The sequence below is a fragment of the Nyctereutes procyonoides genome, unplaced genomic scaffold (assembly GCF_905146905.1).
Source record: "Nyctereutes procyonoides isolate TBG_1078 unplaced genomic scaffold, NYPRO_anot_genome, whole genome shotgun sequence".
Taxonomy (NCBI): Eukaryota; Metazoa; Chordata; class Mammalia; order Carnivora; family Canidae; genus Nyctereutes; species Nyctereutes procyonoides.
In genome coordinates, this window is record NW_026575140.1 from 43,019,435 (window position 1) to 43,130,128 (window position 110,694).

The 110,694-nt window shown below is 42.8% G+C and overlaps 1 protein-coding gene across 2 annotated transcripts; it reads left to right on the plus strand.

Annotated features, from left to right (window-relative positions):
• The first annotated feature begins 243 nt into the window (after nt 1–243).
• PGM1 (phosphoglucomutase 1) lies at nt 244–62,582 on the plus strand. 2 transcript variants are annotated; one of them, XM_055305810.1, is made up of 11 exons: nt 244–701; nt 33,619–33,781; nt 34,124–34,270; nt 36,288–36,413; nt 38,825–39,015; nt 40,456–40,610; nt 43,605–43,720; nt 53,130–53,265; nt 56,223–56,406; nt 58,938–59,072; nt 61,939–62,582. In XM_055305810.1, exons 1-11 carry the CDS (start codon nt 456–458, stop codon nt 62,026–62,028), a joined length of 1,689 nt encoding a protein of 562 aa, XP_055161785.1. In that variant the 5' UTR covers nt 244–455; the 3' UTR covers nt 62,029–62,582. The 2 variants fall into 2 exon arrangements, with proteins under 2 accessions (XP_055161785.1, XP_055161784.1); XM_055305809.1 differs by lacking the exon at nt 244–701 and adding an exon at nt 27,808–28,271.
• Nucleotides 62,583–110,694: the final 48,112 nt, after the last annotated feature.

Below are 110,694 nucleotides of genomic sequence, written 5' to 3' on the forward strand. Positions count from 1 at the left end.
GAACAGGTTTCCAGAACGTTCTTTACACATGATACTCAAGCCAAACCACAGGAAATCATTATACTCAGCAATTCCCCTCCGTCTCCAGCTCTTGCCCCTAGGACAGACTTCCTACCTCGGGTCCTGCCCATCCATTTAGGGGAGGAGTTGCGGATTTTACTTTACAGAGGATTGGCTTACGGCGGTGGGGTGGGACGGGGAGACGAGGGAGGCCCCACCCACTGCCCTGGAGGCCCGGAGATGGGCGCTCCCCTTTCCCCTGCCCCCTCGCGGACCTGCAAAGTGGGCCAGCGGCGGAGGGAGGGCCCTGTCCCCTGTCCCTTTAAGGAGGAGGGCCGAGCGCAGGCGGGGGAGCTGGCGTGGCCCCTTCCCCGCCCGAGCCCTCGCCCTCGCCCTCGCCCTCGCCCCAGAGCAGCCGCAGCCGCAGCTCGGGCCGCAGGAAGCGAGTCGCCACCATGGTGAAGATTGTGACCGTTAAGACCCGGGCGTACCCGGACCAGAAGCCGGGCACGAGCGGGCTGCGCAAGCGGGTGAAGGTGTTTCAGAGCAGCGCCAACTACGCGGAGAATTTCATCCAGAGTATCATCTCCACGGTGGAGCCGGCGCAGCGGCAGGAGGCCACCCTGGTGGTGGGCGGGGACGGCAGGTTCTACATGAAGGAGGCCATCCAGCTCATCGTCCGCATCGCCGCCGCCAACGGGGTAAGGGGCGCGCACGTGCGGCCGCTGTCTCCGCCCGCCCCCGGGGCGCTCGGGCCCCGCCACTTCCGCGCGCGGCCGCCCCAGCCTCCGCCCCGGCCCCTGCGCGCGCTCGCGCTGCCCGGCCCCGCCGCCCCCGCCGCCCCCGCCGCCCCCGCCTCCCCCGCCGCCCCCGCCGCCCCCGCCGGCTGCAGGGAGGTGGCCGCCGGGCTCGGCCGGGCTCGGCCGGGCTCGGCCGGGCTCCGCCGGGCCGCTCGGCCCGCTCCCCGGGGGCGCGCGCGCGGGCCTTGACCTTGGGAGGGCCCACCCTCCGCCTCCCGCTCCGCCCCTCTCCCGCCTCCTGCTGAGGCCTCTGACATTTCTATTAACCTTTCCCGCGGCGGGGGATAAGGTTACAGCGCGGGGTGCAGTCGCCTTAACCCGGGAAGGTTGGACGGCCTGTGCCTCGCCCAGAACCCCTTGCATCCCGCGCGGTTGCATGCTATTCTGGTCCGGGGCTGGCGCTTCCCGCGGGCGGGGAGCCCGGGGCGGTGGGGCGGGGGTGGCGGGAGCGCGCCCAGCCGGGGCGGCGGGCTCTCGGGCTGACGAGGAGGTTGCGAAGTCTCGCTCCCCACACCCCAGCTTGGGGTGGGACGGTTTGCCAGCCCTTGCACGGCCTGGTTTGCTGGGGCGCAGGCCTTTGAAAAGGCCGGTGTTTGCACGGTGGCGCTTCTAGATCTGTTCCATCGAGGACTTGGAACTGAATTTTCATTACAACAGAAACTGCGCGGGACGCCTGGGGGGCTTAGCGGTTGAGCGTCTGCCTCCGACTCCGGGCGTGATCCTGGGGTCCTGGATCACATCCAGCTCCCCATGGGGAGCCTGCTTCTCCCTCTGCCTGTGTCTCTGCCTCTCTCTCTCTCTCTCTCTCTCTCTCTCTCTCTCTCTCTCTCTCTCTCTGTGTCACTCATAAATAAATAAATAAAATATTAAAAAAGAGAAAAAAAAACCTGCATACCCAAGGGCACTCTTACGCAAGCCTTCGTGGCTGGCCAGGACGTTAATGCAACACCTTGGCCCCTCCCCTCATCACATTCCCCCCTCCCCCCAGCTAAGGACCATTAACTGACTTTATGGGCCGGCCGGCTCACTTGGTTCGGTGAAACTCTGAAATACATTTTTAAGTAAACCTGAGGTATGAGGAGGTGAATTTATAAAACAGATAAATTGGGGCTGATTATTCATTCGCTTTTATAAAACATTTTCTAGCAAGTTTTTCTTTCTGTATTTAAAATATTTGACTTATACCCGACTCTTCTGGAACTCATACCCTTTCATATTTATTCATTTTTAAGAAAGATTTTATTTATTTATTCATGAGAAACATACAGAGAGAGGCAGAGACATAGGCAGAGGGAGAAGCAGGCTCCCCATGGGGAGCTGGATGTGGGACTTGGTCCCAGGACCCCCTGATTACAACCTGAGCCAAAGGCAGATGCTCAACCACTGAGCCGCCCAGGTGCCCCTTTTTATTCATTTTAGTAGTACTTTAACATGTAAGTGTCATTTTGCCAAGCACTGTGAAAAGCACTTAACGTGCAGTATCTCATTTATGCTGAAGCCCTAAGAGGTTGATGCTATTATGGGCATCTTCAAGTTGCCAGTGAGAAAACTGAAGCCCAGGCTGGTTAAAGAGAAACTGCAGTGACAGTATCCAGAATGCTAATATAGACCTGCCAGTCCCAACTTCTGGGAATAAATATCTTGAGTCTATGAAGATCTATTTTCCCATAGTCTGTAAAATCTAAAATGGGCCGAACCTACGTGTGCCTCCCTGGGTCAAACATTTATAAGGATCAAGGAAAGAAGGTCCTCTGGATAGAATATGCTCCTGAGTTTTCAGACAACCACAAATTCCCTTGAAAGAAGAGCAAACAATAGCTGTATACCAGTAGATCCCTTCAATTCCTTATCACCTGTGTTGAATATAGATTTCATTCATTCATTCATTCAACAAAGATTGAACCTATACTATGTGCAGAGAAATGTGTGGAGTAAAGGGACAATTCAGACACAAGACTCATCTTTAAGAAAAAAAAAAGACTCATCTTTAAGGACCTTGCTTACAGCATGGTGGGAATTTTAGGGCTCCAAATGGAAAGCTGTCCATTTGGGAGTAATGGGGAGTAGAAAGAAAAAAAATGGGCTGAGACTAAAAAAATATGTTCTTAAAACCTCATCCCCTTTTAGCTACTGCCTTACTGCTTTTCCCCTTTTGGCCAGTTGCTACCACTGATGTTTCACTCATTCATTTACCACCTCACTGCAGTCTGGCTTCGGCTTCCTCCACTATTCCACTAAATTGTTCTTGCCAAGGTTACTAGTGACTTTCTGGTTGCTAAATCCATTGAATACCTTTTTAGGCCTTATTTGGCCTTTTGTTGCTTTTGGCACTACTGATTTTTTGCATTTTTTAAAGTCCTCCTTCCTTTGCTTTGATCACTCTCCTGATTCTACTCTAGCTGTTCCCTAGATTTCTGTCTTCAGCTTTTTGCTCTCTGGTTTTGTTCCCATTGTCTCTGTCTCTCCTCACCAGGGATGCTACTCCTCTCTCCTGGAATGATCCAATTCAGATAGCATCTTCAGAAAACTTTCTCCCAAAACCTCTCTCTGACACTTTCATTCCCCTTTGAAGTACTCTTTTCTCATAGATACCTCTAGAATAGTTTAATCAAATTCTAGTGAAATTATCTTTACGTGTGACACTGTCCCCTAGAGAGTAAACTTCTTTAAGACGAGAATCTGGTTTATCTATATTCGTAGTACCTAGCTAGGACGGTGTGGCTTTCAGTGAGTCCTTGTTTAATTGCCCTGAATTGTGAAGGATGTGGAATACACATTAAGTTAAGCAAATTCCAACACTTAAAGCCAGTGTATAGTGGTGACCAGTACATTTATTCTCTTCAAACACTCATTACATCCTTACTTGGTATCAGATGTTTGTGCCATGTACTGGGGATACAAAATATTCTTGCCCTCAGCAAAAGCAGTGTAGAGGGGAGGTAGACAAGAATAAACATAGAGCACAGTTGTTAGGTGTTACTGTGGAGGTGTGTGCCAGGCACTGAAGGGGGGAAGAGTATGGAGGGCTGTACAGGTATATCCAGCTTTTTGAAAGTATATGTTACTCCATTTTTATGAAAGACCTACACTAAGTACCTGTTTTTGCAAACGACAAACCCAAAGAAATCTGAAAATGACTTGTGCTCTTATGAAAAAAGGCGAAAAGCGAAAGTAGAAGTCAATTTGGTGTACAGGGAGCTGTTGGAGAAGCAGCAAGGACCCACCCCTCAGTAGGAAGAGTGGCCCGCCAATCACCTTCCCAGAACTACATTTGGCATCTCTAGGGCTTTGAACTGTGCTTCTGTGTGCTTCTGTGCTTTATCTTGACTTATTCTGTGCATCCAATAGCAAGATGTTTCCTAAGGTATCAGAAAACCCAAAAAGGTTTATTTTGGGGGTCTGAGAACACTAAAAGGGGTAGCTGAGTTGGAATTCCTAAGGTGGGTTTGTCGAGAATAAGAATTCTAGGCAGGAAAAAAGAAAAATATAGGAGTTGGAGGATCCCTGGCTGGCTCAGCGGTTTAGTGCCGCCTTCAGTCCAGGGCATGATCCTGGAGACCCGGGATCGAGTCCCATGTCGGGCTCCCTGCATGGAGCCTGCTTCTCCCTCTGCCTGTGTCTCTGCATCTCTCTCTCTCTCTCTCTCATGAGTAAATGAAATCTTTAAAAAAAAAAAAAAAAGAAAAAAGGAGTTGGAGACTGTTGGGCAGGTTAGTTGACTTCTGATCCTTTTTCCCTCTTGTCTATAAAGGTTAGATATGATGAGACATACCCTGACAGTTTTTGTGAGAATTAAACGACATGTTTAAAAAGTACCTGCAGTCTCTTCTCACCTGGAAGCTGACTGGATGCCACTTGTGGGGAAACCTCATGACCTGGGGCAGGACTTTGTGTTTTCAGTGTTCTGCCCATACGGGGAGACTATGCAGTAATCAGGCCCATCCTGATTCAAATATTAATACTTCTTCTCTGCCCTACATAGATTATAATCGCTGTCCCCCACTTTCATCTACCCCTCATGGCCCCAACCAATATAGAGGGATTCCATATTACTCAGAAGCCAATTGGGTTCAAGTGCCAAAAGCCTAGTTCAGATTAGTGCAGTGAGAGAGGAATTTATGGGTCTGTGTGACTGAGAAGTCTAACCGATACCAGTGCAGACAGCTTAGTTCAAACCATTCCTGGTGTCTAAAAATTGCTCTTGGGCCCAGTGATCTACAAATGACCGGTATTAGGAATTGGGAAGAGTTTGAACTCACAAGTAAATGAATGTTTGGATATTTTGAAGGATAGCTTATCATTATCTTCAGGAAAATAAAATAAATCCCTTCATGGGAACTTGTGAGTAAGCAAGTTTTCTTTTGTCAATTCACAGGGGTTCTTGTGTCCTGGATTCCTTTTTTAATCTCCTGACCCCTTCTTGGAATTATTTTATTTTATTTATTTATTTTTAAGATTTTATTTATTTATTCATTGGAGACATACAGAGAGAGGCAGAGACATAGGCAGAGAGAAGCAGGCTCCATGCAGGGAACCTGATGTGGGACCTGATCCCGGCACTCTGGGACCACCCCTAGGCTGAAGGCAGATGCCCAACCACTGAGCCACCCAGGTGTCCCAGAATAATTTTATTTTAAAATAAAGAAAATATAGAGGATTTCAAAGGAAATTAAAAATTATGTTGGAAATAAAATTATCAAAATATTAATCAAATTTGTGATACAGCAAGATATATATGCTTCTTTATTGACACATTAACAAAATTTAGTGGAAGGTCTAATACTATCTTATTTTAGAGTAGTGATAAGTGTGATATTTTGATATACCTGCAATCTTTTTTTAAAAGGATTTTATTTCAAAAAGAAAAAAAATAAATAAAAGGATTTTATTTATTTATTTGAGAGAGGGTGGGGAGGGGGAGAGAGAAAGAAAGAGAGAAGAGAGCAGAGCACTAGCATGAGTGGGGGGTGGGGCAGAGGGAGAGGAAGAAGCAGACTCCCCGCTGAGCAGGAGTCCCACTCAGGGCTTGATTCCAGGACCCTGGGGTCATCACCTGAGCTGAAGGCAGATGCTTAACCAATCGAGCCACCTAGGTGTCCCAGTATGTCTGCAGTCCTAATATTTTGAGAATATTGTAATATGAAAATAGCTGTGATTTTTAAAAAAGATTTATTTATTTACTTTAGAAACAGAGCATGAGCAGGGGAGTGGGGACAGAGGGAGAGAGAAAATCTCAAGCCGACTCCCTGCTGAGCCTGACATGGGACTCAGTCCCATGACCCTAAGATCATGACCTGAGCCAAAATCAAGAGTTGGATGCTTAACAGACTGAGCCACCCAAGGCGCCCCTGAAAATATCTATGATTTCTATTGATGATAAAGTCCCAGGTGGTCTGAGTAAAGGTAATAATAATTCTGTGGTTTATTGCCTAGATTCATAATTCAAGGAAATGCTAAATTTCATTTAGAGGTTAAAGATTTTGTTTTGCCATTCAGATTCACTCCATTGAATTCTACCCAGGGATCTCTTGGGGGTGGGGTGGGGTCAAAGGATCCTGAGTTAAGACCCCCTGCATTAAACAAATGATCCTCTTTTAGTGTTGGGTACTGCTTGCACCAGAATGGGCATCAAATACATGACACAGAGATTAAGGGTCTAGGTTCTCAGACCAAACCAGTGGGGCTTTGAGAACTTAGCCTTAAGTAGAGGAACTCCACTGTCTCCCACTTGGGTTGGACCACACTTTCCTGAACTTTCATGAGGCCAATTGCAAACACAGGTGAAGGGACATGTTTCTAAATATAGTTCTGAGAAGGGAATGAAAGAATACTGGGCAGGAAGGGGAATGTTTTGGGACTCTGAGGTAATTGGTGTTAGGTAGAGGCACCTTGCTACCTTACTTAAAACCTGATATCCTTAGGGCAAGGATGATTTGACAGAGAACCATTTTTGGACCACTTTTTAATATGCTATAACTCCCATTATAAAAAAAAATGTTCTTTTGGGGACACATGGTGGCTCAGTGGCTGAACGTCTGCCTTCGGCTCGCATTGTAATCCTGGGGTCCTGGGATCGAGTCCTGCATTGAGCTCCCTGGAGGGAGCCTGCTTCTCCCTCTGCCTATGTCTCTGCCTCTCTCTGTGTCTCTCATGAATAAATAGATATATATTTTCTTAAACTCCTTTTAATTAAGATGGGTTTATGAATGATTGTTCTCCCCCTATTTACGCTTTCTGAGTTTGAATTGGCATTAAATATCAGGATAAAGAAGATACTTTTCTATCCTGGAGTGTGCAATCTTTGGGGGAGATAAGACACAAGAAATACATACACGTGCAAAGAACAGAATTAAAGAAAGTGACAGGCAACCCGGGTGGCTCAGCGGTTTAGTGCCGCCTTCAGTCCAGGGTGTGATCCTGGAGACCCAGGAACAAGTCCCATGTGGGGCTCCCTGCATGGAGCCTGCTTCTCCCTCTGCCTGTATCTCTGCCTATCTCACTGTGTGTGTGTGTGTGTGTGTGTGTGTGTGTGTGTCTCATGAATAAATAAATAAAATCTTAAAAAAAAAAGCGCCAAGTGCAGATAAGCAAGAGAACATTGTGGATTGGGGAAAGAAGTGGTGGTATTTGAGTGGATAGTGTGAGTAGAGAAGAGGCTGCTTGACTGGAGGGGGTACATAGCAGAAAGATGTAAGATGGAGGAATGGACAGGACTGATTTTTTCCATCCAGGCCACACTTACCTGCAAGAAGTGCAAAAGAAATGTAGACTTTATACTGGAAGGCATGTGGCCAGCTAAAAATGGGAGGCTCTGCTATCTTAAGAAAGGAAGTTGCAGGTAGAAATTTCTGCCATGGGCCATCTCTTTGAACATGCAGATAACCTACTTTTCTTCCCACCTATGAAACACATCACTCTTCCCCTGAGGCAGCTTCTCAGATTCCTTCCAATAAATGTATACAGCTATATAGTTATACAAGTAGAGCAGTCACCAGCCATAGTGTTCACACTCTACTGCTGGTGGGGAGTGCAGACTCCAGGCCATGGAGTAGGTCCACAGGGAGCCCTGGTTCTGCCTTCTGGGAGGGAGTCTCTTACTCTCTGTCTTCTGTGCTCACTTAGTCCTGGACACTGGGGAGTAGGTTCGGAGGCTTTTTGGATCTGCACAGCTTTTGCATCCTGCGCTCTGCTGATGAAAGTTGGGGGATGTAGGAAGGCAGGAGAGGGGCAGGGGTTGCTTTTGCAGACCTAGTTTTTGGTTTGTTTCACTATATAATTACTTTAAACCTTATTAGGCTTTTTCTAGTTTATTCTGATCAGTTCCATATACTGATAACCACAATGAAAATTCTCACATAGATAGGGTTTTAAGGCTGAAAACTTTATTAATTTTTAAATATTTTATTTATTTATTTTGAGAGCACAAGAGTGAGCAGCGGGAGGGGTAGAGGCTAAGGGAGAGAAAGAATCCCAAATAGACTCCACGCTGAGCATGGAGCCTGATGCAGGGCTCCATCTCATGACCCTGATATCATGACCTGAGCTGAAATCAAGAATTAGACACTTAACTGAGTCAGACACGTAACAGACTAAACCACCCAGGTGCCCCAACCCTGAAAACTTTAGCTTTTATTTTTGGCCTCTATGTTCTTACTCTGTCCCTCCTCTGATGTCTCTATCACTGATGGCTGCCTTGAGACAGGAAAGGCTAGGCTGAGTAAGAAGGCAGTATCCTTACTCAGATCTTTGCTGGTGGGTCAGTTTTCATTGTCTAGCAAAGAGTCCTGGGAAAGAGTTGAGGCAAGAGCCCTTTCTTCTACACCTGCTGCTTCATGGAGAGCTGCCTTAGCTTGGGTAAATAAAGAGCAGTCATCTCAACTCGACAAGGCCACAAATTACTGGCTTTGGGCAACACAGTTTGCAGGCCACAAAGAAAATTTCCTTAGCAGAGCTTTAACCTTTATTTTCGCCTATGGACTGGCAAGCCCTTGCCTGAGCTCCTCTCCATTGTAGCAAGAAGCATCCAACAACCGCTCCTATTCTGAATTCTCCCAACCATTTGCTTAACTTTGGCTGGCCAGTGGTCTGCTTTCCAAGGTAGCAGTGGTAATAATTTTGTCATGGCATAAAAGGTATGCTGATGCTGCATATTTTAGATCCTGTTTTGGTACAGAAGATAAGATTTTTATCATTAGTTAACATAGGTTTGGCTGTGAAAACAAAGTCTCAAGTTACTTGAACAAAATAAAATTTTATAGTAATAGAACCCTTTCTGTGATAGCAGTCCTGAGCTAATCTGGTGGGTCTGTAGAATAAGGGGCTCTATATTTATATTTCTTTTCTTTTTTAAGATTTTATTTATTTACTCATGAGACACAGAGAGAGGCAGAGACACAGGCAGAGGAAGAAGCAGGCTCCCTGAGAGTAGCCCGATCCAGGACTCGATCCCAGGACCCCGGGATCACGACCTGAGCCAAAGGCAGATGCTCAACCACTGAGCCCCTCAGGTGCCCTTCTTTTCTCCTCTGTTGCTCAGCCTTCCCTAGTGAGTTGCCCTTATCCACCTGCTCCAAGATGGCTGCGTATACCACATGGTCATTCCAGGCAATAGGAAGGGGAGAGGGTGGAACAAAAACACACCTTTCTCAGAAACCACACATTATTTTTTTTAAGATTTTATTTATTCATTCATGAGAGACATACACACAGAGAGAGAGAGAGAGAGAAGCAGGCTCCATGCAGGAGCCCAACGTGGGACTTGATCCCGCATCCCCGGGATCAGAACCTGGACTGAAGGCGGCACTAAGCTGCTGAGCCACCTGGGCTGCCCAGAAACCACATATTATTAATTTTACTCACGCCTTCTGCACCAAGATGTAGTCTAAGGCCTCCTCTCACAGCAAGGGTGGCTTGGAAATATCCATGTTATTCTGGGTGCAATGTGTCAGGCTAAACATTAGGGTGTCAAGGTAAAGGAAAATAATTGCTATTGGGGGACATTCAGCAGTCCTTACTACCCTAAACATGCTTTCCAAATCTGGTGAAAACCACGAAGTCATTTTCAAGAGATAGAATTACAGAAGACAGAAACTTAATTTTCTATAGGGAACTAGATTTTTGGAAGAGAACCTGACTATCATTTATTCCAACCACCATCTTAGAAAGGAACCAAGGTACAAACATTCCTGTTGTGGAGGGCTTTTTAAATAAACTACTTTACTGAGGTATGATTCACATGTCACACAATTCACCCATTTCAAGTATACAGTTCAGTATCTTCTAATGTGTTTACAGAGTTGTGCAACCATCACCACAATCTAATTTTAGAATATTTCCGCAACCTAAAATGAAGCCTCATGTATTAGCGGTCAATCCCTCATGTTTCCTTAAGCTTTTGGCCGGAAGCAAACACCTTAAAAACCTTAAGTCTCTATAAATTTGTGTGGGTGGATTTTGCATGGTCCAGTTTCGATTTCGAGACAGAAGAAGTTACCTTTAGCAAGGGAAGCCCCAGGTGTGCGAGAAGCAAAGTCAGAGGGTTTATGTCAAGAGCAGTGGAATTAGCATCCCATACTTCTGTGTTGTGCTGTCCTGAGTACCAGAGATACGGAGTTGAAGATGTCCCCTTTCTCAAGGAGTCTTTGGTTAAATGGGGGAGGACCGACACACAAAAAAGAAAATCACCACTAGGTTTTTCTCGGCAGACTCCCTGTCCAAAGCAGATCAGCTGTCAAAAAAAAAAAAAAAGAGGAGAAATTTCGCCAGAATAGCTTCTTCATTTTCATGAGTGTAAGCAATCAGATTTCTTTTTTTACAAACATATTTGAACTTCTATATCCAAATTAGTATTGTACCCTGCCAAATCACCACTCTGGGAACTGTATGCTTACTCCAGTGATGCGTCTAGTGCTCAAAGCATTTTGAAACTCCTCTATGGGAATTATTTTTCAGCCAGTCGGTTTATGGGTCACCTAGGAAAACCAGTCACATTATTTTATAGTCATGCCTCATTTTTCACCTAAAACGATGTAACAAGATTTGATCACCCACTTTATTCATTAGACATGGCTCCAACCAATTTTTGTCTCTTTCCAAAGTTCAAATCTACTCTCAGAGGATGAAATTTGTTATGACTGAAGATTTTCAAAGGAAGTGCCCACAGACTGTTAAGAGAGTTGCTGAGAAAGAGTTCCAGAAATGTTAGTACAAATGTGAGCATTGTTTGAATAAATATGTTGCTTCCCAAGATGATTGTTTTGAAGAAGATAGCATTAATTTAAATGAAAATACTCTAGCATAACTGTTTAAAATGAATTACCATATTTAAGTTTAAGCACACTGCGCCGTCATGAGGGTCTTAGAGGGCAGTTCCTGCTGAGGGAGATTCTGGCATTCTGCTTTCCTTCTGCAGATCCCCATGGTGGCCTGGGGGTATGGTTCTCTTCCGTTCTTGTATATATTTAAACATGCTTTGGTTAGGCATTTATAAATTGTGCACTATGAGAAGGTTTGTTAAAACACGAGTAGACAAAATGGCCCTGAGCTAGGATGAGAGTCCTGCCCGCTCTAAGCCACAGAAGCCAGAAACCTAGATGTTAAAGTTGTGCCCACCTGACTCCAAGAGATCATCCATGGTGACAAAGAGGCCAGAAAATGGAGCTGCAATGGCATAACTGGGTGCGGCTGGGGAAAGATCTTTTGCTTTAGTGATAAAACTATTATGTTACACTGTCTCAAGTGAAATGCATTCTGTGGAGCAGAATGAAGCAAAGTATGTTTAAAAATGAAGCAAAAGGGAAATAAGTATAGGAAATTCAAATGGAATTGAGAGTAAGGTTGGCACCTGTTACAAAAGCCATACTGCCTCTCTGAGCTAGGCCCCCAGTCAGCACCAAGTCCTAGGTTGTCAAACCCACGAGAAAAACATGATCATACAGTTTGCCATAGCTATTTGCCCTGTGTGTAGGTTTGGTATAAAAAAAGTACTAATAATATCTGCCTTGAAACATTCATGTGACGATTAAGCAAAATTTGTGAGGCACTTACATACATAGTCTTTAGTAAACAGAAGATTTGGGTGATTCTAATGATTATTATGGTTTCTCCAAATGCCGAGGCCATTGAAGGGCCAAGGGGAGGTCTTCTGTGTCTGCTACCATATCTACCACATAGATGTCTTATTCTGTCTCTATTCATGCATTATCCCTTGAATTCCATCTGTGAGGCAGAGGTTTATGGTTGCTGTGACTCTCTGTCACAGGTTCATTGATTTGAGGCCTTTACTCTGTTGGAATTCTAAGGCAGTAGTGGGTAGTTGAAGATGGATATTTTAGGCAAATCTGTGACTGATTCCGTGGCCCAGGCTAATGTTTGCTGCTGATGGGAAGCTGCAAGAAATACATGCCAGCATTGCTGAAAACCTCCTGGACTAGATGGATTTATTCATTCACCAAGCATTGCTGAGCACTCTCTGTATGTACAGGCACTGTGTGAGACGGCTAGGGGTGCAGAGGTGAGTAAGACAAAGTCTTTGTTCTCAGAATGCTCATGCTGGTAGAGGAGCATCCACAGGTAGTTAACAAAAATATGGTGCAAATGCTAGTGTGTTCATTTCCTCTGGCTGCTGACAGATGACTGTAAACCAGGTGGCTTAAAACAACAGAAATTTCTTTTTTCACAACTCTGGAGGCCAGAAATGTGAAATCAAGGTGTTGGCTGGTCTACGCTTCCTCCCAAGGTTCCAGGGGAGAATCCTTCCTTCCTTCTTTCAGCTTTTTGTGGCGCTAAGTATTCCACATGTGTGGCTATATCACTCCAGTCTCTGCCTCTGCCTTCATATGTATCTGTCTTCTCTTCTCTCTATTTTAAGGATACTTGTTATTGGATCGAGGGCCCATCCAGATAATCCGTGATGGTTTCAGCTCAAGATCCTTAATTAATCTTCGAAGACCCTTTTATGAAACAAGATCACATTCGTGGGTTCTGGGTGGACATATCTTTGCAGGGAGTAGGTGGCAGTGGCTACACTTCAACCCGCTTCATCTGAGAGAAGTCCAAGGAATCCTGGAACATAGAGGAGAGCAACCAGCCCTACCTTGAGTCGGGAGGGAAGAACAGGATGCCTTCTCTGATGAGATGATTTTGGGGGCAAGTACAAATCAATGAGGGAGACCTTGGCTGAGAGTGAAGTAAAGGTGGAGGCAGGAAGTAGTCACTGATTTAATGCATACGGTTTCAATGCATAATACCTTTGTTGTTCTATTTAAAAGTATACTGCTGGGAATAATTGTTGGGAAGATTCCAGAACTCCATAATCCAAGGTGCTTCTGTAGACTACTGACTTAATGCTAGATGGAAGGCAGGCCACATGGTAGCTACCCAAATCTTACCAAACAACTTAAGTGCATAGTGATGGGCTGGAATTGAAGATTTTGGTGCAAATCTCAGTTGTACAATTTACTGTACAATTATCATGGAGCCCGCTTAACTGATGTAAAGCTCAGTTTTTTCACTTGTAAAAAGGGATTAATTCTAATATCTGTCTTAATCAGAGGGTTTTATGAGAAATAACAGGCACACAAAGGTTTTAGGAACTCTAAGATGCAACTCAAATGTGCATTATTATGGTTGTTTTGAAATTCCACTGTTGCTTCAGGAAAGTCACCCCACCGAGCTGATGTATACCTCCTGCCAAAACAAATCTCCACATGTGATTTTATCTAGCATCTCTCAAAGTCCAAATCCCAGATGTGCTAAACAATAACCAGAGAGTAAAGATATCACGCCATTTTGAGGATCTTAGTGGGATATCAAAATGACCTCTTTTACATTAGAAATTTGTGACGGTAAAGTTTTGATATCAACTGACTTGAATTTGATTCTTGGATATGCTGTTTATTAGCAGTTTAATCTTGGGCAAACCTGCTTGAACTTTTTTTTTTATTCCACTTAAAAAATAAAATAATTTGTCATAGAGGTGTGTTTAGGAAATATGATACACATTGGAAGTTACCTAGCATAAATCCTCACACATAGTTGTGATAAGCACGTTGCTACTGGGGATTTCGATGGGAAATATACGCTTTATTTTTTTAAAATTTTTATTTAAATTCAATTTGCCAACATGTAACACCCAGTGCTCATCCCATCAAGTGCCCTCCTTAGTGCCTGTCATCCAGTCACCTTATCCCCCCACTCCTTCCATAAACCTTTGTTTCCCAGAGTTAGGAGTCTCTCATGGTTTCTCTTCTTCTCTAATTTTTCCCCACTCAGTTTCCCTCTTTTCCCTCATAATCCCTTTCACTATTTCTTATATTCCACATATGAATATAGATACTTTAAACTTCTCTTTGCTGAGGGGTCCCCCAGCCAGCTCCCCCCTTCTCAGTTTTACTTCTCAGCTTTGTCAATGACCTATCAAGAATGTCCCCACCCCTTGGCCTAGAAATTTCAGAACAAATAGGTCTTTTTTACAGGGAGTAAGTATTTCATGCCCAGGGCCTGGGAGATGGAGGGGGATGGGGGACCTGTTCTGTATAACTTCAGGCTTTCAGTGATATACCATCAGCCTGATACTTAGTTATCTCATCTCAAAAGAACACAGCAACTGGCTCAAATAACCCCAAATAAGCAAAACTGTCCCAGAGTAGATTAAGTGCTAGTCACGATGTTTGGTGTTTGCACCCAGGTCTACCCATCAGTGTAGCGGTTCTACTAAATGGTTGGATCTGCTGAATCATATTAGAGGGGGTGCCATCTGTCCCTCAGATATTTGCCAAGCATTCTGTCATTGCTCAGTATTGTGCAGTGCATTTGGGGTCACACACAAGTGCAGTGAGACAGTCTCAGCACCCTGCAGAGATCATTGTCCAGTGGGCATTACGACAGGGTGTGCCAAGTGCCTCCTGGAGGGTGCCGTTGGGAGCCCTAGAGAAGGGTGTTTGGAGGGGCAGTCAGGGGAATCTTCCAAGGGAGATGTATTCAAGCCAGGTCTTAAAGGATGATGAAAAGGAAGCCAGGAAAAAGTGGAGACATTCTACACAGAGGGAGTAGGGGTGAAACAAGGAGGCCATTGTGGAAAGTAAGCCCAGAGGTTTAGACCTTAAAATAGAAGTCTTCATAATTCCTGTATTATAGGAAGGGAGGAGGACGGCAAGGTAGCCGGTGGTGAGTTATCACCACACAAGTCCTTAACCCCCGTTGCTTTCTTTTACATACAGGCCAGCCTAAGAAGCAGTCTAAGAATTGTCTTATGACTCTGGTAGGAAGGGAGAATCATGGGACTTAGGCTAGCAAACCTAAAAAGCTATTTATAAGGAGGACTGGGCCACAGTATTTGTCCAGTAATGCATCAAAGCTCTGTTTGCTGACTGTCTTTGACCAGCAGAATATATGACCTATGATAGTCTGTATATGACCCGATGTTTATCAGGGCAAATCTTGTACCGTGGGTGGGTTGATATAAATCCGTATTGTAGAACCTATGATGATGCACAGTCCACTCAGTTAAATCACACATTTACAGACACAAAAATTTACCAAAAAAAAAAAAATTAGACATGCATTGTAGCTTTGCTGTTTCCTCTAGATCTCACCCTGATATTAGTGAAGGGTGCTGGGTGGGCCATGACCCTTTTTTTCTCTTGTTAGCTTTAAGTGTCTGTCTTCCCCCAACTGTTTCTCATCACTTTCCTGCCTCACACTGAAGTTTGCTTCTGGGAATGAGTGTCTGTCTGTCTGCTGCCTGTCTGCTCCTCTTGGAAGCAGCCTAAGTGTTGGGCCTCAACCATATGGACTAACCAGCTCTACTCCCTTCACTATTGCAGTTTCTAGCTCTGTTCCTAATTGTTATTGCACAAGTTTGTGTGCTCTAGAAATTAAATGCCAGTACTCAGGCAGAGTGTGCTCTGTTTTGGATGTCTTGTGGTTTGGGGAATCGTCTAATGTTGATAGTAAGTTTATAGTTGAGGTTGGTCTCAGGGCAGGAGACCATGTACTGGGCCACTGCCTGGAAAAGCTCATCTCTGCCCTCAGAAACTCCAGTCACAGAGCTCATAGAATGCTCTTACTTCAGCAGTGCAGGCATCAAATATTTAGCGACTGTCCACTCTTCTAATTCCAGGTACCAAAGTTCGAAAATGTCTTTCTCCTCTTCACTGAGCCAGGGCGGAGGCGTGTTTGTATATTCCAAGCCATGATGCATACTGCATTATTTAGTGCTAAGAACCAAACACTCTGGGGCAAAGAAAAGGGATACCTGTGGGGAGAAGTCTATGCAAGGGCCTCTTGCTCAGACCAGCCACCCTGCTGCAGAGTGATCAGCTGTCCTTGGAGCTGGGCTTGCCTTTAAAAAAATTATTTATTTTTATTAATTTTTAATATTAATTTCATAGGGCTCCTGTACCAAAATACAACAAACAGTGTGGCTTAAAACAGAAATTTACTTTCTTACAGTTCTGGGGCTTACAAGTCCAAAATCAAGGTGTCAGCAGAGCCATGCTCCCTCTGAAGGCTCCAGGGAATCCTCCCCTGCCTCTTCCAGCTCCTAGTGGTGGCCATAGTCACCAGTGAGCAGAGCTCCAGTCTCTGCCTCTGGCCTTACTTGCTTTTCTTCCCTCTGTGTCTCTGTCCCCAAATCTCCCCTTCCTTACATTAGGTTTATGGCTTGCTCCAATCTAGTATGACTTCATTTTAATTTGATCACCTCTGCAGAGACCCTTTTCTCAAATATGGTCATATTCACAGGCATCTGGGGTTAGAAATTTAACATAATTTTTTTTTTTTTTTTTTTTTTTTTTTGTGGAATTTTCAACCCACAACCTGGGCTCTATCCACCAAATGCAGGTGGGCTGTGCTGGCCACCAAAGCTCATGTGCTTTGCCCTTGGGATCTGTTTTCATTTTCTAGTTCAAATATGCTTGGTCATCCAAAGGAATCAAACAGCTTAAGCATGAGCTTGGGCATTAAAACCAATGTTGAAACCTGCCTTCCCAGTGTATTACTTGCAAGATGTGGAGCAAGTCATTTCACTTCACTCAACCTCATTTCCTCTTCTGTAGAATGGGAACAGTGAGATTATCTGCATCACTAGGCTGTTATTAAGCCTATAGGAGAACCTACATGTACTCCTCTGCACTGTGCTATATGTTCTCTTTTAATCTTTTCAGTAACGCTGAAGACACTGATATTTAGACCCCTGTTTCACAGTTGAGGAAATAGAAGGTAAGTGTTTTACCCAAGATCACTAAGATACTAAAAATTATCCAGAGTTGGGATTCAAACCCAGATTTCCACTATGCTGCATTCGTCAAGGTAGACTTTTTTTTTTTAGGATTTTATTTTTTTATTTTATAGAGAGAATGGGGGAGAAAGAGCACATATAAGCAAGTGGAGGGGCAGAGAGGCAGAGGGAGAGGAGGAAGGAGAGAATCTCAAGGAGACTCTCCTGAGCACAGAGTCAGTCTCATGACCCTGAGATCAAGACCTGAGCCAAAGTCAAGAATTAGATGCCTGAGACACCCAAGTGCCCCAAGATTAGACCTTTTTTTTTTTTTTTTAAGATTCTATGTATTTTTTGACAGAAAGAAAAAAGAACACAGGCAGGCATGGGGCAGAGGGAGAGGGAAAAGCACACTCCCCCCTGAGCAAGGAGCCTGATGTGGGGCTTGATCCCACAGATCATGACCTGAGCTGAAGGCAGATGCTTAACCCACTGAGCCACCCAGGTGTCTGCCAAGGTAGACATTTTGAATAAAGTTATCTAGAGCTGTAATCTGAGGGTTCCCAAACTTTTCATGTTGTGGTCCAACTTGTTATTTCTCTGAAGCCTTGTTTGCACTTAAGCCTTAAGGGTGGGAGACGGTGCCTCGATGCAGCCAACTTGAACTGCTTGCTTTTCATCCCAGGAATTCCCATCCATGGTTCAGAGTGGAGAAAACATGCACAGTTCTTTAGATTGCTGTTTTATTTTATTTATTTTTTTAACTTTTTTTTTTTAAAGATTTTATTTATTTTTTCATGAGAGACACAGAAGAGAGAGAGGCAGAGACACAGGCAGAGGGAGAAGCAGGCTCCATGCAAGAAGCCCAACGTGGGACTTGATCCTGGGACTCTAGGATCACACCCCAGGCCGAAGGCAGGTGCTAAACCACTGAGCCACCGAGGGATCCCTAGATTGCTGTTTTAAAAGCTATTGTTGATTATTTGCTGTTCACATGGCCACATACTACAGTAAGAAGCAGCATAACATGATGGTTGTGTGTGGGCTCTGGAGCCAGATTGCCTGTGTTCAAAATCCATCTCCACAATTTCTCAGCTATTTGGCCTTGGGCAGATTATAAATGTGTATCATCTGTATCCCCAGGTGTCCTTGTCCCTAAGATGGGCCTGGGAATGATAGCATTGATCTTAAGTGTAAAGATCTAATGAGCTAATTCTTATAAAGCTCTTGGAACACTGCCCAACACACTGACCTACTGTGGTTATCTCCTGTATACAACAACCTCTAAAGCAGGTGTTGTCATCTCTATTTTACAAATAAGAAAATTGAGGCCAGAAAGGCCGTACACAGCCAGAGGTGGCAAAGGCAGGGTTCAGACCCAGGCCCATCTGATTCCAAAGCCCTTTGGTTAGAGCAGGGGTCGTAGATTCCCTACCACACTTCCCATACCTCCCACACACTGCCCGCTGCCTTTCCCTGGCCCATTATACATGTTCACCACCCAGACCCTCCTATAGCATTAATTGATTCCTGCCTGGTGTAGCATGCTCTAGAAATCAGAGGCTGTGTTAGAAGGATGTGATCTGTCCTTTTCAACATGTCTTTCTGATTTTGGTAGTTTGGGTAATCTTTATTGAGTGCCCCTCTCTGGTTAAGACATGGTGATAAGTACTTTACATGCCTTTTCTCATATACTTTCAGATTTTTTATTTATTTTACTTTTTATTTTTAAAGATTTTATTTTTATTTATTCATGAGAGACACAGAGATAGGGGCAGAGAATAGGCAGAGGGAGAAGCAGACTCCCTGCAAGGAGCCCCATGCAGGACTCGATGCCAGGACCCTGGGATCACACCTGGAGCTGAAAGTAGACGCTCAACCACTAAGCCACCCAGGCGTCCTTCCTTTCAGATTTTTTAAAGGAAGCTTTACTATCTCTATTTCACAGAAACTTAGACTCACAAAGATTCCACAGAAAGACATCCCCTTTTTGTGGGCACCTTCATTCACTTCCTTACAGCTGGACATCCTAGTTTTTCCAGGCTGTGCAATTGAGAAAATCCTTAATAATGAGACAGAGAACCTCACCAAACCTTTCCCCTTATTAAAAGCCCAGAAATCCCACTGTGTTTTAATCATTTGATAAAGGGCCAACCACTGGCACAAAACTAGAGGGGGCATGATTCCCATTGTATTTGAAGTGAATGGGGCCCCCTAGAGTGGTGTGATGCCACTAAGCCCAGCTAGTGTGCCTCCTTGTGAAGTCGTGAGATAGCTTGCATGTTTTTCCATTTTCCACCACAAGAGGGAAGCATGCAACCACAAATGATTTGAAAATAAAGCAATTCTTTAGATCTACTTTTTAAGCTAATTAGTTAATTAATTTTTACTTTTTTTTTTTAAACTGAGGGGTTTCCATATGTAGTTTCTGGTAATATCCAGAATATAGGACAATATTAGCACCTAATGAATATTCTTAAGGGAGTTAAATGAAAATTTTCTTGAGAATGCTCCAAAAAGGAAGTAAAAGACACATAAAAATTCTATATAAATTGCCATTTTTATAGGTCAAAATGGTTGAATATTGGCAATTTCTAATAAAACAGGAGCCCTCCTCCTAAGTGTAGTATGTAGGAGAAGGTCTCTCAACCCTTGTGCATCTTCAAAGATTGTTTTTAGATTCAACCACATGAATTAAGAATGGCATTTGTGGAGATGGGGATTGCCTTCCTTACCTTCTCCCTCACCTCTGAGAATTCACAACTCTCTCTTGATGTTCCAGATTAGCACTTCTTATTTTTTTTTTTTTTTGTAATGATTTGTCAACTTATTGCTTTCTCTTTAGACCAAAAGTTTCTTTCTTGACAACTTGAGTCTGTCCTCTTCCCATGGTGCATGGTGTTTGGTGAAATGAATGCAGCAGTTTATGTAGTAACTGCTGGGTACGTGGGTGGATAAACAGATGGACAACAGACTGACCAATGCTAAAGGATGTATCTGCTCTGTTGCAACCATTTTGTCTTTAATTTCAAAATATGCTCTAGGAGTCTTTTTTTTTTTTTTAGGATCATTTATTTATTTATTCATGAGCAACAGAGAGAGAGAGGCAGAGGGAGAAGTAGGCTCCTTGCAGGGAGCCCAACGTGGGACTCAATCCTGGGTCTCCAGGATCACACCCTGGGCTGCAGGCAGCACTAAACCCCTGCACCACCAGGGCTGCCCTGCTCCAGGAGTCTTTGAGCCTGAGATTCTGTGCAACTCTGAGCCATCCAGCCCTTGGGATTCTTCAGACTTTGTACTTTCTTTATCATTTAATATAATTTCTCCTTTTCTTTAAAGGACATTTCCTAACTCTGTTAAAACACATATACTCTTAAATAGGTATGAAACACAGCTACATCGTTTCAGATTGATTCAAGGCAGTAATAAAGGCTAACACTTATGTAGGACTCATAAGGAGCTAAAACCAGCTATCCTATTCTTTATCTTTATTAACTCATCGTGTCTTTATACAACAAACCATGCAGTATATACTGTTTTCTTTCTTTAACACTTTAAAGGAGGCATAGTTTAAATTGAAGTAGGATTGACATGTAATATATTACTTTGAGGTATACAGCATAATGATCTGCTTATTTGTATGTATTGCAAAATGATCACAGTAAGTCTAAGTAGGTGTTATTTTCAGGTCCCATTTTAAAGATGAGAAAGTAGGAGTACCAAGAAGTTAGATATTTTGCCCAAGATGACCCAACTAGTAAATGTTACTCTGCCTTTCACCTTGCTGTTGACTGGGGTTGCTCAAAGGGAGAAAGAGGACGGCTTTCCTCTCTTCCTCTTCTTGCCTGGGTGGGACAGCAGATGGCTCAGAGCTGGCAAATGGGAGCCACACACCACTGAGCTCTGCTCAATGCTGGGAAGGGCTGCAGGTGGTGGCAAGTAATAGGAAGCTGGTCAGACTACGGTGAGTTGCCAGGAGGATTGCTTTAGAAGGAGAAGTGTCTCTCAAAAGCCGATGGTAGAGTGGAAGCAGAGCCTCCCAGGAGCCTGAGATTGGAGGAAGCTTGGCAGCCACTCCCTGTCTACCCACTCAGTTTATCTCAGCTTTGTTTTCCTCTCTCTCTCTCTGCTGACTCGGTTGTCAGTGTAAGTTGGTGGGTTTCTGTGTGTGTGTGTGTGTGTGTGTGTGCGCTTGTGATCTTAGTTATAAAGTCATTTACTCAAATTCCTATGAACATTGCACATTTATAAATCAAATAGGCTTATATACTTCTAAAATTCTTTGTCTTACAAGCAAATCTTGAAAATATTCAAGTTCTCATATAATCTAATAATGATAACAGCAGATACTTTTTTAGGGCATCCTATACCAGCTCTGGTTTTAGAACTTTCTGTGTATTACCTCATTCAACCATAGCTGCACACAGCGAGTGAGCTAGGGGGTCTGTTATTCTTCCCATTTTTACAGATGAGGCCATGGACACACAAAGAGGCTAAATGACTTTTCTGAGGTCACACAGCTAGTGACCAGCAGAGCTGGGTTTCCAGCCCTATTCCCTGCAACACTACAGCAAATTATCTGCATCTGATGATTGGAACTTCAAACTGTGGATATGGTACAAAATTTTCTTGCATGTTCCAATGTTTATATTTTTATAAAATTCTCTTACCTCCTTAAAATTGTAAGTCAAAATAGGTTACTTAACTACACATTATAAATTGGAAATGCAAGACTAATCTGTTAGATAAACTAATACCCCAGATTCTCCTAACATATTTAAAATACCAAATATACTTAGATTTTCTCCCAAATTTACTGCAAAAATATTAATGCTACAAGTCTGATTTATTTTATTATTTGTATACTATGAGTTTGATTTATTTCATGTGCATACTTAATTCTAAATCTTTCTGTGTCTAAATATGCCCTCTTCAAGGAGCATCTGGGTGGCATATTTGGTTGAATTTCCAGCTCTTGGTTTTAGCTCAGGTCGTGATCACATGGTCATGATCTCACAGTTGTGAGCTCAAGCCCTGCATCAGCTCCACACTCCTCCACACTCCACTCAGAGCCTACCTAAGACTCTTTTTTCCCTCTCCCCCTGCCTAACTCCCCATGCATGAGCATATGTGCATGCACTTGCTCTCCTTCTCTCAAATCAATCAATCTTTAAAAAAATGCCCTCTTCAAAAACCAGTCTCTCACCCCAAATAATTAGGGGTGACCTTTCCAATTGAATTGGGGTGACATTGTCAGCTGACTGAAGTGCGTGTTGACCAGAGATCGGGATATGAAACCAACCCTGTCCAGAACACAATGCCAGTAGGGAGTCTCAAGCAGCTTTTGTTCACAGACCACATTCCCTAATTCTCATGTCTAATGAATCCGCAATCCCTACCCTCTTGAGGAGACTCATCTAACCTATTTTATGCTTGATCCTATTCTGAATTGTTTTCCAATTCTTTCCGTACATTGGCTCTACAAATCTTAGAGACGTCTAGATGATTCACAGTTGTATCCTGCATGTAGGATTCAGGTATTCTTACATATTATGTGACTGTCAGTCATAATTTATGGATATTCTCATGACATGACTGTCCCTGGCCCACAGCTCCTGAGTTTACCTATCTTCCCAGTTCAAAGACTAACTGAATCAAATCTGTATACTTTTGAGTCCTAATTCTAGATACCTGGGAGGGAAAATATGATTGATCTAGTTTTGGTCAGGCATCCACTTCTGGTGATCATGGCCTGGCATCAGGGTCCTATAGTAGAACATGGCTAGGAGCCTACTCTTGTGTGGTGGGTAAGGGATGGTTCTCAGAGAAGAGAGGGGATAAATGGAAGGAAGATACTATGTGTAGAAGGAGTCAGAGGAAAGAGGCTGTTTGGGTGGTGTCTTCATGATGGAGCAGAAAATTCCAACAGGGCTCAGAGTAGCCCAAGGACTCAGAGTTGAAGTCTTGTGCAGGAAGCCGGCAGAGGAGCAGCTCTGGGCAAGACCCCATTGATCAGGATTGTCAGAGCTGCCTCAGCTGAGGAAGGAATCTGTTTTTGCATCCTTGTTAATCTTTTTCTAGTCTCTCCTTCTCAAAGCTATTTGATGTACCACTGGCAGCCAATTCGTTTTCCAAAAACATACCAGTTTAGATTCCTTTTGCTTAAAAATTTCCATAGATTACAGTGCCTACAAAAGAAATTTTAGTGTGGTTCATGAGATTTTGTAATCTTGCCCCAACTGTTTCTCCTGTCTCACCCCATTACTGTAACCTCTCAAGAGCCATAGGTCTGTTCATATACCTCTGGGACAGGGCCAAGGCCACCACACGAGGGTGGCTTCTCTGACATAAACTTAAGAACAAAGGTCCATGCTCTTCTTTCTCTTCTCCACCTCCTGAATATGAAAAAAAAAAAATTCCTAATTTTATATCATTTTCTAGTTCACAAAGGTTTTCACAGACATTTGGTGAGGTCTTCATCACAAAAATTTTGTGAGGCAGATATTATCCCATTGTAGAGATAGGGAAATTGAGGATTGGAAAGGTGAGGAGGCTAACAGTTACTGACATTCTACTAGATGCCAGATGCAGCACTAAGTGTTTTCACATATGGCACCTGATTCAATTCGTGGAACAACCTTGAGAGCTGTCCCCATCTTACAGGCTTAGTTCAGTTAAGTAACTTGCTCAAGATTAAATTTCTCATGCAGTTGAAAGTCAGAGATTTGTATCTGGCTTCTAAACATGTGGTCTTTGCATTATCTTGCAATGCCTAACCTGGGCTAACATTTATTCTATGCTTCCATACTGTTGGTGGGAGAAGTGAATGTTTCCCATCCATTGGGTCACACACCTGAACCACTCAAGCAGGCACCCATAGCTGTCACAAGGGCAGGGCTTCAGGCTGGGGGTCTGATGATCTCTGCTGCTTTTGGCACAATTAATAGCTTTCATTCTAGTGCTTACCCCAGAGACAGGGTTAGCGGTCCCTTTCCCCATGCCTAGTACTGTGGCATCAGCTAAAGAACGTAGTTGGCTACCCAATAAGTATTTACTGATGGAAAGAAAGCCAAAATGAATAAAGGATGGGCAAGCCTGCAGTTTCCATTGTGTTCTACTAGGGAGGTATCCACAACTCACAACAGGAGTTGGAAGTCTTTGTGAGGCCGGGAGCAAAGGGGTTCATAACTCTGCCATCGTGAAATTGATTGTACCCAAGACCAGTATGAAAGTTCCTTGTCTGAAGGGAGTAATCCTTAAATCCCCCATATGGTTTAAATGTAATTTGTGTCATTGTGAAGGAGTACTCGCAACGCAGGTGAATTCATTAGGCCAAATTGGGTTCGCTATGCTCGACAGTAACGTTTCCGAAGATGAAGTTCAACCTTTGCTGGAGAAGCTAAAACAGATGAGTTTCTTAATCGCTGCCCTACTTAGTCTGAACACCGTAGGAAGCTTCATGTTCTTACCGCCCCTTCTTTTTTACCACACTTCACAGCTCATCTAACATTGCTGCTTCTGGTCGTATTTTTATATGGGGTTGAGTTCTACAGTGTCCATAAAATGATGGCTCAAGCCCATTTTTAGAATAGAAGCTTTTCTAGGGCAAGGGTTACATCTTTTTGCTTTCGTTTTGCATATTGACAGACACGGTGCCAGACATATATAGTTTCCGGCCGCGTTAATCTCTGTTCTGGGGTACAGAACTCTTTTCTGTGGAGGCTTGGAATCACTGTGCCCTTAAATTGCTGGGTATTTACTGACATGTGCCAGAGCCATGAGAGAGGGAATCTTCCCCAGTCCATGCCTCGCTGAAGAGGCATGCACAGGAAGGTAAGAAGGCCCACAATCCTGCCTAGATGTTTCCTGCAAGAAGGATGCAGTGGTTCAGCCACTGGGTTCACTTAGTGATCTGATTCTACAGGGTAGACACATGATCTCTTGATGCTCAGTGACTGCTATCTGTTTCCTTTTGTGTTAAACAGTTTTTAAAATATGAAGATGATCTACACGGGAGGTATATTTAAAAATCTTGAAATTAAGAGGCAAATAATAATCAACCTCAAGATTGCATATCAGGTACCTACAAGGTTCAGATTGGAAAAGCACCAGTATTACTAAATTTGCAATATTTCCTTCAAAACTACTTTGGAAAGCTGTTGTTTTTTAACTTTTAAGAATCAGAATAGTTACATTTGGAATACTTTCTGTATCAGTTTTTAGATGCATTAGAAACTGTTGCTCGGTCCAGGTTTAATTCTGGAAAAGTGCAGCTTTTTATAAACTTAGAGTGTAAAAAAATTTTTTAGAAACAAGATATGGTTCACACAAAAACACACTGGTAAGCAGAGGTGTTCTAGCTTGTGATGTGGCTACAGGCTTCAAGATAAAAAAGCAAGTATTTCCTATCCTTTGAAGCCAGATCTGTTGGATCTCATGCTGTGAACAAACCTACTTTTATGCTTATATTTTTTTGTACAGAACATCTATTTTGAATTTTCATGATTATACCTTGATTCTTCATAACTTCTCATTCTATGAAATTGATTTGCATTAACTATAAACAGTAAATAAAATCAATGCATGGGCAAAAAACTAACAAAATGTTAACTCTCTTAGTTCCAGCTTCAGGAGGAGTTTCACTGAGAGAGTGGCAGACCAGCAGCAGAGAACATGCTGTAATGTGTGGGCAGAGAAGCTTCAGCTGGGGATGTTGGAGCACCCTTATGACCAACTGCCCCTCAGTCTGCCCTGGGATTTCAAGAACTTGTTAAGAAAACTACCAATTATGTGGTTGGCTGCTCTGTTATTCCCAGTGAAAAGATTATTGGGTTGATATTTCATAAATATTGATTATTAAATATGTCAAGACACATATGCTGGCCTAATGTGCAAAACTATCTAGAACCAGAGAAAACTTGGCACCAAACTTTAAAAAAAAAAAAAAGAATTAAAAAAACTGTTTATTGTAAATCACAAAACAGTGGGTATGTAAACTGCTGTTAAAACAGCAAGCTTCTCTGCTTATGTCTCTGCCTTGCTCTGTGTGTCTCTCATAAATAAATGAATACAATCTTTAAAAAAATAAATAAAACTGCAGGCTTAGTTCATAAATTAGTTTCTAAAGAATTTTATTTTTAAAAAGTAAATAAAGACCCCAAATAAATTATAAAAAGTGTCTTTTGGCCAACTGTTTTTTTCCTTAATAGATGTAGTCTTGTGAATTGTTTTAATGTTATGTCTCAGTCTTCCCTGCCCTTGGGCCAGTACCATTTGTCACTTGAAGGAGACCAGGCTTCCTTGCCAAGTAGCTGCTTTTGGCTCTTGGGCCTGTTCATTCAGCTGGTCCTGCACAGAGCAGCCCCCTAGTAAAGGAGCATTCTTGATTCAGAGAAGGCAGTCTGCTGCTCCCCATCCTGTTTGCTTTTGGACCTTGCTTACTGAGTTAGTCGAAAAATAGCCAGGTTTTGTTTATCAAGGGATTATTCGTGTTTCACGTGAAAACCTGGACTCCCAGTGCAAGTCAGACTCTAAACATGTAGTGTAACTAGTCCTGGTTTACTTTTTAAGCATCCTTAATAAGTTCACCAAAACCTTGACAATGAAGTTTATTAATTGTCAATTTCTGCTGAACTACATACAAAAGACAGATGTATGCATTTAAATAGATCATTAATAAAACCTGAGGGACCAAATGGAGGTTGGATGTTAAATTTATTCAGGTAGAATGTCTTAAAAACATCTTAGGTTTAGTCCAAATGCATAGGACTTAATCTGCTTCACTAAAAATATTTTCTTAAAAGCCAAGTCTATTTAAAACTGAGAAAATGAGGGGTGCCTGGATGGCTCGGTGGTTGAGCGTCTGCCTTTGGCTCAGGTGTTCCCGGGGTCCTGAGATCAAATACTTCATCGAGCTCCCCACACGGAGCTGCTTCTCTCTCTGCCTGTCTCTGCCTCTCTCTCTGTCTCCCATGTATAAATGAATGAATGAATGAATGAATGAATGGGACTGAGAAAACAAAAAATTTAATTTTAAGTTTGTATTATTTTTCCAGATAATAACTTGATCAAACCTCGTGCACTTAAAATACTTTTTTCCCCTCCCTGTGTTGCTTACATTTTCAAGGATTTGGTGTGTCTCCATTCCCACATTTCCTTAAGTTCCAGGGACTGACCAAGCTGTTGATCATTCAGGGCGTATTTGTAGATAACGGTTCTTCTAGAGCTGAATTACTGTTTTGTTAAATCCTTGGTGGGCAGTGAATAAATGTGTTCTGTTGGATGACTTCCTTCCAACTGGAATTGCATGTGGCTTGTAAAAAAAATTACTTGGGTATCAAAATAATGGTGATATAAGGAAACCAGAGGTAACTGAGATCCCTCACTTCCATTTTAAGATTGACCTTTAACTTGCTAGATGGCATGGGCCAACTGTAGCAGCAGATGGCCTTCTCAGTGATGAGTACCCAGAAAGGCTCTGCTCTAAGGAGTGTTGGGAGCAGAGGGAGCCACACCAGGGTGTCCTGTTCAGGAGCCTGTTTCTTGGGACTGCACTTGCTGCATCTTTGCCTGGGCTCTGAGCGTGGAGTCTGGCAGGCATCCGGTGTTTGTGACTAAAGTCCGCCACATGCAGTATCCTTTGGAGCTATCTAACGGGGAGATGAGGCAAAAATAATTGAAGGGTATTTGGCGTGGTTATGTGGGCAGAAGTGTCTTCACCAAAACAACTCTGAAGATGTGGTGTGGGTGTGGGTGGGCGTGTGGCCCGTAACTTTTCACAGGGGGTGACGACAGCAAGGAATTATCAGCTTCCTCGTTGAGAGTGATCGTCCAGGCACGACCTCTATTTTAGTTACTCAGATGACACTGTTGCAGCTTCAGATCGACAAACTATTTTGAGGACCCTTGACTGCTCTCTGGACACCCGCTGAGCCAAGTGGTGAAAATGAAAGATGAGTGATTTTGATGAATGGATTTCTGGGAAATACAGAAAAATGGAAGAAGGGCCTCTCCCCCTGTTGACTTTTGCTACTGCTCCCTACTACGACCAGAAACCAGGAACTAGTGGATTACGGAAGAAAACCTATTGTTTTGAGGCGAAGCCATGTTATCTGGAGAATTTCATCCAAAGTCTGTTCTTTTCCATAGACCTTAAGGATCGCCAGGGATCCTCAATGGTGGTTGGTGGAGATGGGCGGTATTTTAATAAATCGGCGATAGAAACAATAGTGCAGATGGCAGCCGCCAGTGGGGTTGGTATACGATAATTATTGTTACATATCTGGCTCTCCACGTATGTTTCTTTCTTCATTTTGCAGAAATATACAAAAGTACAAAGATTAGTATGTTGTTTACACTTCAGTTCTACTAACATCCAGTTAGCGTTTTGTTGTGACTTCAGAGAACATATATTGTGATATTACTCCTGAAATTACATTAGTCACATTAGGGTATAGGAATGTAAATTCGGCTCCTTATGTGTTGTACTTTTTGCCTTTTGCTTGAAAAAAATACCTGTTGCTTTTGAGACATTTAAAGCACACCCCCAGCCTTCAGCTGTCTTATCTACATTCTAACCTAGTCCCCAGGGGTACCCTATCCTGTGTAAGAAGGCTCTAATGAGTGGTGGAGAGAGAAGGATTTTGTTTTCTTTCAATGGCTTCCTTGTTGAAGTTCAGTCATTTGTCAAACAGGAGAACAAAAGCCAGGGCATGCTGTTGTTTGTGGATCCTGGTAGTCATGCAGAAATGCCAGGAGGGAATTGGAAAATGTTAGGTGTAAGCCTACCAAGAGGACCTGTTACAGGGGAACCTGCTTATAATGACCTTGGACACAAAGAAGCCCTGTGTGCGGTGAATTTGTGCAGTAGGGTAGAGTTAATAACTCCTGTAAGACTATAATATAAGGAGGCTCTGCTAGGAGCTCTGCATTGTGAAAAACTGCATTGGCTGAATTAGCCAAATCAGAAGGAATCTTGCACCAGTCTCAAGGATTTGCAGGAAGGTAGGCATCAGGACATTCTGTTTTGACTCTGCAGATTCCTCCATGGCACCAAAAACATATTTTTAGTGTTTTCGATTATACTTAGCAATAATTTGGAGCACACAGTCCCTCAGAATTTATAAAAATTTAGCATGGCAACCAAGTGTGTTGGGCATTCATTGTCAGTCTGTTTTAATAATATGCCAAGCAGGTGTGATTGCAAAACCCAAATTAAAAACAAAAACACACCACCAAATTAGATTTTAAAATGTTTATAGATCCTTTTGTTTATAATGCAAAGTTTCCTTCCTACCCTGTTGCGGAATCTGAATGCCTCTCATGTAAAAATTGCTGATAAAGCACTCAAATATTAAATTATTATGAAGCATACACATTTTTAAGATAAAATGTGACATGCTGTAAATTTCACCTTTGAGGAGAGCTGCAAAGGGAATGGTATTAAGATGCTTTTAATCTTGAGAGAAAGAACGAAAGGAACATTATTTCTTCGCATATATCTAGATCGTTGAGTGGATCTGGTACACTGTCCCCTTTGCTGTGATATATTTGGCTTCATTTCATTTTTGTATGAAGCTGAAGGATGTGGAAGAGGTGGTAGGAATGTGTAATTTAGGCAGACCCTATAGATTTGCTCAGATTTACGATCTGAAGGTTTGCTAAATAATACATTTAAGTGATAATAATTGACTAAATATGGTAACTGCCTATTTGTTAGAGCTGTGGCAGCCAAGCAATATTTTCAAATCTTCTCAAGGGCATTCTTTATTAAAAATAGTGTTGCATTTAAAGCAGTCATGCAACCAAACTGAATTATGTAAAACATTTATTAGAGGACCAATAAAGCACTTTAATCTGATAAAGCCTATCAAATCCTAGATGGTCTGATTCCTTCTTTTCCTAACATATCCTCAGTTCTGACTATTTTCACATCCCTTTGCTTGTGGACAGAGCTCTAGGGAGGAAATGTAAAGGAAAGAAATTTCATTGCCACAGATTTTGGGAGAAGTCAGTGTTTTTTCCTCACCCCTGTCAATACCCACTCTACACTTAAGCTGATTCTTGGAAGGCTTTTCAGCCTAGTGAGCTAAATGAAAATCATTTCATTTTTTTTCTTTTTATTATACTTTATCTGGGGCACTTATAGATCGTGGAACATAATTTGCCCTTATTAGGAGTTTCCCCTTTGTTTTTATTTGCATAGAGCTGTCTGCATTTACAGGAATTTTTTTTTTTTACATGATGCTTCTGTGAGCTAAGAAGTACAGGACATTTTAATGTACAAAATAAGACGTTAGTGGGGCCCTGTATATAATACTGATATCTCATTTTGGTCCCCAGAACTTTAAACTTAGAGATATGTTTAGAAATAAGAATATGTATGTATGACTAGCAGGGCAAGAAAATGGAACTTATTTTTTTGTGAAATATAAGAAAACACCAGGCCCTATTTATTTATTTATTTATTTATTTATTTATTTATTATTACTATTATTTTTTACCAGGCCCTACTTTTTAAAAGGAAATTTAGTTTGCTCTCTGTTGTGTTTGAGTACAAAATGGCGGGTAAATAGTGAGGTATCCTTTCTGGTAGTGTGAATTATGTCACTTGGGAAAGAGGGGTGGGAGAGAAAGGAAAAGACAGTTTGATGGACTTTCAGTATTGGGTAGAGGGAGTTATCTGTGAGTTGGTTGACACTTGGGAGACAAGGAAGGATTTTTCTTTTTTAAAATTATTTTTTTGTGTGGTGAGCTATACATAAAATTTTAGCAAGTCAACCATTTTTAAGTGTGCATTTATGTGGTATTGATTACACTCACCATATTCTGGAACTGTCACCATTATCCATTTCCACAGCTTTTTTCTCATCCCATCTGAAACTCTCTCTACTCACTAAACAGTAACTTCCCATTTTTCCTTCCCCACACCCTGGCAACCTCTGTTCTACTTTGCGCCCATGAATTTGCCTCTTCTATGTGCCTCATGTAAATGGAATCCTACAATACTTATCTTTATGTGTCTGGCTTATTTTACCTAGGTATTGTTTTCAATGTTTATTTATGTTGTAGCATGTATCAGAATTGCATTCCTTTTTTAAGGTTGAATAATATTCTGTGTGTATACCATATTTTGTTTGTGCATTCACCTGTTGATGGACCTCTGGCTATTGTGAATAATTCTGCTATGAATATGGGTATACAAGTTACCTCTTTGAGTCCCTGCTTTCTTTTGTGTCTATAGCTAGAATTGGAAAATCTGTATCGTATGGTACAGGAAAGGTTTTTGAGTAGAGGAGAGATACAAAAGTATGGTTTAAAAAGATGAACTAGGTGGGCCTGAGTTGGAAGGCTGGATTCAGCCAGGGTAGAGTAAGGGAGGTACAGGTGGAAGAGAGAAAGGGGAACCTGAGTCAGGAGCTGTGGCAGTGCTCCAGACATTGTTAAGGGAAGGAGGGTAGTAGAGTAATATCTCCTCGATATCAGGTTGAGGATTAATATTCCCAAGTGGGATTCACAGGAGAGAGTCTTCTTTGAGAGTAGAGACTTGGATTAGCTGTTACCTCTTCTTAGGCTGAAGAGAAGGAAGGTACCATGGACTTCCTTGCTCTGGTCTCTTGACTTTCTTATTCTTACTCCCAATATACTCCCCTTGTTCTTGGACCATTACTGACTGCAGATTTCACCATAACGAATGGTAGAGTAAGAGGTGACTCGGGTGGTGCAGCTTAATATTCATTCGTCAGTCTCCCTTTCCATACCAAATACATATAAAATCCGAGTACATGTCAGTATGCCTGATGTGCAAGTACAATTTCCAGATAACTCCATCCCCACTCTGGCTAATTAAATTGCCATCCTTAATTAAGCTCCTCCTACTGTTCAACCATATACTTTCACTCTTATCAAAACCACACCCAGAAACTGCTGGAAGGATGAGATGTTACTGTTCCCACTGTATTGAGTTAGTGGCCATCGCTGGCCACTAATTTGCCACATGACCTTGCCCTGTCATCTCTCCCAGTGCCTCCCATACCAACTTTCCATAAACACTTATTATTGCTTTTGGACGGATGCATAGAATAGACAAATGAGCAGCATCATAACTTTGGACCTCAGCTTCTTCATCTACAAGACAGTATGAGGGAGCAGCTATGAGAATGAATCAAAATGCCATGGGTTTTAGAAAGCAATCTGTGGCTCAGGGATAATCATTAATCTTGATTTCACACCATCCACAGGTCCCTCTAGTCTATAGAGGAGCCTCAGTATAGCATCTACCCTGGTCATCACCACTTCCTTACAGAGACAAGGCATAACAAATGTATTAGTCTAACAAACACTGTTCTGAGATGGACAAATGAAAGCCAAGAAACAACTGAAATGAACTGGCTGCTTTCTGGGAGGTGGTCGACAGCTGAAGGGTTGATGATAAGACAGACAAGCTTTCAGTGACTTGTAGGGGGGCAAAGGTAACAGTCCAGGAAAGCTTTCCCAGGGAATCCAAGTAGCATCGATACATTTTCTACCATAAGTTATTTCTTCAAGCATGCTTATCTGGGCTGGGTAAAAAGAAATAACAACCAGAAAAGTTTAAAACATTCCTGTCCCTTTCTTCTCTCAAAACGGAGAATGGAATGAGGGCACAAACTCCTAGTTTTATGAATCTTTTTATGCAGTAGTTAGGTTTTCTCCAAGCGTGTTAAGGGAACTGATGGAACTTCATCTTTTCCAACTTGGGTCATGTTGAAACAAATATAAATTGTATTTTAGTGAAGGAGGATTTAGGAGCTGTGCTGATAGCATCTGTGAGTGATATGGGAAGATGAGTTAATAACACAGCAAACTACCACCTGTAGCCCTTTCCTGTGGGCGGTTCTGACTGGTTTAATCAGGGATAACTGCCAGCATCTTCTGCCTTAGGCCCGGCAGGTTACCCAGGTACACCCACACACAGGTCGGTATGTCCTGCTTTGAGGAAGCCACCATATCAAAATCCAGGCTTGGCCAGAAAGATGAATTTATGAGGTGCATTTTGTAAAACTCTTCATATAAAGTTTGCCCTTTTTACTTTTTAAGAAAATTCTAATTTATATAAAGCCTTCTCTTTGTGTAGAATCCCTTTAACTAGCTAAACTTATATCCTCTCCCTCAATGTAGTTTAAAAGTATGATTGAATTGGATGAAAATGTGAGTTTTCTAACAATTTTTCTTTTTTTTTCTTCTAACAATTTTTCGGTGAAAATTATGAACCTGTTCTTTAAAGACTCTTTCAAATACTCTGTGTTTTCTTGCCAGAGCCTTAGAGCTCCCCCAGACCATACACTATTTTAAAACTACAGAGTCCCAAAACACTATCTAAAGGAATGACTTTGTGTGAAGGAATGGCTTTGTTCAGCAATGCTGATTCTATTTAATAATAATAATATTCTACTTCATAATAAGATAATAATAACCCAAGATAAAGATGTTTGTTAAAGAACACCTTTTCTGGTTCAATACTATTTCTTTGTCCATCTGCATGTTGTTCTGGTGTTTTTTGTGCAGTAGCTCTGGATTTATCGATGTTAAAGTGTGTGTGTTCTGAATTTCTTCTCTTAGATTGGTCGCTTGGTTATTGGGCAGAATGGAATCCTCTCTACCCCTGCTGTATCCTGCATCATTAGAAAGATCAAAGCCATTGGTGGGATAATTTTGACAGCCAGCCACAACCCCGGAGGGCCCAATGGAGATTTCGGAATCAAATTTAATATTTCTAATGGAGGTGAGTTTGCTGTCTTTTTGAGGATAGTCAATTTATGTTCATTAGGATAAACTAATAACTGAAGCCTTGGAAGGCCAGGGTTCTGGTTCTGATCCTTAGCAAAGGAGTTCTTTGTTTCCTTTCAGTGAAAGTAGAATGCTTCTTATTCTGCTGTACCTGAATATAGAAGCCATGCACGAATGCTCATTAACATGATATTTTCTTCTAGAAAATTTTGATACTTTGCTGCCTAAATGATGGAATGGCAAATGTGCTGGTGAAAAGGAATTGACGAGCTCTGTGTTCTTTGCATTTTTAAGTCAGCTCCACAAAGTGACCCACGGTTCACTGTTTGATTTCCAGGTCCCGCTCCAGAAGCAATAACCGATAAAATCTTCCAAATCAGCAAGACAATCGAAGAATATGCAATTTGTCCTGACCTGAAAGTAGACCTTGGAGTTCTGGGAAAGCAGCAGTTTGACCTGGAAAACAAGTTCAAACCATTCACAGGCACGTTGACTTTCCTGCCTCTGCTCACTCTAGTTCCAGCTTCAACAGTTTGCCTTCCAAGGTTTTAATAAAATGGGTCTTCAGTTTTGAAAAGATCATGGTCACTAACCTCTGCATGCCTTCATTAGCAGCTCTGTGATTCGGTCTGGGAATCCAGAGACCTGGGCTCTCTGGCCCCTGCTGGGTATCAGCCCTGTGACTTTGGATAGTCCTTTCCAACTTTCTCGGCCTTGGCTTCCATAGCCATAAAATGCATAGCCTTGACCAGAAGACCTGTAAGATGACCTTCATAGCTAACTTTTACTGAGCTTTTATTGCGTCCTGAGCTCTTAACATGCATTATCCTGCTCTATTCTTGCAGAGCCCTTGTGAGGGCAGCACTGTCTCAATTCAGTGTTTCCAGATGAGGAAACAAAGGTTGGGAGAGGTTACATGACAGGCTTAAGATCCCATAGTCAGTGAGTGGTAACCAGATTCAGACTCAGGTGTGAATGGTTCCGAAGACTGGGCTTTGAATCTTTATTTTTCCTGCCTTAAAACTCACTAAAGTCAAAATAAGCCTTCTTGGGGGCTAAATTGAAACTCCCTACATAGGAAACTGTGGTAGACACTTTGTGGTTGAGTGCCAAGGTATTAACGGTAACTGATGGAGTAAATGTTTATAACGTTGTTCATATTAACACGAGGATGAGATGGTTAGTAATGGAACTTGCGTTTGGACTGTTCCAACATGTACTCATTCCTCTGGATTGCAATTTGATGGAATGCATTTTTTTGTTTGAACCTACACATCAAGAGCTGGCAGTTGCATCCTACCAAAGACAAACTAGCACCTTGGTATACCTTGAAGACATTCTTAGGGTTTAGAAAACACCAGTAGAGAATTGCTTAAACTCTTAATGTTTTGAAAATGTTCAGACCCCTGCACGTCCTACCAGAGCAATACTAAGTCCTTATATTTGTTTTATTCCTTCAGCAGTGCATGTGAAAAGTGATTTATTAAAAAATTTTTTCCCTGCTTTTTTTTTTTTACCATCAAGTCCTATGGCAATTGGCCTAGAAAAAGGAAAGAAAAGCGGGCATTACGTTTTCTGTTACTTGTGACACCAAAATATGCTTCTTACGGTAATAGGCGAGGAGTGAGTGTAGCAGCAGAGCAGAGTTTACAGTCAGGCAAAGCTCTGTCAAAAACCCAAAGTGTGGGGATCCCTGGGTGGTGCAGCGGTTTCGCGCCTGCCTTTGGCCCAGGGCGCGATCCTAGAGACCCGGGATCGAATCCCACGTCGGGCTCCCAACATGGAGCCTGCTTCTCCCTCTGCCTGTGTCTCTGCCTCTCTCTCTCTCTGTGTGACTATCATAAAAAAAAAAAAAAAAAAAAAAACTGAAGTGTGCCCCATCCCAGCTGTGTGGGCAAGTTACTTAACCTTTCAGACTCAGCTTTCTTGTCTATAAAATAAGATTAATAACATTTACCTCTCAGGAATATTGTTAGTATTGAAAAAAGAGATCATGTAACAGCCCGGGTGTATTGGAGCTACTTGATAATTATCCATTTATTTATTTATTCATGAGAGGCAGAGAGAGAGAGGCAGAGACACAGGCAGAGGGAGAAGCAGGCTCCATGCAGGTAACCCAATGTGGGACTCGATCCCGGGACTCCAGGATCATACGCTGAGCCAAAGGCAGACACTCAACTGCTGAGCCACCCATATGTCCTGATAATTATCCATTTAAAATAACTATTGTGGGTTTACAGAAATATAATCATTTCAGGATATAGTGTTTTTGTTTTTTAAAAAAATTTTTGAGGCAAGGAGAGGGAGAGAGAGAAGCCTAAGCATGCTCCACGCTCAGCACAGAGCCCGACACAGGGCTCAATCTCACTACCCTGAGATCATGACCTGAGAGCTGAAATTAAGAGTTGGACGCTTAGCAGACTGAGCCACCCAGGTGCCCTGAGGATAATATTTCTTAATGTGTTTAGTTCCCGTGTTTTAATGTTGCTTTATTCTCACAGTGGAAATTGTGGATTCAGTGGAGGCTTATGCTACAATGCTGAGAAACATCTTTGATTTCAATGCACTGAAAGAACTGCTTTCTGGTCCAAACCGACTAAAGATCCGTATAGATGCCATGCATGGAGGTATGGAGCCATTTTCCTTTCTTTCCTTTCTCTCAGAGATATGAAGCTGCTCTCTACTTTGTATATCATAATGCTTTAACATGCCTTTTCTCAAGACTCTCTGTGGCATGGGTTTCTAAATGGTGATTTTGCAACTATATCAGAGCATTATTCACATAGATAAACATCTAACTGTTGGCAGCAAAAACGGTAGAGGCGTTCCTCATGGTAAAGTAGGGCTGCGAAGATCAGAGTTTCCACATTAAGCATCAGGTTTTGAGTGCAACTGTTTCTGTGGATGCTTCCTCCCCCTCAGAAGATACCTTACATTCTTCCTAAACACCCCCATCTCTTCCAAGGGGGTGGGTGTCATTTGCTAGATGAGGTAAAAATGCTCCTGAGTCCCATACCCCACTCAGCTGCCCCCACATGTGCCTTTTCTTAGAAGAGCAGAGCTTACAAGAGCAAGCTGAGGATTAAATTCAGGAACAACAGTTGGGTGTCTCTCCCTCTTCTTCCTCTGTGAGTGTGTGGCTGGGTCAGCTGAGACAGCAGCCATCACTGTGAACTGGAACCATGAGGCTTTCTCACATGGAAGAACACGGGCATTCCCCAGCACTGAGGTGGTTTATTTGTTTTGTAATAAATTTAGAATCTTAGAGTCATTGAGCAGGAAGGATTCTCCCTAGCTTTGGAATCTAGCTGCCTGCCTAGTCAGGAAGACTTTCTCTCTGTAATTGAAACCTTTTGATGGTGCTCTTCAGAGCCTCCTATTATACTGCAAAACCACAATTAGAAAACCTTTTTCCCATAGGCTGAAATCTTCCATCCCTGAACCTCACCTTTGGGTCCACAGTTGCCTCTGGAGTCCCATAGGATGGGTCTACTTCCTTACTTAGACGATACGATTCATCATTTCGAACTATTCAACAGGCATGTGTTGAGCACTCTACTACATATGCGCATGCAGGCAGGCAGGGACTCACACGATGCTTGGGGAGATGAGATAATGTGGAAAAACCACTGCCAGGCCAACAAAATGAGGGTTCGATAGAATTTCAAGTATTCTCTTTGTGGTGTGGAAGAAGACATAACTTGACTAGCAGTATTAAGAAAGGTTTCCTGGAAGAACTTGGCAACCAACTCAGCTTTTATGAAAGAAAGATCTAGGGTAGGGTGGTCATTTCCAGCTGAGGCAACAGCTGCCACAAAGCCGTGAAGTCGTAAGACATATTATGGTAGGGAAATGAGAATGACTTAAGAATGGGCTTTGTTAACTAACTAGAATGTAAATAAAAACTTGAAATGAAAAAGCAAAAAGAATGGGCTTGTGATAGGCTGTGCGGTAGGAGAAGCTGGTCATGAAGTAGACTTTGTTCTTCAGGCCTTTCAGGAGTTCCTCTAATGCCTCAGTTTCCATATCCTTCATAGCCCTGGCTGTTCTGACCTTATCCCATGGTGTGTCCATAGCCTCCTTCACATGTGGCCCCTAACTGGAGATGCATATTCTATACTGCTCTGAGCTCTGTGGCCTACACTGGTGTCAGTACCTGCCTTGATGAAAACACATTCTCAGCGTTTTAGAGATGAATGTTCTCGGTAATTGTATTGAATGTCGCCATAAACGTTATATGACTGGTTTTTCCTGATGTTCGTAGTTCTTCCTTTTTGTTTATGGTTTGTGTTTTTAACGAGTTTGTCTGATAGCTGGGTACAGCGGGAAGATTAGGGCTCAAAATCCCAGCTCCCACTCCTACTGGATATGACAATTTGGGCACATGGCTTCAACTCAGACCGGTTTTCTTATCTATAAAGTAGAGGTGATAATCATAATGCAAACATTTATAACATACGTACCAGGTACTGTTCTCAGGGCTTCCTATCTATTAACTCACTGAATCCTCACAGCAACCCTGTTAGGTTGTGAGCTAGTACTCTGTTAGCTACTATTATTATCCTCATTTTGCAGATAGGGCAGCTGGGGACCTAGAGAGATTAAATAACTTTCCCGAAGTTGTATGGCCAATGATGAACCGAGCTGGGGTTTGAACCCAGACACTCTGATTCCAGAGTCTAAGCTTGTAAGCACTCAGCCCTACCACATTGTGAGCTCTTTTTGTTTTTGAAGGTGAAAATGGTCACCAAGCACATGGCATAGGTATGCAGTAGGTCATTCAAAGAAGTTAGCTCCCGTCCCTTCCCCTATTCGCTGTCCTCAACTAGCCCTACCTTTTCCAACCGAACCTCTCATTATTCCTTTTGCTAAATCCTTCTGCCTGACTTACTTCTTCACCAGTCCCTGAATAGAGGTTTCATGTTCTCATGGTCATTCACGCCATTCTCCTTAGAATGCCTCCACCTCCTCCCCTGATCCTGATGTGCTTTATTTAATAAGTCATATTTTCTGATTCTTCATTTTACATTTTCCATAGTTGTGGGACCATACGTGAAGAAGATCCTCTGCGAAGAGCTAGGCGCCCCTGCAAACTCAGCAGTTAACTGTGTCCCTCTGGAGGACTTTGGAGGCCACCACCCTGACCCCAACCTTACCTACGCTGCTGACCTGGTGGAGACCATGAAAACAGGAGAACACGACTTTGGGGCTGCCTTTGATGGAGATGGGGTGGGTACACGTGAGTTTAAGTGAACTATGATTATAGACCAGGCCTGATCCTTCAAAGTGGGAAAAAGCAGGCTGCTTCTGTTGGGCCCTGTGGACTTCATGAGTGAGTGACAGTCAGGGCTAAGTTATTAGAAGATTCTCTTGAACAGGAATGAGTCCTTGAAATCTATCCCATGTGTTTAGTTTTAGCCATTCATGTTTTCTTTTTTTTTAAATAAATTTTTTAAAAGATTTTATTTATTTATTCATGAGAGATACAAAGAGAAAGAGGCAGAGACACAGACAGAGGGAGAAGCAGGCTCCATGCAGGGAGCCCGACGTGGGACTCAATCCCGGGCCTCCAGGATCACGCCCTGGGCTGAAGGCGGCGCTAAACCGCTGAGCCACCCAGGCTGCCCTAGATATTCATGTTTTCTAAGAGTGGCAGGGTGATCAGGGCTCAGTTGTGATATGATGACTGGTGTGCTTCATGTGCTGGTCACGTTCTAGAAATCCATCCTAGGTTTATTCAACCCATGGAAAAGGTTTTGTCCTTATAATATACCCATTTGTTCATTCACCTTAGCTAAATGATAAAACTATAATGAGAGAATTAACCTTTTATTCTTTCTCTACAATTAGTATCTTTATAATAAACAGGCTGTTTTATTTACCCTGGTGACTAACAGACAAGGAAGAAATGTATTTTAGTAAGGTTTATATCCTTGGTACTTAGAGATGGTAGGCACTACACATATACTTAGCTGAAAAAAATTTTTGTTGCTCTGTTCCTTAAATTCAGCTAGAATCCATTATTTCTTAAAAAAAATTAACTTTCCAATATCAAAATTTTCAGAATCTTTCTGAAGCAGTGCATGATGGGAGTTTTCCTCCATACTCTGAGTTACTTGAGTACTTCTTGTATACCAGGCACCAAGGAAGGAAGCAGTGAGGGTGGCAGCATGTTTTGCTGGTTTCTGCATCAAAATGAAGGAGTCACAATTTAGGAGCCCTTTCTTGAAGAAATCTGCTTTGTCCCTTGAAAGATGCCTGGTAGACTCACCAAACTATGTGAATAACCAACATTTCCTTTCTTATTTCAATTTCTTCTCTCCTCTGGGAGAGAGGTGATTGATTCCAGAGTTTGGAAAAGGTCTGGGAGGTTAAAGTCAGCTGGCCTCTGGAGGAAGAACAGAGTTTTCGGTTCAGAAGGAGTTTCAATTCACTTTAATTGAAAACAGTTTTAGATTTTTGGCATGGGGATGCCTTCGGCACCGTGGTACTATGCAGATCCATTAGAAACAAAGTCCAGTGTTTAGAACCCAGTATGAATAAAAGTATCCGTTTTAAATTTTATCATTTAAAATTCTATAACCCCTCCCCTGCCCCAATGTAAGATAGTTTGGTTTTTTCAGCAGTTTTATTAAAAGCTCTTCCTTTGAATTCCCCCTTCTCCCAAAGGATCGAAACATGATTCTTGGCAAGCATGGTTTCTTTGTGAACCCTTCAGACTCCGTGGCTGTCATTGCTGCCAACATCTTCAGCATTCCATATTTCCAGCAAACTGGGGTCCGAGGCTTTGCCCGCAGTATGCCTACCAGTGGGGCCCTGGACAGGTAAGTCTCTCCATTCCCTTTCCTCACCAGGCTCTTCTCTATGTTAAGAACATTCTTCTTCCCCTTGCAGCTAGAGCATCTGAGGTATAGTATATGCAAAATGTTTATTGTATTAAAATTTTTTTTATTGAAGTATAATCAATATACAGTGTTTTATTAGTTTCAGGCATATAATATATTGATTTGGCAATTCTATGTATTGTTGGTACTCACCACAATAAATGGAGTCCCCATCTTATGGTTACGCATAACAATATGATTATTGTTATTGCAATTTGTCTGACTATAGTCCCAACACTGTGCTTTTCATGTCTGTGACTTGTACCTCTTAATCCGCATCTCCTATTTCACCATCCCCCACCCACCTCCCCTCTGGCAGCCGCCCATTTGTTCTTTGTATTTAAGAATCTGTTTGTGTGTTTGTTTTGCTTTTTATATTCCACATATTAGTGTTTATTTTATGAAGAGTGGGTGGGTTTTTTTCTGGATTAGATGTCCCCTCCCCATGCTTCCTTATGACCCTGCACTTCTCCCATTCCAGCACTTACCACACTGTTCTGATAGCTTGTTTGCTTAACTGTCTGTTCTGCTAGACTGTAAACTTCTACAGAGAAAAGACTATCTTATTTATTCACTTATATCCCATAGTGTGCCTGGTGCATAGTAGGACACACACTCAACACACCTTTAAAAAGTGAACAATTAGGGCAGCCCGGGTGGCTCAGCGGTTTAGCGCCACCTTCAGTTCAGGGCATGATCCTGGAGACCTGGGATCGAGTCCCATGTCGGGCTCCCTGCATGGAGCCTGCTTCTCCCTCTGCCTGTGTCTCTGCCTCTCTGTCTCTGTGTCTCTCATGAATAAATAAATATAATCTTTAAAAAAAAAAAAAAGGAACAATCGAACGTTAATGAAGAAAGGAGCAGATGGCAGCCTCACTACCCTGAAGACATCATTCTAGGGAATCATCACTGTCCTTTAGCACAGGTGCACAGTTTGAGCAAAAAAGTGATTTGAAGTAAGATGAGTGTATCAAAGAACTTTCAGAAAGACATTCCACCTCCAGCCCTTGCTGGATGCCCATCCATACCCAAACACAGTAAAGGTTCATTTATCCCAAATGCAAATAAACAGAAAGCTCAAATAGTTAAGGAAAATTATATTCAGTTTTTATAAGAAAGGAACCAGTGACAATAAACACTTGATATCTCTGATTTGCTTGTTTGTTTGTTTGTTTGTTTATTTATTTATTTCATAGCCCCTCGTTTAAAAAGGCTTTAAGGTGTCTTGTGAGACTGCATGTAAAACAATTGCAAAAATATAAGAAATAATATATGAAGTTTAGGGAGAATGTTAATTAGAATGTGTTAGGTGCCCAGTAAATCTTTGCTGAATGAATGGATAAGGAATGAGTGAATGAATAAAAGGTCAAGGTCAGAGAAGAAAGCAAAATGGATATAGCTAGGTTCTTCTAGTAATAAATAATGTTTATTGAACATGGCCTTGTGCTAGACACTGAGTACTTTGTGTTTTAAGTCATTTAATTATCAAGCCAACCTCGCGAGGTCAATGCTATCTATAATCCTACTTTCCATGTGGGAAAACAAAAGGACAAGGAAATAAAGTTACTTGCCTGAGATTACCCTGTTAGTAAATGGCTGAGTCAGAATTTGAACCCAGAACCTTTGCTTCTAATTGGCTCAACTGGGCCATGTAGTAGTTTCCTACTGTGGGGGAGGGGAGAAGTGTGTGTTATAGAATTAGTGCTGACTTCCTTCTGCTAAGAAGAAGTTAATGACTAATATTCATAGAGTGGTTTATACTCTACACGGAGTTTTTTAACATTCACCATCTTAATTGATCCTCACAGCAATCCTATCCTAAAGAAGAGGAACCTAAAGGTCAGAGAGGTTAGCTGTCTTGTTGAGGACCCCATAGCTAAATCAGAGCTAGAATTAGAACCTGGTGCTTCTGCCTCCACATCCTGCACCTGAAGTTGTGAGCTGATTTCAGCCAGGCTGTTGTAATTAGACCTAGCAGGTCTAATTCTGTGTCATCCAAGAGCAGTTTAATTCTAAATTTTGGAAAAATTAATAATCTAAATATAGAATCACAATGGAAATAACTCATTACCCAGGTAAAAGTTTATTGTACTTTGAGCTTTCAAGATTATAGATTTAATTCTCCTCAAATGTTAGCATCTGACATTGCTTTGCTAGCAATAAGATGAGCATTCTGAAAGGCAGAACTTATTAAAACAGTGAATGAAATGCAGATTATTCCTCCTTTTCAGAGGGAAAGGGATCTTTTAAAAAAAATGTCATTTAAAAGTCTTAAATAGTCTACAGGTACATAGAAAGGAGTAAAAGATGTGTTGAAGGGGACAAGGGACCAAGGAGCAGTGTGCGGAAGTTGTACAGATGGGAGACCCCCTAGACTCTGTCCTTTCTGAGCCTTCTGGTGAAATGAAAGGAGCATTGACTGGGCAGCTGAATAGCAGGCCGTTGGTCATCCTGGCTGTGTGACCTTAGGCTGGTCACATAACCTCCTACACCCTGTGTCCTTTTCTGTAAAATGGTGATCTCTTAGACCCAATATTTTATGATTCTGTGATTCTAATTGCAGCATAACATCACTCTTTTGTTCTCTATGGAGTGGTGACAGATGCAGTCTGTATCCAAAACATGTTGAGTTTAAATAGCCTCAAAATTAGCTTTGCACATTTTTGCTACTGTTGCTTCTTCTAAGATATTAAACTCAGTGACCTGAATTAATTCTTCCTTCTTCCTCTTCTACCCCCTCCTCTGACTCCACGTATAATGGCCCATTGTGCACTAGTTTTCTCCTACGATTTTCCACCCATCTTAGAATTATGTGTACCTCTGAGCAATGCTAAATGGGACCCTTGATTACAATAATGGTTGCTAGTTTTCCTCCTTCACATGGCTAAGCTAACAGTCCTGCTGTGATGTAACTTTGATTTCATGCCTTTGAAGGGTGGCTAATGCTACAAAGATCGCTTTGTATGAAACCCCGACTGGCTGGAAGTTTTTCGGGAATTTGATGGATGCAAGCAAACTGTCCCTTTGTGGGGAAGAGAGCTTCGGGACTGGTGAGTGCGTGGCCTGTGCTATCGTTTCCTTGCCTGTAAACATGACTTGTGGGGAACGCTTCCCACTGCTAAGGCAGGACTGAAATAGCACCCGTGGCCGATGTAGCCTAAATCAAGATGCAGTTTATTTATAACAACCCTGATGAAGTATACACATTTGAAAAGCCATGAGTGTGCTCAGCTGAGGAGGGCTAATTTTACTTCCAGAGGATTTCATCCACTAAGACAGGAAGTTTGGGGGCCTCCTGGGCGGCATGGTTAGTGCGTCTGTAGAGATTAAACAGAGCGATAAACATAGGTTTCTTCCCTCCGTGGTCAAGGAAACTTTTATAAATGTTTTCCTTTCTGGAAAGAAATATGGTGGAGCGAGTCAGTTTTTCGTTTTTATTTAAAAGGAGGTTTCAGTGCAGCATTAAATCTTTATCTTTCACAGGCCCAAGTTTGCTGTGGCAACAAGTTATGATTCATTTCGGTTAAAAGAAAGGAAACTGTTAGGGTGGAACATTTGCTAGGTGATCAAGAAATTAAAAATATGTCCTTGTCCATGAGGATGTCTGCATAAATTGTTAGTCTGAGGAGAGAGGGGAACGTGGTGGCATGCTGGGGACACGTTTCAGGACCCTTACACCCTTCTTTCTGTGCTCTCCCTCCTCCTCTCTACCTGTCTGTCCAAATACTGAAGTCCTAACTTCCATGACCTTCCCTTTGGCCTCCTCCGACCTACATCAGTTTCTCACCTCTTGAAACATCCATTCAGGCACATGGCCCTTTAGTCTTTTTACCCAGTATTTTGAAGTAAAAGGACTGATCTTGGTTCTTTAGTACCAAAGCAAAGCAAGGATCAAAATCGAGCCTTCTCTAAGCCTTGCAACTAGGTTGTAGTTCATACTAGGTTAAAGAAAGGAGAATGCTGATTTTATTTCATTTCTTACAAAATCTGGCATAGGATGGGTAGAATGAGCTGGTAAATTTGAGGCATCTATATACAAAGTTCTTAGAAATTTGGTATCCCTGAGGGAGTTGTAATGCTCCTTGGTAATGAATTGATTTGATAGAATTGGAGAATATAAGAAAGATAGATGAATCTTGGGGTTGAACAGTGTCCACCAAGAAGACTTGATGGTTTCTGAACATTCTCTGTCTTTGGTCAGGGAATACAAGGCCACTGCTTAGCCCTATCCTACTTCATAAATATATATGATGCCACGTTACTCCATGGGATACCAGATGAATGTCCACGAACCGATGAGGTGGTCTTATTCCATGAAATACCCACCCCTTCCCAATGTTATCAAGTACAGGATTGCTTTCAGTCATTCTTTTTTATAGATGAAGCTGTCTTTGAAGGCAAGGGACCATGTCTTAACCTTTGGTTCCCTAACCCCCTGTACATGTATCAATGCTGAACATAGTGAAAGGGAGAAAAGTTTAGAACAAGGTTTCCCAGGGTGTATGGGTGTGTGGAAGGATACTAATTCCAGAACAGGGTTCTGAGTTCAGTAGAGATTGGGAAACTTAGAATATAGCTCTCTGTCTTGGATATTCATAATAAAATTAGCATTCAAAGATTCCAAAACATTCTACTGTAAGGAATCCTCTTTATACAGTTTTACCTAAACGTACTTAGCTGTATCTCTCTCTCTGTCGTGTGTGTGTGTGTGTGTGTGTATTATATCTAGTAACATCTTGGCCCTACAGATCCATGTGGGAAGTACTGGGCAAGGTGAGTCCAAACCCTGGAGCCATATAGGAGTCCCTGATATGGACTGGCTGAGACAAACTTGGAGACAGCAAGTGGTTCCTTTCACATGACAGGGCTTCACCTACTGGAAGGCAGCTTACGGGTCCTCTCCTCTCCAGGCTACCCATCCTTAGTTTCCCTGGTCATTCCTCACTTCACATTGTTTATATACCCAGCTACCAGCTTCTAGATGCTTCCAAGTTCACCGGGCCCCTTAGATCATGTCCAGAACTGAGCCCAAATCTCCAATGACCTAACTGAGAAGTAAAGACTAGAGCGGAATGATTATTTCTAGAGAACTGGACCCTGTGCTTTTTTAGAAAATAGCTTTCATTTATGTTAGCTTTCAGGACCGTTCATAATACTGGTTAGCCCATATAATGAGGATAATTAATCCCCTTTAATTTTGTACTCAGGCAAATTTGCCACGAAAGTTTGTTGTTCATTTGAGGGATTGATTTCTTTGAACCCAGACATTAGACTTTAAATTATTTCTTGCTAAAGTTTCTACCTCTTTATTTATTGACCCAAATACTAAGTGCCAACCATGATTTTATCTTCCCTTAGATGTCTCTTCTGTCCAAAGAAAGAATGCATCATGAGAATGATCCACAAGCTCTTTCCCTTTGAAAAAAGAGAAAATTGTTCTGTAATGTTTCTGAAATAAACATTTTAAAAACCAAGCTGCATAGCTATGGGTCTCTACTGCTGTGAGTGAGTGGCAGCTGAAGTCATTTAACTGAACTTCTGATCTCCTTGTTTATAGAGGAGTTAATTTCCACCTGCTAGTTCCTTTCTGGTGACTGCTTCCTGAAGTTTCTTTACAATTTCTCAGAGTGGACATTAGTGATTAAACAAGCCTTGCAGTATTTCAATTCTATAGCTTCATTGAGTACAGGGTCATTTATTTCCATATTTTTTCAGGTGAGAGCAGAGGCAATTTCTCGGGAAAGCCTCCCTAACCTTCCACTGTGGGTCCAGTCCCTTTCTTATTGACTCCCATGGCACACACATTTGTTGCGTATATTATAGCTGTAATTTTAAAATTATTTATGGTTACTTAACTAAAATCTGTTGGCAGCACTAGACTATAAGTTCCATGAAGACAGGAATTACATCTGTCTTATTCTCCATCATATCCCCAGAGCCTCCTATACAGGCCAGCATAGAATAGGGGCTCAGCAAACACTTGTTCAATGCATGAGTGAATGAACACACTGTTCACTTGGTACCTTCCATTTAGATAAACAGAATCCTAGGGTTGGAAATGAACAGACTTTAAAAGTCATTCAGTGTGATTTCCTGTGTGTTGTTGGAATCATAGTTGGCAGTCAGTGCTCTTCTACTTAAGCACCCATCTCAGTGAAGAATCCTTACCTGATGTTTTGAAGCCATCTGCCACTCTTGTGGGGACTCTAACACCATTCCCACTCTGTAGTCCAGAGTCAGGGACCCAAGGTCTTGTTGAGCTTTTATAAAGAAAAGGAAGTTGACTTGCAAAGAAGTGCAAAGGAGTCAGACTTCAGAAGAACTGGCTCACCAAATAAAACAAACCATCAGCATTTCAAAACACAAGCCATAATATTACCAATGTTACCAAGCATACATTAGTCTGTCCGTGATGGAGGAACAGCAAGTGTCCACAGGATTACCATAGCCACAGAGGTTAGGACACTTCCTCACACATCAGCATTACAAATGCCAGGGTAAAGCGACTCAGAAATGGGCCCCAGAACTAGACAGGGTGAGCCTATTATTTTGGGTTGATCTCATGATGCAAAGTTATTTTTCCCCCTAACTGTGGATGATGATACACTTGTTTATACACAATGGCAGAGGGCAAAATGGTGTTCTGTCCCGCCTTGAATTTGTTGGGAAATAGGGAAGGAAATAGAAAGTGCAGTCCCAGATAGAATAGAATATCACTGCCTTTGAAATTCTCCCTCAGGAAAATGGAGGGCTGGGACAGAGGGTTAGGAAGGAGTTGAGGACGAACCAGGTATCATATAGAAATATGCCAGCAAATTATGATCTGGCCAGGTCTAGAGGTTAGTAACATTTTTTTCCTGTTTCATCTTTAAAAGGCTTTAGCGATGATGCATCATGTAGGAGTGATAACTTGAAGGAGCACAGCATTGATGCTTTGCAAATTTCTTTTAATTTCGTGTGAAAAGTTTTTCATGTTTGTACTTCTTTTCATTGACTCATTCCTCAAATGTGTATTGAACTTTAACTGTATCCCAGATACTGAGTGAGACTTTGGGGCACAGTGGGTATGATCTTGTGCAGGGCTCTGTAGAGTCCACATTTGGGAAAAGAAGTCAGGCTGTAATCAGGTAATTACAAGTGTGCAAAATGATCAGTGGTGAAGGACAGGGTGCCCTGGGAGCTTTACTGTCAGGTAACCTGGTTCTGTGGTGTAGGGGATTTGATTTTCTGTCTGGTTCTCAGCACATTCTAATTTGCAGAGCTCTTGAGTACATTTTCCTGTAGGTAAAGTCCCCATGGAAAAGTTAGAACATCCTGTCTCTGGAGATTTCCCAGACAGCCTACCCCACTAAAACTAGGCTGATAACCTAATTATAACTAACTCAGTTAAACTATTACCTGCATGTCCATCTCCCTCACCTGTATGTCTATGCTAATCTGTGAGGGCAAGGAACATGTCTTATTCATCTTGGTATTTTCTCATGTACTTGGAACATGGTAGGCACTGATTCGTATTTGTTGAGTATAAAATGGAGTTTGGGTTAAGACATGGTTCTTGCCTGTCAGATGCTTACTAGATTCCTCCAAAAGAAACAGTTCCAGGGTTAGTCACAAGGCAGTTCTGGGTTAATTGCTAAATGGAAGGTCCGGAGCTTGCTGGGGGAGAGCCCCTGAAGGTTGGAGTGATCTGGAAAGCCTTCCTGAGGAGCTTACTTGTCCTTTCAGAGTAAATTCATTTGTGTAATAAAAGCCAAAGAAGACAAGACTGTGAACAGAGCAGCTCTGCTGAACCTCCCAGCCAGTCAGCTAGCATCTGACCATTCTTGGAGCAAACTCTTATTGACTGTGTGCCAGACACACCAGTTAGGGATACAGCTCATGGTCTAGGTGGGGTAAGAACAGATAGGGGTGTTAGATACACTAGGGGTGAGCATGGAGGGAAACAAGAAAGCCATCCTGGGCTGGGGTGAAGTTGAAAGTAATTGCAGATGTTAGCCAGGCAAATAGGTGTTTATGGAGTGGAAATTTTCAGGCAGAGAGAGTAGCATGTGTAGAAGACCAAAAGGGAGGAGTGCTTGAGTGGTGCCATTGGCTGAGCATCTGACTCTTGGTTTCAGCTTCAGTCTGATCTCAGGGTTGCAGGATTGAGCCCTGTGTTAGGGTCTGCACTCAGCAAAGAGCCTGCTTTTGTTTCTCTCTTTCCCTCACTCCCTGCCCCTCCCCACCCTTTCTCTCTAAAATGAGTAAAATAAATCTTTTTTAAAAAAAAGATGAAGAAGACCAAAGGGGAGCTAAAGATGGACAGAGAAAGAGAAAGACAGATGCAAGTGTTTTCAGACAACTCCATATAGCTCTATTTCACTTGCCATTGCCCCATCCTGAGACCCATCCCCTGGCAGAGGCAGGCAACCAGCACTCCCCAGATGCCCATACTGGTAAATTGAACCTGATCCCTAAACTGTTGGCTTTTGGCTCCCTCAGCAAGGATTGACATTTTTCTTGGCTGAGGCCCAGAGTACACCGTGACTGAGCTGGGTTTATACTTATCACAAGGTGCTGATTAGGCTAAAGCGAAGTGGCAGGTGTTTGAAGATGCTGATGGGGCAGGATTCCCATGCACTCAGTCCGTGAGCTGGCCCAAGTGTGAAGACACCCAGTGCAAACCCCACCTCTGCCTGTGTGTCAGCTAGGACACAGAGGGGTGTTTGCTGGCAGTGTTTCCCTTTTCTCAAAATTATGGGAGCTTGGCTTCTTTTCCTCTTTTTAAATTAAAAGAAATGATGCCAATAATTCACATTCATAGTAGGAAAATTAGATGAGGAAGAAGAGGAAAACACTGTAATGCCACTGTCCAGAGAAAGAAACATACTGGGTTCTATTCCATTTTCTTTACCAATATGTACAGTTAAGAGAGATTCTTTCTGAAAGTTTAATAAGATAGTGGAAAGCCCTCATTTTCCCCAAATGTTTCTTTGTTTTTCTCTTATCCATAATAGTATTTTGCATTTATACAGTACTTAACAGTTCATAAATATTTCAACTCTCTTATCACAGTAAAGTCTTACAATTGTGTGAAAAAGGTAACATTATCCCCATTTTATAGTCAAAGACACCGAGACTTAGAAAAATTAAGGTAATAAGTAACAGAGGGATCCCTGGGTGGCGCAGTGGTTTGGCTCCTGCCTTTGGCCCAGGGCGCGATCCTGGAGACCCAGGATCGAATCCCACGTCGGGCTCCCGGTGCATGGATCCTGCTTCTCCCTCTGCCTGTGTCTCTGCCTCTCTCTCTCTGTGTGTGTGACTATCATAAATAAATAAAAAAAATTTATAAAAAAAAAAAACAGAGTTTCAGATTCTGGTTTTGTGACGTTTAAATATAAAGCATCTTCCACTGAAACACAACTGCCATGACTACATAAGCAGCAACTTTAGAAACACACACACACATATACACTATTGCCTTATTTTTTTATTTTTATTTTGTTAACTAATAGCTTGTCATCATTCATCAGAATCCTAAAGAAAATGAAATGTGTCCAGACTTTTGGAGCACCTGGGTGGCTCAGTTGGTTGAACATCTGACTCTTGATTACAGCGCAGGTCATGATCTCAGGATCCTGAGATTGAGCCCCATATTGGGCTACATGCTCAGCAGGGAGTCTACTTGAGAGTCTCTCCCTCTGTCTCTCCCCTGTTCTCTCTCTAAAATAAAATAAGTAAATTAAAAAAAAAAAAGAAAGAAAGAAAAAAATGTACCCAGACTTTCTGAGTATTAGAGTTACCTAGAGTTTTGATAACATGAAGGTAATTAGTGAGAGTAGTTAGAATTTCCAGAGAGACTAGAGATTGTGCAAATGGAATAGAATATTTGAGTATGTTATCCAAGGCAGATATTTTGTTGGTGATATTAGGTATGTGATTTACTTATCTCCAAGTAACTTGGTCAGAGTTGGGTAAGATGTTTAGATTTTATTTTCATTTCCTCATTAAATAAAAAGCTGAATTATTTACTTAGAACAGGAAAAGCACAAAGGATAACTGCCTCCTATGTTTTCAGTCTAGCCTAAAGAAATAAATAAATACAAAATAAGAAAAAGAAGAAAAAAAGGAAGGAAGGAAGAAAAATACCCATGGGAGCACAGACAAATAATTCCAAGTTGTATACTTTTGTCATGAATTCTCAATATATAGGAGAAGCTGCCAGAATCTTGCTGCTCATGGTGAACTATTGCCAAAACATCATTTGTAAACACTATAAGAGCCAGAGAGCTAATTTCTGTTCCTTGATATAGCAGTACAGGAAAATATAAAAGTTCATAGATAATAAAATCAGGTAAACCAAAAAATTGTTACATAAGGTGCTAAAAGTATTGCCTAACCTCCAGTTTTATCAGCCTCCAAGTTCTGAGAACTGTTGTTTATAAAAGTGGTATCTTACTTAAGAGATCTTTTGAAAAAAGTTGGTGTTTTTATGAACCAAACAAGGGAAGGAAAAAATATTGTAATAGATTAATTAACTGATGAACAACTGTAAAGGAATGCAGTGGATGAGTTTAACTATTCCGTGTGCTATTCTAGTCACCAGACTTAGTTATAAGGATAAGTAAGAGATGTCTCTAAGAAATACGTGAAAAGTGGGGTGAAAGGCTCATAAATAGATGATTAAGGAATATGGTACCACAGCAGAGGTTTTGAGCAGGTTGCTATGGGAGAAGAAAGAGAAAGAAAGTAGCTCATAACTGTGTAGGGAAGCTGGAAACTAGTCCCAGATGGGAGAGGACATTTGAGTTGGGTCTAAAAGGATGAAAAGAGGAAGGAAACAAACTTAACTCATACTTATTACATAGTCAGCATTGTGAGATACTCGATGTTCTAGGAAGAGTAAAACCCAGTGGGAAGTCAAGAAGGGCACAAAGGCACATAAAGAATTCAAGGTATACTAATATACAAAGCACTGTCAGAGAGGGGTTGTACTGAGTCCTATTCAGAAGTCAGAAAGTAGTGCTCAATATGGTCCTCGTGTGGTGTGTTTTGTTTTTTGTTTTGTTTTGTTTCCTTTTTAGCATTAGGATGTTAAGGGCAAAAAACGAGAGTTGTGTCCCACATCAGGTTCTTGGAAAAGGGTCTCCGTCCTTAGAAGCACATCCAGATGAGCGAATCTGTGAATTTTGGTAAAGATTTTAGCAAGTGCCTTAGAAGGGGACAGATGTGCCATACTTGATCTAACCAAATCCCTGTTGGTTAAAGTAAGATATCCTAGATTGGGGTTGCTGGATCCACAGGTAGATCCATTTTTAAGACTTTGATACTTTTTGCCAAATTACTCTCCAGAAGATTATACCTTTCCCTGCAGCAGCATGCTGAAATCCCATTTCCCTTATACCTCTCCTGGTACTGGGTATTCTCATTTAAAAATCTGTGGCCATTTGTCAAGCAAGTTGCAATTTCTTATTGTAGTTTTAACTTTAATTTGCTTTAAAAAATAATACTAGCTTCTTATGTAATTGGGTACCTGTATTTATTCTTTGGTAATTGTTTATATCCTTGGCCTATTTTTCTATTGAAATCTCACTTTTTTCTTGTTAATACATAAATTTTTTTCTATACTGAGGTGCATTAAACATCTACTTCATATTGCAAATGTGGTTTTTTAAAAAGTTTTCTAGTGGCCTTTTATCTATAGCTATTTTGCTGGTAGAAATGATCATTTTTAATAGACAGATACATATTTTTCATTTATGAATTCTGAATTTACCTGTATTTGCCATCCCCATGACTTAAAAATATATATATTTTTTCTATTATATTTCTATTATATATTTAAATTATATTTATATCTCTATATATCTTTTATTTATACATCTCTTTGAGGATTTAAAGTTTTCCAAATTTTATATTTCAATGTGTAATCCATCTGAAAATCTTTTTTGGTACAGTGTTTTATAGCGGAAAAAGTTGAATTTTTTTCCAACTGTCTAGCTAGTTATCTAAATACTGCTTAAAAAAGTGTAATTCATTCTTTTCCTACAGGCTTGAAGTAACACCTTTATCATATATTCTAGTCACATATGTGTTTGGGTCTCTTTCTAGGTGCTCTCTTTTGTTTCATTAAACTACCAGACTTAATTATTGAATATAATGGTGATGTTCTTCTGTTGTTTGGGTTTTTTTTTTTTTGCTCACATTTATACTTTATAAATGATATATCAAGTTCCACCAAACTATTCCACTTACATTTTTATTGGCATTTGCTATAAATATCTCTATTACTTTGGGAAGCATCAACTTCTTTTCAATATTATTTTGCTTTGTTCAATATGTGGTTCCTTCCATGTATTCAAGTTCCTCAGTAAAGTTTTATGACTTTTTTGGTTGGGTCTATATGTTTACTCTTGAGTTTATTCCCATATTGTTTGGAGAAATCACAATTCTCATTGCTGCTTACTGTCCACCTGCCAGGTTCTGATCACATTCGTGAGAAAGATGGCCTCTGGGCTGTCCTCGCTTGGCTCTCCATTCTAGCTGCCCGGAAACAGAGTGTGGAGGACATTCTCAAAGATCACTGGCAAAAGTATGGCCGGAATTTCTTCACCAGGTAAGTCACAGCCTGGCTGGGGTACGGAGGTAGGGTGGGGAAGTAGGCAGAGAGAGTTCTCATGTGTACAAATTTTTTTGTCTCTCAATTGATAATAAAATCCTAGTTCATCTAGCCTCTATAAATTGAGGATTTTTAAAATAATTCAGTCTGGATCACCTTTTATGTCAGCCACAAAGAAGACGCTTAAAAATTTAGTTATCATAGTCAAAAGAATAAATGTCTTGTAAGCCTTTTTAAAATGTACTTGCAGGTGGACATGATAATTGCATTGGATTTGGATTCAGAAGAACATATTAGAAATTTATTTCTGCCCCTTTGTGGATTGGGAAATCATTTAACGTCTCTCCAACAGAAAATTGTACTCATTTTTCTCATTTGTAGAAATGGAAATAACAGTCCACCGTTGAGTGGATTAAATGAAATATGAGTCTGAAAGTGTTTTATAAACTCTGGAGCACTCAAAGTATGGAAACTTTTTTTTTTCCTGAAATTATGGAAACAATTATGCTTAGTCTAAATCAACTTTTCTGACTCATTAAAATAGGTCCCCAAGGGCTGCATACTTGTCAATACTTCATTCATTGATTCAATAAATACTGTGTGCCTACTTTCTGCCAGGCACTGGGGATTCAGCAGTGAACAAAATACTTAGAATACTTAGTAATTCTTCTTTGCCTTGCATACTTCTATTTTTAAAAGTCATTAATGTTTTTTTTCAAGTGGTGGCTTTTTACTAATTCCAATATGCCTTTCCCCTGGTAAGCATAAAAATCTAACAAAATTTTTCCTAGACCTCACTGTTCTAATTATTGAAAGGAATTATGAGAAAAAGAAGAGTGGATGAATTGCTTATCTGTAAGAAAGGCATACATGTAATTTCTTTGGATCTCACTTGCCTTTTCTATAAAATAGGTGAGTTAAATTGGAGAATTTAAAAAAATACATCACAGATTGAATAGTCCATGATCTCTGGATAGTCTCACAAGAATTAAACCTTAAGCAACTCAGCCTCCTTAATTAGAATGCTTTTATCGACTTTAGAGACATTCATTGCTGTCTTTCTCCCTCAAGTCATTCTTTTGAGGATGGTATAAGTAAAAACTATCACATGGTATCGCAACAGTAGCCCTGAAAACCAAGACAAGGATCTCTACTTTCTAAGAACCAGAAAAACCTGGTAATTCAGAGCAGTAGTCATGAACTCTCTAGAGCCTAGAATGTCATGAAGACAGGACCATGTCTGTTTTTGTGCTTCATGGGATCACCAAACACTTCACTCATAGTGACACTGTAAATATGCTTTGAATAAATAAATGAATGAGTTAACAAGTGAATAGTAGCCACAATGGAATAAGGTCACGAAGGTTTGTTCAGAGAAGGGATCACTCTTGAATCAGTTAAAAGCCTCCTTCTAAAAATCATTTTAACATATTTTTGTTAATTTTAAGTACAGCTTACTATCACAAATAAAGTCTCTAGAACCTGCATTTAGGCACTTTGTGTGCATTCTTTCATGCTAGCCTCAAAACATTTATTGATAAGGCAACAGATTTTGCTAGATGAAGCAACTTGCTCATAGTTGCACAGTTAGTAAGTGATAAAGGCTAGATTCGTAGGTAGTTCTGATGCCAAAGTCCAGATTCTTTTGATTATGCCCTTTTGTGTCTAGGATTTATAGAACACTTCCCCCAAACACCCAAAGGTCACAGATGTAAAGCACAAACACCTGGTTATAATTTCTTGCTGTTTATCATTTTAACTAGGGGAAAAAGCTGACTTAAAGATTAAGGAGACTGTTGTCCTTGATTCATAGAATCCTGGAGCCAGAACAGGTTGGCCTTAATTCTCCAGTATTTCTCATGTCTCAGAGGTGTCATCTTGCACATATCATATTTGTTTCACTATTGCAAATAAATATAGACTCTGCTGTCTTGAGCTTCTAAAAAAATAACTCTCTCAAGAGGTCAAGAAAAGCCACCTGTTGGGGATCCCTGGGTGGCTAAGTGCTTTAGCGCCTGCCTTTGGCCCAGGGCGTGATCCTGGAGACCTGGGATCGAGTCCCACGTTGGGCTCCCTGCATGGAGCCTGCTTCTCCCTCTGCCTGAGTCTCTGCCTCTGTCTCTATCTCTGTCTCTCATGAATAAATAAATAACATCTTTAAAAAAAAAAAAAGGAAAAAGAAAACCCACCTGTAAGAGTCTTTAACTTCATAAGAAAGAAATCAAGAACAGTTCTTAGAGTAATAATAATAGTCATAACAGTCAGAATTTCTTTTTTTTTTTTTTTTTATGCTTTGACATTGCTGTGTCTACACCAGCTCTTCTCTGCCAGGGTGAACCCAAAGCAGTTTGGACCAGAATCCACCCTCACTAATAGGACAGGGGTGTTTCAGATATAAAGAGTTAGGGTTTAGCCACTTCTATCTAGTCAGTGAAAACTTGGCCTCCCTTTAGGAAGCTCCTGTGGAGACTGGAACTCTGCTTCACCAAAATCTCAGCAGCCTCAGGCAGGTCCTAGACTGGGAACCATCTCAGCATTTATCCCAAAGAAACTCTAGGAGTTTGGAAGAGAAATGCCTGACTCATGTGTTTCTTGATGCAGAGTCCTCTAGAGAGAGCATTGCATTTAATAATACCTCCTCAGGATGCAGTGATTAAATGTTAGACTCTCTCAAAAGCCTTTGAAGCTTCTAGAGCGAGCTTGTTCTGTAGAAAAGCCAAGATGGGGGTTTTCTGTTTACTCAGAGTCTCTTAAACCTTCCCTGAAATCCTGCAAAGCCTTCTTCTCATCCCTGATCTGCTCCCTCCCCAGAGACGGACAAGCTCAGCCTTTTGCCAGCTTCTTCTAAAGTTAGGAGGTTTAGGGGAGGGCCAAATAAATGATGAAGAAAGTCGTAATCTACCTCAGTGTGATCTGAAGTCAGTGCATGGCTCGACCTTTGTGACTTCTTGCAGGTATGATTACGAGGAGGTGGAGGCTGAGGGTGCCAACAAAATGATGAAGGACTTGGAGGCCCTGATATCTGATCGCTCCTTCGTGGGCAAACAGTTCCCAGTGGGTGACAAAGTTTACACCGTGGAGAAAATTGATAACTTTGAATACAGTGATCCAGTGGATGGAAGTGTTTCAAGGAATCAGGTAGGAAGATTTATGTGTAGTGGGAGAGAGGCCTCAGAGCTTCATCTCTGAAATCTCAAGAGAATAAGGCAAAAAGCCACTTAATCATTTGTCCTTTGCTACCTTTTTTTTTTTTAAATGATTGCCAGCTTTTTGCTGGGTCACATATAACTTGCAAATATACCTGTAGGGAAAATGGGTTTTGCCCTGATTCTGTGTACTCCCCTACGTCCCTTATTCTGAGATTCTTAGCCTTGGCTCCAGAGGGATTTTTATATCCCCCAGAGTTTTGTGCAAGACATGTGTTGAGTGCATGTGCAGAAGGGAGACCTAGAATCTAAAGCTGAAAAGGTGAACTACTGCCTTAGCTACCAATCCCTTTTTTTCTCTCAAGAGATTATAGCAGAATGCCAGCCACGAGAGGCATTATCATAGACGTTTCTCTGGTATGTCCTAATTTCTAAAAAAAAAAGAGAGAGAAGAAGAAAATAATTGATGAGGCGTTCTAGACTTAGAAATGTTAGATAGCTGTTACTGTCGGCAGCACGTGACTTGCAGCCAGTCCTAACACAGCAGTGCATAAGCAAGACATCTCAGTTGAGAACCTGGACCCTGTCTGGATACAGACAGAGCTGTTAGGGTTTCCCTCATTGGGTGCCAGAGACCCAGGGTTGCAGGCTGGGTTGGTCCTTGACCAGGTTTCTCACAAATACCCGGGGCCTGGGGTCCTCTCTCCTCTGGTTCTGCTGTTGTCACAGGTTAGACTCACCACTGATAATTTAGAAGCAGAGATAATAAAGAGGGAAATGAAAATTCTTTTACAACTTTCCAGGTTGCTTTTTTCATGGACCTAGATTTTTGGCCTGGTCCTTCTCAAGGCATCCAACAACTTTGAAGGAGATGGACCGCAGGATTGATTTAGTGTCTGTCTGGAGAGCAGGCAATGGATGGGTGGGTGGAGCATGGCCACAGCGACCCTCAGCGCCAGAAGTGTCCCATCCTCAAAATGCTAGCACAGTAGGCTTTTTCCCTATGCCTTTTCACCCTCTGTGAGAACTCTGGATGATTGTAAGCGATGTCTGAGATAATTGGAAAAAGAGAGGTCAGGGGTAGAGTAGGAAGTGGGTATGGAAAGGGGAAGGTGGGGTCCAGAGGATGCCAGCGTATAAGTTTTTGTAGAGAAGCCTTCAGAGAGAAAGTAGGCAATTAGGGAAAGTAAACCCCAACTCTACAGTGTACCCAACATCTGTGAGGAAGGAGGAGGGGAGCTGAGGTGAATGTGGGATGGGTGTCAGCATGAGCACGGGTACTGCTCTCTCTGCACTCTGTGAGGAACGACTCAACAGCTTCATGTTCTATAATCAGAAAGTCTGAGCATCTAAATGGAAGACCAGGTAGGAGGGAGAATCTTCCAAAGTAGATATAGCATCTACCATCAAGTGAAAAGAATTTGGAAGCTTCAAGTTGAAGCTGTGGGAGAGGTAGACCAACCTGGTAGGTTTCTGGAAGCAAGAAACAATAAATGAGAATTAACGGTATCCTCCCCTTTGAAGATGACTGAATCAGGAAGGTACTTCAAGTGTTTCATCTGCTATCTTTACTGCCGAATGGCACAATGAAACATGGGGTGGGATTTGGTGACAAGCGGAGCTGTCTTTGGTGACACTGAGGAGCAGTGTCTTTCCTCCTGGTTGGTTTTTGACTTTATGTGAAATTCTTCTTTGTATGGAAGGATGATGGGCTCACGAAGACAAGAGAGTTCTCAGATAACTGTCTTGCTGAACTTTCCTACCTCAGATGACAAAATACCTACCCAAGAGTCTTCAACTTCAAGTCCCCTGAAGCAAGAAGATTCTTGAGGATGAGAGATGCTGCCAGGAGGGAAAGAAGAAGGCAGCAGGGGGTCAAGGGCATGGGTTTGGCATGGCGCCCACACACACCCTGCTTGGAGTCCTCAGGCATGGAGGGGAGCGGAGGGGAGGTGATCACTCAATCCTGCTTGCTAGGTTGGGAATAGCTGGCTTCATGTGAGGGCATGTGGCCTCATGTTCTCTGTTTGAGGCTCTTTATTGGCGATTTGCAAAGAGGCCTTCCTCTCATCTGTCTGGAATCTGTTCTGCTCTGGTTTCAGCCCATTCTGCCCAGGTTTTCCTCCTGATCTGGGGGTCAAATTTCTGCATCTAGCAACTTATTTGTTTACTTATTTATTAGGCTTCAAACTGGAATGGTTAGTCCATAAATTACAGGGAAGTGGGGAGAGGCAAGGGAGGGAAGGCCTGTGTCATACAGTACCTCTAGGCCCTGGATCAGATTTCCCACCTGACCCTGGGAATGCTTCTCTCCCCATGAGCTCAGTCCCCCTTGGCTGGACACAGTGACAGTCTGACCAGGGCAGGATCATGACGCTTAACTGCTGTCATTTATCACAGATCTAATCCTCCGATTGATCAAGTGTGGATGAAATTAGATCTCCAGGCTAATCCCTTGTAATTTACCAGTCTTCAGTTTCCCTTCCAGCTAGTGATGAAAACATCTCTGCTTATCCTCTCCAGGGCTTGCGGCTCATTTTTGCGGATGGCTCTCGCATCATCTTCCGACTGAGCGGCACTGGGAGTGCAGGAGCCACCATTCGTCTGTACATCGACAGCTATGAGAAGGACATCGCCAAGATCTACCAGGACCCTCAGGTGATGCCCAAGCCCTGTGCCCTGACTGGCTCATTCCGTTGGAGGGAATGATGGTAGTCGCACTATTTCTCAAATGGTCAAACACGTGTGCTCACTTTTCTCCATGTCTCCTTCAGTACATCGTAACAACAGTTAAGAGCTAACAATTATCTCAGCATTTTCTATTTGCCAAGTTCTATTCTAAACCCATTACCGAAATGGAGGTACTCATTTAAGTCTCAAATGAGGTAGACTCTATTATTATCCCTGCTAGAGATAAAGAAACAGAGAAAGATGAAGTGGCAGCTAATAGGGTCACATGCCTGGTAAGCAACAGATTCAGGATAACTCATCTTTATTTTTTCTAAAGATTTTATTTATTCATGAGAGACATAGAAAAACAGAGGCAGAGACATAGGCAGAGGGAGAAGCAGGATCCCCAGGGAGCCTGATGTGGGACTCGATCCCAGGGCCCTGGGATCACGACCGGAGATAACGGCAGACACTCAACCTCTGAGCCACTCAGGTGTCCCAGGATAACTCATCTTTAAGTCAGCTCCTCTTTTGGCATTCTGGTCTGTCACTGGTCACTTGCCACTTTGCTTGGGCTGATAGCCTTTTCTGGCAGAGCACACACTGGTTCCAGATTTGGCACTGGGGCAGAGAGTTTCATGACCCAGCAACAAATGTCTATGTGGAAGAGTCTGCAGACTTGAAGCCTGGTGCTTTAGACTCCCAGCTGCCCAGGGTCTCCAGAACTATGTCAGAGTGAGGAGGGTCCCTGGAGCCAGAGCTGGGGCAGAAAACTGGGATGACAGCCACTCTAAGGGAGGAGCCACGGGGAGACTATGACCCACAGCGGACTTTCACCTCATTTGTTCCTCACACGATGGTCTTGACAAATGCTCCCCAACCAGAGTTCCGTAGCCAAAAGAAGTGTAGGTCTGTGGTACATTAACCCCTTCTTCAGGATTCATAACACACTGTACCTTGAGGGCTCTGGGAGAACTTACAGGAAAGACACCTGTGAAAGTAGCATTTCACTATGCTTATTATTCCACAAAGATTTTTTTCTTCTAACACCTGATTAAAATCCTCGGAAACTCATTTGGAAAACCTTGGCATAGCAGTTTTGAGCATAAATTTTGGGTTTAGAAAGATCTTGCGGTTTTTTTTGTTTTTTTTTTTTTTGTTTTTTTAAGATTTTATTTATTCATGAGAGACAGAAAGGGAGAGAGAGGCAGAAACACAGGCAGAGAAGCAGGCCCCATGCAGGGAGCCCGACATGGGACTCAATCTTCAGGATCAGGCCCTGGGCTGAAGGTGGCGCTAAACCGCTGAGCCACCTGGGCTGCCCAGATCTTGTTTTCTGATTCAGCTCCTGCCACCTGAGTAGCTGTGTGTCTGTGGGCAAGGCGTTTCAGTGCTCTGAGCCTTGGTTTCCTGGCAGAACACGACCTACTTCTCAGAGTTACTATAGGGATTTAAGGAGACACGGGGTGCAAAATTCTAAACATTGTGCCTGGCACATGGGATTAGCTTTTGAGGAAGCTCTTAGAGTTATTTTTATTACAAAAAAAGAGGGAGGTGAGAGGATGCTTCACTTTTACATTTTTTACAGTGGCCAGACTTCAGTTTCAGTCATTGCCTGATCTCTGTTGTACTACAGGTGTCCCTAAAACTTAAACCAAAGGCAGTGGTGTCTGCATTGTAGACCCACAAAATAATAGAGCAAGAGGGAAAAAAGCAGGGAATTGTGTTTTTTGTCTTAATACCTGGAATGGTAGATAATAAAGAATGAATGAAAGATGAAACATAGTCCTTGAAACATAGTCCTCTGGAGGTGAGAGGGAAGTGGGGGAGGAAGGAGGGAGGTAGGTGGGAGGGAAGAGGGGAGGAAAGCGAGAAGGGAAGAGGGAGAGGAGGAGGAGGAGGGCTCTGAAGGGTATGTGGTGCCCACATTGCCTAGGTGTACCACCATTCCAGCTAGGAGATGCCTTCCCTTACTCTGGAGCTGCTGGGCCTCAGCCTTGGCCCTTAATGGGACCATTGGAGCCCCAAGGGGAAAGGCAAGTGGTGTGGTCAGCATACGGAGCTGCTTCTCCAGCTTTCATCCAGGAATAATGAGTTGGTGGAGATTAAGATGAGGGAACGTAACAGTGGGCAGTAGGAAATGAACTATTTGTGGCTCTGTCCTTGAGTCATTTGGTTAAATCATTTCATGTTTTTAGGTACCAGTTTCCTCATCTCTAAAGTGGGCCGTTGAGCTAGAGAAGTGGTCTTTAAAAATTTTTTAAATTAAAAAATATTAAATAATATTTATATTTATAAAATATAATGTTCTATTATTCTGCAACAGCAGAGTTCTTTTATTTTTTTCCCCCTAAGTGAGAGGTAGTTGGGAGGGTAGTGCTGTCACATTTTGGAAAGATCTCTTTGGGTACAGTGGAGGAAACAAAGTGGAGGATGCAGAAGTGGAAGTGGAAGCACTATTGTTCCAGGTGAGAAAGAGAATGTTGATTAGGCAAGATCTGTGGCCCCAGGATGGTAAGAAATGGTCGCTGTTGAGAGATACTTAGAAAGGTAAAAGCCACTTAGGCTTATGAATAAATTGGACAAGGGGGATATGGGAGACGAAAAGGGTCAAGTGTAACTCTAAGTTGTTCTTTAGCTTTACATGATAGACTGAGGTGTTGAGTCACTGAGATAGGGAATGCTGGAAGCAGATATTAGGGGGAAAGATTGTGTTTAGACTTACAGAGTTTGAGGAGACTTTGGAATATGGGAGGAGGCAGTTAGATGACTCTTGGAGACAGTCTTGGGGCTGGTACTATGGCTCTGTGTCTAGAGAAAGTAATGGAAAAGATTCTCCTTGTGTCTTCCTCAGGTCATGTTGGCCCCCCTTATTTCCATTGCTCTGAAGGTGTCCCAACTCCAAGAGAGGACAGGACGCACTGCACCCACCGTTATCACCTAAGAAGACAGGCCAGATGCAGTACGTCTTTCTACCCTAGGACCCTCCAAGTCATCTGATCGAAGAGCATGGACACAGACAAAATGTATTCACCCAGGCTTTTTAGGATTTGGTTTTTTCTACTAACCAGTTGTTGATGAATGGCATATTAGTGCAACACTGCCGATTGAGATGCCATGAGGGAAAGAGGACCCAGGGGCTTTTGCTAATGTCCCTCCCTTTTCATGCCCCTAGGCCCTGCTGTTGTGTGGGTTTTGTCTCCCTAGCACCACCTTCTGTTTACAATGTGAGATGGAGGTTGAACATCAGCTAGTGAGGCCATTTCTCATCCTTAGGATGTGCCAATGAAATGACAGCACAAGTTTCTTTCTCTTTGGTGAATTCTTCCCCCATTAATTGTTTACATGTGATCCAGCAAAATGCAATTTCTGGTGCCTTCTCTCTGATCTGTTCTTTCCTCAGAGTGAGACGTGCTTGTCTACAGATTTCTGCCTTGTTTTGCCACATAGTCCCATTCACACGAATATTTTGGGATATTAAAGCAAAATAAGCCACTATTTCTTGATGTCTTTTTTTTCTTCAAAATGCTCTCTCAGAAAAGAAAGTAGTTTGTTTTTTTTTTTTTTTTAAAGAAGGTATTGTGTTTTGTTTGGATGTCCTAGCTAGAAAACAAAATGTTCTCTGTGCTAGGTTTAAAATTCTTATATTCAGGAACTGTAATTTCATATCTTAGTAGGGTCAACTGAGCCCTGGATCCATCTGAGGCAGATAAAGTAAGCACAACATAGTTAATTTGGAATGAAGGAAAGCAAGATGATTTTTAGGAGATCTTTTTGTTTGTTTTTCAGGAGATATTAAATAGCAAGCACGGTCATGTGCCTTGTGGTGTTGAGATACCATAATGCCTATTGAGAGGACAGAAGCAGAACTCTTAGAATCTGAGAGCAGGATTACTGGCATTTGGCTGGATATCTTGAGCCCTTTGGCATCTTACTCATCTTAGAACAATTATTATCTTTAATTAAAGATTTTATTTATTTGAGAGAGAGAGCACGAGCAGGGGAGAGGGAGAAGTAGAATTCCCTGCTGAGCAGGGAGCTCGACATGGGGCTCCATCCCAGGATCCTAGGATCATGACCTGAGCTGAAGGCAGATGCTTAACCAACTGAGCTACCCAGGCACCCCATCTTAGAACATTTATATTCAACCCATGAGTGTAATGTGGTAGTTAAAAGCATAGTTTGGGGAGCCAACAGACCTGAGTTTGAATCCTTCTTGAGACTTTGAGTCACCTTTGAATATGTTCTCAGTATCTTTAAAATTGGGAGGAAGGGGTGCCTGGCTGGTTCAGTTGTGGAGTTGCAACTCTTGATCTCAGGATTGTGAGTTTCAAGCCCCTCATTGGACATGGAGCCTACTTTTAAAAAACATTTTAAAAAATCAGGATGAAAATAGTTCCTACTTTTTAGGGTCATTGAGAGCATTCAATGAGTGAACCTGTATAAAGCAGTGGGCACTTTATCTAGCTCACGGTAGGTTATCAAGTGGAAATTAAGATTAGGTTTATAATACTGTTTCAAGATTTTAAGGTGTTAGGAAAAAAGAAACTGTAACATTAACACTTGTAATGCATTTTATGGTTTACAGGGCTTTTCCACAAAGTCATCTTGCCATACAGACTATTCCAGAGAGGCAGCTCAGCTCTGTACCCTTCCTCCACCCAGAGTGAACTCCCTGCTCCAGGTGACAGGGTCTCTGGGGTAAGATTTCCAGTGTTGTCACTTCACAAGAGGGTGTAGCCCAGCAAACAGAACTGAGTTTTCACAAAGATGAGAGGAAGCTGAGTGCTTATTGAACATTAAATGTCAGACGTTGTTCTGAGTGCTTTCCACATACTCTTTTATTTTTATTTTTATTTTTATTTTTATTTTATGATAGTCACACAGAGAGAGAGAGAGAGAGGCAGAGACACAGGCAGAGGGAGAAGCAGGCTCCATGCACCGGGAGCCCGACGTGGGATTCGATCCCGGGTTGCCAGGATTGCGCCCTGGGCCAAAGGCAGGCGCTAAACCACTGCGCCACCCAGGGATCCTCCACATACTCTTTACATGCTGTCAGTCACTTTGTGAGGGACATACTCCAAATATTCCCTTTTTAGAGATGAGATCTGGTTACTTGCCCAATGTCACACCACTGGGTAGTGGTGACATATACCCAGATGGTGAATCTCTGTTCTGCACGGTTTGCCAATACTTTGTCTTGCCCCTTTTATTGACTGGCTACTTCAAATAAGTGAAAGAAAGGTTTGTGCAGTTGCACAAATGCCCCTGTATTTTATTTTTTAAGGGGTCATGTTGTGTGCCTTGGGTGCCAGAGAGTGTTAATTTTGGCATCAATGTCTCCACCACCCTCTGGCCCTGGGATCTTTTTTTTTTTTTTGAGGAAGAGCGTGCAGAGGGTGTGGGTAGAGGAGGGCAGAGGCAGAGGGAGAGAGAATCTGAAGCAGGCTCTGCACTTAGTGTGGGCTCGACACGGGGCTCGATCTCATGACCCTGAGATCATGACCTGAGTTGAAACCAAGAGTCAGACACTTAACTGGCTGAGCCACCCAAGTGGCCCTGGCCCTGGGATCTTGATACTTGGGTATATCAGTCAGCTAGGAAATGTATACTGATCCACATGAGGTGTGAGATGTCACAGGAAGGGAAGAATGTGTGGCACACAGTTACTGCCCTCCAGCTGCCCCTAAGGCTAGCAGAGGGAATGAAGGCCAGCACAAGTAGGAGACTGTACAGGAGAACTGCCTAACGAGCTGGGTAGGTAGTACTTGATGCTGGAATCCAGATTTTCTAAGCACCTATTCAGTTTCAGATGTTGGGCTCCAGGCTTGCTAGTAACCCTCCAAGCAAGACATTATTATTCCTGTTCTAGAGCTGAGACAACTGAAACAGAACAGAAGCCTGAGTAATTTACCCCAGGTTCCCAGCTACCATCATGTGGTGGAAGTGGAATTTTGAATGTGAATCTCACCGACTTTCCCTGACCCTTTTCCTGACTCTCCATCTGTTGAATCAGCTGCAGAAACTCCCAAGTCTGTGGCCCCTGGAATGGCTTTAGAAATTTCTTCCTCAAAAAAAAAAGAAAAAGAAAAAGAAATTTCCTCTTCACCCCGGATCATAATTCAGCTGCTTTCCCTGACCCCATGTGGCTACAGGTTTGGGAGTTAAAAGCTCAGGGTGAAAGAGGGAGATGGCTGGGGCCAAGGAGCAGTGGGGATGGGCATGGGTAAGTACCACATTTCCTCTTTCTGTGGCTTCTAGAGATACACCCCAACACATGTGCCCGCCAGGAATGCTGGGGGATGGGGCCCTGAGAGGCAGGCAGGCCAGCAGCCTGCAGCCAAGCTTCCCCGCCTGCCAGGATTGATGTGGTCTGTGAGTCAGGCCTGTTTTCTTTGGGGTGTGGTGGGGATTACAGTGAGAAAATTGGGTTGGAACTGTTGGGGCTAAACTCTGAAATTTCACATTTCCCCCTCCCTCTTGACATTCAGCTTTCATTTTGGAGAAGCAGATTCCAGTTCAGAGAAACTCCCCAGGTCCAAAAAATGGCCAGGCTTACAGGAGATGGGCCCTGCTTCAGAGAATGAAAACAAATACCAAGCTCTCTGCATTTCATGGGGAGGCCAGTCCTTGATCCCTCTGCTTCCTCTGCCTCAGAGTTCATCCACTAGAGAAAAACTGGCCTTCCTGTAGCAGACACACCCCTCATGTTTTCACGCTCCGAACCCCCAGCAAGGGGGGTTATGATAGGAGTAATTGCAACCATTATGAACGGAGTCAAATCACCTTACCTGAATTACTACAGAGATCCCCTCATGGCCTTGGGCCTCCATTCTTGCCCCTCTGGTCCATTCTCCATGTCATCAGCTAGGTGCTCTTTCCAATGCTAATGTCCAAATCCCTCTGTGTGTATGGCCTGTAAGGCCATATATCCTGCCTCCCGCCTTTCCCACCCGCTCCTTGTCCTCTGCTCTCTGCCTTACATTCAGACATACGGAGCCACCTGCAGTTCGCTGGAAATACTGTGCTCTGTTGTCTCCTTGTCTTTGTAGCTGCTCCTCTGTCTGCCTGGATCACTTTTCCCTTCCATCCCATCCTCCACCACATCCCTTTAACTCCTGCCTGTTCCTTAAACACTGTTTTCTCTAAGAAGCTTTCTCTGAGCCTCCAATGTCTGGTTTGGGAATTTGGGTATTTCTATAGAACCCTCCACATGGCACTTACCATGCTCCATGTTGATAGCCTATTTTCTTTCCATTTCTCCTGCTGCCCTGGGAGCTCCTAGAAGGCAAGGACTGTTTTTTCATCAGTGTTGAACCAGGATCTGCCTCACGCCCAGCACATAGCAAAAGTTCAAAAGGCAATTTTTGGAAAGAGTGAAGGAAATCTAATTGCATGGTAGGATGCTTTCTTCAGCTATGACCCCCTGCCCTCACTTGGCCTGTGGGGTGTGATCATCTTCATTTTGCAGGTGATAAGTGAGTTGACCAACTTTCACAGTGAGTGAATAGCCAACTAGGAACTCTCATAAAGTTTAGAGGTTGGAAGTGAGAAAGCACCCGGGACAGAGGGTCTGGGTAGATAACAGCAGCAGATGGGAGATACGTGTGTCATGGTCACTCTGAATAAAACTTAAATTTAAATGTTAAAAAGTATTTTATCTCCCATTGCTACAAAAGTTATTTGGGGGTAGGGTCGGGGAAGGGTTCTACCAAGTTAGCCTGGTATGGAAAGAAGTTATTTTTCTTCAAGAAGTAGAATCAACAAAGCCAGGCCCAAGTCCTGAAGACCACCTCCGAGCAGATTCATGGAAAGCAATGGGGTAAGGTAGGCACAGCAGCCCTGGGCCTCCCAGTGTTGGGGTGCACACAGTGTGTACCTTCTGGAAGAGGGAGAGGCTTGTGTTGGTTCCCATTATGAGAGCAAAAAGCAATCTTACAATTTGGCATGTCATTATACAAAAGAAGTGAGGTCACTGCCAGTGAGAGTCTGTCTCATGTCTGTCTGCTTGTCCTGTGGGACTTTTGAGGGCTCTGGTTTGGTTTTCAACAAATGTGAAGACTCTACCTAGATCTGTTAAGTTGGATTTGCAGGTGTGGGCTAATAAGTATTTTGTAAAAAGCATGTCTTTGGTGATTCCGAGTGCTGTTTTCCAGTTAAGAGTAGCAATCTGTTTGCTTTTCACGACAGTGTTTATTTTGTGAAAGTTCTTTATCCATTGCTTTCTGACTTAATTTTTGTACTGTGATTAGAAGGGCAATTATCATCCTAGATAAAGAAATAGAAACTCTGAGAGCTTACATGGCCTGTGCAGTCTCACAATCACAATGTAGAGAGCAGACCTGCCACCTCCAACCCTTGGTGTTTGGGATTCTTTTTCTAGTTTACCATTGTTGTCAAACAAAGCACCCCCACATCTAGTGTTGGTAAACTTGTGCATGATCTTATTATGCTCAGGGATTCTGCGGGTCAGGAAATCAGGGCACAGTGGAAATAGCTTGTCTGCCCTACAGTGTCTAGGTCCTCACCTGAGAAGACTCGACCAGCTGGGGAATGAGGAATGACTCAAATGCCCGGGGGCTGGTATCATGTGGAGGCACCCGGACTGGAAGGGTGGGTTCAGTGGGAACTGTTAATGGACAGCTGCTCCAGTTCATGACCTCTTTAGCCTTGAGTTTCTCACAGCATGGTGCTAGCTACATAGGAAGGAGCTTCTTCCCAAGAGCAAGTGTACCAAGAAAGCCAGGCAGGAGCTGTATTTTTCTTTCCTACCTACCTATATCCAACTGGTTTTGCTCAACTCACTCAGGCCGGCCCAGATTCAAGGGTAGGAGAGTTACATTCTACCAATCTTGGGGGAGTGGCAAGGTCACATTGCAGAAGAGCATGTAAGACGGGAGCTCTTGTAGCCGTCTTTGGAAAATACAATACAATCTGTCACAATTTTCAATTTTTTCCCAGTAAATAAACCATTCAGAGTCCTATGAATATGAGAAGAAATTTAATTTAGAAATTATTTTCACCAGGAGCATCCATCTGTCACTTATCTGAGTATAGACACGTGCTATCACCTCACATTCTCATACCCAGTACAGACATAATGAATCAATCGCAGCACTATTTCAACTAAGCTCAGATGGGGCTCCAGCAACCTCAATACAATACATTAGACAGGAAATAGTAATCAATTGCAGTGGGGAGATGAATGAAGACTTATCTGCTACTTGGGAATATTCTTACTTTCTGACCTTTACAATGTCTAACTAATACTTCATAGAGGGTGCAAAAGCCTATTTGAAAATAGATCAGTCTGTCTGTAAATTGATGAAAAATATGTGTCCAATAAGGAGAACATTATTGATTACTATTAAATGAAATAAATCGCCATTGATTTCAGAAACAGCATAAAACATACTAATAAAATAATTTTACTGGTATTTTTAAACTCCGAAGTGAACTGGAGTTTGATTTCACTATTTTAAGGTCATGGACCCAGCTTTTTCCTACACTTTGGTGCTTTCCATCTGCCACTTTGCTGCCTTGGCTATAATTATCCTCCATATCTGACTTCATGATTCCTGTAGCTTGCATAGCACTTTTCAAAGCACTTCAGCTCACTGTCTCATTTCATCCTCAAAGCTGTCCTGTGCAATAGATTTCAGTAAACCTGACATTTAGCAATCAGATTCTTTGCCCCAGAGTGTACAAATTACTACTACTACTGCTACTACTACTACTTTTACTACTACTACTACTACTACTACTACTACTACTACTACTATTACTACTACCACTAACATGTATTGATCACCTTATTAAATGACAAGGTGGATTGTCATTTAATTAAATTAAATCCTTATTACAACCCTAAAGATGGGAATTATTAGCTCCATCTTACAGATGAGGAAATGGAGTCTATGAGAGATTAGGTAATTTGCCTAAATTTGAAATTAGCAAGTGGTAGAATTGAGATTTGAACCTGAGTTGATCAGATTATAAAGTCCAAGTAAAATCTGGAGCTAGAACCAAAGCCTCACTTCTGTTGTAAGATAATTTTTTCAGGTCTAATTTTTAAAATGAATTTGGCAAGATAAATTGATAATAAAATTTGATGTATGTTCTTTTTACAAAATTTACTTATTTGAGAAAGGGGTGAAAGAGCAGGGGCAGAGATGGAGAGAATCTTGAACAGACTCTCTGCCAAGCATGGAGCCCCACAGAGGGCTTGATCTCACCACCCTGAGATCATGACCTGAACCAAAATGTAGAGTGTCGAGTTGGACACTCCACTGACTGAGCCACCCAGGCACCCCAGTGTACAATTTGATAATATGTTTTCTACTGATGGGTGGTGGTGGTCAGACATACTTATGCAACTGATAGTTGGGAAGGGGTCAAAGCTAGTTTAAAATAGAAGCCCAAGTTTAGGGGTCCCAAGTGTCCTCAGTAGGTCACCCCTTGCAGTGTGGTTGATTTATGGAAGAAAGACTTGGGGATCTGTCCCATCTTTGTAGTCTCTCCAAACCAGTCTGATACTGGTTATTCTGTGGGGTAATTGCTTGGCATCATAAGAACAGCTCCTCTTAGAACCCCTAAATTCATGTTTATGTTCCTATCTCTATGCTCATCTGCCTTGAGCATGCTTTCTATCATGCAGCAATTTCCAGAGACTAAAAGACTACCTTCAAAATGTCTTTTATATGTATGGATGGGTGGGAAGAGGACCTCTGACAACAGTGACCATGGATTCCTGCTTCAATATCCAGTATGACTCTGATCCAGAGTGGGCCCACCATGAGCATTTGGGGTATAATGACCACCATCTCACCTGCCCTGCAGTCCAATAATATCCTGACTTCCAGAGCAGGGGGACAGTGTTCAGCCCAGCTGGCTCCTTTCCAGCCTCCCTTTCCAGTTTTATCTCCAATCACAATCCACTTCTTCACTGCCTGTCTATATAGTTCCCCAGGTATCTCATGCTTTTCCACATTGGCCTGACCTAGCTCATACTGTGACATCTGTTGGAAAATTTTTCCTTGTTGTATTAATGTGTTGTCTGCAGTGTCCCCATTCCTCTTCTATTTTTTTAATAATTTTTATTTTTTATTTACTCACGAGAGACACAGAGGGAGAGAGAGGCAGAGACACAGGCAGAGGGAGAAGCAGGCTCCATGCAGGGAGCTCGATGTGGGACTGGATCCTGGGTCTCCAGGATCATGCTCTGGACTGAAGGTGGCGCCAAACTGCTGAGCCACCCGGCTGCCCGCCCCCATTCCTCTTCTAAGAGAAACGAGCTTCTGCTAGAAGGGAAGACACAACCATGCTTGGTACAATGAGACACCATCACATTTCCTGGCCACGTCTGATTAGACCAGAGGTGAATTCCTGACTCAAGGGCAGCCAATCTACTGGCTAGTCAGCAACCCATCACCTATGACCTATGGCTTGGTTCAAAAGGATGAGTTAGAATAATCACACTTTCTATTGGAAATTTGAGGTAAGACAGGAACAAATTTGCTTGATTTGCCTTGCCAGGAGTAAGACTCTCTCCTTTGGGTGACCACAACACTTCATACCTCCTTACAGTAGTAGAAAAATGATGCCTTGCATTGTATTCCCAGGGACTAGTTCAATGCCTGTGAGTAGTAGGGACTCGATAAACGTGTAGTGAGTCCATAAACTCATGCAAGAAAAATTCACATTTCTTTTTATTTCAATACAATTTAAATCTGGCTCTGACCCTTATTCCAATACGCTGCCAGGAATTTTTTTATTGGACACTGTGTGTGATTTTTATTCCCATTTTCTACATCAAAAAGCAGAGGCACAGATAGTCTAGGTAACTTGATTGAAGTCACAGTTATAGTAAGTTTCAAATCTCTGAATGAAACACAGTAAGTCAAATTCTTGCTCTTAATCACTACCTCTCAGATTTCGTGTCCATCATTGTGATGCACTGATGAATGAATAAAATGCTCTTCTGACCTACAACTCCTTTCCACCATCAATTGGTTCCTCTCCGCATGTTTCTTCAACACTTATTTCAATCATATTTAATCTATCCACACCTTTTGCAGAGAACTTCCCTAGTGTAGTAATTAGAATTAACAATGGGTACTTGCCTTATGCCAGTTACTGTTCAAGGAATATAGAGAAATATTGACTAAATATGGTTGAAAATTATACATTTTGAAATCTTAATTCAAGGTGCTGTTGGTTCAGGAAGGGATTCTTTTTTTAAAGCCCAGATGCTTTCCTTTTTGAAAAAATTTAACTTCAGAGTAAAATTTTCCAGATCATCAAGTCAAGCCTTAGCGTGCTTTCCTTTGGAAGTTGGAGCTTAAGTTACAAATTGGTATAGGTTCCAAATACTCTGGATATTTCCCATAGATAAAGTGAAGTGTGATGTGACATACCTAAGCAGTATGTTTATAAAAATTTTTTTAATGGATCTTACTCTCATCATTCTCTGCCTGGTGATTTGGAATTATTTTGCAATATAGTGCATTAATATCACACTGGTAAAGAGGTTTCTGCTCCAAAATAGTAACATAGGAAGACCCTGAACTCACCTCCACAGACACACCAAATCTACATGTACTGATAAAGCAATTCCTTCTGAAGAACTGAGGGCTGACTGAGCAGCTTTGGCACCCCAAAAATAGACCACACAGTGAACAGCAACAAAGAGGAGACCTGGAAATGAAGGGAACTCCTACCCTCCCCACCTCCATGCCATCAACTGCAGTGGGGAGGGATAATACTGAGCAATTGTGAGCTGATTTGTCTGCCCTGGGGAACAGAAAAAAACCCATAGTTTAAAAAGGCAGAGGGGCACCTGGGGCTCAGTCGGCCTTTGGCTGAAGTCATGATCCCAGGGTCCTGGGATCGAGCCCCACCTCGGGCTCCTTTCTTGGCAGGGAGTCTGCTCCCTCTGCCTTTGCCCCTTGTCCCCCACTCCTGTTCTTTCTCTCTCTTTCTCAAATAAGTAAGTAAAATTTTTAAAAGGGCAACTAGAATATGAAGGTACCATCCCTAGAACTTGCTGAAAGTCAAGGGAGCCACTAGAACTCTCTCTGGGTCAGAGGGGCTGGCAAGTGCCATGGTTTACATTCCCCTTCCACCTTGATAGATAGCAGCAGGGGCTGAGCATCATAGCCAGCCTGTCTCCTCAGGACACCCCTGTAGTGCTTACTATAGCGCTAACATCTTGCCAAAATGACACAGGTGCAAAGAACCCTGAACACTCCAGACCAACACCATTTCAGTTCCAGACAGCTTTCTACATCCTTGGAACACAGTGCTCTGGGACCTCCAGGCTCATGCCTGTTTCAGTTCTAGCTGCCCCACCAGGTGCCCCCTGTGCAGAGCACCCCGAGAAAGCCCAGCCCATCCCTGCCTTGGTTCTAGCCATCCTGCTAGGATGCCCCCTGCGTGGAGTCCCCTGGGGTACCTTGCTTGCACCCACTTTGGCTTCAGTTCTCCTGCCAAGACACTCTTTCTACTGGGGCCCTGGGACCATTCAGGCCCACTCCCCCTTCAGCTCCAGCCTTCCACCAGGACAGCCCCAGCATGGAGTATCCCAAGACACCCAGCCCATCCAGCCACAGCTCCAGCCACCAGGCATGCACAGTCTCCATTGGAGATCATACGCATAAGACCATTCTTTCAAGTTTATGAGAAGTAGTTGTTCCACCTACATAGAAACGAACACAGAAAGTTAACCAAGATGAGGAGACAGAGGAATATGCTCCAAATGAAACAAGACAAAATCCCAGAAAAAGAACTAGATGAAACTGAGATAAACGATATTCCTGACAAAGACCTTAAAGCAATGATCATAAAGATGCTCCCTGGACTGGAGAGAGGGTGGAAGAACTCATTGAGAATTTCAATGAAGAGAAAATATTAAAAAGTATCAACCAGAGTCTAAGAGTACGATAACTGAAGTGAGAAGTCCACTAGAGGGAATCAACAGTAGACTAGTGGATGCAGAAACACAGATCAGTGATCTGGAATACAGGATGATGGAAAGCACACAAGCTGAACAGCAAAAAGAAAAAAATATTTTTAAATGAGGATAGGTTAGGGATCTCTTGGACAACATCAAGCAAACAAGCATTTACATTATAGGGGCCCCAGAAGGAAAAGAGAAAGGGGCAGAAAATTTATTTAAAGAGATAACAGCTGAAAATTTCCATAAGGTGGAACCAGATGACCCAAGGAGGCCCATACCATGACACCCAGTAATGAAAACGTCAAAGGTTAAAGATAAAGAATTTTAAAAGCAGCAAGGGAGAAGCAAACAGGTATGTACAAGGGAACCCCCATGAGATTATCAGCTGATGTTTCAGCAGAAACTTTGCAGGCCAGACGCGGCTGGCAGGACATGTTCAAGTGTTGAAAGAATATTCCACCTGGCAAGGCTGTCATTCTGATTCAGAGGAAAGAAAAAGAGCCTCCCAGACAAACAAAAGTTAAGGGAATTCATCACCATTAGACTGGCCTTGCAAGAAATGTTATGGAGATTTCTTTAAGTGGGAAGTAAAAGGCCATAATTAGAAGTAAAATTATGAATTAAACGATGTGAACTATGATAATATACACATAAAACATGCCAGAGGGGATTTCAAAAAGTTCTTTTGGGAGCATCTGGGTGGCTCAGTGGTTGAGCGTCTGCCTTTGGCTCAGGTCGTGATCCCAGGGTTCTGAGACTGAGTCCGGCATCAGGCTCCCTGCAGGAAGCCTGCTTCTCCCACTGCCTGTGTCTCTGCCTCTCACTCTCTTTCTGTGTCTCTCATGAATAAATAAATAAAATCTGAAAAAAAAAAAAAGATTTTTTAGAATGTGTTCAAACCTAAGTGACCATCAACTTCATGTAGACTGCAATATACTTAGGATGGTATATTAACCTTATGGTAACCAGAGACCCCAAACATATAATAGATACACAGAAAATAGAATGAAAGCCAAGCATGACACTACAGAAAGTCATCAATCACAAGGAAAGAGAACAAGAGAAGAAAGGAGCATGGAAGAGCTACAAAAATAAGCAGAAAAAAAGTGAACAAAATGGCAATAAGGACCTACTTGTCCATAATTGCTTTAAATGTCAATGGCCTCAATGCTCCTTAGAGATAGAGCGGCAGAATGGATAAAAACCAAACACGTATCCACATGCCGCCTGCAGGAGACTCAATGCAGAGGTAAAGACACGAGACTGGAAGTGGAAGGATGGGGAAGGATATCCATTCCCATGGAGCAATAAAATTGCACTGACACAGGCAGTGTGGCGAGTGAGCTATTTTCCTCAGTGCTCTGTTAGAGGATTCTTACTATCCCTCTTTTCACTGATGAGGAAACTGAGGCCCAGAGAGGTTGTAAAACTTGTGCAAGGTCCAGTAGCTATAAGTAGTAGTCAGCTACTCTAGAGTGCTGTTTTTAAAAAAAATGAATTATAACTCACATCCCATGAAGTTCACCCTTTTAGAGTATATGATTCATCTGTTTCTAGTGTATTCACCAGGTTGTACAGTGTGCAACCATTACCACTGTCCAATCCAGAATACCTTCTTTACCCCTAAAAAAAACTGGTACCTATTAGCAATCTCTCCCCATTCCCTCATCCCTCCAGCCTGTAACCACAAATCTACTTTCTGTTTCTATGGATTTACCTGATGTGAGAATTTCATATAAATATAATTGTATGATTTGTAGCCTTTTGTGTCCTTAGAGCTTTCTTGTTATCTCTCAGTGGCAATGGGTGCCTTTTTTTTTTTCCTGGTATGTTATTTTGCCATTCACTGAAGCGCCCAGCTTTATGTGTGGTATGGGTATAGAGGGAAGAAGGTCAAGGCCAAAAAGCATTTGTGTCTTGGCCTAGTCTGTGGATGGAAAAAAGCCATCCCCTTTGAGGGGCACCTGGGTGGTTTAGTTAAGCATCTGACTTCAGCTCAGGTCATGAACTTGGGCTCCTGGGATTGGGCCCCAAATCAGGCTTCTCACTCAGCAAGGAGTCTGCTCATCCCTCTCCTTCTCCCTCTGCCCCTCCCCTTGCTCATGCTTGTGCTTGGTCTCTCATAAATAAATAAATACATACATACATACATACATATATGCATAAATAAATAAATAAATCTTTTTTTAAAAAAGCCACCTCTTTGATACTTTATAAACATGAGTTTCTCATAGGTTTGGGTTGAAATTCATTCCACTTGCATGGTCCTAGAGCCACCAACTTTAAAAAGGGTTCCAGACTAGTCACACCCTTGGGGTATCTGGGAGAAACAAACATAGAACTTCTCTGGAGACCCTCAATCCAAGATACACCCAAAGGAAAGTCCCACTGAGCAAATGCTCACAATCCCAAGCTGAGGTTTCTGGCCATCTCTTTCCCCCATGATGACCCCACAGACCTTCAACCGGCCACTAGGGCATTCCTGGCCCCATCCCAATCTGTTTCTGACCTTCCTAATTTCTGTCTTCAAGATTCCTCTTCCTATCTCTGTCCTGAACTGAGCCAGCACTAGCCCTGATACTTACATCACTTCTCTGGGTGGGAACCTCTACCACCCTCTCTACATGGCTACAGAACATGGTTCCATTAGTTCTGAGGCTGCTGGCTGCCTCCGGGGAGGGGGGGGGGGCGATTTTTCTTCACCTCTTAGACCCAGCCTAGTGGTGGGATACTACATCTGGGCATGACCCCACATGCATGGGGGACCCTACATGCTAGACCAGTACAGAGAGAATGGAGGGAAAAAAGGAGAATCAGGGGCAAGCTCTAGGTTGGTCCTCATCCCAGTCTGTGGCATCTCATGGACATGGCTTGGCCCGGTGGAGCCTGGGCTTCTCTTGCTACCAGAGCCCTCTTGTTGGCCAAGCCCAAGTCTGGTACGCATTAGACAGTGGGTGTGGGGAGCCTCTCCTGACTCCACCCACCTGAATTGAAGAGTGTAATCTCTGACCGTGCTCTGGGAACCCGAATTCCTTCTTACACCACAGCCTGTGGCAGTGAGGCGGGCTACATGGAATGCTGGCGCTAAGTTCTGAGGTGGAAATCAAATCACTATCTGACTTAGAAAAACAGATTCAACACAGCAGTCTTTGTGAGAAGAGAAAAGACACGGAGCAGGCCAGAAACACGAAAGGAGTTGGTTGGCAGCTCCTCCCTGCCCTGCAGTAGGGAGCAAAGGCCCGCCTGCCTGTTTTCCTGAGAGACAAAGGCAGGGCCTTCACAGCCATTGCCAGGGCAGGATTCTCTACCTGGACCCTAATGGGCCAGGAAAATAACCAAGTCGGGGCACCCCTCCCAGACATGTTGAGGGTGTTGAGGAGGGTGTTGAGAGTGGTGACAATGAGCTCCATGAGCTCACACGTGGACATGTGCTTTGCTAACAGCAGAGGACAAAAAGGTTGGTTCAGGCCCTGGGCTGTGTGCCCTGCATAGTGCCTTGGGCCTGCCGTTCCTACAGCCCTCGCTGCATACAAACACGTGACCCAGTCCCTGTTGCAGGGAATTGCCATCGAGGGCTAGCGCTGGCTCAGTTCAGGACAGAGATAGGAAGAGGAATCTTGAAGACAGAAATTAGGAAGGTCAGAAACAGATTGGGATGGGGCCAGGAATGCCCTAGTGGCCGGTTGAAGGTCTGTGGGGTCATCATGGGGGAAAGAGATGGCCAGAAACCTCAGCTTGGGATTGTGAGCATTTGCTCAGTGGGACTTTCCTTTGGGTGTATCTTGGATTGAGGGTCTCCAGAGAAGTTCTATGTTTGTTTCTCCCAGATACCCCAAGGGTGTGACTAGTCTGGAACCCTTTTTAAAGTTGGTGGCTCTAGGACCATGCAAGTGGAATGAATTTCAACCCAAACCTATGAGAAACTCATGTTTATAAAGTATCAAAGAGGTGGCTTTTTTTAAAAAGATTTATTTATTTATGTATTTATGTATGTATGTATGTATGTATGTATGTATTTATTTATTTATTTATTTATTTATTTATTTATTTATGAGAGACCAAGCACAAGCATGAGCAAGGGGAGGGGCAGAGGGAGAAGGAGAGGGATGAGCAGACTCCTTGCTGAGTGAGAAGCCTGAGTTGGGGCCTAATCCCAGGAGCCCAAGTTCATGACCTGAGCTGAAGTCAGGTGCTTAACTAAGCCACCCAGGTGCCTCTCAAAGGGGATGGCTTTTTTCCATCCACAGACTAGGCCAAGACGCAAATGCTTTCATGTTATCTCTCAGTCGCAATGGGTGTTTTTTTTTTTTCCTGGTCCGTTATTTTGCCATTCACTGAAGTGCCCAGCTTTATGTGTGGTATGGGTATAGAGGGAAGAAGGTTCTCAGGTCCAGTACCATCTATGTAGGCCCAAGACCTTCTCTTCTTTCCTCACACGACTGTTAAAATGTTGGTCTCTTGGTTACCAGAGGTTGGTAGAACTTTCCTGGGGAGTTATAATTTCAGCTACTTAATTAACCTTTGTCTTCTAGCTTTACCCAATGAGGATTTCTCATAATTTCTTGCAAGTTCCATCGTGCATTTAAAAGGAACATTTTGCTATGGTTTTTGGAACATTTCTAGATAACTCCTAGGTAGTTGGGAAGTGTTTCAGTTGCTTAAAATCTGAAGTCGTTTCTGCTTCCACTCTTGTCCCTTCCATTTCAATCTTACAATAGCCTGTGTGGTCTTTAAAAAAAAAAAAATGCTATCCTGTTTTTCACTTGCTTACAGCCCTCCAGGGGTTTCTCATAGCTTTCTACCAATTATGATATTGTTTTGTCAATGTTTTTGTATATCCTACAATCTTCTCCACTTCTCTCCTATGATGGAGAACCACTTTTCCATGGGGGAAATTCCTCCCCTATCCCATATGGCCCTGGGGCTGTCAGGCATGGTGCCTCCCTTTCTCCTTTCTTCACCCTCCACTTCTGTTCTAGCTACAGTTTTAGGAACACAGCCCAGGTTAGGTCAATCATGATAAGGCATCCCCAGGGACATAGTGATTGGCCTAATGGATATATATGTGACCCAGACTGGGCCAATCAGAGTCTTGTCTGGATTTTATTTTCCAAATGGAGATAGAGGAGTAACCTTCTCTTCCTTTTGAACCATAGGATTGTGAAGATGGAGGCCTAGTGAATATCAATTACTATTTTCTTACTGGATTGATAGAATCTGTCAGTGCAGAAGAAAATTAGGCCTACTTAACACGAAATGCGGAAATAAACAGAAACAATTGATTAGCTGAAAAGGAAGTCTTAATGATACTATATGAGCTCCTGGATCCAGCCCTACCTGAAGCTTTACTCCAGACTTCCTAATTTAATGAATCCATAAATTGCCTTATCACTTAAACTAGTTTAAATTAGATTTTTGACATACATAACAAAGATACTTGACCAATATGAGGCCAGATCCTTTACATGGCACTCTAAGACACTGTGTGATCTGATCACTGCCTATTTCTCCTCACATAGTCTTTTTCTCTCTCTTGATGGCCCGTCAATACAGAACTTTCCATTTTTCAAATGTTCCAGGCTCTTTCCTGTCTCAGGGCTTTCTTTTCTTTAAGCTTTTATTTATTTATTCATAAGAGACACAGATAGAGAGGCAGAGACATAGGCAGAGAGAGAGGGAGAGGCAGGCTCCCTGAGGGGAGCTCGATGTGGGACTCCATTCCAGGACCCTGGGATCACGACCTGACCCAAAGGCAGACACTCATCCACTGAGCCACCCAGGTGCCCCTGTCTCAGGGCTTTCACACATGTTGTTCTCCTCAGTCACTTGGCTTGACATATCCCTATACATCCTTCAGGTGTCTGCATATAGATCATGTCCTTAGGGAAGGCTCTCCTGACTGACTAACTAGGCCAGAGTCCTCATCTCCCCATCAGCACCAAGTTCTCCTGCATCACCCTGTGCTTTTTCTTCTAAACACTCATCACCATATAATGAACACATTCCTTGTTTACTATGAGACAATTCCTTGTTTACAGTCCCATCTTCTCTGCTGGAATATAAACTTCATGAAGTTATGGACCATTTGCCTTGACCATTGTGTATTCAGTGCCTGGCACAGTGTTTGGCACAAAATTGGTGCTCAGTAAATATTTGCCGAATGAAAAAAATGAACAGTTGAGTGTTTGGACTCCTAGGCCCATACTCTAGGTCTCTGTGGGCTTTGGTAACCAATGAAGGAACACTGGGGATCCTGATTCATAATGTGACTAGAGAAGGTTCCCTTGGGGAAGCTTAATTTGGTCAGGGTTTTTTTTTTTTTTTTTTTTTTTTTTTAAGATTTATTTATTGATTGAGAGAGAAAGAGAGAGTAAGGTAAGGGGCAGAGGGAGAGAATCTCCAGAAGACTCCCCTCTGAGCTCGGGGCTCAAACTCAGGACCCTGAGATCACAACCCTGAGATCATCGACCTGAACAGAAATCAAGTAGGAGGCTTAACTGGCTGAGCCCCCCAGGTACCCCTGAGTCAGGTATTCTGAGCTGGATTTCTACCTGGCCAGGCCGGTGCGGGCCTTGCTCCCAGGAGATGGCAGTGTTGTACAGTCTCTGACTCATCAAGCCTCCCAAAACAAACTCCCTTCTCTGAGGCCTGGGAGATACCTTGCTGGACTTTGGCACCTCATGTCCTGGAAGCCAAAGTCCATGGCCCTTTGAAATAGCTGTTTGTTCAAAGCAGCTCTGAAGCAGATCTTTGTTTCAGAGACCAGCAGTCCCCTGATCCAAGATAAACAAGCTCCTGATGGATGGAATGATCCATGTGGGGTGGTACTCTGTTCTAGAACTCCACCTTCCTCAGGGCGTCAGCCTTTGTGTTCTACGACCTCCTAGGAGAGAAGGCTCAGGACACAGCACCTCCCAAGGCTGTGGGGAGTCTCCCCACTCAATTTCTCTCCAACCCACAGGCTGCTACTGAGGGTGCAAAATAGGCCAGTGACCAGCATGGATGCCCAGGTGGACAGTCCTCCGTTCAAATTCTGGCCGTATCACTTCCTGGGCAACCCAGACTAAACACATTACCATCTCTCAATAAAGAATAGTAATGTCTGCTTCGCAGGCTTGTGCTGAGTGATAGAGCCAGTGGTGTGCACACCCCCTAGCACCCTGCCTGGAGCATAGTAGGCGCTTAGGAAACAATGGTTCCCTTCCCTCCCCCTTCCCCCAGCCATCACTGTGGGGCCATGTGCACTGAAGGCAAAGTGAGAACACCTCCTCAGCAGGTTTGTACTGGCAAATGTCTAATAACAACAACCTTCCTCACTTCCCCCAAGCACTTTCCTCTCCCCGGTGTGACTGTAAAGCCAGATTAGAAAGTGCCCATAGTCTTTGGAACACACCCAGCCAGATAATCCACATCACCAGTCCCATCCATGTGAGCCTTGCTGCTGCTGCTCCCGCTGTGGGGAAGCAGGTCTCCTGGGAATCCTGAGATCTACCCCGGCCCAGAGGCCTTGGCTCCTTTTCAGTTCATTTCTTTCTTTTGTGGTGCAGCATCTGGGCTGTAGCGCTGCAAGTGTTTTGGCCCTGGTGCTGGGGCCCTTATCTCTGTGCTGCGTGAGCCCCATCCCTGCCGTGTCAGAGCCCATTAGAGGCCACTCTGCTGAGGCTTTTGAAGGAGTAATCGGTTTGTAGAGGGAAGGGGCTGTGCCAAGCCAGGCCAGATGGAGTAAGTAATGAAGGCCCCAGATTAATCAAACTTGTCTCTTTTTTCCAATATGAAGGCTCAACCCAAGAGCTTGGCAGTCTCAAGACAAATTATAGTTGTCAGCTTCAAAGCACAAGTTCCCTTCCAAGTCAGAATGTTTGTGCTTTCTCTTTCTCGCCGTCTCCTTCCCCCTCTCTCTTGAAATAAAAAACTAGAGTAAAAAATGGGGTGCATGTGAAATGTGGTGACTTTTTTGCATCATTGTAATAATAAGAGCTTCCACTGGGCATCTACTAGGTACCGGGCAACTGAGTCCTCAACATGCATTCAGCTCATTTACTTCTCATCATTACCTCAAAAAATAGGAATATACTAGAACCCCCATTTTACAGATTAGGAAACCAAAGTTCAGAGAGGATGACTGGCTCAAGGTCATATAGTTAGTAAATGTGGAACAAGGATTGAAACCCAGGTTTGTGTTACTCTAGCCACTGCACTTTGCATATTTTCCAGTGTTCAGAGCCGTTAATCTCACTGACTTAAGTCTCTGCCTGAAGGAAGAGTCTGGCTCTGAAGCCAAGAACACAGTTTCCTGCTCCTTCCTGTTATGAAAGATTCCCCTTGGAGTCTTGGGCCAAAAGCAAGAGGTGAGGAATGTGTTCCCAGAGAAGCATTTCTAGAGGTATACTTTATAACATCCTGGTCTTTGAGATATATGGGGACAAAAAAACCTGTGGTTAAATAAATTTGGGAACCACTGCATATAATTGATCCCCCCTAGTGGCACAAGTCATGGGGGTCTGCAAGATGTCCTGAAAACAGGAAACTCGATGAATTTGCTTTACCCACGGTTTCCCTGAATTATTTGATCTAGTTGTGTTTTTCAGGGCACACCTAGAAGCATCCCTGAAACTAAGTCCTGAGAAACCAATCTGCCCCAGAGCCCTGCTACTTAAAGTGCTCAGACCAGCACAGCAGCATCAGCCGGGAGGTTCTTAGAAATACAGACTCAGGGGCACCTGGGTGGCTCAGTGGTTAAGTGGTTAAGTGTCTACCTTCAGCTCAGGTCATGATCTCAGGGTCCTGGGAACCAGCCCTGGATCAAGCTCTCTGCTCAGCAGGGAGTCTGTTTCTCCCTCTCCCTCTGTGCTTGCTCTCTGTCTCTCTCAGATAAATAAAATCTTTAAAAAAAAAAAAAAAAAGAAGGAAAGAAATGCAGACTCTTAGGGCATGCCCCAGACCCACTGGATCCCCGGGTTATCTGAAGGCACTAGCATCTTGGGAGTCCTGCTCTACATTAGAGTATAGTCACGCTAAGATCAGGACCAGGAAGCTCACTTAAGTATATAGGCCTTGTTCAGCCACCCAATTTTTTAATGATGTCAACACAAGTGTTGTTCATTTAGAAAACTAAATTAAAAAGAAAGATCAGTTTCTCCCTTGTCCAAACAGCTCTAGCCCCACAACTGAACACAAACATGACATGAAGGAAGAATGCCATATTCAACGAGGGCATTGCCCCTTCGTTGTGCACATGCAGGGGCTACGTGATGGAGACAAGGCATAGCAGAGGATGAGAACGACAGTGAGCCATCAGAGCGGGTGTGTGCTGAGCTGTGGCATGCCATTGGCCCAGCCCTGATGACCCATGCATCATACCATGTATTATTTCCAGGGGCTGCTACAACAAATGGCCACAACAGAAACCAATCTGCCCCAGAGCCCTGCTACTTAAAAATATCTGTGCTTTAAAACAACAGAAATTTATTCTCTCATTGTCTAGGAGGGCAGAAGTCTGAAATCAAGGGGTCAGTGGGGCTGCACTCCATCCAGAGGAAAACCTCCTTGCCTCTCCCATCTTTTGGAGGCTTGTGGCCACCTCACTCCAATCTCTGCCTCTGTGGTCACACTGCCTTTTCCTCTGTGCCAAATATCCTTCTTTCTCTGTCTTAAAAAGGCACTTGGAATTGCATTTAATGCTCTCTTGTATAATCCAGAATATTCTCTCCAGCTCAAGATCCTTGAGTTATATCTGTGAAGTGGAAGCAGCCATCTCTGTTCCCTGCTTTGTGACAGCGGTGGGAAGTAACAGAGTTGGAATATGTGGGACTGCCCCTTCCTCTTCTCTAACTAGGTGGCATCATCTGGTTCCTTGGCTTCCAACTGTTCATAAACCAATAAATCTCAAATTTATATCTCCTGCCTAAGCCTCTCCCCAGAACTGCAAGCTTCTATACCTCACTGTCCATTTGTCATTTACTTGAGTCATTTTCAAATTAATGTGGTTCAAACTAAAAATCTTGATTCCCTTGTACTATTGTGACATTATTATTTCTTCCCTGGTAAGATGCTGAATTTTATGTGTCAACTTAAGTAGGCCCCTGGGTGCCCAGATATTTGATCAAACATTATGTCTGGATGTGTCTATAGGGATGTTTCTGGAGGAGACAAGCATTTTAATCAGTAGACTGAATAAAGCAGATCGCCTCATCCCATGTGGGTGGGCCTCATCCAGTCTGCTGAAGGTCTGAGTAGAATAAAAGTCTGGATAAAAAGAATTCTCTTGCTTTGGACTTTTGTACCCTTGAAAGCAAGATGCTATCATCCGCAGGTGTACTGGGCTCTTCTGTGAGAATGTAGCTGGAGCTCTGGTCTTGCTGTTCCTGCCCAAACTGTCATGGTCAGATCCAGAAACACAGCCTCAATGTGGTTGTCAGTGTTTCCATCAGGATGAGAAAGATATCAGCTTTATCAGGTTGGACTAAGTGACCTTCCTTGAACAGATCATCTAAGACATTAATCTGATGCAAGAAACAACACTAGTTTTTCATACGTTAAGTACATTACGTAACAAAAAAATTAAACAAAAAATTTGAAATAGTTCATTGGTTATGGAAATCCCCTTTTTAAAATTTAGTGTTATTTTCTCAGTGGAGTCATCCTCAAAATATGTGGCTTATTTTCCCTTAGTATACAAAAGTATTTATTCTGGGGGAAAAAGAGAGAGAGAATTCTTTCTTTCTTCTTATCTTCCAATAGGGACATCAGTATCTTCTTACCTTTGGACTTGGACTCAAACTAGAACTACACCGTTAGTTCTCCTGGATCTCCAGCTTGCCAATGGGCGATGTTGGACTTCCCAGCCTCCATAACCATGTGAGCCAATTCCTTATAGTAAATTGCTTTATATCTCTCTTTAGATATATTTATACATGTATATCTATATCTATCTATCTGTCTATCATTTATCTTTCTTTCTGCCTCTCAATCTGTATGTATCTCCTGTTGGTTCTCTTTTTCTGGAGAACCCAAACTAGTACACTTGTTTTTTTTTCCCATCTCAATAAATAACCCCCAGGCATCCATATGCCCAAGCCAAAAATCATCCTTCGGTTCTTTCTATCCAGTGCATCTAAGAGTGCTATCAGCTTGGTCTCAGAAACACATCCTAAACTCTCCATTTCTCTCTTCTCCATGAGTACCACCACAGCCCAAGGCCCCAGCCCCCTGACCCAGATTGTAGCAGTGGCTTTTATTTAATGGTACTGCTGCTTCTGCCTCTGCCTGGGTCTCCAAACAGCAGCCAAAGTGAATTCTTAAAAACAAAGTCACTACACATCACTCCCCTGTTTAAAATCCTCTCAAGGCTTCACAACATACTTAGAATAAACTCCAAACTTCTAGCCTTAGCCAGCAAAGCCCACATGATCTCCCCATCTGCCCCTTCAACCCTCCACTCTGGCCTCTCTTGATTCCTCACACATCTAACTTCCTTTTTGGACTGACTCTTTGCACTAGCTGTTTCCTCTTTCCAGAATCCCCTCCATTCCTAGACCCCCTGCCAGTATTCTCTTGAGGCAAATGCTGCCACCTCAGGGAAGCTTTCCATGGTTAATCCTTCTGAAGTAGCTAGTCACTATCCCATTACAATATTACAATTGTCAGCATGGTTAGCATGTTACTAGCAAAGATTTTACTGTGTTTTTGTTTATTCATTTCTATCTTTATTGCCTTCCCCTCATCAGGGTATAAACTCATGAGAAAGAGACAAGATCTGTCTTGTTCACTACTCTATATCCAGTTCCTAAAACAATACTGGGTCCATGGTGGGCATGAGACAGACATTTATTAAATGACTGACTTATGGCTTTGAGAAGCATGGTATGTTCTTGCCTCTTTGGAGCATGAGGGTAGATCAGCCCGGTTAAAAATAAATATTGGGTTAGACGGATATTGGCTCCTGGCACATAGTTGGTCTGTGTAGAAACAATTCTAGTGCCCGATGTCACATCTCCTTAGCTTGCTTCTGATTTCAACTGCAGCTATGGCGGACAGTTCTGTGGTGGCAAGCTGATTATCAAGCTTTTTTTTATTTAAGGCTTTTCAAAGAACTGGAAAGGAAAGGGAAGGGAAGCAAAGGAAAGTAGAGGAAGTGAAAAGAAAAAGGAAGAGACAAGAAGAGAAAGAAAAAGTCACCAGCAGAGCCCAGAAGACCTAGGAAGGTCATGTTTTGGGGGCAAACCTCAACACAGGGAGTGGGAATTGATGAATAAAAGGCCTCTGAGGGCAGCCCCGGTGGCCTAGCAGTTTAGCACGGCCTTCAGCCCAGGGCGTGATTCTGGAGCCCAGGGATTGAGTCCCGTGCTGGGCTCCCTGCATGGAGCCTGTTTCTCCCTCTGCCTATGTCTCTGCCTCTCTATCTCTCTCTCTCTGTCATGAATAAATAAATAGAATCTTTTAAAAATAAACAAACAAAGAAACAAATAAATAAATAAATAAAAGGACTTTGATCTTCTGGGGTGTCTGACTGACTCAGTCCGTACAGCATGCAACTCTTGATCCCGGAATTGTAAATTCAAGTCCCATGTTTGGTGTAGATATTACTTTAAAAAAAAAAAAAAAAAGGCCTTGCATCCTCTAGTGGGACTATCCTGAGATGTAGTCTTCACAATTCCTCATGGAGTTGCCAGCAGAAGTGGACAACAGCAGCCCAGAGCAGAAACTAGCTCACACCCTCTATTCGTGGTTCATCCTTCTCTGTCTTCCTCCCACTTCCCTCACTGCCTCCTGCTCTCTTTCTCACCTCCTCAAATCCTTGTCCTGGGCTCTCTTTCAGGGGTTCCCAAACTAAGGTGGTGCTTCATAGTTCTTGAGCACATGAATGGTTCAATTGAGGTAGACAATTTCAAAACAACTTAAGAAACGTTCCCCACCACAGTCTTGAAAAATATTAAAAGCTATTCTCAACTGCCCACATAGCCTCTACAGGCTATATATTATATATTATATATTTATATATATAAATATATTTATATATTTTTATTTTATTTATTTATTATATATTAAATATATAAATATATTTATATATTTTTATGCTTTTCCTTTTGTAAAACTTGTGTGGAAAATATCCATTTAAAAAAATTTATTTATGCATGAGAGAGAGAGAGAGAGGCAGAGACAGAGGCAGAGGAGAAGCAGGCTCCATGCAGGGAGCCTGATGTGGGACTAGATCGGGACTCCAGGATCATGCACTGGGTGGAAGGCAGGTGCTAAACCACTGAGCCACCCAGGGATCCCCGAAAATATCCATTTATAAAAGAATAGATCAGCATTCTTAATTTTCCAAGGTGCAGTCTCTCTTATGGAACCCATTTGATCATTAGACTCTAATTATTCTAGTCTGTCCTTGGACAGGAAATATGTCCTTGACCAAAACACTTTACTTTTGTCACCTTGTATGTAAAATTAATGGGATAGATAGCTCCTTTCTGAGGTGTATTTCAGTTCTGAGGTTCTGGAGGTCTTTATCCAAACTACATAATGTTTGCTGAGGGCAAACACAGCCCCGCTTAGAGGTAGGGCACACCTATGGCCAGAGGCAAGGCACCACAAGGCTAATGGAATTTAAGCTTCAGACTCCCTCACCTGCACTGACTCCCCACGAAACCTTAGGAAGGACCCTCACCATGTGCTTACAGGGTCATGTGCTTTGTAAAATGTGCAATAGTAACGCAGTTTTTTCTTGTTTTTCTTGAAGAAGGCCCCCCAAGTTTTACAAGCTTCAAGCTGTACAAGCCAATAGCCCTCCATGGCTGCATCCTGTGCTTTGGGTAATTCTGTTATGACTCCACACTGGGGCCTCCACTAGCTTCAACGGCCTCTGGGCTGTGTAGAGAGATGGATTCTTTCCCACTCTTAAGCCACAGATTTGCCATGAAAGTAAGCAATGGGTGCCTTCAAGTTTCAAAATGGCTGTGCCTTTGAAGTCTCTGAGTATGAAGTCCCTGTGCTGCTGAGCTGTGTTTTGGATTTTAGAAGCTGAGTGGTTTGAAATTTTGTTTTCTGGCCTGTCATGTGTTTATTTAGAAGCTTTAATTAGTATACTTTAATCTAGACTACTTCTGTCTCCCTGAAAATGTTTTTTAACGAATGATAGGTTTTGCTTATAAGGTAGGCTGCTGGCCACAAAAAGTTCCCATATTAATAATTTGCCTTGCAGTATTTATTTATTTTTAAAGTTAACTTAGCATTCATTAAATGCCAGGCACTATGTTAAGAGCTATATAAGCACTGGTTCATTTATTCCTCTGGAGACTGCTGTAAGGTATTATCCTCATTACACGGATGAAGAAACTAAGGCCCAGAGAGGTTAAGAAAATTGCCCAAAGTCCCACAGCCAGGAAGGAAACTGTGAAATACAAATTCAAATCAGTCTTTAATCTTAACTACGGCACCATCTTAACTCTAATGGCAGGTGAAACCCTCTAGGAAATATGTCCACAGACTATTTGAGTTACAACATTGATTTTTGAGTTGAGATATTGATATACTTATTAAAAATCACTCCCACTTCCATTTTTATATTCATGGTTTGTAAGTGGCTATCATGATATACATGCAGTGGCATCCATCCATCCATTCCTTCACTTATTTGTCCTTTCCTTTGTCCATCCACCTACCCACCGGTTCATCCACTAATCCACCTACCCACCTACCTATCCACTCACCCTTCCACCCATCCATCCACTTACTCACTTATCTGTCCATCCATCCATCCTACAGCCCTCCATGTACCAGGCCCCCTTCTAGGTGCTGGCATCCCATGACACATTGCCTTTCATATTATGTCCCACATTCAGACAGACTTCCCTTCTCCTCTCTGCCCATCCAAATCCTACCCAGCTCTCACATCCAGTTCAAGTCCCTCATCGTCCTTGAAGTCTCCTCTCACTACATTAATCCAAATGAGCTCGGTGTAACTTTGGATTGGATGTAATATTAAAGAACACAAGACTCAGAATTAAGCAGACTGGGCTCAAATCCCAGCTCTGCTTCCTCCATAACTATGTGAGTAAATTGTTCCTTCTGAGTCTCTGACTTCCTCATTTCTGTGAATTAGAAATAATAATAAAAAGAATAGTAATAATGATAATATCTACCTCATAAGGTAGTTGGAAGATTAAATAAGGAGCTGAATGTAAGTTATTTGGCAGCCAGTAAATGCTTAATCCAGGTTAATTCCTCTCCTCTCCCCTCTGTGCCTTTCTCTCTAAAAACACTGGACGAACGGTCTGTACTACATCTGACTCAGATTCAGACTCTTAATTAATTGTTAAATGTGTATAAATCATTTCCCTGATAAGAAGCCTATTAATTCCTTAACTGCATAGGACACATCGTATGCATCTTTAGCATCTTTCCTCTTGCATGGGGTTTCAATACAGTGCTAAGGGCATAGTGAGCACTCCATAGTTGTCAGGTCAAATTGGAGTCAATGTTTCACCCATTTCTCTCAGTTGTCAAGAAAAAAAAAGTCAGGAAGCTGCCTAGCAGGTTCTCAAGACCCACACTCGGGCCAGAGCTCCCACGTGTATGCTTGCTCTGAATCTCTATGTTCATGTCCTGGGGTCCATGCCATCATTGTGGCTCTTGCCAGGTTGTGTTGACAGCAGTATAGCTCCCACTGAGGGCCTGGGGAAGGGGTAGGAGTTGGGTGGAGAGAAAGGCAGATGCTGAAGCCATGTCCTAAGTCTGACTGACGTGTAGGACTCACCATGGCATCTGGCCCTGGATCCCAAACCTCCTGCCAACCATGGTCTCTTACTGCAGATCTAAGGACACCAAAGGGAAGGCAGAGCAACATGCAGGCAAATGGAGTTGAATCTAGGAGCAGGCCAGGCAGTGGCCAGTCAGGATGTCGATCTACACAAGATATAAGCTGTTTTTGCTTCTACTAAGGGAGATGACATTTATCATTGGGAACTAAAAATGCTCCTTGCTATCCCCTGCCAATCATGATTGGGGTTTTGTGAAATTCACCATCAGTCAGAATCTGACGAGGTTGTGAAAATCTTCCAATGCTTAGTGCTATTTACTGGGAACTTACAACTTATTTTATCATTAAATTTAAAAATCCTTTAAAAGGCCTCCTTAAGAAGTCCACTTCAGAAAGGCAGCAAAGAAAACTGAAGAGAGAATCAGAAATTCTGAAAGGGGGAACATTTTGACAGATTTTCCCGAATATTGATTTTGCTTCAGGCCTAGTAATTAATTTGTTTCTGTTAAATTGTATTTCTTCACAGGAAATCCATATTTGTTCATAATATTTATCCATAGGAAATTGCAAGCCCCACTTAACAACTGGTGAATAAGTAATCAGAGAATAGTGATTTGAAAACATAGCAATGATTGCTGCATGAGTGTGCTTCCAAGAGTGAGGACATGAGCTTTGCACAGTTTGTCTTGATTGGCGTTTTCCCAGAGGCCAACTCCAACACCAGGAAAATGTGGGGAGATATTTAGGAGGTGATCCCAGCACTGGGAGAGGGGTGGGGAGGCCAGACAGGAAAGGAAAGGCAGCAAATGAAGAATGCATTCTCAATCACCTTTCCATTGTGAGGAAACTAGAGCCTGACCCTGCTGAGGGACGCTGGGAGCCCATGTAGATTACCTGGCTTAGACTTATCCTGCTCAAGGAGCTAGAGCTGAAGTATTTATATGCCATCTCCCATAAATCATGGCGAGAGGGCTGCCCCAGGGGGTGTTAATTCTGGTACTTCTCTGACCTGCCCTGTGCGTAGGCAGAGCTGTTTCCCTCTCTTTAAAAAAATAAATAAATAAAGACCCTAAGGCATGGGTGTCTGTTGGATCAGCTCACCCCCAAAATGGGAAGGCCTGAGGGAATATAAGCAGGTACCAGCAGCATCTGCTACCTCCCAGTATTGCCAGCTGCAGCACAGTGCCTGGCCACAGCGGACACTCAGTATTTTTCTACCAAATGAATGAATCCATGACCACATCTGTTTTAGAAAGGCCACAGTGGGGACACCTGGGTGGCTCAGTGGTTGAACGTCTGCCTTTGGCTCATGTCACTTCATCCCAGGATCAGTGGGATCAGGCTCCCACAGGGAGCCTACTTCTCCCTCTCCCTATGTCTCTAATGAATAAATAAAACCTTAAAAAAAAAAAAAGAAAAGAAAAAAGAAATGAAAAGGAAAGAAAAGAAAAGAAAGGCCACAGTGATGGCTGAAGAGGTAACTTATGGGGGCAGCATGAAATGGCAGGGTACCCAGGTGCCCCAGGCTTTTGGATACAACTGTAAGACAACTTTGGGAGTCTTGAGACTCCACTGTGATAGAGATGAAGAAAAGATTGGAAAATTATAAAAGCAGTTGAAACTGGAGAGGCAAAAAGCCCACCATGGGGACATACTGTGGCAGTTGAGCTCAATGGTTAGCTAACCGTGTCTGGATTCTAAATGTAGTTTTATCATCTATGAGTTCATAGATGGCTTTGGACCCTTGTTAAACTCAGTCTTAGTTCTTATTTATACATGGAGCTAATTCCCTCCTCGTGGTTCTGTGAGAATGAAATGAGAGAATATATGTAAATGACTTTCCACTATTGCATGTACTAGAGCTGAATATGTGGCTGATATCTTTCCCAGAGACCCTGGCTGTTGGGCTCTCCTCAGTGTGCTGAGCAGCTGGCAGAGTGGCTGGCACAGAGCAGGTGCATAAGAAATAATGTTGAATTAAAATAATCGTTTGCTTTCTCCCTATGTCAATTAACTCATCACCTTATCTCCTTCTTCTTACATTTTTTTAAAAGTAGGTTCCACATGCAGGGCGGATCTCAGTGCAGGACTTAAACTCACAACCCTGAGATCAAGACCTGAGCTGAGATCAAGAGTCAGACGCTTAATCGACTGCACCCCCCAGGTGCCCCTTACCTTTTCTCCTTCTGTCCAAGAATTGTTGTGGTTTATCTCCAATGTCCTGAGTGTGTGAAACGTGAATTGAAAAAAATCTGCCAGAACTTGGGCTGGGGACATATTTACTAATCTTACCTTGTGTCCAGCACTGTGGCAAGCACTTTCTATGGATAATTATATTTAATACTAAGAACGGGCATTAGATTGAACCATATGGAATTGTCATTTCTTTAGGTCAAAATGGTTAAATGTCGACAATTTCATATGCTTCTAATCTATAACTGGGTTAAATCTTATTATTGTTATTCTCAATATATAGATGAGAAATCTGAGATTTGACAGGGTAAATAACTTAATGGTAATCGGATCCATGCTTTTCAAATTGTATTGTGCATATAATCATTGGCGACCTTGCCTCAGTGCAGATTCTGATTCAGTAGGTCTGGGGAGGGGCAGATTCGGCATTTCTGCAAGTTCCCCAGTCGTTCCTGTTGGTCCATGGACTACACACTTTGAGTAACAAGGATTAGAGAAAAAAACTGACTTGAGCTGACCTTGTCCTTAAAGAACCCCTAGAGCTGTGATGGGGATCAAGTTAGGAGACTACCAAACAAGCATCGTCTAGACATTAATTTTTCATAAAAGGATTTGCCTGCATTCAACCAATTGAGTGCTTCTATGCATTGAGCTAGACCCTCATTTGTGGATCAGAAGACTTCCCTCCTCCCATCCTTCTTTCTTTTTCTCTCTCTTTTGATTTCTCTTTTCCCTTTGATTACGATTGTATTAAACTTTTTGCAGGTACAAATAACAGAAACTGACTCTCACTTCGTAGAGTCAAAAGACAAATTGGTTGGCAGACTATGTGGGCTCACAGAATTCCCGGAAAGTCTAGGGGACCATGCTTGGAATAGAGGCTAGAAGCAAAACAGCTCCAGAGGGTCAAGAAGCCAGAACCCCAACCCCAACTGTTTCTCAAGAGATGTGGCTCTTTCACTGTCCCCTCATGGCCACTCCAGCCAAAGATACCCCTCTGCTCCCCACAATAGCTGCTACTACAAAGGAATTTTAATGACCATTCGCTTTTCCACCATCCCTTCAGGAGTCCAAGTCAAGGGCAAGAGTAATCAGCTGGCTGCTCTCGGGCTAAATTCTAGGAGTGACTGCCAGGGGACCAGGAAGAAGCAGGGCACTGCACCCTGCAGGCTGCTCCAGTGCACAGTTCCCTAATAGAGGACTGATGCTGGACAATCCGACCTACAAATATCCACCACAGCTCTGCAGGGTTAGTTTCCTTTAGTCTTCCTTCTGGAACAGAGAAAATACCTGAGCTGCTGTGCAATTACTGAAAACCTCAAGGAAAAAAGTGGAAAGCACAGCCTGTGGACCTGAAAGTCTAATAACGACAACCTAAAGAGCACCAAGCTTTTCATCCTGCTCAGCCACAGGAAAAAGGGAGGAAGGAAAAAACAAGAATTTTACCCTAATTGTAGAATCTGCTGATGAAAATTCTGAAGCACTTGCTGATGACTAAATTGTTCTGTAAACCAAACATGACTCTCTGTAGCTCACCAGGAGCTGAGAGGCTTAGACAATGCCTCCTCCCTCCCACCCTTCCTCCCTCCCTCCTTCCTCCCTCCTTCCCGCCCTCATTCTTCCCTCCCATCCTTTCGTGCTTTCATTAATTTATGCATACATGTACATAACAAACTTTTACTGAGTACTTTCTATGTTTCAGGTGCTGTGCTAGGCTCAGAGGAAACAAAGATGAACAAAAAAGAATTCCTCAGAAGGAGCTCGGTGCAATGAGAATGGGGGGGTATGATCATGACAAACTGAAAGTAGGAGTTATTGTACAGCTAGTGATGGAGGGCTCTGAGAATGGGGTAAGCTTTTTGTTTAGTAAGAGAAACATGTTTCCTCTGGTTGGCAGATTTGTTGTAGAAAGCAAAATGTTTTTAGCTGCAAAGGCATGGGGATGTTTTCAAGACAAGAAGCTCCCAGTCCTAACTTGCTTACAGAGCAAGTCACCGTCCAACTGTCACCAATAGGGGGCGACAACACGATGGATTAAAACTGGTCCTGAGAAGGACTCCTACGGGAAACATCTAACCTCTTCATTGTAGGAGCTGGAAAAATAAAAGTCTGGCAATAATATATATATATTTTTTCTTTTATATATATATAAAATTATATTACTTATAATTTTATATATATATTTTTTCTTTTATAGAAAGCTGTTTCAAAACTTTACAGTCTGTTCTAGGGAGTAGGTCTTTATGTTAGTGAGGGAGGAAATTCACATAAAGAAATCAGGTCCCGTGTAAAATCAGTGGGATTTAGGTTATAATAATAATAGTCCAGGGGACCAAAAACTTCACAAAAATATATTCCTCAGTGTTAAAATGTAATCTGTCCTTATGTACTAGCTGATTAGCAATATTTAGAGAGTCACTACTTGGTGGTGTTACAGGGACCGGGTGGAATCAAAAAAGGCAACCCACCTTCAAAGGAAATATGAATATCAAGATTTTTTTTAATTGAGCACATAACAATAAGTTGGCTATTTTTGTTCTGGTATCTATTTTATAGGATATGAAAAGTAAATGGGATCTGCAACTACTGCTTCTACAGTGTAGCTTTGGGTTGCTGTCTTCCAACAACTTCTCCATACTCAGAAGATGCAAGATTTGTTTCCATTGCTGAGTAGTCTCATTCATCAATTATCTAGTAGTGCATAAGCACCTATGTGTTGGTAGCAGTTTGTTGGGGCCCTGCGGGACATTGAGATATCCAAGGCATTTTCTCTATCCAGAAGGCATTTGCAATCCAGCTAGAGTAAAACATGGGAACAGACATGTGATTTAATAACAATGGACAGAGCCAGATGCCTCGGGTGCACAGTCGGGGCTGCAGAAGACTGACTAGCAGAGGGGATGAAGTGTGAGCTTTCAACAGGCACCCTGGCTCTGCTGTGCTGGAGGCTGGCCCTCCCTAAGTCCTCACTCACCTCACTGGGAAGTCAATGGGCCTATAGAGACAGTATATGGGGCTTGATCCTGGAACCAGCTCATCTCTATGGGAACTTGAGCAAGTTCATCTCTGAGCCTTAGTTTTCTTATCAGGTAAGTGGAAATTATAATAAGAGTGCTGACTTAATGGGGTGTTATGTGGATGATTCAGGCAATCTGTGAAAGATGTTTAGTCCAGATTCTGGTACATGATTTGCTTTTATTATCTTGATGGTGCCTCAGTTTCCTTTTCTGTAAACTGCCAATAACAATGATCTATATTTCACAGGGCCACTGTAAGGATTAAGTATAATGAAAGTTATAAATTGCTAAGCATGAGGGGGGGCGCCTGGGTGGCTCAGTGGTTGAGCATCTGCCTTTGGCTTAGGTCATGATCCCGGGGTCCTGGGATTGAGTTCTGCATCGGGCCTCTAGCAGGAAGCCTGCTTCTCCCTCTGCCTGTGTCTCTGCCTCTCTCTGTGTCTTTTGTGATAAAAATCTTTAAAAAATTGCTAAGCATGGTTCTTGGCATGTAATAAGTATCCAAGAGCTACTGCCAGTGGAAGAGAAAGATCACTTCATGCCAAGGTAGTCAAGGAAGCCTTCCTGGAAGGAAAGCACCCTGAAGGATAATCTTTGGAAAAAATAGAGAAGGAGGCATTCTAGGCAGGGCACAGACATCTAAACAAGGCATGGAGGTGGCAATATAAAAGTTTTTGTTTTTTTTTTTAAAGTAGAGGGTAAGGTCCCTGAATGGAGCACCTGATCAAATCAGAAAGTTAGAAAAACCATTAGACACAAGGAAGGTCACACTGCAGCAACCAAAATTGTGGCTGGCTCATGAGACAAATCACTTTAATAAGCCACTTCCCTCTCTAGGCCTCAGCTTCTGGGCTGGAAAGATTGGACAGGAACAATTCCTCATCAGGGACTCTTCCAGTGCTAACATTCTCCATTTAGTCCAAGTTTGTTCCACAGTGGATTAAAATAAATACGTGAGCACACATGTTTACACAATCCCAGAGGACGTTGAAATTCACGTGGAATGTCAGTGCTTCTGCCAGGAGGCAAAGTTTCCTGAGAGTGTCTTATTCTTTATATCATTCCTCCATCCCTCTAGTCATCCATCAAGTGTGTAATGAGCACCTACTATGTGCAAAACACTGTTCTAGATGCTAGGCTTTCTTTCTAAAACCAGGATCTGACCATGTCATAGCCCTGCTTAGATACTTTAGTGACTTCCCATTGCTGAGGGCAAATTCCAGGTCACGCACACCAGGTAGTCCACCCACCTGCATGCTTTTCTTGTATTTTTTTAAGAGTTTATTTATTTATTTATTCATGAGACACACACACACACACACACACACACACACAGAGAGGCAGAGACACAGGCAGAGGGAGAAGCAGGCTCCATGCACGGAGCCCGATGTGGGACTCGATCCCGGGACTCCAGGACCACGCACTGAGCCTAAGGCAGGCGCTAAACCACTGAGCCACCCAGGGATCCCCTGCATGCTTTTCTTTATGCGGTTTCCCCTCTCTGGATTGCCCCTCCTAGTGATCCAGATGCTTCTGAGATATCCCCTCCTTTCTGAAGCTGTCAGGAAAGCTGCCTCGGTTCCCATCCCTACCCCAGGCTGGCATCATGTTCTCTTCTCCGTGCTCATACAGCTCTTTGTCCCACCTCTATCGCTGTACTGGTCGCCTTTTACTCTAATTCGCTGTTTGTGTGGCTTTCTCTCCTGCTGGATTTTTAATTCCAGGAGGCAGGGAGAGTGTTTCACTCCTTTGTAACCTCCGCACCTGGCATACAGTTGGCACAGGGGACAAAATGAAGTCTTTGATGAATTTGCTTATTGAGACTTTGCAAGTCGTTGAGAACGACGATGTGAATAGTAGTGACAATAATAGTAACTTTCTTATATCATGTATTTCTCCCATGCCAACTCTGAGCCAAGAGCTTTGGATCTGTGATCTGTTTAGTTTTAATCCCCACAATGCCCTGCGAGGCCAGGATTGAGGACTGGAGAGGCGCACAGCGTCTCAGGAGTCAGAGAGGCCAGGGTATGAGTTTCACCTCCACATGCCTGCACTTTGTGCCCGAATCAGGGGGCATGGCTAAGGAGGCAAGTGGAGCTAAATGCCCCCTCTGTTTGCCAATCCAAGCTCTCTGGATCAGGGCTGCATCTGCCCAGAAGAAAGAGGCTCCTTTTTCAAATATGAGAAAAGACACCTTAAGGGCATTGCACTAGCCTCATCTGACTCCACCTCTTGCCAGTGGTGACCTTGCACACGTTCCTTAACCCAGTTTTTGCCTTGATTCCTTATCTGTGGAATGGGGTTGTAGCGCCCCAACCTCAGAGGGTCCTTATTAGGGTGAGGCGGGATAACACATGTGATATGCTGGCACATGTCTGACATTTGGATTCACTAAATGTTAGCTATTGTTATTATTATTAGTGGTAATAGCCCTATTTTCCAAACAAGAGAATTTCAAGAGAAGAGTTGGCAGAGAGAAGAACCTAAGGGCATCCTTCCATGTAGGGGCATCAGAAGGAACCATGAGAGTGAGGGGTTGAAAATGTTGACCAAGAGTGAGTTAGAAGAGATGCTGGCCAGGTGTCAAGTGCTTCTGAGAGATTAAGTGGGAAGATGCTGAGAAAAATCCCCTAATTTGACAGTTAGAGGTCATTAGTGACCTTTGCATGAAAGTACCAAGACAGCAGGAGAGGAAGCCAGATGCTGTGGGTTAAGGAATCAATGACTGATAAGGTAGAAATAGAAACTCTGGCCTCTTCACCAGAAACTGGGGCCTATATCAGTTGTCTCAATGAGATACAGGATAGATATACATCCTCTCTCACATATTTTATTTAGGGAGAGAAGCATCCCCTGCAAAGGGCCGATCAACAGAGCTCTCAAGGAGCATGGGCCACCCCCTCCCCACTGAACCCAAATCTCTTTGGAGTATCTGGCAAACTATCCAGATTTCTGGGATGACAGGGAGGATTACTGGCCTCAACTACCCACTTCTAGGTGAGACTCTCTTTTCTTTAAGGAGAGAGGAGAGTTAAATGAATTTTGGCGGGGGCAGAGGGCAGTCAACAAGACGCAGGTGCAAAACAGATGACAGGATGAGATCGAGCACCCACATCGATGGATCTGTCCTCTGGAGTGGTGTGGATGGGGAAAAGCAAGGAGAAAGACACATGGACAAGTCAAGGAGGTAGCAGAAGGAAGTTGAGGAACTCTCTGGATGGCCTGTCTTTCTGGGAACAAAAAGAGGCAAAGTCCCCTGAGAAAGTGATGAGTATAAGGTGAAGGACAGTGCACCAGTCAGGATAGATTAAATGCTGTAACAGGCAGTCTCTGAGTTTTAGGGGCTTAGGAGAGGCCTTTGATTTGTGCAGTGGTGTGACTCCTTTCCCCATTTGTGGCTCCTGTAGGATCTCATAGTCCTGTTCTGGACCTTCTTCATCTGCTAGCAAATACAAGAAGAGAGAAAGACTGTGGAGGATTTTGTAGGAGATTTTATAGGCCACTCTTGGAAGTGTTGCACATCACTTTGCCTGCATTCCATTGGCCAAACTTCAATCACATGGCCACTCCTAACTGCAAGGGAGGAATATTAAATGGTATACACAATATAGTCTTGTCTGTACTTTCAAGGCCTAGAATGGAGTGGATGCTGAGTAAGCACCACTAAATAAATGAGGAGATGGACATTATCTCATTTGCTTATCGTCACTATTCTACTTGAGCCATGCTGCAGGTTCAAAGACAATATAGACTCAATTTCCTATATATGAGCTAAAGGTTGAACTTAGAGTTATTCCTCCTGTGATGTAGATCTTAGGGATTCCTCCCTGGGATCCATTCATACTTAGTACCAGGATGTTTGCTACCTGGGGTTAGGCCTGAAGTATGTGGTTAATGAATCTGGTAGAGTGATGCTGACTTACTGTCAGAGAGATAAAGATCAGGGTTTTTCTTCCAAAGCCCAGTGTTATAGCAAGTTGAGCTACTCTGCCAGAAAAATACATTAACTAACCCTTGAGCTATAATTTGCAAACCAAATATGAGCTAACCAGCCCAAGGTTTTGCTAGCCAGATTTCAGCTGAACTATCCAGCGCCTTGCTAAACTAGCCACTCCCGGGATCCCTGGGTGGCGCAGTGGTTTAGCGCCTGCCTTTGGCCCAGGGCGCGATCCTGGAGACCTGGGATCGAATCCCACGTCGGCTCCTGGTGCATGGAGCCTGCTTCTCCCTCTGCCTGTGTCTCTGCCTCTCTCTCTCTGTGTGTGACTATCATAAATAAATAAAAATTAAAAAAATAAAATAAACTAGCCACTCCCAAGATGAATAGACAGGTCACTGAGATAAACATCCTTCAGTTAAGCTAACTCATTTGAAATCAAACTATTTGTCCTCAAGTTACCACTGAATCAACTGTATCCTACAGAAAATGTTTAAGACCCAGGACTGGGATTAATCTTCTCCATGACCTTTATAATGGCCCCTTTTATGGATAACATGAGCTCTAGAAAGGGAAGGAAAGCTGGTGATATGAGTCATATTCCCTACAGGGCAAGTAAAGGGCTCCTTATCAGGCTGGCAAAGCTTGCCTGCAAGTAGAGCATGATGTGGAACCATGTCAGGCAGGGAATGCCAGAGATATTTTTATAAATGACTCCAGAGATATCAACAATGTGGGACTGGTGCAAAGATTCCCATATTTGCAGATGCTATTCCATTAACAAGGGTGCCCACAAATGAGAGCGAGTGCCAATAAGCCCAAGAAGGAAGAAGGAAACAGAGGCAGATGGTTATAAAACAAATCAGTGTTTCAGACTTGGGGAGACACAGAAGCTGGGCTGACATCTCTGAGTCAGCCAGCCTGGCTGGCTGGGTAGCTAGATGGTCGATGTGAAGGGGGATAGGTGCCCAGGGCCAGAAGCCCTGCCCAGACTGAAGGGATGCTAAGAATGAGGGCTCTGATGTTGAAGAGATGGGCATCCCTTCAAAGGGCCAGATCAACAGATTCCTGAGGGAACATGGACCGTTCTCTCCTACCTGAACCCCAGATATGTCTGGAAAATATGGCCATCTCTCCAGATTCCTGGGATGGCAAGAAGAAGGACTTGCCTCAACTACTCACCTCCAGACAGAACTTCGTTGAACTGATCAAGATAAAAGAACTCATTTCAAAGCAATAGTTCCGGTGTCCTGCCTAGAAAGAGGCCAAGCTTTGGAGTCAGTGGGTTCTTTTTTCTTTTTAAGAGATTTTATTTATTCATGAGAGACACACAGAGAGAGGCAGAGACATAAGCTGAGGGAGAAGCAGGTTTCCTGCTGGAAGCCCAATGCAGGACTCAATCCCAGGATCACAACCTGAGCCAAAGACAGATGCTCAACCACTGAGCCACCCAGGTGCCCCTGAGTCAGTGTGTTCTAATCCCACCAATTACCTCATAATAACCCTGTGGCCTTGGGCAAGTCATTCAGAATCTCTGGGTCTCACTTTTCTCTATTCAATTTTGCAGGTTAGTGAGGATTTAATGAGATTGTGCATAGAAACAGTAGGTGCTTATTAAATATTTCTCTCCATTTCTTCCAAGCCTTACTCAGTGGTCCTGGGGCCAGGCTTAATCCTTCCCTCACCACAGTGGAGCCCTGGGCTGGCTTGTTGTGTCTCTCCTACGCTGCCCAACTTGACCGGCCTGCCCTGGCCCATGCACACCTGCTGATGGCTCCCGTCTACCTGCCAGGAATTCCAGCTGCTCCCTGGCTATGATCAAGACTCAGGCTCCATCTACTCTGATTTGGGAAGTACAGGCAGGCAAGTTACTGGCAGGTAAGCCAACAAGACTGGGAACGTCTGCCAGATTTCACACAAAGAAACAGAGCCCATCTCATGAATAAAGAAATGGCTCAGTCCCTCATGCCTATAGCTAACAATGTCCAAATTAATGTCCAGTTCTGCAGATGAACTGCAGATTCTAAAACACAGTGTCATTATCTAAAGATGGGCTAAAATTTATACCATGTAGTTTATACGAGCTGAGCTGGTGTGAATGGGAATATGTTCATAGGTTACTAGGAAGTGTTTTTTGCATCTTGAATCAGGTTGGGATGGTGTTGATTGTGGTCCAGGGAATCCTTTGCACATGCAAGATTCTGGGCTGCCATTTATTACAAGGTGGGGGGATTCTCTGGATAACCTTTCCCAGTACCCCCAGGGATGCTTATGTACGTTAAATTTTGGGAACCCCATCCTTCCCCCTTGATCCCACCTGCTATCCCTCTTCACTCTCATTCTGCTCCAGCAGCCTTTGTCTTCCTACTTGAACACTCCAAGCATTGCCACCAGAGACTTGTTTCTACTCTCTCTCCTGTCTGGGATTCTCTTCCCTCACCTCCTTCAGGACTCACCTTATCAGAGCCTCTTACTGTCCTCCCTTTATGAAATGGCAACCCACCCCATCATCCTCTATTTCCTTATCATGATGATTGTTCCTCTTATTGCTTAGCATCAGGCCTATTACTTATGTTGTGTTTATCATCTATCTGCCCCACACTGAGTGCAAGCTCCATGAGAACAGCTACCCACATTTCATTTTGTTTGCTGCTGTCTTCTCAGTTCCTAGAACTGCCAGGCCCCTAGTAGCCTGTTGTTAAATACTTGGTGGATGGATATTGAGCTTCACCTTCAAGTTGGTCTTTTTTCCCCCTAACATTTATTTAGAGAGAGAGAGAGAGAGAGTGAATGGAGGGAGGGGAAGAGGGAGAGAGAGAATCTCAAGTAGACTCCCCCCTTACATGGAGTCTAACACAGAGGTGGATCTCACGACCCCAAGATCATGACCTGAACAGAAACTGAGATTTGGACACTTACCCAACTGAGCTCCCCATGTGCCCCTGGTCTTTTGTCAATATAGTGAAGTAGGTGGAACATCATTAGTCACATTATTTAGTTGAAGAAATTGAAGTTCAGAGAGGTTAAGTGACTTGCTCTGTGTCATCAACTAGTTAGAGACAGGGTCAGAACCAGAACCCTGATATCCAGAGCTCAATCTGATGTGTGTACTGAGAGCCACTTGTGTCTCCCTAATTCTTCAGCATGTTGCATTGCTTTCAAGACCACCCTTAAATAGAGCACCGACTCCGTTTCAGCTTGATTGGTTTTGCTCATGGACTTGTCAGAAACTAGAATTTAAAGGTAACAGGCAGGGACTAGAGTTTTTTAGTAAAAACCACTTTTCAATTCCCCCAGCCTCTCCTCTGCACTCTGTTTATTCCAGGTCTAATGCAGAAAATATACACACTAAAAAACAAATTAAAAATAAACGATAAGTGAGTTAGAAACTGCCCAAGGCTGTCAGGAATTTATGCTCCATGCTATGTGGGTTTTGAGTAAATATTTGCTTTGCAAGTCAAGGAGCAATACGTATTTACTGAGGCCATTTCCGGCTGAAGGGCACACATGCTGCTTTTGAGAGTTGGCACAATTTTTCCAGGAAAGTGTGCACACAGGCCTAAGCACCATGGCATTCTGCAAAGAGGAGACAGCATGGCATTGGGAGGCCTGGGTTCTTGTTTGAGCCCTGGCCCCTCTCTTGTTGGGGAAAGTGGGGCAACTTACTGCCCTCTCTTGAACATTTTATTTTCAGTAGCACCTACAACTTCAAGAGAGAATGTTAATGATTTTTTGATCAGTGAGTGACTCAGGAGAGAGAGAGAGAGAGAGAGAGAGAGAGAGAGAGAACCTTAACTCTCTCTCTCCCTCTCTTTTTTTTTGGTCTTTTCCACTGAGTCAGCTCTTTTCTTTTTTCGTCTTTTCCCCCAACTCAAGCATCTTTTTCAAAGAGCCTGTAATCAATGCCAAAACCTTCTGAGGGCTTTTGCTCTGTTCTTCAACAACAGTTAGCACCAGTTCCCAGGACCATTGGGCTTGAGGAGGAAGCGGTTGGCTACGTGCGGTGATGTGGGGGAGCTAAACGCTGAAACACATTTATTCTGCCACTATTCATTGACCTTTTGCCACAAGGACACACTAGGGAGCAAAGCTCAGACCTCACCCTGATGAAGCTTAGATCTGGGGAATCAGGCACATTTCATGCTTCCGTGACACAACGAAATAGGGAGCTAGATCTATAGGAGAGCTAATTAATTTGGACCCCTTAACCTTAAAAAATAAAATTGCCAGTTATCTATGAGCGAAAAAGTTTTTATACCCGAATTTACAATGCAGGACATGCAAGCTCTGACAAAATCATAGACAAATCTACAGAACAAAGGAGAGGAACCCCCATTTAGAGAGAAAGAAAGGAAGTTACAAAGGCTGCTATATAACAAAAAATCCATTGGAGTAAACTGGGAGTTTGAAGTATAGTGGTTTTTCATTGGCTGAGTAGTGACAGGCTCTCATTGGCTGGGCTGTTGCAGCGGGAAGAGGAAAAGCTTTCTTCCTCCTGCTGGGATACTAAAGGGGTAACCGCATTCAGGTGGTATCCTGTCTTCCTATTGGGTCTGCAATTAATGACAAATGCTGGGGCAGAGAGCTCCCCTTGCTGGCCTCTTGGCTCCGTTCTAAACGAGTTCCCTTCCCCCGTAGACTTGTTTTGAGAGGAAAGCTTCTGGAGAACCTTCCCAAAGTAAATGACATCTACACCAAGATGTGAAATTGGGAAAGCAGTTATTCAGGCAAAGGTGAGGATGGTGCAAGCATTGGAGGCTGAGGGTATAAGTGTGTGTAAATGAAGAAGCCAAGGTGGGGGGAGGGGTGTAAATAGGGAGGCTGAGTAGCTAAGTAGAGAGTGTGAGCTATGAAGGGCCAGGCTGTGAGGTCTGAGAAGAGTGGCTTATGTCTTGCACAGAGCCTTGCGAGCCACTTGAAAGAGTTTGGATTTAGGGCCCAGGGTAGTGAGGAGTTTCTGGAGCTGGGGTGTGACAGATGCGCATTTTAGGGACAGCTTTCGCTGCAGTGTGGAGCTTCTTCTGGAAGGAGGCAAGGCTGGAGGGCCAGACATGACCTGAGAGGAAGAACAATATAGAAGACTTTTTTAACTCCAAAGAGCAGGTCTAGTCTTTGAAACTTCTAGAACAAATTTTGTCTCCCGCCTTTCTCAGACCCCTGTTGTTCCTTTTTTCCCATGTGTCACAGCATTCTTAAATTTGATTTTGATAAATTCTGAGGCTTTTGTCACATGAAGGCAATGAGCTCCAAACCTTTTGAGCATGACAACCCTTGGTTAATATGACACCCCCCCCAACATCAGAGTCTTGTACATTTCATATCTGTTAATTGAGAAAATACCTGAAGAACAAAGCCCCCAGTAGATGCATGCACACTTGAAAATTATGCCTGTGTATATGTGGGAGCCAGTGTTTAGCTAGTCTACTGACATGGCTATTGCAACGTATGGATCCCCAGAGCCATCTGAAAGAAGTCTGCATCCCCCCGAGGGTTTGGGAACCACTGCTCTGGAACATGTGCGTTAAGAAGCCACATAGACATCTGTCCCCAGAGTGCAGTGCATGGCTGCCTTCTCTGTAAACCATGGGGTGCATAAACTCAGCTGGTTCTAATTGCACAGGGCATGCCATATTGTTGCCCGATGTAATGTCAATTTTTATTTATTTGTGTTTGTGAAAAGCAGGGCTGATTAGACCACTTAAAACTACACAGGCTAGTTAGAGCCAGGCTGGCGTTAGTGATTTCAGCTGCCCTCTAGAAAGTCATCAGCGCTCCCAGCCCTCGGCCTCCCTCTGAGAATGTAAACTTGGGGCCTTGTGCTATCATGATTTCTATTTCATCCTGACTCTTATAAACTACCATATAAAAAGCAGCCGCTGAAGGTTTTTTGTTTTTTTTTTTTTCAATTTCATTTTGAGGCTTGGAAAATCACAAAATAAAAATAGCCTTGAGAGTGGAAAGTTTGGGGGAGTTTGTTTAGCTTTCTTTGAAATGCACTTTGTGAAGGAATAAGTAAGTCATAAGATCCCTCTTTGTGGAGTGCTTTACAGTTTACATAATTTTTTCACATCCCTGTTTTCCTGTTTGATTCTCATGGAGACCCTGTGAGGTGTGGATTATTACTCTCCTCCATTTTGCAAATGAGACAGAAGCTCCGGGAGATTAAAAATTGGCCTGGGTCAGGATTATGTGACAGGGTAATGGCAGGCATCAGCCCAGGGAGACCCTGGCCCCAAATCCTGGCCTCCCTTGTGCTCCTCAATCTCTCCAGAAGTCTCCTCACCCAGGCCCGGCCTGCATCTTCCTCCTTCCTCAGAGCCGTTCTCCTGAAGGGGAGGTGTCCAGGCCATGTCTGGACAAGCAAGGCTCTGTGCTGCTCACTTGGGGTCTCTCTTCCTATCAAGGGGCCCACTACTTAGTATAACATTTACTTAGAGACCATCTAAGTCCCCTCACAGGTGACCAATTCATAACATTCCTCAAGGCAATTTGGGAAATAATGAGCCTAGTAACAACTTCAAGATTTTGCTCAGTCTTCCAATGGCCAATTCACAAATCAGGACATAAATTGAATGAAATAGAAGGATGATTTTAAAAAAGCTTTTTTGGCACCTGGGTGGCTCAGTCTACTAAGTGTCCGACTCTTAATTTCGGCTCAGGTCATGATCTCAGGGTTGTGGGTTATGAGACAGACACATCAACAGATATTCCAGAAAAATTAAAAGTTCAGTGGTCATATAAGTTTGGGAAATAGTGATTCAGTAAATTCAACAGGTTTTTTAAATTGTAAATTTCCTGAAAGCATAAATTCTCTTCTAGGTCTGGTTCCCTTCAAGATCTCCCCATCTGTGTGAGTTTCAGGAGTACCTCTCCATTCTCACGAGTGTTGAATGAGTAACTTTTAAACACACACATCTGCACTCATACACAGAGCTCGTTTCCCAAATGGTCCAGAGTTTTCAAGGCTGTTCTCTTACAGTACCATAATTCTCAACAAAGGGCATCCTATCCACTGGCGGGCCATAGCCCTCCTGATGGCTGGAAAACTCTCTTGCTGCAATTCCTCCCCTTTAGCTTAACATCTTTTTCACTTAAAGAAATCTTTCCCTGACCATACTACATCCTCGAACTGGAGCCCTATTGCTCTTATTTTAAAAATTATTTATTTATTTATTCATGAGAGACACACAGAGAGAGGCAGAGACACAGGCAGAGGGAGAAGCAGGATCCCTGCAAGCAGGCTCCTTGCAGGAAGACAATGCAGGACTTGATCCCAGGACCCGGGAGCATGCCCTGAGCCAAAGGCAAATGTTCAACCACTGAGCCACCCAGGCACCCCTTTTTGCTCTTCTTCTTCTTTACTTAAAACTTAATGTGAATAGTAGCTCTTATCCAAAGTCACACCCCCTTCCTGAGGGGTCCTGAGAGACCCTGTGAAGGTCTATACACTCCAGAGCTCCATCTGGGATGAGCCGAGAACTTTGCTGTGAGTGCTTCAGCAGCCTAACTTCTCCCTCTGCTCAATTCTGCTTTTTCATGCTCTTCAGTGTGTTTATTCTGAGAGTATTCCCCCAGTAAGTTTATTATGTGCTAATGTCCATCCCAGAGTCTGCTTTTCAGGAAATCTGACCTTCAGCAGTCAGTTCCTGGAGTGTCCCAAGAAAGCAGTTGTGAATATGAAATTTTTGATCTGATTGCTAGCAATAAGAGTGCCATGACTGGTGGAAGATAAAACATGTATGTTCCTGCCACAAGGTGTGAGTGAAAAACTGTTAAAATTTTCACCATGGTGAACTGGTGAGTTATACAAATATTCCTTCCATACCTGTATGGAAATATATATATTTCCATACAGGTGGGTGGGTCAGGTGTTTGGGTAATTAACAGAAGACAGGCTATAAAGGGAATGGAATTGCATGGATATGGTTGGGAGCAGCTAATGTTTTTGAAGAAAGATATGGTGAATAAAGATTTTGGTAGATTTGTAGATGAAACTAAGAAAACATTTAATTTCCAAGATAATGCTAATGTCTGTTGGGGCAAAGAGACTAGAATTATAATATGGACAAAAATACTATGTAAGATTGGAGGAGTAGGTGATCAGATTGAAGATCTGGCCCTGCCTACTTCAAAGCTCATGGTATTTTTTGAGAAAAAGGTAATGACACCATTTAAGCTTTGTTGAAAAAGGTAGAATGGGGTGTTTAATTTCCAAACAACTAGAAGGAAAAGTGAAATTAATAAGAGAAAAAAATGCAATCAGGTCAAAGAAGGTAAGAAGGGTGAGTGTGAGACAATAAAAGTGGTTTGAATAGAAAAGACAAATAGAAATAAGAGAGTAGAAATAAATCCAAATCAATCAGTAATCCAAATAAATGTAAATGGATTAAACTCTCCTGTTAAAATATAAAGACTCTCAGACTACAAAGAAACAAAATTTAGCCACCTGCTTTCTATAAGAGATTCAATTATAATGTATGAACACAGAGAAGCTTTAAAGTGGGAGACTATACCAGGAAAATATTAACCAAAAGAAAGCAGATTTAATCAAATCAATGTAAATCAAAATAGACTTTGAGGGGAAAAGCTTGAAGAAAGAGAGCATCATGCTATGAACTTCAATTTATCAGGAAGATAACAGTCTGAAACATATTCAGTGAATAGCATAGCTTCAAAAACCATAAACTCTTTGTTAGATCTATAAAGAGTTATTAACAAATCTTTCAGTATTTTAATACAGCTTTCATGGTTATCAATAGATCAAGCAAAAAATAACATTGGCAAGGATATTTAAGATTTGAATAGCATAATAAAAAAAAAGCTTTAGGAAATTTCTTTGATTTACCACTGTCATCACCCTTTCCCCACCCTGTCCAGTTCCTTCCTTTAATCTAAGTATACTCCCATCATGCTTGCTTCTAGCACTTTCAGTTACTTATCCCAGGGATGCTCTTGCATGTGTTCTGTGCCTCAGTTTTACTTTTTGCCTCTGATTTGAGGCTCTATTCACACATATACTCAATGGGTTTTCTTCAGCAACTTTTTTTTTAAGATTTTATTTATTTATTCATGAGATATACACAGAGAGAGGGAGAGATATAGGCAGAGCGAGAAGCAGGCTCTCTGCAGGGAGCCCGATGTGGGACTTGATCCCAGAACCCTGGGATCACAACCTGAGCTGAAGGCAGATGCTCAACCACTGATCCACCCAGGTGCCAGCATCCTCAGCTTCTTAAGCAAGATTTTTCTGTTCTAGTATCTTAGGGGAGGGAAGTCACTAGTCAGCAGGGCCAGACTTTAACCCTTCATGGTCCTCACATTTCAAAGTGAGTGGGAAGACAGGTTCTGACACCACATAAATGATAGTGGTGAAACATGTTAGGTAAGTGCTCATAAATGTATGTAGAGTAAAAACAGTAAACATGAATTTATTTGAAGAGTTGTCTCCCAGAATCCTTTACTTCCAGACAAAAGTGCTTGGTCATGTCACATCCTGTCCAAGAGAGCTTGATCAACCTTCACTCTCCCAGCCCTGCCTCTTTACACATTCCAGTTCTTTATCTTTCTTCTCTATTTAGTCTGAATTTCCTACCACCTAGTGCCCATTGCAGGATTTAAGAGTCTGGGAATGGTTTCTCCAGTAGGTTTTGTGACAGGAACAGCAATGACAGATGGAAACCATCCATAATATCTACCACATATGCTGGGCTCTCCCAGCTGACAGACTTCTTAGAAAATGAAAACTCATCTGGCAATAAACAACAAGGGCTACAAAGCTGTTCCTACTTTTCGATCCAGTAATTCTACTTCTGGGAATTTACTCCAAGGAAATAAGGAGAAAAAAGGAATCTGTCTAAAGATGCTCATAGTGGTCCAGCTTATAAGAAAGGAAAACTGGAAACAATCCAAATTGCCACCACTGGAGAAATGGCAGGGCAAATTATGACATTATTGCAATGGAATACTCTACAGATACTAAAAATGACAAATATACACAGCAGGCCAATTCTTGGAAATGTACTTGTGAGGTGACATTCAGTGAGGGGCAGTAGACCAGAAAACATTTACTGAGTCTCTATTGCATATAAGACACATCAAATCCTGATAGGATGAAGAGAAGTGACGCTCAAGGGGTTTCATGCCCCCCCTCAAGAGGAACTAGAATTCAAGCCTGTATCTCTCTGATTCCAAAGGCCACATCTTGCAAATGCAGCTCCTGGTTGGTCTAATTTTCCAGCAAAAATATAAAGAAAACATAGAGTGATCCAAAGGGATACAAGTTTATTTTTCATTGTCTGGCTAATGAAAATTTGTTTAATTTGTTAGAAAAAAAAGAAATAAAATGATATCTGTCTGGTCTCTACGAAGCTTGACAAGGCTGTCCCCTATTAGGATCTGTGTCGTGTAGAAGCCCACACTAATTATCTCGCCACTGTGCATCCAAATCACTTGAGGGGCTTTTTCAGTTCACATGCGTTGTCTTCACCCCATCCTCCCACCATGCAGTGAAACTCTGTGTCTATGCCATAGTGAGTTACTGCTGCTGGTGGAAACATGAATATTTATTTTTTTCTTTGTTTGGAGCCAAAAGCAAAGACTAAAAATCACTGATTACAGATTTTCCTCAAAAGGTCCCTACGAAATCCCAAGGACTTATATTTCAGTTGGGAAGAATAAGCATTTCTTATACAAAACATGTCACCCGTACAGGTAACAGTGGATGAAATGGAAGATGCATGGTATTGTGTGGATTTTGGAGTAAGGGTTATTTAGGTTCTTTACAGTCTTGGCCCAACTATAATTGTAGGTAAGAACTATTTATTTATTTATTTATTTATTTATTTATTTATTTAGATTTTATTTATTTATTCATGAGAGACACACAGAGAGGCAGAGACGTAGGCAGAGGGAGAAGCAGGCTCCATGCAGGGAGCCCGATGTGGGACTCGATCCCGGGACTCCAGGATCACGCCCTGGGCCAAAGGCAGGCACTAAACAGTTGAGCCACCCAGACATCCCGGTAAGAACTATTTTAAACACACACACACTGGGCTTGTACTTAGCTCTTAGAATGGCCTGTTTATCTTGCCCTTTATCCTAATAAAGTTTAGTTTTGTAAACAAGGAAATGTCCTCCTTCTTGGGCTAACAGTTTCTCAGCAAAAGATACAAATTAGAAGTATTTTGTTCCTAAAGATCTTTTGCTCCCTGTCTGCTATAGACTGAATATTTGTGCCCCCTAAAATCATATGTAAAAACCTAATCCCCAGTGTGGTGATATTTGGGAGGCAGGGCCTTTGGCAAAGCCCTCATGAATTGGAAATAGTATCCTTAAAAGAGAGATACCAGAGAGGTCTGTCCTTCCCTTTAACCATGTCAGGTCACAGCAAGAAGATAGCCATCTATGAACTGGAATGTGGGCTCAACAGACGCCAAATCCACCAGCGCCTTGATTTTGGACTTTCCAGTCTCCAGAACTCCGAGAAATAAACTTTTGTTGTTATAAGCCACCAAGTATACATGTTCTGTTACAGGAGCGTGAACAGATGAAGACATTGGCCTTTGCTTGTGTTTTGACTCCTTAGCCTCTTGTCGTGCACCCAAAGGTACAATGGCAGCAATCCCTCTGACTTTTTCTGAGGCCCCTGCACCTGCACTCCAGCTGGCTGACTTCACCACCTCCTCCTTAACTGCTTGTGATTGAAGAAGCAATCAGGTCACATTCTTGAAGTGACCAGTGAATAAGGGGTAGGGAGCCGTTTTGAAATGGCAGCCTCCTGGTCCTAAAGAATCTGTAAAACCAATCTAGGCAGAGAAATGATAGAGTGCTCCGGGCTCAAGAGCAACAGACCTAGAAGACACTGTGTCCTCAGAGTACCAGCTTCTGAATTGTCTTCCTTGGGTGCCCTTCAGAGCCAGAAGCTGTTCTCTAAGTGACTTTGCAGTAGTAGCAAGATGAGGCTACTAGGAGAAGCCAGGGAACGTAGATTCCTGAGACTCTGGCGATCACCTGATCTACATGCTCTGCTGCTGTCCTCCTGACAGGACCACATCCTTTTAGATAAAAGTAATACTTTTCTGAGAGACACAGAAAGAGGCAGACCTAGGGAGAGGGAGAAGCAGGCTCCATGCAGAGAGCCCAATGTGGGCCTCAATCCCAGGTCCTGGGATCATGCCCTGGACTGAAGGCAGACATGAGCCACCCAGGCATCCCAATACTTTTCTTCCTATTAAAGGGCAGGTAGTTGGGATTTTTCACTTTGCTATTACAAACACATAGGAGGGAGACTGTAACCGTAGGGCTCCCAAGCAGGTAGAACAGATATTAAAGTCAGGATCTTGGCCACAGGGCAGGAATTAGAAGACGCTTTTACAGACCTCTAAGAGCCACTAGCAGATACAATGACTTATTGGTAGTGTGACTTTGGGCCAGTGCTTAACCTCTCTGACCTTGAAGTTCCTTATCTGGAGAATGGGGCTCATTTTCCTACCTTGCATAATTGTTACAAAGATTAGGGAGCATGTGTCTAACATGCCTGGCTATAGTAGCCACTAAATGAATGAGATTTACTCTCATTGTCATTGTGCATTGATTTATTGGATTCTCTTTCTCTCCTTTTTGTTTCCTAAAGTGAGCTAGCTGTGAATCAATGGGAAAGCGGCCTGGACAGGTGTCACCAGCTGTGATGGTTAATTTTATATGTCAACTTGACTGGCCATGGGGTGCCCAGACATTTGGTCAAACATTAT

Coding starts and splice junctions, on each gene's coding strand:
- PGM1 (XM_055305809.1), top strand. CDS start 27,972: ATGAGTGATTTTGATGAATGGATTTCTGGGAAATACAGAAAAATGGAA. Junction 36,414..38,824: donor TATAGATGCCATGCATGGAG/GTATGGAGCCAT, acceptor CATTTTCCATAG/TTGTGGGACCATACGTGAAG. Junction 43,721..53,129: donor GGAAGAGAGCTTCGGGACTG/GTGAGTGCGTGG, acceptor TCCACCTGCCAG/GTTCTGATCACATTCGTGAG.